The sequence below is a fragment of the Lissotriton helveticus genome, chromosome 11 (genome assembly GCF_964261635.1).
Source record: "Lissotriton helveticus chromosome 11, aLisHel1.1, whole genome shotgun sequence".
In the NCBI taxonomy this organism is placed as follows: Eukaryota; Metazoa; Chordata; class Amphibia; order Caudata; family Salamandridae; genus Lissotriton; species Lissotriton helveticus.
This window is the reverse complement of record NC_136072.1, coordinates 543,742,344-543,886,522: the sequence shown is the minus strand read 5'-3', so window position 1 is coordinate 543,886,522 and position 144,179 is coordinate 543,742,344.

Here is a 144,179-nt window from a genome sequence, read left to right as displayed (position 1 = left end):
GGGAGGAATCCATAACAACAATTCCACCTCCTTTATCGCATCCTTTTATTGTTAATTTCTCATTAGAGGATAACGATCGTAAAGCTAAATGTTCATCTTTGTTCAAATTATAAATTGGTTTTGGGATGAATTTTAGGGCTTGATCCAATTTTTTCAACACTACAAGTTCAAAGGCCGCGACCTCTGGTCCCAACTGCTCAAGGCCTGGGCTGAATGTAGATGGAAGAGTAAGGATTTTAATGTTATTGCTGACATCATCTTCAGGTTTCTCAGAGCTAAAAAACTTTTTGAGGCGAATTTTTCTAAAAAAGGAAATGATATCACAATGTAACTCAAAGAGATTTACTGAAGAATGGGGCACATATGATAAACCTTTTGATAATAAACTAATACTATGATTGTCTAATTCTGTATTAGATAAGTTAAAGATCGGAATTATTTCCCTGAGTTCCAATACTGACGGCTCCTGGTTTCCCTGATGAATTGTGGCTTCTCTTGGGGGTAATGATGATGAGGTTTGTATCCCCCTCTGGACTGACCTTGGAAACGTACTCGTAGACGTCCCCGGTTCGTCCCTCGATTCCCTAAAAAAGAAGGTTGACCTTGATGACGTTTTGCTTGAGCTGCATTATAGTTGGGTTCAGGTTCATAGTAACCATCGTTATCGTTAACATCAGAATCTGATGTCTCAGAGAAGGTGTTCACTCTTTGTGGTTGGGCCCTATTTTCATCTCTGTAATGATTTTGTTTATAAAAATCTACTCTCAAATAAGGATAGGTATTTTCTATTGTATTGAATCTTTTATCTTTGATCAATTTATCATTTTTTCTTTTTTCTAGGTAATTGGTAAAAGACTCTAATTCTTTGTTACATTCTTCGATCTTTTTCATTGCTTCTTCTATTTTACCATTCTTTTTAATCTTCTCTTCTAATTCTTCTACTTCTGTTCTAATCTCAACTGATAGTTCTTTTGCTGTCTCGACAATTAAAATCATTAGGTCCCTAGAGCATCTATTGGCAATCATGCTCCATTTTTCCAAGAAGTCTCTATGGTATACAAATAGACCTGGGATGTTCCGCACACGTAAGCCCATGGGAATTGTCCCTGTTTTTAGATAAGCTAGCGTGAACTCTCCGTGTGCTTCCATCCGTTTTAATTTCTTTTTTAGATCTAATAGTTTTCTGACGTCGTCATCGTTACGGCCAGAATCATTTGATGCACTACCAAAAGAGTTAGTATTCCCTACTAAAAGGACAAACTCATCGTCCGTGAATCCAAATGTTTTAAATTGGGACATGTCGTGAAGAGGGGAAGTCTAACAATAACCTCTTAATCTATTGAGAATGAGCAATGAAATAGTGATGAATGTACACAGTTTCAAAATTAAATATATATAAAAATAGAAGTATTCAAGCCCTGCACAGACAAGCTGTGGGTAAATTTATTTATAGGTAACAAGGACCCCCTGAATATATGAATATAATAATTCCTAGGTCAGGGAAAAACAACTTATGAAATATAACAACCTAGGCAATTCAATACTTGATGCTCATGGGACAGTGACAAAGGATAAAAAATTGCTAATCAATCAAAGAATTAGTGACTTAGATTTTATTAACATGAAAGATAAAAACAATTAAAAAAGTTGATTCTCAAATATCATTAATCAACTGCACAAATTAATCAAACCAACATTGCATGAAATCACAACACAATTAAAAAATCACAATTAAAATGAAAAACAATTGTACAAAGAAAAGGGTAGAAGTGGCATAAAGATATTCTCGACGCGCGTTTCGGTGACCAGCGCCTTCTTCTAGAGTAGCCACAGGTTATCTAATAACAAAAAAATATTATTAATAACGACATAAGTGACTTAATTTTACAATGTTTTTAGATAATCATGTCATATTTCAAACTTGCAGAGAATTCATCATACAGAGAGTCACTAGCTAAAATCAACTGGATTTCAGTAAACAACTCTTTTTATCACCAAGTAACCATGTAATATACGATTTAACATAGGATTCCTACAGACAGATTATTTTAACATTCGACATATTTCATTGCTCATTGTATTTTTTATTATTATTTATCTAGGTAACCCAGAAAAACCCATGGAATTGAAAATTGGGACATTGCGGGCTCACATATAAAGCTTACTACTCAGTAAACTCGCCTTTTTATCAATGTTTCATTTATAGATGTACATGCTGACCAATGATTACTTCTATCAGTAAATTCTATCTGGTATACTTACTGCTTTTGCAGTTTTTCAAAGGTAGAAGTTGTATATGTTGGATATGAAGAAAGGGCGATTTAACTAAAAAGGGGATGACACAATTTCGAGGTATAATGAATTCCATTCTCTATGAATGTATATCACATTATTTGACAGCAGATGAACTGAATGAAAAAGGATTATTGAGGAACTTACAAGTCTGAATATTACGTCTCAATATTGTAGATGTGCTTCAGTCTGGCGAAAGTAATAATGGTGGTATTTCTCATCGGTGAACCCTTTTCAATGAAGGATCCTTTCTTCAAAGTGGAATCTAGAAGTTCAGATCGATTCTATTAACTAATATCACCAACTAATGTATCGTTCTATGTTTGTTTTAATCAAACAAAACCTCTATATTATACAGGTAGTGCGGTCAGGGTACGTTTAAAGGTCATACTGGTAACCTGTGATCCTATATCATTTATTCCTTTTTGGTTAATGTTAAATCACCGCATTTGTGTAATTTAAAGAAATATCCCCAAATGAGACTACACATTCGGATATTAATAAAGCATCCTATGAAGAGCGAAAGATCTAAGATTCTATACTGCATTCCAGACCAAATATATGGGGATATATGTTGTTAGAGGATTACCTTTTTTGATTCAAAATAAATCAAAAACTCCTGGTCCCAACGGATGTACAAGCACATCACTCAGACAAGTGTGAATGCGACATGTCGGGCTAGAAGTTTTTCAATTTTTTAATGGATGGTGGGTGTGTCACCTCCGTGCAGAGACGCTGTTCCATGTGTCACGTATTCGAACTGCCAGTTGTGTGTGTCACAGTTATTACGGAATCCCACTCTTTGGCGTTTATTTATTTATTTATTTATTGCCATTTATAAAGCGCGACAAATACCCGCAGGCGTCTTGGCGCTAGTTAATTTGCATACATTCAGATCGATGTTAGTTGCTCCAACAGGTTACCTACATTTGTTAAGGTTATTGGGTGAACAACCAGGTCTTTAGTCTCTTACGAAACTGGAGGAGTGTAGAGCATGTTCTGATGTCTTGGGGCAGAGTGTTCCAGAGTTTTGGGGCAGCGACCATGAAGCAACGATCACCCCATGACACTGTTTTAGCGCGGGGAACCACTAAGTGGTTGCGATTGGAGGACCGAAGTTGACGGGAAGGTTGATATGGAAGCAGTTGCTCTGTTAAGAAATGCGGGCCTTGCCTGTTTAGCGCTTTGTAGACTATACACAATGACTTAAATTTGATCCTGTTCTAGATCGTCAGCCAGTAAAGTTGTGTGATGGTGTCCGAAATGGCCGCAAATTTTGGGATTCCAAAAAGCAGGCGTGCCGCCGCATTTTGTATCGACTGCAATTTTCTCGTAACCCTGATCTGCGTATTTAAAAATAGGCCGTTGCAGTAATCCAGTGATGTTAAGACCAGGGAACTAACCAAGGTTTTTATGGCGGCCGCTGGCAAGAACGGACTGATTTTTCTGATCATGCGTAATTTATGGTGGGCTGTAGAGGCCACTTTATTAGCATGATCCATGAAATTTAGGCCGTCGTTAAAGGTAACTCCCAGATTTCTAACCTTTGTTACTGGCTTTGGAAGAGCTCCAAATGTGGCAGGCCACCAAAGAGCTGACCAGTCCGGTGAGAGAGGTCCAAAAATCACTACCTCAGTTTTTTCTGAGTTGAGTTTCAGGCAATTTGTTGCCATCCACTCTCCTATCTCCGTCATTCCATTTTGGAAGCATTGGGCGACTTCCCCTCCGTCACCCTTGATGGCCAATACCAATTGCGTGTTGTCCGCGTATGAGGTTAGGCTCATCCCGTGTGCTTTGATGACATTAGCAAGGTCCGACACATAGATATTAAATAGTGTCGGACTCAGGGATGAGCCTTGAGGCACCCCACATGGCAGCGAGAGCTTGGCAGATTGGTAAGGTCCAACGGTGACGGCCTGGGTTCTGTCAGTGAGAAACGAGGCGAGCAGGTCTCTCGCCGTAAGGCAAATGCCCATCTTTTCGACACGATCGACCAGAATCTTATGGTCGACCGTGTCGAAAGCGGCTGAGAGGTCCAGCAGTACCAAAACTGCTGTCCCACCCTGGTCTCGAATTAGTCGCACATCATCGGAGGCTTTAATTAAAGCGGTTTCGGTACCGTGATATTTCCAAAATCCGAACTGAGTATCGTCAAGCAGTCGATGTGTCTCGATGTGCTCCGATAGTTGCATGTTCATGGCCTTTTCCACCACTTTAGCTATAAAAGGAAGGCTGGCAATTGGCTGGTAGTTTTTTAGCTCAGTCTTCTCCAGACCAGGTTTCTTTAAAAGAGGTTTGAGCAGTGTGGTTTTTAAGGACTTAGGATATATCCCAGAGCTCAAGATGGAATTACATACTTGTGTCAGGACCGGTATGATCGAGTCCATCACAGGAGGAAGGACCGAGAAAGGACAAGGGTCCAATGTTGATCCAGTTTTAATAGTGGAGACGATATTTAGGGTATGATCGTCAGTTAGTGGTTTAAAACTGGTGAAAGCTGTGCCTGGAAGTATGTTGGAGAAAGAGGGATTTGCTGTGGTGGATTTCACGTTTCCCAAATCATTTCCCAAATCATTACATATTGGCTGTCATTTGTGACCTACAAATGACAATAGGGCTTCGTGTGGGGTCAGATATGTTCCATCATGATGCGGGAATGCACCCTGTGACTCAAGTCTCACGACATGGGCAACATGTACGTAAGGGGGAGTCACTGCCCCTACATTTGTCCATGCTTTCATAATTGTTTGATCATGGACATGGCACGTCTGTGGGCAGGTGTTGATTGTCCCTCTGCAATGTGAAGGGGAGATGCGGTTTCACAGTGTGTTCCATGTATGTTTCCGCATTGGCGCTGTTTACATACAGAATGCATGTCAATGTACATTGTGACTGTTTGTGAGAAGATGCCTATCTGATGCGGGACAGTGGTCATTTGTCCTACGTCACGTCTGTGGGTTGTGCTCGTACGTTGTCATCTCTCTGTTTTTTTACTCTGCTTATACGGAGCATTTTGCCGCATGACACATGGGAATCGTAGGCCTGTCGCTGGTTATCGCTGATGTTTGTATTGCGATTGGCCTCATCGCTACTATTTCCGCATTAGTGTTTTGCGTTTTATTGGCGTTGCGTTGGTTTTAACGTGGACATTTGATGCGTTATCGTGAGCCTATCGCATGGTACCACCGTCTTGAGAATGCTAGGTTGACACTACGTTATTTTCCCACGATAGACTGCGATAAGAAGTGTTGTGTTAAGCTACTTTTGCGTAATTATCACACGTTCTTGAGAATATCCCCCTTTGTATTAATGGCAGCAAGGATTATGCCACTTCAATGCTTACTCAACACTAGAGAAAATATCTTTGAATGACTTAAAATAGAGGGGCATATTATCAAGGACCGGTGTTAAAATTATCGCCGTTTTATTTGGCAGGAAACTGCCGATAAAACGGCGATAATAGGCTTGATTATACGCCCTTGTTAATTCCCATAGAAGCCCATGTTAACATCAGAACATGGGCTTCTATGGGAATTAACAAGGGCGTATTATCAAGCCCATTATCGCCGTTTTATCGGCAGTTTCCTGGCGATAATTTTAACACCAGTCCTTCATAATATGCCCCAGAATTCTTTAAAAGCTGATTCAGAAGACCAGCCTGCTGAACTTAGAATGTCCTCCAGTCTATAGCCCAATATAAACGCTTTGGATGCCATAGCTCTTGTGACAGGATGCACCCCAAAGCATTTGCTATTGGTTCCCGTTTTTCCAGTGAACCCAACCAAGGAAGGAGAAAAAAACCTGAAGGGGGTTTTGTGATAAAAAATAAGCAACTGACTGACTTCCTATGTCCTTATAGGCCCGGAAGCATTGAACCACACGCAAGTTGGATTACCTAGAAAACGTTGATAAAGGACATTACTCTGGATAAAGCTTTTGTCTTCCTGTTGACAGTAAATGTGTCCTATTTGGCGTAAATATCTTCCCTGAAAGTTCCAGTGTTAGGATAGTTAATAGCCAGTTTGTCTGAAATAGCCTTTCTGGAAAGGTCCTCTTTTGAAGGCCACCTCAGAAAGATTTATGAATTCTATTGACATCCATAATTCTGTATACTGAAGCTCAGGGTGCCCTAATCAGACACTTTTAAGCAGCTTGACATCTAAGGGATGTTCCTCCAGTGTGAGTCATCCACCAGAAAAAGGCTAGCTGAGATGACTGACCTAAAATAATTTATCAATCTATAAGCCAGAACTTATCCCAACCCGAAAATGTATGATGCTCGTTAAAGGTACTGCCATAAATTCCAATTCCTTTTCCAAGCACAAAGGCCTCTGGCAGGCTGATGAGTATTTCTCAAGCATTTCAGGGGCAGTGGACCTATTAATGAAGTTTGCATAAACATATAGCATTTTAAACAGTTTAATCTGTGCAGTCCTTAATTGTCAAGCAAATAGAAAGTACAGTAAGTGATCTTAGCAAAAACATTTGTATACTCAGGTACATGTAGCCCAATCACAAGTTCATGTTGCGTTTCCTTACATAGATGTTTGTTTTTTCGGTGTAATGCTTAAGTTCTCTCATTTTCCACGTGGTTCACTCTTTTAAAGTGTGCATGCCCAGGGCTTTTTGTCAAGTATTGGACACGATGTAGGTCTGTGAGTGTCCTTTAAGACTGTCAAAGGAAATATAGGCTCCTCCCAGTAGCCACAATGCCACCTTGGAAAGAATAAGGTATTTACTTTAGAGGGTCAAAGCTGTGAGGAATACCCACAAGGGGGAAACCCCTCCATTAAAAATCTGTATAGCTTTTGACTGATTATGTAGATTGCATAGATGATATTCAGCACAGCACTAAATTCCTGCTGATATAGGGAGGGAGGAAGGAGCCAAGTGAGTTAATAGTCCAAAGTCAGATGTTCCACAAGGAAGCTGATCCAAACCTGCTTGGCGGAAAAAAATAACAACAAAATACCTCAAATAACACTAGGCAACAAAAAAGAGAGTTTTCACAAGGAATGATACAAATCTGCTGGGGGAAAAATGGCCAAAAAATGTGCTGCGAGGGGCCCTTGAGCACAAAGATAAGTCAGGGAGCAAAGTGGCTTGCAACAATTCCACTTTTTACAAGCGCTACCTTTTATATGCCAAAAACAGGAAAGGACCTCACAGTAAGAGATATAATAGAAAATGGTGGCTGGGTAGATTAGGCTCACACAGACCCAGACCCAGTATCAAGAGTAACAACAACAGATTAAACAATACAAAATTGTCAACAAACAGGGGTGCTCAGAGTTGAAGGAAAGCCACCAAATGTTCTAGAAGGACGAAAAAGTCCAAACAAAGAAATGGAGTGGCTACTGCAGTTAACTGGAGCTACTGAGTTGCGGGCAACTCTCCCACTCGGCTTTATATACTTTACTAATTTATTGACTGCTTGGCCACTTTGATTATGTAAATTTATACAGGACCAACTGAGTTTGAAATCAGATGTTAGTGATCTGAATATTTAAATTGTTGTCGGCCCTGAGGAAGTCAGTTGGAATATAATTATCGAGAGCACATGGTGGCTAGTTTGTGGTGAAAAGTACAAAGTAGGATATGATGATTTTAGTTCATGAATAAAGAACACGAGAAGACTTTTCACACAAGAGTGGGATTTTTGTGTCAGCAGTGCTCACGTTAGACACGTTCTCACGGTTAAAGACACTGCCAAATCTTAGTTTGGGAAGGTCATATGATTTTCAATAGACCACCATCTAGGATTTAAATCTTTGCATGGACAAGCTCCATGTTCTACTGGGAACTCAAGGGCATCCGTGATCCCATGTGTAAGTAGCCTAAGTTTGTCATTTTGTGTGCCCACGCAGTACTTTGGAAGACCTCACCCTGCACTCTCCACCATCTGCTACCTACGAGAAGCCTCTCTGCAGTCTAGCCAATACAGAGGCACCAGAGTGACTCTGACAAACAGATGGGCCCACTCTTAACATGGCGCAGCAAACAGCAACACGCAGAACAGCATCATATCCAACACTCCTCATCTGAAAGCTGCACAAACCCTAGTAAGATCATGTTCTTTAAGTTTAGACACGATCTGTAAAGTATGACCCCATTTAGAGGCTTCAAGTTTATTCCTATGCTTCTAAAAGAAATGATAGACCAACCCTGGAGCATGAACCGAAGAAGCATCTTCCCATGAATACTCATTTGGGGGTGTTATCCTTCCACTGGACCAGAAACTGAAGTTTACCTTGAAATGTTCAGGAATCAATGGGCAGATGAATCAAACTATTTTTTTGTCGCAAGCGCTACGAATCGCTAAAAAGCAGCGTTTGCGACAAAAAAATAGGAAAATGGAATGTATCAAGAAAAAAGCCTTTCCTTAATATTGCGTTAGCATTTAAGGAATCGCAAATTGCGATTCCTTAAATGCTATGTATGAAGCATTTAAGTTTTGCGAATTTAGGCTAAGAAATCGCAAATTACCACCAACTTGTAGTTGGTGGTAATTTGCGAATTCTTTTACAAATGCACTTTTTGCAATTTGTAAAGGTGCCATGTGACGCTCATATGCGCACACATGTCAATTGCAGGGGTGCAGCAAGGTGTCCTTAAGACACCCTTGCACCCTTGAAATTATTCTCAATTTGCGATTAGCAAATTGCGAATCGCAAATTGGGAATAATTTCACATTCATTCCTATGGGCCTCCTGGCCCATAGAAATGAATGGGAAATTATTTCTTAATTGCGATTAGCAATTTGCTAATCACAATTAAGGAATTTTAAGAAATAGCTAAAAAATAGCGAATTTCTACATACATACCATTTTGCAATTCTCAAATAGCGATTCTCAAAAAATCGCTATTTGAGAATCGCAAAAGGGTAGCATGATACATTTGGCTTCAAATCTCAAACTCCTAGTCAGGCTGCCCTTCTACCATGATTGTTGGAGGATTGGATGGCAATCAGTGATAAGGATCAAACACAGCTTCAGCTGAGAAGAATGCAAGGAAGGGTAAATATTCAAAGCACGAGTTCATTTCAACTATAGGACACGTAAGTGACACAAAAAATCATGGCCGAAAGTTTACTGGCGAAATATGAACTCAAATAAACAGAGAAGACAACCAAGCTTTTTTCCCAGGACAAAAAGTGGAGCTGATGGAGCGAGATAGAAAACAGAAATCTGTTTAAACTCGTGAAGTCACACTTCCATAACATAAATAATAATATTAACGTTTTGTGGTGTGTTTTGTTAACACAACCTAGATAAACTTTACACATGGGGTTGGTAACACGTGTGCTCATAAACGTGCATAAATGTTGCATCTTTTGTTCGTGCAAAAATAATAAATTAATTTGTCGTTTTCGTTTTGTCATTACTAAACTGCAGCAGATTTAAAAGGAGCATGTGCTTATTTTGCTTTCCTTGTCTATGTGATGTCATTTCTACTATTCTAGGTGCACATAAGGTTTTTATGGATTCATGAAGGCTGGTAGATATAAAATGCTGCTTATTTGTTGCTTGGTGCTAGGTAACATTGGACTAATTGGGTGGGTTAATCAATTAGTAAACGAAGGGTGGAAACAGAATAAATAATATTTCTTACATTAATACTTTTCTTGTGTTTGTTTTATACTAGAAAAATAAGTTGCCTGCTTTTGGGCCTAGTTTGCTCGAGTTTGCTAAACGATGAATTTAATTCTGCAAGGAGCACGAGATGTCTCTGTGAAAGAAAAGTTTTCCATCAAAATTGCATTCACTCAGCAAAGATGATGTGTTGTCATCATTCTGTCGGACGTGGCCAAGGTCAGAAACCGGTAGAAAAGAACAATTTTGTTAACTTGGCATCCGCGAAAGTGTAATGGAGTCAGTGAGAACTCTTGTTAAAATTGTTGCAATTCAAGGAAGCTTTGGAACACGTACAAGAAAGACAATGGTCCCAAAGAATATGACCGAATGGAAGTTTTGAAATGTAAGTGACATGTCACTTGTCACCCTCCGACCAATGAGACATCGTCGTTTGCAGAAAATTTTCCTTTACTTAGATTAGCTAGCATAGAAAGGTATAAAAAGTCCATGCCTTGGGGATGGGCTGGCTGCTGCTTTCTGACTTTCCGATGAGGGTGTCGTGCTGATGGACTTTGCGTGGAGCACGTAAGAATCCTCAAAGAACTTTACCTTTTCATTTATTTAGCTTAACTAGGGACGTAGTATTTTAGAAATGCTAAACTTATAATTTCTTGCTTAAAACTGTAAATTTTCTTATGACACTTTTCAAACATACTTACTATAATTCTAATAAAATTGCATTTATGAAACTATATTTTGAATTATCTACAATTAGTTAATAAAAATCTTACTTTTGAAACAAGCTGGTCTTGGTTATTCAGAAGTGTAGGTTACTATTAGCTAGATGCCATCGCCATGGTGGTCATTTAAATAATTAGGGTTTGTTCAAATGACGTCAACATTTACCGCGGTTGTATATAGTTTGTATATAAATTGTAAATAAGGTGTATTTAGGTTTAATTTGCTCACCTGATTCCGTAGGTCAAAATATGTCATGTTTGATTAATGGGTCCATGAGTTAGATAAATATTTAGGTTGTAGGTTATAGAGTTGGGTAGCATTGCTTATGGCATATTTTCTATAGGCCGCTGGATCAATTCTTCTGGTAGCAGAAATTGATGGTTGCTAAGGGTAACCAAGATGTTACTAGGGGTAACCAAGGTGTTATTGGTATGTTATGGTATAGAAATAGGATCGATGTTTAACATATGTTGAGTTAGTTCTTGTGCTATACGTGAATTGTACCGGTACAGATTGTGTGATGAGAAGGTAGTCACGCAAGACATCTGATCTGTTTGTGATATCGTCGTGTATCACAAGTGATATCGCCGTGTATCACGTGTTGTGGTCGTGCAACACAGTTTTAGGGCTAGGTGTCAATCTTGTATAGTGAGGATTTTCTAAGAAATTAGAGCAGCATGAGAATAGGGACAAAGCGCCTGTTGTAAAACTCACTGTGATAAGAGTATTAGTTATATTCGAGCTTGAGTGAAGGGTAGGGTAACGTCGGTGCATGATTACCTATAAACAGGTGAGAGTCCTGTAGGGGTACATGTTTTATATCTAGAAACAGGTGAGAGTCCTGTACGGATAACGTCGTTATTTTGCTAACGGTGCATGGTTTCTATAAACAGGTGAGAGTCCTGTACGGATTTCATGTGTGATTGAATTTAGGGATTTTTCCGTGTGAAAGTGCGTGATTGTTTTGTAAGGTATGTTCAAGTGGAACTTTCGAACAGTCACTTAGTTGTGCGTTCTGAGGAAAATGAGTTCATATTTTACTTGATAGAAGGGTAGAGTAAGAGTTGCTCTACTGGCAATTGAAAATTATTCTATGAGAATAGCGTCGACTATTCCGAGTTGTGAATACTTGAATGCATGCAAACTATCCTATTTAGAGAAACAGACAGATGAGTCCTTATTGTCATTGTTAAAAGTTAATTTACATCGAGAAAGCGTTCTCAAAATGGCGCTGTGAAAAGATTTTGTGAAGGAGGGGTAAGCGCTAGGAGTGAGAAGTGAGAAACCGCAGCTGCTGTGTACGTCACAGAGCCGCGCTGGGATTGGGTGACATACGTCACAAGCTGTGCTCTGATTGGTTCTTGAGTCTCTGACGAACTGTAAACTGATTGGTTCTTCAGAAAATCTTCATTTTTATTGGTTGAGTGAAAAAGTGACGTAGCTCAACCCTCATTGGCCTGTTGGTGTGTTTCGCGCACGGATTGGTTGTTGTAGCGGAACATCCCGGGAATATTTTACGAACAATTTTGTAAATTGGAATTAACTCGTAAAAGATGAGTTATCATTTTAAACACGTTGAGAAAAAGCCAACGTTGTTCCAGAAACTTAAAAATCTTATGTCACCTGACAAGAAAATTGAAACGCGAGGTGGTAAATTACTTCATAAGTACAAAACACCTGCAGCGTATATGGAAGGTGAATATGGTTATCATACTGTTTTGTGGTTTGATGCTTGGAAACAATATACAAAGGATGACGGTGTTTTGACTTGGCCTGATGATGGTTTGTTTAATGTGAAGGTTTTGAGAAATTTAAGAGAGAAAATGAATGCTCTTAAACCCAAGCCGAGGCCAACTCAATTTGAAGCTTTAGTTGAATGGGAGGATGAGATGTACCAATTACAAAGAGAAGCAAGCGGAATTAAAAGACCTTCTAAACCTCCAAGTTATAGAAGAGAGACGCATGAAGACAGGATGAGAATGTGGAGACAGGGAAGCATGAGTGAGGGACTTTATGTAATTAGAGAGATGGTTTTAGGTTCTCCTGAGGGAAAAAGAACTGAAAAGAGAAATAATGCCCCATTAGAGAGTGAATCCGAAGATGCAGTTTTAGAGGAAATTTACACTTCAGATAAAAGAAATCAGCCTTTGAGACCTCCTAGATCATGGTCTACTCCAGTGGTTTCTACAGAAACTACACCAAGTGCACCTCCAATTAATGAAGCTCCTAAACTTTATCCAAATAATTGTGAAATTGTTGAAACCCCAAGAAGACCGGAATCTGAGATAAATGCAAATGTCCGTAATGAGGGTAGACATTCTTCATTAATTCCAAGATCAAGAGAAGCTCCAAAAAATTATGTGAGAGAAGCCAGAAATGCGGAGGCTGGAGATTCTTCTGAGTATTTACGATCGAAAGAAGAATTAATTAGACAAATAACAAAAAGCATGGAAGCTGTGACAGTTCCAGTAACAATTGGTCCTGTTCAGCCTGTTTTTGAGCAAAGAGAAGCTAATAAGACAGGGTTGACTGTTCCTTTAAATGCAGAAATTCAGAGAGTTGCTGAAAAATTTTATTCAGACATATCTGAAATAAACTCTTCAAGATCGAGAATGCCTGATTTAACTTTTAATGAGGATTTATCTCCAAAAACTTGATGTTGCAAAATTAAAAGCAAATATTGAGGAATTAATAATTGGTACGATTGGTCCTGACAGTCTAAATTATTATCGAGATGATGAACTACTGTTCATTTGCAAGAGTATGCAGTGGAAAACGAAAAACAAATATGACCAATTGGAAGAATTGGCAGCTGAACTTGAAATTGATGTGAGCAGGCAGAAGAATTTTGCAAAACATTACAGATTAGACTTTTCAGAAGGTGACATTGAAAGTTTGAACTCAATGGGAAGAATAATGCACATAAAAGATTTGATTGTTTACATTAAAATATTGGGAGAATTGAGCAAGTGGAGAGTGAAATGGACGAAAAAGAAGGAAGATGAGAAATTGGAAAAATTGTCAAAACAATTTCCAATGAGAGAGATTGCAGGTGGAGGATATGTTCATGTCCCATGGTCGAGACAGGACATATTGCTGTTCACAAATGATTTTCCAAAACTGAGGGAAAAGCCAGTAGAGTGGTATAGGCAGGTGGACAGATTCATCAAAGTCTCAAAAGTTCTGTGGATTGATCTGGATGGATTTTTCGATATCGTTGTCCCGTCAGATCTTTGGACAGAATGTAAAATATCCATAAGTTGGCCAAAAGAAGAACCGGATCGAAATAAAGAAACAGGTGCTCCAAATTCTCTAGTAATGGATTTTTATGAAAAAGTGATTTACTGGTTGAAAAACAAAATTCCACCAAAAGAGGTTGATTGGGTTAAAATAGAAAGGACAAACCAGGAAACAAAAGAATCAGTTCATTCATTTTACGAAAGGTTACTATTGATTTTTAAACAATATAGTGGTTATGAGAAATTAGACGAGAAAGATATGAGTCATTTCGTCTATAGATTTGTTTATGGCCTGAAACCAGAAATTGCAGACATGATCAGAAACAGTATTGTCGGATCGCAAGCACTTTCTGTTGATGATATTTTGAGAAAGGCAAAGTACTGCAGTGATGAGCTAGAAGTCAGACAAAAGAAGCTCAAGGAGAAAGCCATGTGGGCTCAAGTAAAAGTGGCTGAGCAACAGATTGCCAGTCTTGGTAATTGTGGGGATGAGGTGCGGCCAGAGCACACGGAGACGGACGCAGACGAGGAAAACACCACTTCCTGGTTGCCGAAAACTCAGAACCAGGAAGTCAATGGCCGCGGTCTAGTCGTTTCACTGCGGAAGGGGGAGGAGTCCAGTCAGCCGACGGAACCCGGAAGGATAAGAAGGAGTGGGCTGGAACGGACGGTGTGCGAGGTCGGAGAGGAGGCAGCGGAGCACTCGGAGGCGGAGGAGAGAGGAAGAGCGGAGAGCGTGAGAACGGAGGCGGAGGAGAGAGGAAGAGCGGAGAGCGTGAGAACGGAGGCGGAGAGAGGAAGAGCGGAGAGCGTGAGAACGGAGGCGGAGAGAGGAAGAGAGGAGAGCGAGAGAACGGAGGTGGAGGCAAGAGGAAGAGAGGAGAGCGAGAGAGCGGCGGAGGCGAAGGAGACACGAGAGGCAGGGCGGACCCAGCGCGTGCTGCTGAGCAAAGTTACTGATACTGCTACCATACCCGGTGGGCTGAAGGGAGAAGACGCCACGGGTCCAGCTGCTGTGGTCCGGGACTCGGGCCACAGCCCAAGGCAAGTGTTGCTAAAAGGGGCATTCTGGTGGGGCGTTTGGGGAGGCGGGAGGTAACCGGTTTGGGGAGGCGGGAGGCCCCTTGGTGATCCTTGCACTTACACCCCCCTGTTTGGTAAACGGTGACGGTAGCACAACAGTCTGGCACTGAGAACGGATCAGTGAAACCCGTTTCTTTTTTCTTTCTCCCTGAGGCCACACAAACCGGGACGACGGACCAACCCTGACCTACCCAGCAACCAGCACCAACCTCCCCGTGTTTCAGGAAAGACTGTGTGGTCTAAACTCCCTTGTGACCCAAGAACAATAAAAACCCTTTTTGTGTTTCAACAGTACTCTGGTCTCATTCTCTGTCCACCGCTAGCCCCTACAAAGTGGTGTCAGAAGTGGGATAGACCGGTGTCGCCATGACACAGCCCGTGCCACTCCCAGCGGGCAACATTATCACCCAGCTAGCAGAAGGACAGAGACACTTGCAATTGGTGTTTGAGCAGCAGTTGGCGACTGCTAAGACAGAAAGGGATGTCCTGCAAGAGGCATTGAAGGATCAGGCCACCCTTCTTCTCGCCAACCAACAGGTGCAGGATACGGCTATCCTGCGCCTTACAGACGCTATTGCCACTGCCCGCATACATCCCAATGTACCCAGTTCGGTCCTACAGAAATTCCAGGACGGAGAGGATCCGGACTATTTTTTTACGAATTTTGAAAGGGTAGCAACAACCGCGTCTTGGCCAAAGGAAAGATGGAGCCAATATATAGCGCCCCTTCTTGCAGGAGAGCTGCAGGCAGCGTATCAAGCAGCAAATCCCGCAGGCAGAACCACGTATGAGGAAGTGAAGAAGGCTATCCTCGAGAGACTTGGGTGCGACCAAGAGTACTATAGGGCCAAATTCAGGAAAGAAAGGTGGAACCCAGGAGACAATCCACGTGCCCTGTATTACCGGATACAAGACTTAGGTACCAGGTGGCTGACTCCCCTGCACTCCACCGTAGACGATCTGATGGCGAAGGTCTTCCTAGAACAATTCCTGGAAGCACTGCCCCCTTCCACTCGATCCTGGATAAAACAACACCCCAACCTTTCCCCCACGGTAGCGGTAGACTTAGCCTGTGCTTTTCACCGGTCGCCTGAATTCCGCACCAGCTCTAGTAAAGCACCCTTACCCGGCCCTAGACCCCTGCTCCCCAGACCCCAAACCAGACCAGAACCCAGGGCCCCCTTTCTTCCCCGGGTCCCGTTTAGACCGACCAACCCCAGCTCTGGGTCCAGCACTCAGGGTCCCCAGTGTTACCATTGTTCTGAATGGGGACATATAGCCCGGAACTGCCCCCGCAGAACCCCACCAGCCGAGCCAATGGAGATAGGGTATACCGGTGGCCGTGTGTACGTCATAGGCAAGGGACCATGTCAGTACAAAAGAGAGATTCTCCTTAACGGAAAAAAACAAAACGCTCTGTTGGATACCGGATGTCGGGTATCCGTGGTCGACACCTCGCTGGTACCATCACAACAGCTAAAAAAGGATGAGACCGTCTACATCACATGTGTCCATGGGAATACCAAAGGCTATCCGGTGGCGGAGGTGTTGCTGGAGGTATCCAATGACCCCCAAATGCGCCGAGTGGGCGTTATACCCTCCCTGCCAGAGGCCGTTATAATAGGCACAGATCACCCTAAGTTTGATCAGTATATGGAGGAGGCCAAAAAGGAGTCCGTGACCTGGTGGAGGGAGGCCCCTTTTGGGAACAGTGACGTGGAAGGGGTTGTTGGGAGAGACCGTAAGAGCCGAAAAGAGAGGAGGAAGGAGAAAGCCGGGTATACCCGGACGAAAGGGCAGTTATCTGTTTTTTCTATGACCCCTGCAGATACGGTGGGACCTGCTCGTAGCTTCCGGTCAGCCCAGTTGGATGACAACACCTTGTTGCGCGCCTGGGAACAAGCACAAGAGCCGGACAACAACAAGGTAGGACCCTATTTCATTGTACAAAGGGGTTTGTTGTATAGGTCCACCAGAAAGGGAGACACGATAACTAATCAACTCCTGGTGCCGCTGGCCTTCCGGAGGCATGTGCTGGAGCTCGCCCATAATTATACAGGGGGAGGGCATTACGGCAAAGAGCAAACCCTCTCCTATCTCCTAACCAGGTTCTATTGGCCCGGTGTGTACAGTGACGTGGCCCGACACTGTGCTGCATGTCCCCGGTGCCAGTTCTGCAATCCCGCTGCAGTCAGAAAAGCGCCCTTACATCCTCTCCCCATTATAGACGTACCGTTCAAACGGGTGGGTATGGATATCGTGGGTCCTCTAACTCCCTCAGCAAGAGGACATACTTATCTGCTGGTGATCATTGACTATGCCAGTAGATACCCCGAAGCCTTCCCTTTGTCTTCGGTGTCCACCCCAGTGATTGCTAGGGCTATGATCACTCTCTTTTCCCGAGTGGGTTTCCCCGAGGTGATCCTCACGGACCAGGGGACCCCCTTCATGTCTCGCTTGATGTCCCACATCTGTGACATCCTGGGAGTCCGACAGATACGGACAGCAGCCTATCACCCCCAGACAGATGGCCTTGTGGAGCGATACAACAAGACCATTAAGAACATGCTCCGCAAGGTCATCTCGGACACAGGTAGGAATTGGGACCATCAGCTACCCCTTATACTGTTTGCCATTCGGACTCACGAACAAAAATCCACAGGGTTTTCCCCTTTTGAGGTCCTGTTTGGGAGGAGACCCCGCACCCTGCTGGACATGGCCGTAGAACAGTGGGAGGAGGAAGAAGAAGAGGGGAAACCCCTACCCCAGTATGCAGCTGACCTGAGGAATTCCATAACCCAGATATGGGGAATGGTCCACGACCATTTGGAAAACGCCCAAGCATCCCAGAAACGCCTGTACGACCGTAACAGCCTGTTACGGACGTTCCTACCCGGGGATAGAGTGTTGCTACTCCTTCCCTCATCTGACAACAAGTTACTGTCCAAATGGCAGGGACCCTTCACCATAGAGAAGCAGGTATCCCCTGTCACGTATAGCGTACTTCAACCCTTACATCCGGGTGGGAAGCAAATATACCACGTCAACCTGCTAAAAAGGTGGGTGGAACCCCCGGATGAAGTAGCAACGGGACAAGCAGCGTTGTTAGTAACCACGCAGAAACCCCTGGACATCCCAAGCATTCCCACCGCAGTTCCCTCCCCGGAGACCATCCCCACAGGAGAAGTAATAAACCCAACCCAACGAAACCAACTTGAGGACACACTCGCACAGTTCCCAGGGCTCTTTTCCTCCACACCAGGATTAACCTCCATGGTGCAACACGACATCGTCGTTCTTAACGACACCGTTGTCAAACAAAGGCCTTATAGGATCCCCGAAGCGAGAAGGGAAGCCGTAGAGAAGGAAGTCACCGCCATGTTAGAGGCAAGAATCATAGAACCCTCCGCTAGCAACTGGTGCTCTCCCATCGTTATAGTGCCGAAACCCGATGGAAGCCTACGGTTTTGCATCGACTTTCGGCAGGTGAACAGCGTCACTAAGTTCGATACCTACCCGATGCCAAGGGTCGACGAGTTGCTAGAGAAGCTAGGGGCAGCAGCATACATGACCACTCTTGATTTAACAAAGGGTTATTGGCAGATCCCTTTGTCCCCCCTTTCCAGAGAAAAAACAGCCTTTTCCACCCCCTCCGGTCTCTACCATTTCCGTGTGTTGCCCTTCGGCCTCCACGGGGCCCCCGCGACATTTCAAAGGCTTATGGACCACCTCCTCCAACCCCACCGAGATTACGCAGCTGCCTATCTGGACGATATAGTGATCTTTAGCGCGTCCTGGAAGGACCACTTATGCCATCTCTTTGAGGTGTTCACAGCCATACAGAACGCCGGACTAAAGATCAACCCGAAGAAATCCCTGTTGGCCACTGATTCCATCCATTACTTGGGGTATACCATTCAGGGCGGCCATCTCCTACCCCAGATGAATAAAGTAGAGGCCATTAACGCGATTCCTAGCCCCAAAACAAAAAAAGATGTCAGATCATTCCTTGGGTTTATAGGATATTACAGGCGGTTCATACCCCACTTCTCCACACTCGCGGAACCCCTTACTGACCTGTTAGCCAACAACCAGCCGGCTCACATCCGGTCGTGGGAGACGAAACACGAAACCAGCTTTCAAGCCCTTAAATCCATGATCTGCTCAAACCCAATCCTGCGGTGTCCAGACTTTCAGAAACACTTCGTGTTGCAAACGGATGCCTCTGGCGTTGGCCTGGGGGCGGTTCTTCAACAGCCCGATCAGACAGGTGAACTGGTACCCATCCTATTCATCAGCAGGAAGTTGTTTCCTAGGGAAGTGCACTACTCAACAATTGAAAAGGAGTGTCTGGCCATCAAGTGGGCGGTGGAGGCCCTACAGTACTACCTTCTGGGGCGATCCTTCACTTTACTTACTGATCATGCACCCCTCACTTGGCTTGCTAGGCACAAAGACACCAACCAACGTGTACTCAGGTGGTTCCTTTCATTGCAACCCTTCTCGTTTCAGACCCTGCATGTTCCTGGAGCCAAACAGGTCTGTGCTGACTTTCTGTCCCGGCATCCGTACCCCGATTGGCCACCCCGTCCGTTCCTGAGGGGGAGGATGTGTGGGGATGAGGTGCGGCCAGAGCACACGGAGACGGACGCAGACGAGGAAAACACCACTTCCTGGTTGCCGAAAACTCAGAACCAGGAAGTCAATGGCCGCGGTCTAGTCGTTTCACTGCGGAAGGGGGAGGAGTCCAGTCAGCCGACGGAACCCGGAAGGATAAGAAGGAGTGGGCTGGAACGGACGGTGTGCGAGGTCGGAGAGGAGGCAGCGGAGCACTCGGAGGCGGAGGAGAGAGGAAGAGCGGAGAGCGTGAGAACGGAGGCGGAGGAGAGAGGAAGAGCGGAGAGCGTGAGAACGGAGGCGGAGAGAGGAAGAGCGGAGAGCGTGAGAACGGAGGCGGAGAGAGGAAGAGAGGAGAGCGAGAGAACGGAGGTGGAGGCAAGAGGAAGAGAGGAGAGCGAGAGAGCGGCGGAGGCGAAGGAGACACGAGAGGCAGGGCGGACCCAGCGCGTGCTGCTGAGCAACGTTACTGATACTGCTACCATACCCGGTGGGCTGAAGGGAGAAGACGCCACGGGTCCAGCTGCTGTGGTCCGGGACTCGGGCCACAGCCCAAGGCAAGTGTTGCTAAAAGGGGCATTCTGGTGGGGCGTTTGGGGAGGCGGGAGGTAACCGGTTTGGGGAGGCGGGAGGCCCCTTGGTGATCCTTGCACTTACACCCCCCTGTTTGGTAAACGGTGACGGTAGCACAACAGTCTGGCACTGAGAACGGATCAGTGAAACCCGTTTCTTTTTTCTTTCTCCCTGAGGCCACACAAACCGGGACGACGGACCAACCCTGACCTACCCAGCAACCAGCACCAACCTCCCCGTGTTTCAGGAAAGACTGTGTGGTCTAAACTCCCTTGTGACCCAAGAACAATAAAAACCCTTTTTGTGTTTCAACAGTACTCTGGTCTCATTCTCTGTCCACCGCTAGCCCCTACAGTAATAAAAACACAAATTTTGTGCAAACTACAAATTCGAACCAAGGGCAAGGAAAGTTTAAAAGTAATAATTTTGTGAGAAAAATTTATCCAAAAATCGAAGAGATGAAGCAAAGATTACCTTGTTTTAATTGTGGCGAGATTGGACACTGGAAAGACGAGTGTAAGAAACCACCTAGAAATTTAAAAAGCCCATTGTTAAATCCACAGATGCAGAATGATGTTGACCTGCAGCAACAGCTACAGTTGCAACAGAGTTTAAACGAATTGAGTCTTCAACGACAGTTGCAGCAACAGGTAAACCAGCAACAGGTGAATCAAGTGAATAACCGTCAGAATCAATTGCCACAGGCACCGTTTCCAAATTGTGGGGGAACGCAGAAATATAATTCAGGTGTGGGATTTCAAGGAGATGATCAGGTAATAAAACCGCAAAGACAAAGGGTGCAAAATGCAGCACAACAATTTTTGTTAGCAGTAGGGCAGGAGAGTGATTCTGATGATTATTACTGACGGTGCCCGAGAGAGGAGGAAGAGTGTGTTGTTGGAGCCACTCTTGAGGTTGACCAGTCTGGTCCATTTGTAAATGGGAAAGTTAATGATGTAGACATCACTTTTCTAGTGGACACTGGTGCTACCCGTTCTACTGTTAGATCAGTGGAAATAGAAAACCTACCTCTCTCTGGGGATACCATCCAAGTTGTAGGAGTAAGCAATCAGCAAATCAGGACTGATTTGACTGATCCAGTACCAGTTGAAATTGGAAATTTCAAAGACAAACACAGATTTGTGGTTTGTAACAGTAGTCCGGTGAATCTATTGGGCAGAGATATATTGTGTAAAATGAATTGCAGAATATATTGTTCTCCTGAAGGAGTTGAATTACAAACAATGGAGGAAGATGGCTTGTACAGATTGACAATGATGTTAATGGAAACAGAGGAAACAAAATTGTTTCCTACATTTGAAAAAGAAAATCTGCCGGAAGAGCTCAAGGAAACAGTGAAGTCTGAAATTTGGGATTTGACTGGGAATGAGATGGGTCTGATGAAACATGTTGATCCAGTCAAAATTACACTGAAGCAGGGAATAGAATTTCCTAATATACCTCAATACAAAATGAAAGCAGAGACAATTGAGGGAGTCATACCTGTGATTGAAAAATTCATTAAACAAGGTGTTTTAAAAGAAATTGAGAGTAGCTCTTGTAACTCACCGATTATGGGAATTAAAAAGTCGAATGGAACGTACAGGATAGTTCAGGATTTAAGAAAGGTTAATCAGATTGTTGTTCCATGTTGTCCTGTGGTTCCAAACCCAGCAGTGATCTTATATCAGATTCCACATGATGCTGAATGGTACACTGTCATTGATCTTTGCAATGCATTCTTTACTGTTCCTTTGCATCCAGAGAGTCAGGAAATTTTCGCTTTCAGATTCCAGAGTAGGACCCTCGCATGGTGTAGAATCCCTCAAGGGTATACAGAGAGTCCTTCAATCTTTAATGAGTTGTTAAAAAGGTCTTTGGAAAATTTAGACTTACCTGGTAGGTCTACGTTGGTGCAGTATATCGACGATTTGTTGATAGCTGCTAAAACGAGAGAAAATTGTGTGACAGACACAATAACACTTTTGAATCATCTTGCAGACGAGGGACATAAAGTGTCTCCAGCAAAATTACAGTTTTGCAAACAAGAGGTGAAATATCTTGGTCACAGAATTGCAAAGGGAAAAAGACAGGTGACAGTTGAGAGAATAAAAATGATTCAAGCAATGCAACCACCCAGAACGCAGAGACAGGTTCGAATGTTTTTGGGAATGGTTGGCTACTGTCGACAATGGATAAGTGGATTTTCGGTAATTGCGAAACCACTACAGAGACTGACAAGGTCTGATGTGAAAGATCCAATTGTTCTCAACGAAGCTGAGATGGAATCTTTTGAGAACCTGAAAAAGAGCTTATGTCAAGCTCCTGCTTTGGGCATGCCGAATTATGAGAAAGATTTTGAACTATATTGCAGTGAGAGAGAAGGATGTGCATTGTCTGTGTTAATCCAGAGACATGGGAATCTAAAGAAACCCATTGCATATTTTTCTGCAGTTCTTGATCCCATTGCAAAAGCATTACCAGGATGTTTAAAAGCAGTTGCAGCTACAAGTGTCAATCTTGAGCAGAGCGAAGGAATCATAATGGGATTTCCTGTGAAAGTTTTTGTGCCTCATTCAGTTGAAATATTACTGACAAGAGGTAAAACTCAACATTTAACAAGCAGCAGATTGACAAAGTATGAGAAAATCATACTGGGAGCAGATAATGTTTCCATTTCAAGATGTTTGAATCTGAATCCTTCTACATTATTGCCTGATTCTGAAATTGTTGATGAAAATGAAGTGGAACATGAGTGTTTGGATGTCATGGAATTTTGCACCAAACCAAGGCAGGACATCAAAGATGTACCTTTGCCTGAATCAGATGTTGTCTACTTTGTGGATGGCTCCTGTCTGAGGACAGAGGGAGGTGTTTTGAAAGCATCATATTCAGTCTGTACAGTTGCAGATGTCAAAGAAGCATCATGTCTTGAAGGAATTCGTTCAGCACAGGTGGCTGAATTGATTGCTTTGATTCGTGCTTGTGAAGTATCAAAGGACATAAGAGTTACCATCATTACTGATAGTCAGTATGGGTACGGGGTTGTGCATGATTATGGACAGCTCTGGTCTCAGAGAGGCTATTTGACCTCAGCAGGGTCACCAATTAAAAATGCAGTTTTCATCAAAAGATTAATTGAAGCCATACAGTTGCCGAAAGAAATCGCAATTGTGAAGTGTGCTGCACATACAAAAGGAGTGGATTATATCTCAAAAGGCAATGCCTATGCAGATGAGACAGCAAAGTACTGCGCAAGAAAATGTTGTGCATACAATCGGGAAAAGAGTAAAGAAACTGATTCAAATTCATTAATGCTAACAACAGTGGTAGAAACATGGAATGAGATCAGAGACTTGCAAAATGAAGCAGATGATGAGGAAAAAGATCTATGGTTACGAGCAGATTGTAGACCACGTGATGAGGATGGAGTGTGGGTCTATAAAGATGGCAGAGTAGTCTTACCAAATTGTTTGATTGCTGATATGGCCAGATTGTATCATGGCCCAGCACACCTTGGAAGAGATTCTATGATCAGACTTTTCCGAGAGACTTGGTTCAATACTAAATTCAGAACGATTGCAGAGTCTTTTTGTCAAAGGTGTTTGTCATGCCAACAAATGAACCCAAACAGAAAATCAGTGGTGGGTACAGGAGTAATTGGTCGAGAGGGTGGTCCCTTTACCAGATTGCAAATGGATTTCATTGAAATGCCCCTACACAATTGTTTGAAATATGTTCTTGTGATTGTTTGTTTGTTTTCAAGATGGGTGGAAGCATTTCCTACACGACATTGTGATTCAATCACAGTGGCTAAATTGCTGCTGAGAGAAATCATCCCAAGGTACGGTTTTCCAGTCACTATTGAGAGTGATGGAGGAAGCCATTTTGATAACAAATTGATGAAGCTGATATGTGAGGCATTAAGCATTGAGCAGAAAATACATTGTGCATACAGACCAGAGGCATCTGGGGTGGTTGAGCAGATTAATGGGACAATTAAAAACAGGATTGGAAAAATGTGTCTGGAAATAGGTGTAAAGTGGACCGATGCTCTTCCACTTGTTTTAATGTCATTGAGAAGTACACCTGATAAAAAGACAGGTTTAAGTCCTCATGAAATACTGATGGGAAGAGTCATGAGGCAGGCTTTTGTACCTGTAGGCAAATTGTTGAGTATAAATGACAGTGCTATTTTGGATTACTGTAAAAGGTTATCTGATATAGTGACTTCTGTGTCTAATCAGGTGGGAACTGAAGCACAATCAAATGAGAAAGTTCTGACACATGATTTGAGACCTGGTGATTGGGTCAGAACAAAAGTACATCGGAGAAGAAATTGTTTGGCTCCTAGGTGGCAGAAGCCTAGACAAATAATTCTGGTTACTACAAACGCAGTGAAATGCAGAGGATTGAAGAGGTAGATACATCCTAGTCATACCATTCCAGTGCCTACTCCTGAGAGTTCTGATGTAGAAAGTGATACTACAGAAGATTCTGATTCAGAAGTAGAAGGTGAAACAAATCCAGAGACTGAAGATCGACAAGGAGGTCGACATCTGGAACCTGTGCCTGTGAATGAAGAATTGACAAAAAAAAGCTCTGAGATAATTGAAATAGATTCTGGGGAAGAAGAGAATCTATCAGAAGGAAAAACGACTGAGGACTCAGTCAAGAAGATTAATGGAGTGATTTCCATTGAAGACAGTGAGGCTGAGCCAAAAGACATTTCTGACCAGGAGAGTATCGAAAAGCAGAAGTTAAGCTCTGAAGTAAGGAACGGAAGTCCAGAATCTGGGAAGTTGGAGGTAATTGAAGAGGAGGAGGAAGACGAATTACCAAGTACCAGTGATGGAAGACAAAGTATAGTTCCTGAAGGAGTGAAACTGCCGAATAGAGAAGTTCCTGAGTCAATAATTGAAGTTTCAGACAGTGATTCTGGAGAAAGTGATGTGGATGGTGAAAATAGGAATTCGAAGAAAAGGTCTTGGAAGTCTGAGACGAAAACTTCAGAACCAAAGAGAAAGTTTGTGAGAAAAACAGATTTCTGGCCTGGTGGAAGATTGAGAGTTAGGTTGATCAAAAAACCGAAGGAGCAGGTGGAAGAAATCAGTAGTCAAAAGGATTCTGGAAAAGAAGTTGGAGTTGGAAGAAAAATTGAAGTTGTGACAAGAAAAGGAAAGAGGATTATAAGGCCAAATCAAACATATAAATCACCTGAGTGGACTTATCTAGTAATTCCACCTGTCATTGACATTTACGATAGTAGTCAAGAGGAAGAAGAAATTGAAGAAATTAGTGACAATGATTGAAGTACAGAAATTTTAATTGGGTTTTGGGTTTTTAATTTTGGCAAAAGGCCGAAGAAATCTTGTTAGATGACACAAGGTCGAAGAAAAGTTGTTTAGTTGAAGAAAATTCATTTGTGACATAAGGTCGAAGAAATACTGTCAGGGTTTTTAAAAAAAAAATATATATATATTTTAAAAGGGGGGTGTAAATAATTCTTTTAGTTAAATTTTTTAAATAGTTTTAAATTTTTCTTTTTAAGGCAAAACTAACCAAAAATGCCTTACGTTATGGAACAAAGTACTTCAAGATGTTCCATATTTAAGAGATGCTGTAAGATGACTCTGGTGTGTCTGCTCATTTTAATTCTGCTCTGGTTAGTTTTAGCTGTTATCATTCCATTTGAAATTAACAAGGATTTTCACAAAGCCAATATGACGAGCAAAACTTCAGTTAGTCAAAACAAACATAGTGCAACTGGCAAAGTTATTGATCATCAACCTAACATTCATCAGGACAAATCTATCAGTGATTTTTCAAGCAATACATTCACAAGGCTTTTGAGTGAATATGTCAAGGTAATGGATGCAAAAGACTGCTATGTCTGTGTTAAATTACCTGCTTCTGTTTCAGAGGGAGTGACATACAATATGCTTCCTCTTACATATGGTGTGACATGCAGTGTGTTAGCTAGCTTGTTCTATCAGACTGGACGCTTAGAATACTATTATTCAGATTTTGACGAGATTTTTGCTAATTTAAAAATTGAGGGTGCTTTGAATAAACATAAGAGAGCAAAACAGATGAGGGAATTTTTCCTTGTTACTAATGAACTTACTTATGAGTATGCTTACAAGAATAATTTAACTTGCAAATTAAGTGTTGAGGGAAAGAAGTTTTTGAACCTGGTTGAAGAGAGGAGAGCAATTTACAAAAGAAATGAGATAGTCAAACAGACTAAATCCAGGTTCTGGCAGAAAGAGGATGAAAAGCTTAATGGCAAAATGCTTGATAATGTTGCAATTCACATAGACAAAACAATTAGTGGTAAGATTTGCATTAGGAGAGACAATACACTTTTTGATAACTATTTTGTGGGTGCGAGTAATTGTGAAGATACATATCAGATCATGGGAGGTTGGGGATTCAAAGGTGGAAAAGATCCAATTTTCCCTGGGATTTATTTTGTGTGTGGTGACAAGGCTTATTACAACCTTCCTGACCATTGGTATGGAACTTGTTATGTTGGGATTGTGTTTCCTAAGATATTCCATGTTGACAGAGATTCGGAAGGTTTGTTCAAAATTCACAATTATGTAAATAGGGCTAAAAGAGAAACTTTTACAGAAGTTTTGGGAGATATTTTTCAAGCAGTGATACCTATTGTAGGTATAACCCTGAACTCAGGTAGAATCAGAAAATTGTCCACAATTGTTGACAGATTGTCAACAGACACAGCTGATGGTTTCCAATTAGTGAACGTTGAGGTCATTGCAATTAGATCCATGGTGATTCAAGATCGCCTTGCTTTAGACATACTCCTGGCAAAAGAGGGAGGAGTCTGTGGCATTTTACATGTGCAACATTGTTGCACATATATTCCTGATGAAAGTAAGAACCTTGAGATGTACATTAAGAACATCACAGAGATGCATTCAGAGATAATTCCATTAGAAGAAGAAGATTTTACAGAAAGACTTTCAAAAAGATTCCAATCAATCAAAAATTGGTTTCATGACATTGGAAGTTCAGTTCTTGGCAAGATTTTGGCACCTTTGATTGTGATAATATTCATTTTTATTTTGACAAAAATTGGTTGTTTGTTGCATAAGAGAAAGAGACAAATGAGAGAAAAGAGAAGAATTTATAAACTCAAAAAAGAAGAGGAGAGGGAGATTGAGTTGCAGGAATTACACAGAGCTCGTTATGATAATTGCAAGGATTTTGCAGAAACAGATTTTTAGAAATACTGACACAGATGAATTTGAATCATTTTCCAGAAAGTTTAAAATTCCAAATTTTGGGTGGTGGTGTGGTGATTTGTTAATCACCAGATGAGGGAGTTGATGGAGCGAGATAGAAAACAGAAATCTGTTTAAACTCGTGAAGTCACACTTCCATAACATAAATAATAATATTAACGTTTTGTGGTGTGTTTTGTTAACACAACCTAGATTAAACTTTACACATGGGGTTGGTAACACGTGTGCTCATAAACGTGCATAAATGTTGCATCTTTTGTTCGTGCAAAAATAATAAATTAATTTGTCGTTTTCGTTTTGTCATTACTAAACTGCAGCAGATTTAAAAGGAGCATGTGCTTATTTTGCTTTCCTTGTCTATGTGATGTCATTTCTACTATTCTAGGTGCACATAAGGTTTTTATGGATTCATGAAGGCTGGTAGATATAAAATGCTGCTTATTTGTTGCTTGGTGCTAGGTAACATTGGACTAATTGGGTGGGTTAATCAATTAGTAAACGAAGGGTGGAAACAGAATAAATAATATTTCTTACATTAATACTTTTCTTGTGTTTGTTTTATACTAGAAAAATAAGTTGCCTGCTTTTGGGCCTAGTTTGCTCGAGTTTGCTAAACGATGAATTTAATTCTGCAAGGAGCACAAGATGTCTCTGTGAAAGAAAAGTTTTCCATCAAAATTGCATTCACTCAGCAAAGATGATGTGTTGTCATCATTCTGTCGGACGTGGCCAAGGTCAGAAACCGGTAGAAAAGAACAATTTTGTTAACTTGGCATCCGCGGAAGTGTAATGGAGTCAGTGAGAACTCTTGTTAAAATTGTTGCAATTCAAGGAAGCTTTGGAACACGTACAAGAAAGACAATGGTCCCAAAGAATATGACCGAATGGAAGTTTTGAAATGTAAGTGACATGTCACTTGTCACCCTCCGACCAATGAGACATCGTCGTTTGCAGAAAATTTTCCTTTACTTAGATTAGCTAGCATAGAAAGGTATAAAAAGTCCATGCCTTGGGGATGGGCTGGCTGCTGCTTTCTGACTTTCCGATGAGGGTGTCGTGCTGATGGACTTTGCGTGGAGCACGTAAGAATCCTCAAAGAACTTTACCTTTTCATTTATTTAGCTTAACTAGGGACGTAGTATTTTAGAAATGCTAAACTTATAATTTCTTGCTTAAAACTGTAAATTTTCTTATGACACTTTTCAAACATACTTACTATAATTCTAATAAAATTGCATTTATGAAACTATATTTTGAATTATCTACAATTAGTTAATAAAAATCTTACTTTTGAAACAAGCTGGTCTTGGTTATTCAGAAGTGTAGGTTACTATTAGCTAGATGCCATCGCCATGGTGGTCATTTAAATAATTAGGGTTTGTTCAAATGACGTCAACATTTACCGCGGTTGTATATAGTTTGTATATAAATTGTAAATAAGGTGTATTTAGGTTTAATTTGATCACCTGATTCAGTAGGTCAAAATATGTCATGTTTGATTAATGGGTCCATGAGTTAGATAAATATTTAGGTAGTAGGTTATAGAGTTGGGTAGCATTGCTTATGGCATATTTTCTATAGGCCGCTGGATCAGAGCTTGATTTCTCAGCATGCTTCCTCATCATGATTTTGGAATGATGTAAACTTTCTGAAATTAGTTGCTTATGTTTCCTTAATAGACTCCATTATTATGGAGACACAGGTATTAAAGGATACATTCAAGGAGGGGATGGAATAACTCTTGGATGGAAACCTTGCAGGCAAAATAATGTGACTGTTCTTTAGTAGGGAGACGTCATATTGATTTTGAGTGTGGGTTGCAGCGGCCAGCCCCTTACTTTTTGCTAATCTGCACCTGCCGATTTGCACTGTATTTAAAAAAAAAACTAAGGGGCCGATTTATGAAGGCCTTGCGCCGCCGGTGCGTCATTTTTAACATGGGAAAAAGTGACGCACCGGCGGCGCAAGGCCTTCATAAATCTGCCCCTAAGTGTTCAGGAAATGTTATTAATTGTTTGTAGCATTTTTAGAAGTACCTCGTTAGCGCACTTGAACCCTGGCGGTGAACACCTGTTAGAGTGGGCCCGTCGTGTATGTGGATCAGCACTCTAGTTGTTGCGCAATCTTGCCCATAAAACTTCACGTTGGAGCGACCTTGCAGCGGAAGCGCGCAGAGGGTGCGCCACTGGCAAGTCTGTTTGTGACCATCCACACACCGACCGCGCACAGCGCCAGCCATCCTGCCTGTTTGACGGAGACTCTTGCCGGGAAACCTGGATATAGATACACAGGTGACCAACTGCGCGTCATATGTGAGCGAGAGAGTGGAGTCGGAGAATTTACATTGGAGAGGGCAGCGGGCCAGACTCAGATTTCTTAAAAAAGGACATGCTGAGATGTGGCCTACTTAATGTGAGGTTACTTCCAAAGCATTTTATTGAGATTCAAGTCCTGTTGGAAACACACAATCTGGATGCTCTGTTCCTGACAGAGACCTGGACGGATGCCGGGTCAGATTTGGAGCTGGGTTTGACATGCCTATCGGGGTTGAAGCATTCCTAAAACCTAAGTCCAGTGGCAGAGGTGGAGGGGTTGGAATCATTTTCAAAGAATCATGGGATGTCATACCAATGGACATAGATGAGGTGGCAGGCATTGAAATACTGGCTTTTCTGTAAAAGATTATATAGGTCACATACTGACCGGAATGGTCTGTTAGAGACCCCCGGGGCAATTAGCGTGCAACATCAACAGGACTTGGTTGATGTTTTCAGCAATATGGCACTCACCCATACCAGACTGCTAATTTTAGGAGATTTTATTTGTTGACCAACAGGAAAATGGCCGCAGGCTATAAGAACATCATTCAATCCTGTGAGAACCTGAACCTGTTGCAATGGGTCACAGAACTGACTCACAAGGAAGGGCATGTACTGGATCTGATCTTTACTGGTAAAGATTCGATTGGAGTGGACAATATCCTACCGGTGGGCTGGTCTGATCACCACCTGGTCAAGTTTAGAGTGATTAACCCTAGGATGAATGTATCCATCTCTAAGGGGGAAAGAAGTTTTCTAGGCAGGGATTGGAATGGATTACTGAAGAGGGCAAAAATGTCTCCTGTCTTTCACATAAAGGAGCCTTTTGACCATAGAAAGCAGGTGGATGAGAACTACATAGCCTTCTGCGGACTTATAAATGGAAAGTTAGATCAGATTGCCCCTCTTAAGAATATTAGGAAATTGGGAAGACCTTCTGTCCCATGATATAATGAAAAATTGAGGAACCAAAAGATGGGTTGTAAACAGGCAGAGAGACAATGGAGGAAGATGTATGCGGAAAATAAAAAAGCCGTATGGAAGGAGAAAATATCTAAGTATAAAAAAGAAATTGCTATTGCAAAAGCAGAATACTTTGCAGACGTTATTCTGAAGGCACCTAACAGCACCAAAAGTATTTTAGAATAGTGAAAGACATGGCTAGTCCTGAATGCACTAAAAATAGGATCCTGCCCATACAGGAGTTATGTGATGGTCTGGAACACTTCTTTGAGAAGAAGATAAGTAAGATTGTTGAAGGGTTGAAAGTAGGGGATCTAGCAGGCATAAAGGAGGTGGATGGGGAACCAGCATCAAACAATAAATGGACCAGGTTCAGCAGGACTACGCCATTGGATCAGGGGGCCCTTTTGGACCACTTTGAGTTACCCTCAGAGGAGGACTTCATTAAGGTGGCCTTAGGTCTCTCCTCAGGCTCACCTATGGACCCCCTTCCCCCTAAAATCTGGAAAGAGCTAGGTCCCGCACACTTTCCGGTTCTCCTCCAGTTGGAAGGCCAGTCCCGTAGTAGTGGTTCGGTACCACCCTGCTGGAAGCAGACGATAATAACACCTCTTTTGCGGAAACCAATGCTGGACCCTACATGCCCAAAACACTACAGGCCCATTTCTCTCTTACCATACCCAGTGAAGATTGTGGAGCGCCTGGTGAGTAGGACGCTCTCACAATTTCTGGAGGTGACAGCAAGCTGGAGGATGAGCAATTTAGTTTCGGCCCAGGACATGGGGCGGAGACTGCTTTGATAACCGTTTTGGATGATCTTCGAATGTGTGCGGACAGGGGACAATCAGCTATATTAATTTTGTTGGACCTGTCTGCCGCATTCGACATGGTTAACAATGCGATCCTTCTAGCGAGGTTGGAGGAAATGGGGGTGGTGGATGTGGCTCTGAGATGGGTTCAATCATATCTGGCCAATAGACGGCAGGCCGTGTTCTCTCCCCCCTATCAATCGGACTTTGTTGACCTCAAGCATGGGGCCTCAGGGGTCCGCAATCAGCCCTATATTATTTAATGCCTACATGAGTCCGTTGATAGCTATCATCAAGGCACATAATATTAGTCTGGTAAATAATGCTGATGATACCCAGCTTATTCTGTCCCTGGAAGGGGACCATGCTGGATCTTTGGAAAATTTCCACGATTGTATGTGGGAAATGGTAAGCTGGTTGACAGATAACTCCCTGCAATTTAATAATGATAAAACCGAGAATGTGCACTGTTGGGTAGGTAAAGTGCCGTCAACACTTCCAACTGATTTTTGGCCTGTCCCCACAGATGTTCCTCTGGCACCAGTTGAGACAGTACGTAACTTGGGTATCAGCTTCAACGACAAGCTGAACCTAGAATCCCAAGTCAACAAGCTGGTGGGGAGTAATTTCTCTCTTATCAGAGGACTTCAGAAGGTGCTGCCGATGTTACCAATTCAGGCCAGAGCTTTAGTGGTAAGGAGTGTCATTCTGAGCCATCTGGATTATTACAATGCTTTGCTACTGGAGTCCCCGAGGTATTTGATCGAGAGACTCCAGAAAATTCAGGCAGCAGCAGCAAAGCTTGCACTACTGAGACCACAATGGTCATCTACATCTCAGGCCCTGGGGGAGCTGCACTGGCTCCCAGTGGCTCAGAGGATACAGTTTAAGTCACTCTGTATCGCGTTTAAGGCATTACACAGACTTGGGCCTAAACCGCTGCAGAGTAGATTTGGATGGTTTGCTCCTACACGTAGCCTCCGTTCTTCGTCAGCCAACCTACTAAATATACCGAGGATAAAAAGAGCAAAAACAGGGGGAAAAGCCTTCGGCTTTGCAGCTGCTCGCCTATGGAATGGTCTTCCCACTGAACTGAGACATATACAGGACCTGCTGCTGTTCTGCAAACAAATAAAAACGTGGCTCTTTCCTAGAGTATAAATATCTATAATATAGTCCGACTTTTTGTGCAGCACATTCTGTTGGCAATGTACGTGTATCTCAGCACCAGGATGCCCATAGGGTTACTGTGCACTTTACAAGTGTCAATAACATAACATAACAGACGTGGCAAAACACCAATGGCAGAACGATCGACTCCCAGCTGGCCACTGCCACTTGGTATCATCTTCCTAAAAAACTGGTAGCATGCTGTATATGAGCAGAGAGAGGGTGTTTCCAGGAATAATTTGGCGTGGAGAGACAAGTTTTGGCTCCCACACAGCTTTAATATTAGCTTTTGCACTAAGCGCGGCTCCAGTGGAAAGACTGTATCAAGATGGCAGCCACCAGTGAATAGAGAGGAACTAGTAAACTGTACAGCAGAAGAGAACCTGGAAGTTTTACAGGAAGAGCGACTTTTCTCAATAACTGGACTGTCGCCTGTTCTTGTTAGTGTGATCGAGGAGAGGATGTGGCCAAACGGTCGACCTCGAAGCTGAGGAACCGGGTTCGAGTCTAGGCAGGGGGCTCAACATCCTGTGATTCTGGAAAAATTACTTAACTCCCTGTGCCTAACAAAATTAATGTGCCCGTCCTAAACACAACTGTTGCATATGTAAAGCACTCTGATAACCTTCGGGTCGAGTTCACGCTATATAAAACAAAAAAAATCAGCCTAGGACCGGGGAGGTGATCTGCTATCTAACTGTGCCTGGCCCCAGTGTGAAGTCCGAGCAAGATGGAGGTCACCAGCGCATAGACCGATTGAAAATGCTACCCATCAGCAACGAGGTTGGAAGCTCTGGAGAAGATGCAATCCGTGTGGCTTCCTGAGCCCCAAAACCCCGATTAGACTTAGAGAGACTATTGCAGACTTTGAAAGGTGGCACAACATGTTATATATAAGAAGAGGACTGACAATGGCTGGAAGGAGTTGCGAGCTGGTGCTTGGTGCCAGTGTCCTCACCATTCTCAAAAACTGGGGTGAGCAAATTTTACTGTGGGGGGGACTCAGAACTACTATGCCAGTTTTGTTATGAGGTATACATTTTGAGCATGAAAAGATACAGAGAGCTATCCAGAATTTGACACAGATGCGAGCCAGGCCAGACAGTAAGAATAAAATGCCCCAGAAGGTTTGGCACAATTAAACCTACCCCTATTATCAGTAGAGTAATTAGTGTGAGGTGTGGCAGTTTCGGATATAAAGTCTGGAATTTAAAAAGGACCCGTTTCTCAAACCAGTGAAGAGCCAGAGCACACTTCAATCTTTCCTTACATATGGAAAATAAATGCAGCTGCAAGAGGCGCAACAGGCTTGACTAGGCTACATTCAACAATATGACATATTGCCTTATTTAAGCAGTCTGAGAGGACTGCGGCACTTGACTGTTGGCATTGGTCCTTCGGAACTAGTCCTGCAAGTGGAAGATCTAGATACTAGTGGCACCATTTTTGCAGTAACGGGAAGGCATTTTAAGTGAAAGGCAGTGGAAACAGACGAACAATCCCTGGCACAGAAGGGGATGGCTGTGAGACCTACCTCTCCTCCCGCAGGTTAGAACAAGGATGAAGGGTGCGTGGGTTTGCGCTCAACGGACATGGCGGCGTTCCCATGAGGCTCCTGGTCCGGCGTGGCGGAAACACGCTTTAAGAACATCCAGCGTGAAGCTGCCCGGCCGAATCGCCCTGTGACAAGATGCTCACACGGACGTGAGCTTTTCCGCTTATTCCAGCAACCTTAATCTGCCGGTTTACAAGGTAAACTCTTGCACACAAGATCGCGCTGCTACGGACGCCATTTTGTTTCCTCGGATCCAGCCGCGAGCGTCCGCTCTCACCCAATATTTGACGATAATGATTCCATTTAAGTGCTTCAGTCTATTCTGCTTAACATTGTTTTAATGCCTTCCTCTGGGGGAGCTTCATTGCGGCGAAGCAATACTTCTTACCTCAACTTTATGCATATTTAGAGTAGATGCACCTGCGGCCGCCATTTTGAGGATCATATAAGCTTTTAACATGCTGAGCTTTTGATGCAGTAAATAAAGTATAATTGTTCTTACCTGTTTATTTCTTCACCCACCTTGTGAGTGGGAAATCTCTTCAGCAACCATTAGCTTACTGCTTGTGCATTATTATTTATAGGACTCGCATTAACTGGTAGAAAAGAAAATACACCAAGAACTAAGTGGCAAAGTAGTCCCTCTTGTGACAGAGGCTTCAGTAATCCTAGTTGTACAACATCTCCAATCATAGTTTGGACTGTACTGCGCCTTACTACTGATTGTGGCTGCATTGTCTTGTCTGGCGGCGTCTACTATAACACAGACTCTGTTACTTCATCCAATGGCTTCCCCATCATTAAGTCTTGTACCGGTCTTCACGGAGTTCTACTTCATTTACCCTACAAGCTGAAGGGCAGAACGAAAGGTTCTTTCTTCACCACATCGAAGCCAAAGCACATCTTCATTAAGAACTCAAAATTGTTTTCAGAGCTATCCAAACTGGAAAATTTTGGGTCTCTGGCTACAGAGAGTAGCAACACAATGATGGAACCCCAACGAACAACACCAGGAAAGTCAAACGTGAAACGTCTGAAACAAGATCCCCCTTCACCACCCAAACCGGTTTCCCTAGTCTCAATGGAGTTGTTGTTACAGGAAATAAGGGCACTTAGACCCTTTTTTGAGGAAACTAATTCCAAATTGCAAATTCTTTCTGATAATTGGTCACAGTTTGACACTAGACTCACAGCACTAGAGCAGAACGTTTCCTCCTTTAGTGATGCTACCAAAAATGTTTCTTTCTTGCAATCTCAAGTTTCAACACTTCAGAAGCAGGTCGAGGACCGTGAAAATCGTAATAGGAGAAACAACGTTCGCATTTATGGCCTGGCAGAGGGGGCCGAGGTTACGGACTCTATTGCTTTCTTCAAATCCTTCCTCCCCAAGATTCTTCATGTACCAGAAGGTACCAACTTGAATATACAACGGGCTCATAGATTAGGTTGTGCCTCTACTAATACTTCTTCCTCACAGCGACCAATAGGAGTCATTCTCTACTTTCTATAATACACAGACTTACTGAAAGTTCTGTCAGCCGCTAAAGCTATCCAACGGATCTCCTGGTCTGGTTCCACGCTTTTCTTCGCCCAGGATTATTCTAAGGTCACAGCAGCCCGACGTAAAGCTTTCTTTGACATGAGACCAGAACTACGCTCCATGGGCGCCAGATATGGACTTTTTCACCCATGTCTATTCAAAGTCACTTACAACAACAGAACAACATCCTACGAAGATCCAGTTCATCTGCAAAGCTTCATCAACTCACACAAGATAGACTTTATGGATTCTTCAAGACCTCCCTCCTCACATACTGCTTGATTCTCCTAAACTTTATATATAAAATGGTACCCTTTATTTGACTACAAGTGGTCCGCTGATACTTACCTTCAATACTTTCACAGTTCAGAGTTTTGTTCAGTTAATGTTACCTAGTTTAATATTTTTATGTTTGTCACTTATCCTATATTTTATCATTAAATACTCTATTGTTTATTTTTTTTGCTTCCACAGTTGTGCCTACCTTATCGCGTGTTTCTTCCCTGGTCTGGTCCTCATTGGGCATATCATTTGTTTCATGTGGTTCCACCAACCCCCGCATTCATGTTCCCTTTTTGTAGGTATGTTATTTGTTTTGTCTTTTGTTTTTCGGTTTGTCTTACAGTCTCCTATTTTTTCTTATTTAGGTGTCTCCTTCATTCTCAATTCTCTTTGCTTTCCTCTGTTTAGGAATATATTTGTCTTTGCAAATCTAAACTCTTCTATTTCTCTATTTTTTCACCATTTAACTATTGCATGTTTTCCCCTCCACAATAATATAGTTGATTTCTATCTTTGGCTTTGGCTTTCTGATTTTCTTATTTCTTCTTGTTATGTTTTTTGAACTAATCTTTTCTCCTTTGACATTCTTTGCTACTGTTCTAATGAATTGGACTGTTGCTTCAGGTTTGTAGGTCACTTTGACTTTGACAATTTATGTCACTGAAACTAATTTCATGGAACGTTAGAGGTTTAAACTCTCCTATCAAAAGACAAAGGATTTTATCTCATTTAGCTAAATTAGATGCTGATATAGTATTTTTGCAAGAAACACATCTTAAGGATGCTGAGTCGCTAAAATTAAAAAAAGGTTGGGTAGGGGAAGTTTTCTTCTCTCAAGGAGACGGTAAACGTAATGGAGTAATGATCCTCTGTCGCAAATCACTCCCAATTACATTACTATCGCAAGAATCAGATGTTGAAGGTAGATGGTTGAATGGTAAATTGTCACTAAAGGGTGTTCCAGTTTCTTTCCTCAATGGCTATGCCCCTACAGGGGGTGACACTTCTTTTGGCCTATATTGGCCAAACAAGTCACCAATTGCATTGCAGATAACCTTATATTAGCCAGTGACTATAATCAGACTTTTGACCCGTTCACTGACAGGAATTCCAGATTTCCTTTTGTCCCCAATACACCCCATAAAGCTTTTGTTCATGCTATTACTCAGCATAAACTCCTTGATGTTTGGCGTCTATGTAATCCGACCACTAGAGAATACACTTTTGATTCTCCTACCCATCAGACTCAGTCAAGAATTGATTATATTTTTGTTTCCCATAATATTTCGCAAACCTTCACAAATGCAGAAATTGGCCCCATTTTATTATCGGATCACGCCCTTGTCTCAATTTGCGTTGATATTCTGCCTAAAAGATGGTGTTTTAATAACGCTCTACTTTTAAATCCAGAGTTTACTGCTTCTTTTATTACTTTTTTTGAAGAGTATTTCAAGATAAATAAAACAGAATCTTTGTCATTTTCAACTATATGGGATGATTTCAAGACTTTAGCACGAGATTTCATTATTGCCTTTGCTGCCAAGAAACTAAGAATCGCACGTAAACTTTCCAATGACCTCCTACTTGACATAAAAAAACTGGAGCACTCTTATCATTCCTCACATTCGAAAGATTGTTTAACAGCTCTTATAAATGCCAAACTGAAATTTAATAAGAAGTCGACAGATGATGCCTCATTATATATGCTAAAATCTTGTGCAAAATTCTATGGAGGTAAAAATAAAGCAGGTAAAATATTGGCCAATTATTTAAAAATCCGACATAATAAATTGAACATTGATTCTATTTATGACGAACACTCTTTTTTAAAGTTTAAAGATGCTGAAATTTTAAATGAATTCTCTCTCTTTTACAAATCATTATATACATCCAAAACACAACCCACAGATCATTCCTTGTCACATTTCTTTTCTAACATCCAAAAACCTCAACATACTCCTCCGGATTTGTCCTCCCTGGAGATAGACATAACACAGCAGGAACTCTTGAAAGCTTTGCAACACCTTAAGAAAGATAAAGCACCAGGCCCGGATGGTTTTACTGTCGAATTTTACACCCATTTCTCTAAACTCTTATTGCCCAAATTACACTCTTTGATAAACTCTTTTCGCTTCTTAAACAGCTCCTCTGACTCCTTTTCAGAAGCACACATTTGCCTCATCCCTAAAGAAGGTAAAGATTCTAAATGCTATAAGAATTATAGGCCTATATCCCTGGTTAACATTGATTATAAAAATGTTTCTAAAGCGCTAGCTATATGACTAGACTCCTTTCTGCCAAACCTCCTGGGTAAAGAACAATCTGGCTTTGTTAAGGGGAGATTCATTACAGACAATACGAGGCTTCTTTTTGACGTCTTATCTAAATCTTCTCACTTAAAATTTCCCTTTGCGGCAATTGCTTTGGACGCAGAAAAAGCATTCAACAGGGTCGAATGGACTAATTTGTTTCATACCTTTAGATGGTATGGTTTTGGCCCTAATTTTATATCTTTAATTTCTTTTTTATATTCAAAACCTCGTGCTGCTGTTTGTGCCAATGGTTTGATTTCTCAATTTTTTTGATTTAGGCAGAGGAGTATGTCAAGGATGCCCCCTTTCTCCTTTTTTATTCAACTTAGCTTTGGAACCTTTTCTTTCCAAATTATGTCAAAATCCAAATGTATATGGTTTCCAAACTCTAAACTCCCATATTAAACGTGCCGTCTACGCTTACAATATCCTACTTTTTATGTCAAAACCAAACGACTCAATTCCTGCCTTCTTAGCAGAAGTAAGGTCTTATTCCCTTATATCTGGATATAAACTGAATAATGATAAATGTGAGATTTTGCCTCTGACCAAATACAGTTTTAAATCGGACTTTCGCGCTTCCAATTTCACATGGAGCCCCAAACATATTAAATATTTAGGATTACATATCACTTCATCAATTTTGGACACGGCCACGTTATGTATGAATAAATGCATTCAAAAGATTTCAGACCTAACCACTAAATGGCATCCCCTTTACTTATCCTGGTGGGGTCGCTTAGACACTATCAAAATGATGTTGTCACCCATAGTTTTGTATACCATCTCTAATATCCCAGTCCCTATTCCCGCCAAATTATTTAGGAGAGTTAACTCCTTTCTCTCCTCCTTCTTGTGGAACAAAAAGAAATCCTGAATGTCCATTTTAAAACTAATACGCCCTAAAACGGAAGGGGGAGTTAATTTTCCTGATTTTCAAACATATCAGAAACCATTCCTTTTACGTCAGGCTTCTCTTTGGCTGCTTGACTCCACATAAGAATATCCTCTATGGACCTCAATTGAACATCTCTTTTTGTCTCCCTTCTCTTTTTCAAAATATCTCTCCTTCTCACGTAAACCACAGTCCTTCTTTACTACCTATAATTGAACTCACTTCCAAACTGCTTGAATCAAACTCCCCTTCAATTCCAGTTACTAAAGACTCTTTTCTCAATTCAACAATTTGGCAGAACAAAAACTTGCTCATTCAAATTAAACCCTTTTATTGGAAGACTTGGAGGCAGAAGGAACTAATATGGATCCATCAATTGTTCTCACAATCAAACTTTTTATCCTTTTTCTCACTAAGCCATTTATTCAATTTGCCTGCTTCATTTAAACATAAGTACAACCTACTTGAAAAAGCTGTAATGGATACATGCACTCAATTGTCCACTGCACCTAGCACCCTCACTATTCCAAACACCTTATCACAACTCCACCCTTTGTAAAAACCTTGCCCAAAGCTTCCACTATATACAACTATTTACAAGGCACTGATAATGCTAGACAGAAGTCTAAAATAGAAGAGGCATGGGAATGCGATTTAATGATATGTTGGCCAGTGTCGCTATGGATGAAAATATGGCCCAAGATCCGTAAATCTTTTAGAGCAGCCAACACAACGCAAACATTCTTTTTGTATATAATAGACTCTTACTATCACCAAATGCCTTGAGCAAAAGGTTTACTACTGTATCAGATACCTGTTGGACATGTTCGTCCTCAAATGCTGATTTATTTCACATGCTATTTTCTTGCCCATATGTACATACTTTTTGGAAACAAGTGTGGTCCCAAATCAACCTCATTTTTAGTACTAAGTTTTCCTGTTCCTTTAGTCATATTTTTGGGGGAAGTCTCTCATCTATTTGGGACACTGTTACGCTCAATGTGAAAATTATTGATTTGTTACTAGTGGTTGCTCTTTGACAAATTACTATTAATTGGAAAGACTTCACAAAAATCTCCTATAAGGCCTGGTGGTATGCGATTTGTCATAATCACAGGTTGGACACTTCCTTTGTGTATCCTATACAGATGGCTATGGAACGTTTAGACTTAGGATCTCCTATTACAATGTTTATTGACGCAAGTGCAGCACATTGCTCTCAACTTCAGCCATTGTAGTGTTTACATTTATGCACGCGTTCATGCAGGCGCATGCTCTCGCGGATACACATTTACTGTGCGCACTCGCGCTGATGTTTATCCTTAAAATACATCTCGTGACATGTTATTGCTTGAATGTATTGACCTCACTATGTTGTACAGTTGTTATATGTATTCCTAGTTATAACTGTTACTATTAGACAGTTACCGCTTAACAATTGGAGCCTGCAGTTGTGTTCAGGGAGTGCTCCTTATATCACCAATAAACTTAACATTTAAATCAAGATCTTTGTGGAATATTACTCTACAATTTGGCGACGAGGACGGAGCATCTTGAACCTAATTAAGGAGCATTTCCTGGTGGATTTTACACAATTTAAAAAAAAAAATAAAAAAAAAATTTTTTTTCTTCGGAAAATACCACAACGGCTCATTTTACAATCGCTGTGCATTTGTTTGATATTTGCCATTGAGACGAAGACAAGCGGAGTCTACAGACTCGAAAGTTGGGATCTGTTACCTTGCGGAGTGCGTCTTTGCAGCTGCTCTTCTCAACGCCTGTGATTAATTCATACTGCGCAGCCGCGCTTGTACGATTTTAGGCGGAAACAGTTGTTCCACTTCCTCCAAGACGCTACCCTCCGCCTTACATGAAAATAAAGAAGGTGACTTCGAATTCCTTCATCTGTTTCCCACAAACGGCAAAATAAACGGCGATGCTTAACTTATTGAAGACGGTTTGGGCATTACAAAAGGTACTGTGAACTATATAAAAAAACGCTCGTTTTTTTTTAGGAATCATTTGACAGCCCATTCAAGAACCAAGCTCTGTGATTTTAACTTTAAGATTATATTTAAAAAAAATATATATATAATCATTACTTACAGGATACTAATACCTACCATCACTTTATCTATCTCATTACACCACTATGTGTGCCCAGGGTTATACTCTTTCACCACCACAAAGTTATTGGTCAGCTGGTAGCTCTCCTTGTATGCCCTGGATTGAGTGGAAAGCTTATTTCTTAAACTATATCGAAACATTGGATGCAAATGGAAAAATGAAAGCCCCAGAAAAGAAAGGTATTTTCCTACACTGCTTGGGACCAGAAGGATTAAAAGCCTTCAATCAACTACCTACATCACAAGCAAGTGGGGACATGAATGTATTTGATAAAGCTATATATGATTTTGATAAATATTGCTCTCCCAAAGTATGCATAGGAATTTCTAGATATAAATTCTTTCAAAGGAAACAGTTAAGTGATGAATCTGTTGATAATTTCATCTCTTCTCTAAAAACTCTAGCGTTAGATTGTAAATTTGGCAATTTACAAGAAGATTTCATTAGAGATCAGGTTGTTATGCATTCCAATAATGACACCATACAAGAAAGATTGTGGATAAATGGTGATGAAAACCTAGATTTTATAGTATCCATAGTTAGGAAAGCGGAACTTTCCTGTAGGATTGCACAACAAGTTAAAGGAAAAAGCACTTCAATTAGTAGAGAAGTGGTTTCAAAAATCAATCACAAATATGATAATAAAAATAAAGATTTCTCAAAGAAGAAACAAATACTTTCCTCAAAAGGAAATTCTGAAGATCTCAAAGGTAATCTAAAGTGTTTTAGGTGCAATAGTAAATCTCATTTGGCCAATAACAAAATTTGTCCAGGGTTGAAACAGAAGTGTACAAATTGTGGCTTAATGGGACACTTCACTTCTGCTTGCAGAAAAGGTAAAATAAATCAAAGGGTGAAGTGTATTGAATTAAGTGACAACAGTGATGATGATGATTTTACTGATGACTCTAACAAATGTTCTTATATTCTGAACATAAAAGATTCCACAGTTCTGAATGTAAATGACTCTATTAAGAAAAAACCTTCATGTGATATGGTTATTGGAGGTGTAAAAATCAACATGTATGCTGATTCTGGATCTCCTTATTCTATTGTGTGTGAATCAGTCTGGAATAAACTGTTTGTACCTAGACTAAGCAGTCACTTAGAGAAAAGTGACATCAATCCTGAAGGGTATTCTGGTGGAAGGATAGATATCTTAGGATTCAGAACCTTAGTGTTCAGATTTAAAAACAGGAAGTGTATCACCAAATTATATGTTTCAAAAAAAGGTCCTTCAGTGCTTAGTTGGTTTGACTGTGGTAAGCTTGACATCGTGCTAGATCCTAATAGTCCTAATCCAGTGATGTTAATTGATGAACAAAATGGAATATCTTCTCTAATGTTAAATAAATTTCCAAATGTTTTTTCCAAAGACATAGGGAGGTTAAACAATTTTAAACATGAAATTCGATTGAAAGAAAATGCATGCCCTAAAATACACAAAGCTAGAAACATTCCCTTTGCTGTTAGGGATGAAGTTAAAAAAGAGCTAGACGCTTTAGTAGAACAAGGAATTATAGATAGAATTGAATCATCTGAATGGGTTTCGCCCATAGTGGTCGCTAGACGGACCAATGGCAAGGTTAGACTATGCATTGACCTTCGTCATCTCAACAATAACATCATAATAGATCAATTCCCTCTTCCCCGCATCTCAGAAATGTTATCTGTTGTTGGTGGTTCAAAGTTCTTTTCCACTATTGATTTGTCTGCAGCGTATCATCAGATAGAGTTGATTGATAAAAGTAAAGACTTAACTGCATTTATTACGCCTTTTGGGTGCTTCAGATTCAATAGGATGCCATTCGGTTTAGCATCAGCGGCAGCAATCTTTCAAAGAGTTATACAAGACATTTTGAAGGATTGCAAAAATGTCATCTGTTTTCAGGATGACATTTTAGTATTCAATGATGATAAAGACAAACATATTGCTGCTCTAGAAGAAGTTTTGAATGCACTTAATTTACATGGTCTTACCATTAAACATGAAAAATGTAAATTTGGTGTTCATTCAGTAAATTACCTAGGACATGAGCTCTGTGAAGAAGGTATCAAGCCTGAACCATCGCTTTTAGAAGCCATTGAGTCAGCTCCTCATCCTCAGTCTAAAGATGACGTGAGGTCCTTTTTAGGTTTAGTCGAATTTTACGCCAGATATGTACCTGATTTTTCATGCAGGACGTATAACATCAGACAATTGATTAAAAACAGAGTTGTTTTTGAATGGACAGATGAGTGTGAGAAAGAATTTTGTGATGTGAAGAATGCTATCTGTTCTGCAAATGCACTCACTTGTTTTGATCCTTCCTTGCAAAACATCATAACTACTGATGCTAGCTCAAAAGGTTTGGGCGCTGTGTTTACTCAAAAGAATAATAAAGGAAAAGAAGTAATTGTTGCACACGCTTCCAGGGCACTTACAACTGCTGAAGAAAAGTATTCCACAATAGAAAGGGAAACTTTAGCATGCGTTTGGGCATTGGAACATTTCAGGGTGTTTGTGTGGGGTAAGGAATGTATTCTGAGGAGCGATCACAAACCTTTAGTACGGCTTCTCACTACAGAAGGTATGCTACGAGCTTCAGCACGCATTGCACGCATGTCCATGCGTTTACAAGACTTTATTTATATTATACAATATCTACCTGGTAGAGACAATGTTTCTGCTGATTTCTTATCTAGGATGCCCTTACCCATTCAGGAGGATTTACATAATGAATGGGATGATTTTCAAATTGCCATGATTCATGATGAGGGTCCCATTTCTATTGATCAAAATCTATGGAAAGAGAAATTTGAAAATGATGAAACTTTAAAAAGTGTTGCTGATTATGTCTCTAGTACTTGGCCTGGAAAAAAATGTTTAAGTTCAGAGTTAAAAAGCTTCTGGGAGGTAAGATCAGAACTTTCATGTTGTGAGAACATCGTTAGAAGAGGAGAACGTATTATCCCACCAGTTGGTGTGAGGAAAAATATAGTTTTACAAAGTCATGAAGGCCATAATGGTATGGTCAGAACCAAACAACAGGTCAAACAATTATTTTGGTGGCCAGGTATGGACACATTTATTGAACGTTTAGTTAGACACTGCATTGTATGTGCGAATTCTGACAAATCGCTGGTTACGCTTAAACCTAATATGGGTGCACATACCATTCCGAACAATCCTTGGGAAACTATTGCTATCGACATTATTGGTCCCATTGGTTGTGAATCTAAGTTTATCATTGCAGCTATTGATATTTTTTCCAAATGGCCAGTTATCAAAATTGTTCAGAAAATAGATACTGACTCAGTACTATGTTTTCTTGATAGAGTTTTCATTGAAGAAGGTTTACCAGTAAGGATCATATCTGACAATGGTGTACAATTCAATTCAAAAAAGGCAAATGACTATTTTACAAGACTTGGGATTACTCATTCCACTACTACTTTATATAACCCTGGTGGGAATGGAGTGATAGAGAGATTCAATAGGGTACTTAAGAGCGCTATACAACTTACTGATAATGATGACAAGAAATGGGAAATTGAAATATTTAAGAAGGTTTGGATGTATAGAACAAACATGAATTCCATGACTGGATATTCTCCTTTTGAAATCATGAGGGGAAGAGTTCCTAGAACTAAAGTGAATCCATCATGGCTGGTCAATTCTACTTCTTCAAATGTTGATTTGAACAAAGTTAAAGAAAATCTTATTCGCACTCATTGCATTAACAAAAAATATTTTGATGAGAAATTTGGTTCAAAAAAGGAACCAATAGTTAAAGTTGGTATGATGGTAAAAGTGAAGAAACCATGGAAAGTTAAGAAAGGAGAAAGTGCATTTATGGGTCCCTATGAAGTTTCAGAAGTATTAAAAAATTCTGTGAGATTATCAAATAACAAAGTGTGGAATCTCAGTAGAATTGCTATTCTAAAAGCTGATAAGAATGTATACTGTAAAGACTCTATGCTTGAACTTCCTGATTCATCATATTTGGATGAAGATTTAGATGTAAATGTAACTAGTGAAAATACAACTGCTGTTCCATGTTGTACAAATAGTTGTTACACTAATCCAAACACTGATATTATACCTTGTAGCTCAAACGATGACATTATCAATCAAAATGTTGGTATCCAACAAGAAGTCTCTTTACCCAAGAGAACTACAAAGAAACCCAAATGGTTGTCAGATTTTGTTGCATATATAATAAGCAAAGTTTAATTTTCAAATTTTTGTTTGTAAATTTTTATTTTCATTCTATAAGAAGGGAAGGTGTGTAGTGTTTACATTTATGCACGCGTTCATGCAGGCGCATGCTCTCGCGGATACACATTTACTGTGCGCACTCGCGCTGATGTTTATCCTTAAAATACATCTCGTGACATGTTATTGCTTGAATGTATTGACCTCACTATGTTGTACAGTTGTTATATGTATTCCTAGTTATAACTGTTACTATTAGACAGTTACCGCTTAACAATTGGAGCCTGCAGTTGTGTTCAGGGAGTGCTCCTTATATCACCAATAAACTTAACATTTAAATCAAGATCTTTGTGGAATATTACTCTACAATTTGGCGACGAGGACGGAGCATCTTGAACCTAATTAAGGAGCATTTCCTGGTGGATTTTACACAATTTAAAAAAAAAAAAAAAAAAAAATTGTTTTTCTTCGGAAAATACCACAACGGCTCATTTTACAATCGCTGTGCATTTGTTTGATATTTGCCATTGAGACGAAGACAAGCGGAGTCTACAGATTCGAAAGTTGGGATCTGTTACCTTGCGGAGTGCGTCTTTGCAGCTGCTCTTCTCAACGCCTGTGATTAATTCATACTGCGCAGCCGCGCTTGTACGATTTTAGGCGGAAACAGTTGTTCCACTTCCTCCAAGACGCTACCCTCCGCCTTACATGAAAATAAAGAAGGTGACTTCGAATTCCTTCATCTGTTTCCCACAAACGGCAAAATAAACGGCGATGCTTAACTTATTGAAGACGGTTTGGGCATTACAAAAGGTACTGTGAACTATATAAAAAAACGCTCGGTTTTTTTTAGGAATCATTTGACAGCCCATTCAAGAACCAAGCTCTGTGATTTTAACTTTAAGATTATATTTAAAAAATATATATATATAATCATTACTTACAGGATACTAATACCTACCATCACTTTATCTATCTCATTACACCACTATGTGTGCCCAGGGTTATACTCTTTCACCACCACAAAGTTATTGGTCAGCTGGTAGCTCTCCTTGTATGCCCTGGATTGAGTGGAAAGCTTATTTCTTAAACTATATCGAAACATTGGATGCAAATGGAAAAATGAAAGCCCCAGAAAAGAAAGGTATTTTCCTACACTGCTTGGGACCAGAAGGATTAAAAGCCTTCAATCAACTACCTACATCACAAGCAAGTGGGGACATGAATGTATTTGATAAAGCTATATATGATTTTGATAAATATTGCTCTCCCAAAGTATGCATAGGAATTTCTAGATATAAATTCTTTCAAAGGAAACAGTTAAGTGATGAATCTGTTGATAATTTCATCTCTTCTCTAAAAACTCTAGCGTTAGATTGTAAATTTGGCAATTTACAAGAAGATTTCATTAGAGATCAGGTTGTTATGCATTCCAATAATGACACCATACAAGAAAGATTGTGGATAAATGGTGATGAAAACCTAGATTTTATAGTATCCATAGTTAGGAAAGCGGAACTTTCCTGTAGGAGTGCACAACAAGTTAAAGGAAAAAGCACTTCAATTAGTAGAGAAGTGGTTTCAAAAATCAATCACAAATATGATAATAAAAATAAAGATTTCTCAAAGAAGAAACAAATACTTTCCTCAAAAGGAAATTCTGAAGATCTCAAAGGTAATCTAAAGTGTTTTAGGTGCAATAGTAAATCTCATTTGGCCAATAACAAAATTTGTCCAGGGTTGAAACAGAAGTGTACAAATTGTGGCTTAATGGGACACTTCACTTCTGCTTGCAGAAAAGGTAAAATAAATCAAAGGGTGAAGTGTATTGAATTAAGTGACAACAGTGATGATGATGATTTTACTGATGACTCTAACAAATGTTCTTATATTCTGAACATAAAAGATTCCACAGTTCTGAATGTAAATGACTCTATTAAGAAAAAACCTTCATGTGATATGGTTATTGGAGGTGTAAAAATCAACATGTATGCTGATTCTGGATCTCCTTATTCTATTGTGTGTGAATCAGTCTGGAATAAACTGTTTGTACCTAGACTAAGCAGTCACTTAGAGAAAAGTGACATCAATCCTGAAGGGTATTCTGGTGGAAGGATAGATATCTTAGGATTCAGAACCTTAGTGTTCAGATTTAAAAACAGGAAGTGTATCACCAAATTATATGTTTCAAAAAAAGGTCCTTCAGTGCTTAGTTGGTTTGACTGTGGTAAGCTTGACATCGTGCTAGATCCTAATAGTCCTAATCCAGTGATGTTAATTGATGAACAAAATGGAATATCTTCTCTAATGTTAAATAAATTTCCAAATGTTTTTTCCAAAGACATAGGGAGGTTAAACAATTTTAAACATGAAATTCGATTGAAAGAAAATGCATGCCCTAAAATACACAAAGCTAGAAACATTCCCTTTGCTGTTAGGGATGAAGTTAAAAAAGAGCTAGACGCTTTAGTAGAACAAGGAATTATAGATAGAATTGAATCATCTGAATGGGTTTCGCCCATAGTGGTCGCTAGACGGACCAATGGCAAGGTTAGACTATGCATTGACCTTCGTCATCTCAACAATAACATCATAATAGATCAATTCCCTCTTCCCCGCATCTCAGAAATGTTATCTGTTGTTGGTGGTTCAAAGTTCTTTTCCACTATTGATTTGTCTGCAGCGTATCATCAGATAGAGTTGATTGATAAAAGTAAAGACTTAACTGCATTTATTACGCCTTTTGGGTGCTTCAGATTCAATAGGATGCCATTCGGTTTAGCATCAGCGGCAGCAATCTTTCAAAGAGTTATACAAGACATTTTGAAGGATTGCAAAAATGTCATCTGTTTTCAGGATGACATTTTAGTATTCAATGATGATAAAGACAAACATATTGCTGCTCTAGAAGAAGTTTTGAATGCACTTAATTTACATGGTCTTACCATTAAACATGAAAAATGTAAATTTGGTGTTCATTCAGTAAATTACCTAGGACATGAGCTCTGTGAAGAAGGTATCAAGCCTGAACCATCGCTTTTAGAAGCCATTGAGTCAGCTCCTCATCCTCAGTCTAAAGATGACGTGAGGTCCTTTTTAGGTTTAGTCGAATTTTACGCCAGATATGTACCTGATTTTTCATGCAGGACGTATAACATCAGACAATTGATTAAAAACAGAGTTGTTTTTGAATGGACAGATGAGTGTGAGAAAGAATTTTGTGATGTGAAGAATGCTATCTGTTCTGCAAATGCACTCACTTGTTTTGATCCTTCCTTGCAAAACATCATAACTACTGATGCTAGCTCAAAAGGTTTGGGCGCTGTGTTTACTCAAAAGAATAATAAAGGAAAAGAAGTAATTGTTGCACACGCTTCCAGGGCACTTACAACTGCTGAAGAAAAGTATTCCACAATAGAAAGGGAAACTTTAGCATGCGTTTGGGCATTGGAACATTTCAGGGTGTTTGTGTGGGGTAAGGAATGTATTCTGAGGAGCGATCACAAACCTTTAGTACGGCTTCTCACTACAGAAGGTATGCTACGAGCTTCAGCACGCATTGCACGCATGTCCATGCGTTAACAAGACTTTATTTATATTATACAATATCTACCTGGTAGAGACAATGTTTCTGCTGATTTCTTATCTAGGATGCCCTTACCCATTCAGGAGGATTTACATAATGAATGGGATGATTTTCAAATTGCCATGATTCATGATGAGGGTCCCATTTCTATTGATCAAAATCTATGGAAAGAGAAATTTGAAAATGATGAAACTTTAAAAAGTGTTGCTGATTATGTCTCTAGTACTTGGCCTGGAAAAAAATGTTTAAGTTCAGAGTTAAAAAGCTTCTGGGAGGTAAGATCAGAACTTTCATGTTGTGAGAACATCGTTAGAAGAGGAGAACGTATTATCCCACCAGTTGGTGTGAGGAAAAATATAGTTTTACAAAGTCATGAAGGCCATAATGGTATGGTCAGAACCAAACAACAGGTCAAACAATTATTTTGGTGGCCAGGTATGGACACATTTATTGAACGTTTAGTTAGACACTGCATTGTATGTGCGAATTCTGACAAATCGCTGGTTACGCTTAAACCTAATATGGGTGCACATACCATTCCGAACAATCCTTGGGAAACTATTGCTATCGACATTATGGGTCCCATTGGTTGTGAATCTAAGTTTATCATTGCAGCTATTGATATTTTTTCCAAATGGCCAGTTATCAAAATTGTTCAGAAAATAGATACTGACTCAGTACTATGTTTTCTTGATAGAGTTTTCATTGAAGAAGGTTTACCAGTAAGGATCATATCTGACAATGGTGTACAATTCAATTCAAAAAAGGCAAATGACTATTTTACAAGACTTGGGATTACTCATTCCACTACTTCTTTATATAACCCTGGTGGGAATGGAGTGATAGAGAGATTCAATAGGGTACTTAAGAGCGCTATACAACTTACTGATAATGATGACAAGAAATGGGAAATTGAAATATTTAAGAAGGTTTGGATGTATAGAACAAACATGAATTCCATGACTGGATATTCTCCTTTTGAAATCATGAGGGGAAGAGTTCCTAGAACTAAAGTGAATCCATCATGGCTGGTCAATTCTACTTCTTCAAATGTTGATTTGAACAAAGTTAAAGAAAATCTTATTCGCACTCATTGCATTAACAAAAAATATTTTGATGAGAAATTTGGTTCAAAAAAGGAACCAATAGTTAAAGTTGGTATGATGGTAAAAGTGAAGAAACCATGGAAAGTTAAGAAAGGAGAAAGTGCATTTATGGGTCCCTATGAAGTTTCAGAAGTATTAAAAAATTCTGTGAGATTATCAAATAACAAAGTGTGGAATCTCAGTAGAATTGCTATTCTAAAAGCTGATAAGAATGTATACTGTAAAGACTCTATGCTTGAACTTCCTGATTCATCATATTTGGATGAAGATTTAGATGTAAATGTAACTAGTGAAAATACAACTGCTGTTCCATGTTGTACAAATAGTTGTTACACTAATCCAAACACTGATATTATACCTTGTAGCTCAAACGATGACATTATCAATCAAAATGTTGGTATCCAACAAGAAGTCTCTTTACCCAAGAGAACTACAAAGAAACCCAAATGGTTGTCAGATTTTGTTGCATATATAATAAGCAAAGTTTAATTTTCAAATTTTTGTTTGTAAATTTTTATTTTCATTCTATAAGAAGGGAAGGTGTGTAGTGTTTACATTTATGCACGCGTTCATGCAGGCGCATGCTCTCGCGGATACACATTTACTGTGCGCACTCGCGCTGATGTTTATCCTTAAAATACATCTCGTGACATGTTATTGCTTGAATGTATTGACCTCACTATGTTGTACAGTTGTTATATGTATTCCTAGTTATAACTGTTACTATTAGACAGTTACCGCTTAACAATTGGAGCCTGCAGTTGTGTTCAGGGAGTGCTCCTTATATCACCAATAAACTTAACATTTAAATCAAGATCTTTGTGGAATATTACTCTACAATTTGGCGACGAGGACGGAGCATCTTGAACCTAATTAAGGAGCATTTCCTGGTGGATTTTACACAATTTAAAAAAAAAAAAAAAAAAAAAGAAATTTTTTTTCTTCGGAAAATACCACAACGGCTCATTTTACAATCGCTGTGCATTTGTTTGATATTTGCCATTGAGACGAAGACAAGCGGAGTCTACAGATTCGAAAGTTGGGATCTGTTACCTTGCGGAGTGCGTCTTTGCAGCTGCTCTTCTCAACGCCTGTGATTAATTCATACTGCGCAGCCGCGCTTGTACGATTTTAGGCGGAAACAGTTGTTCCACTTCCTCCAAGACGCTACCCTCCGCCTTACATGAAAATAAAGAAGGTGACTTCGAATTCCTTCATCTGTTTCCCACAAACGGCAAAATAAACGGCGATGCTTAACTTATTGAAGACGGTTTGGGCATTACAAAAGGTACTGTGAACTATATAAAAAAACGCTCGGTTTTTTTTAGGAATCATTTGACAGCCCATTCAAGAACCAAGCTCTGTGATTTTAACTTTAAGATTATATTTAAAAAATATATATATATAATCATTACTTACAGGATACTAATACCTACCATCACTTTATCTATCTCATTACACCACTATGTGTGCCCAGGGTTATACTCTTTCACCACCACAAAGTTATTGGTCAGCTGGTAGCTCTCCTTGTATGCCCTGGATTGAGTGGAAAGCTTATTTCTTAAACTATATCGAAACATTGGATGCAAATGGAAAAATGAAAGCCCCAGAAAAGAAAGGTATTTTCCTACACTGCTTGGGACCAGAAGGATTAAAAGCCTTCAATCAACTACCTACATCACAAGCAAGTGGGGACATGAATGTATTTGATAAAGCTATATATGATTTTGATAAATATTGCTCTCCCAAAGTATGCATAGGAATTTCTAGATATAAATTCTTTCAAAGGAAACAGTTAAGTGATGAATCTGTTGATAATTTCATCTCTTCTCTAAAAACTCTAGCGTTAGATTGTAAATTTGGCAATTTACAAGAAGATTTCATTAGAGATCAGGTTGTTATGCATTCCAATAATGACACCATACAAGAAAGATTGTGGATAAATGGTGATGAAAACCTAGATTTTATAGTATCCATAGTTAGGAAAGCGGAACTTTCCTGTAGGAGTGCACAACAAGTTAAAGGAAAAAGCACTTCAATTAGTAGAGAAGTGGTTTCAAAAATCAATCACAAATATGATAATAAAAATAAAGATTTCTCAAAGAAGAAACAAATACTTTCCTCAAAAGGAAATTCTGAAGATCTCAAAGGTAATCTAAAGTGTTTTAGGTGCAATAGTAAATCTCATTTGGCCAATAACAACATTTGTCCAGGGTTGAAACAGAAGTGTACAAATTGTGGCTTAATGGGACACTTCACTTCTGCTTGCAGAAAAGGTAAAATAAATCAAAGGGTGAAGTGTATTGAATTAAGTGACAACAGTGATGATGATGATTTTACTGATGACTCTAACAAATGTTCTTATATTCTGAACATAAAAGATTCCACAGTTCTGAATGTAAATGACTCTATTAAGAAAAAACCTTCATGTGATATGGTTATTGGAGGTGTAAAAATCAACATGTATGCTGATTCTGGATCTCCTTATTCTATTGTGTGTGAATCAGTCTGGAATAAACTGTTTGTACCTAGACTAAGCAGTCACTTAGAGAAAAGTGACATCAATCCTGAAGGGTATTCTGGTGGAAGGATAGATATCTTAGGATTCAGAACCTTAGTGTTCAGATTTAAAAACAGGAAGTGTATCACCAAATTATATGTTTCAAAAAAAGGTCCTTCAGTGCTTAGTTGGTTTGACTGTGGTAAGCTTGACATCGTGCTAGATCCTAATAGTCCTAATCCAGTGATGTTAATTGATGAACAAAATGGAATATCTTCTCTAATGTTAAATAAATTTCCAAATGTTTTTTCCAAAGACATAGGGAGGTTAAACAATTTTAAACATGAAATTCGATTGAAAGAAAATGCATGCCCTAAAATACACAAAGCTAGAAACATTCCCTTTGCTGTTAGGGATGAAGTTAAAAAAGAGCTAGACGCTTTAGTAGAACAAGGAATTATAGATAGAATTGAATCATCTGAATGGGTTTCGCCCATAGTGGTCGCTAGACGGACCAATGGCAAGGTTAGACTATGCATTGACCTTCGTCATCTCAACAATAACATCATAATAGATCAATTCCCTCTTCCCCGCATCTCAGAAATGTTATCTGTTGTTGGTGGTTCAAAGTTCTTTTCCACTATTGATTTGTCTGCAGCGTATCATCAGATAGAGTTGATTGATAAAAGTAAAGACTTAACTGCATTTATTACGCCTTTTGGGTGCTTCAGATTCAATAGGATGCCATTCGGTTTAGCATCAGCGGCAGCAATCTTTCAAAGAGTTATACAAGACATTTTGAAGGATTGCAAAAATGTCATCTGTTTTCAGGATGACATTTTAGTATTCAATGATGATAAAGACAAACATATTGCTGCTCTAGAAGAAGTTTTGAATGCACTTAATTTACATGGTCTTACCATTAAACATGAAAAATGTAAATTTGGTGTTCATTCAGTAAATTACCTAGGACATGAGCTCTGTGAAGAAGGTATCAAGCCTGAACCATCGCTTTTAGAAGCCATTGAGTCAGCTCCTCATCCTCAGTCTAAAGATGACGTGAGGTCCTTTTTAGGTTTAGTCGAATTTTACGCCAGATATGTACCTGATTTTTCATGCAGGACGTATAACATCAGACAATTGATTAAAAACAGAGTTGTTTTTGAATGGACAGATGAGTGTGAGAAAGAATTTTGTGATGTGAAGAATGCTATCTGTTCTGCAAATGCACTCACTTGTTTTGATCCTTCCTTGCAAAACATCATAACTACTGATGCTAGCTCAAAAGGTTTGGGCGCTGTGTTTACTCAAAAGAATAATAAAGGAAAAGAAGTAATTGTTGCACACGCTTCCAGGGCACTTACAACTGCTGAAGAAAAGTATTCCACAATAGAAAGGGAAACTTTAGCATGCGTTTGGGCATTGGAACATTTCAGGGTGTTTGTGTGGGGTAAGGAATGTATTCTGAGGAGCGATCACAAACCTTTAGTACGGCTTCTCACTACAGAAGGTATGCTACGAGCTTCAGCACGCATTGCACGCATGTCCATGCGTTAACAAGACTTTATTTATATTATACAATATCTACCTGGTAGAGACAATGTTTCTGCTGATTTCTTATCTAGGATGCCCTTACCCATTCAGGAGGATTTACATAATGAATGGGATGATTTTCAAATTGCCATGATTCATGATGAGGGTCCCATTTCTATTGATCAAAATCTATGGAAAGAGAAATTTGAAAATGATGAAACTTTAAAAAGTGTTGCTGATTATGTCTCTAGTACTTGGCCTGGAAAAAAATGTTTAAGTTCAGAGTTAAAAAGCTTCTGGGAGGTAAGATCAGAACTTTCATGTTGTGAGAACATCGTTAGAAGAGGAGAACGTATTATCCCACCAGTTGGTGTGAGGAAAAATATAGTTTTACAAAGTCATGAAGGCCATAATGGTATGGTCAGAACCAAACAACAGGTCAAACAATTATTTTGGTGGCCAGGTATGGACACATTTATTGAACGTTTAGTTAGACACTGCATTGTATGTGCGAATTCTGACAAATCGCTGGTTACGCTTAAACCTAATATGGGTGCACATACCATTCCGAACAATCCTTGGGAAACTATTGCTATCGACATTATTGGTCCCATTGGTTGTGAATCTAAGTTTATCATTGCAGCTATTGATATTTTTTCCAAATGGCCAGTTATCAAAATTGTTCAGAAAATAGATACTGACTCAGTACTATGTTTTCTTGATAGAGTTTTCATTGAAGAAGGTTTACCAGTAAGGATCATATCTGACAATGGTGTACAATTCAATTCAAAAAAGGCAAATGACTATTTTACAAGACTTGGGATTACTCATTCCACTACTACTTTATATAACCCTGGTGGGAATGGAGTGATAGAGAGATTCAATAGGGTACTTAAGAGCGCTATACAACTTACTGATAATGATGACAAGAAATGGGAAATTGAAATATTTAAGAAGGTTTGGATGTATAGAACAAACATGAATTCCATGACTGGATATTCTCCTTTTGAAATCATGAGGGGAAGAGTTCCTAGAACTAAAGTGAATCCATCATGGCTGGTCAATTCTACTTCTTCAAATGTTGATTTGAACAAAGTTAAAGAAAATCTTATTCGCACTCATTGCATTAACAAAAAATATTTTGATGAGAAATTTGGTTCAAAAAAGGAACCAATAGTTAAAGTTGGTATGATGGTAAAAGTGAAGAAACCATGGAAAGTTAAGAAAGGAGAAAGTGCATTTATGGGTCCCTATGAAGTTTCAGAAGTATTAAAAAATTCTGTGAGATTATCAAATAACAAAGTGTGGAATCTCAGTAGAATTGCTATTCTAAAAGCTGATAAGAATGTATACTGTAAAGACTCTATGCTTGAACTTCCTGATTCATCATATTTGGATGAAGATTTAGATGTAAATGTAACTAGTGAAAATACAACTGCTGTTCCATGTTGTACAAATAGTTGTTACACTAATCCAAACACTGATATTATACCTTGTAGCTCAAACGATGACATTATCAATCAAAATGTTGGTATCCAACAAGAAGTCTCTTTACCCAAGAGAACTACAAAGAAACCCAAATGGTTGTCAGATTTTGTTGCATATATAATAAGCAAAGTTTAATTTTCAAATTTTTGTTTGTAAATTTTTATTTTCATTCTATAAGAAGGGAAGGTGTGTAGTGTTTACATTTATGCACGCGTTCATGCAGGCGCATGCTCTCGCGGATACACATTTACTGTGCGCACTCGCGCTGATGTTTATCCTTAAAATACATCTCGTGACATGTTATTGCTTGAATGTATTGACCTCACTATGTTGTACAGTTGTTATATGTATTCCTAGTTATAACTGTTACTATTAGACAGTTACCGCTTAACAATTGGAGCCTGCAGTTGTGTTCAGGGAGTGCTCCTTATATCACCAATAAACTTAACATTTAAATCAAGATCTTTGTGGAATATTACTCTACAATTTGGCGACGAGGACGGAGCATCTTGAACCTAATTAAGGAGCATTTCCTGGTGGATTTTACACAATTTAAAAAAAAAAAAAAAAAAAAAGAAATTTTTTTTCTTCGGAAAATACCACAACGGCTCATTTTACAATCGCTGTGCATTTGTTTGATATTTGCCATTGAGACGAAGACAAGCGGAGTCTACAGATTCGAAAGTTGGGATCTGTTACCTTGCGGAGTGCGTCTTTGCAGCTGCTCTTCTCAACGCCTGTGATTAATTCATACTGCGCAGCCGCGCTTGTACGATTTTAGGCGGAAACAGTTGTTCCACTTCCTCCAAGACGCTACCCTCCGCCTTACATGAAAATAAAGAAGGTGACTTCGAATTCCTTCATCTGTTTCCCACAAACGGCAAAATAAACGGCGATGCTTAACTTATTGAAGACGGTTTGGGCATTACAAAAGGTACTGTGAACTATATAAAAAAACGCTCGTTTTTTTTAGGAATCATTTGACAGCCCATTCAAGAACCAAGCTCTGTGATTTTAACTTTAAGATTATATTTAAAAAATATATATATATAATCATTACTTACAGGATACTAATACCTACCATCACTTTATCTATCTCATTACACCACTATGTGTGCCCAGGGTTATACTCTTTCACCACCACAAAGTTATTGGTCAGCTGGTAGCTCTCCTTGTATGCCCTGGATTGAGTGGAAAGCTTATTTCTTAAACTATATCGAAACATTGGATGCAAATGGAAAAATGAAAGCCCCAGAAAAGAAAGGTATTTTCCTACACTGCTTGGGACCAGAAGGATTAAAAGCCTTCAATCAACTACCTACATCACAAGCAAGTGGGGACATGAATGTATTTGATAAAGCTATATATGATTTTGATAAATATTGCTCTCCCAAAGTATGCATAGGAATTTCTAGATATAAATTCTTTCAAAGGAAACAGTTAAGTGATGAATCTGTTGATAATTTCATCTCTTCTCTAAAAACTCTAGCGTTAGATTGTAAATTTGGCAATTTACAAGAAGATTTCATTAGAGATCAGGTTGTTATGCATTCCAATAATGACACCATACAAGAAAGATTGTGGATAAATGGTGATGAAAACCTAGATTTTATAGTATCCATAGTTAGGAAAGCGGAACTTTCCTGTAGGAGTGCACAACAAGTTAAAGGAAAAAGCACTTCAATTAGTAGAGAAGTGGTTTCAAAAATCAATCACAAATATGATAATAAAAATAAAGATTTCTCAAAGAAGAAACAAATACTTTCCTCAAAAGGAAATTCTGAAGATCTCAAAGGTAATCTAAAGTGTTTTAGGTGCAATAGTAAATCTCATTTGGCCAATAACAAAATTTGTCCAGGGTTGAAACAGAAGTGTACAAATTGTGGCTTAATGGGACACTTCACTTCTGCTTGCAGAAAAGGTAAAATAAATCAAAGGGTGAAGTGTATTGAATTAAGTGACAACAGTGATGATGATGATTTTACTGATGACTCTAACAAATGTTCTTATATTCTGAACATAAAAGATTCCACAGTTCTGAATGTAAATGACTCTATTAAGAAAAAACCTTCATGTGATATGGTTATTGGAGGTGTAAAAATCAACATGTATGCTGATTCTGGATCTCCTTATTCTATTGTGTGTGAATCAGTCTGGAATAAACTGTTTGTACCTAGACTAAGCAGTCACTTAGAGAAAAGTGACATCAATCCTGAAGGGTATTCTGGTGGAAGGATAGATATCTTAGGATTCAGAACCTTAGTGTTCAGATTTAAAAACAGGAAGTGTATCACCAAATTATATGTTTCAAAAAAAGGTCCTTCAGTGCTTAGTTGGTTTGACTGTGGTAAGCTTGACATCGTGCTAGATCCTAATAGTCCTAATCCAGTGATGTTAATTGATGAACAAAATGGAATATCTTCTCTAATGTTAAATAAATTTCCAAATGTTTTTTCCAAAGACATAGGGAGGTTAAACAATTTTAAACATGAAATTCGATTGAAAGAAAATGCATGCCCTAAAATACACAAAGCTAGAAACATTCCCTTTGCTGTTAGGGATGAAGTTAAAAAAGAGCTAGACGCTTTAGTAGAACAAGGAATTATAGATAGAATTGAATCATCTGAATGGGTTTCGCCCATAGTGGTCGCTAGACGGACCAATGGCAAGGTTAGACTATGCATTGACCTTCGTCATCTCAACAATAACATCATAATAGATCAATTCCCTCTTCCCCGCATCTCAGAAATGTTATCTGTTGTTGGTGGTTCAAAGTTCTTTTCCACTATTGATTTGTCTGCAGCGTATCATCAGATAGAGTTGATTGATAAAAGTAAAGACTTAACTGCATTTATTACGCCTTTTGGGTGCTTCAGATTCAATAGGATGCCATTCGGTTTAGCATCAGCGGCAGCAATCTTTCAAAGAGTTATACAAGACATTTTGAAGGATTGCAAAAATGTCATCTGTTTTCAGGATGACATTTTAGTATTCAATGATGATAAAGACAAACATATTGCTGCTCTAGAAGAAGTTTTGAATGCACTTAATTTACATGGTCTTACCATTAAACATGAAAAATGTAAATTTGGTGTTCATTCAGTAAATTACCTAGGACATGAGCTCTGTGAAGAAGGTATCAAGCCTGAACCATCGCTTTTAGAAGCCATTGAGTCAGCTCCTCATCCTCAGTCTAAAGATGACGTGAGGTCCTTTTTAGGTTTAGTCGAATTTTACGCCAGATATGTACCTGATTTTTCATGCAGGACGTATAACATCAGACAATTGATTAAAAACAGAGTTGTTTTTGAATGGACAGATGAGTGTGAGAAAGAATTTTGTGATGTGAAGAATGCTATCTGTTCTGCAAATGCACTCACTTGTTTTGATCCTTCCTTGCAAAACATCATAACTACTGATGCTAGCTCAAAAGGTTTGGGCGCTGTGTTTACTCAAAAGAATAATAAAGGAAAAGAAGTAATTGTTGCACACGCTTCCAGGGCACTTACAACTGCTGAAGAAAAGTATTCCACAATAGAAAGGGAAACTTTAGCATGCGTTTGGGCATTGGAACATTTCAGGGTGTTTGTGTGGGGTAAGGAATGTATTCTGAGGAGCGATCACAAACCTTTAGTACGGCTTCTCACTACAGAAGGTATGCTACGAGCTTCAGCACGCATTGCACGCATGTCCATGCGTTAACAAGACTTTATTTATATTATACAATATCTACCTGGTAGAGACAATGTTTCTGCTGATTTCTTATCTAGGATGCCCTTACCCATTCAGGAGGATTTACATAATGAATGGGATGATTTTCAAATTGCCATGATTCATGATGAGGGTCCCATTTCTATTGATCAAAATCTATGGAAAGAGAAATTTGAAAATGATGAAACTTTAAAAAGTGTTGCTGATTATGTCTCTAGTACTTGGCCTGGAAAAAAATGTTTAAGTTCAGAGTTAAAAAGCTTCTGGGAGGTAAGATCAGAACTTTCATGTTGTGAGAACATCGTTAGAAGAGGAGAACGTATTATCCCACCAGTTGGTGTGAGGAAAAATATAGTTTTACAAAGTCATGAAGGCCATAATGGTATGGTCAGAACCAAACAACAGGTCAAACAATTATTTTGGTGGCCAGGTATGGACACATTTATTGAACGTTTAGTTAGACACTGCATTGTATGTGCGAATTCTGACAAATCGCTGGTTACGCTTAAACCTAATATGGGTGCACATACCATTCCGAACAATCCTTGGGAAACTATTGCTATCGACATTATGGGTCCCATTGGTTGTGAATCTAAGTTTATCATTGCAGCTATTGATATTTTTTCCAAATGGCCAGTTATCAAAATTGTTCAGAAAATAGATACTGACTCAGTACTATGTTTTCTTGATAGAGTTTTCATTGAAGAAGGTTTACCAGTAAGGATCATATCTGACAATGGTGTACAATTCAATTCAAAAAAGGCAAATGACTATTTTACAAGACTTGGGATTACTCATTCCACTACTTCTTTATATAACCCTGGTGGGAATGGAGTGATAGAGAGATTCAATAGGGTACTTAAGAGCGCTATACAACTTACTGATAATGATGACAAGAAATGGGAAATTGAAATATTTAAGAAGGTTTGGATGTATAGAACAAACATGAATTCCATGACTGGATATTCTCCTTTTGAAATCATGAGGGGAAGAGTTCCTAGAACTAAAGTGAATCCATCATGGCTGGTCAATTCTACTTCTTCAAATGTTGATTTGAACAAAGTTAAAGAAAATCTTATTCGCACTCATTGCATTAACAAAAAATATTTTGATGAGAAATTTGGTTCAAAAAAGGAACCAATAGTTAAAGTTGGTATGATGGTAAAAGTGAAGAAACCATGGAAAGTTAAGAAAGGAGAAAGTGCATTTATGGGTCCCTATGAAGTTTCAGAAGTATTAAAAAATTCTGTGAGATTATCAAATAACAAAGTGTGGAATCTCAGTAGAATTGCTATTCTAAAAGCTGATAAGAATGTATACTGTAAAGACTCTATGCTTGAACTTCCTGATTCATCATATTTGGATGAAGATTTAGATGTAAATGTAACTAGTGAAAATACAACTGCTGTTCCATGTTGTACAAATAGTTGTTACACTAATCCAAACACTGATATTATACCTTGTAGCTCAAACGATGACATTATCAATCAAAATGTTGGTATCCAACAAGAAGTCTCTTTACCCAAGAGAACTACAAAGAAACCCAAATGGTTGTCAGATTTTGTTGCATATATAATAAGCAAAGTTTAATTTTCAAATTTTTGTTTGTAAATTTTTATTTTCATTCTATAAGAAGGGAAGGTGTGTAGTGTTTACATTTATGCACGCGTTCATGCAGGCGCATGCTCTCGCGGATACACATTTACTGTGCGCACTCGCGCTGATGTTTATCCTTAAAATACATCTCGTGACATGTTATTGCTTGAATGTATTGACCTCACTATGTTGTACAGTTGTTATATGTATTCCTAGTTATAACTGTTACTATTAGACAGTTACCGCTTAACAATTGGAGCCTGCAGTTGTGTTCAGGGATTGCTCCTTATATCACCAATAAACTTAACATTTAAATCAAGATCTTTGTGGAATATTACTCTACAATTTGGCGACGAGGACGGAGCATCTTGAACCTAATTAAGGAGCATTTCCTGGTGGATTTTACACAATTTAAAAAAAAAAAAAAAAAAAAGAAATTTTTTTTCTTCGGAAAATACCACAACGGCTCATTTTACAATCGCTGTGCATTTGTTTGATATTTGCCATTGAGACGAAGACAAGCGGAGTCTACAGATTCGAAAGTTGGGATCTGTTACCTTGCGGAGTGCGTCTTTGCAGCTGCTCTTCTCAACGCCTGTGATTAATTCATACTGCGCAGCCGCGCTTGTACGATTTTAGGCGGAAACAGTTGTTCCACTTCCTCCAAGACGCTACCCTCCGCCTTACATGAAAATAAAGAAGGTGACTTCGAATTCCTTCATCTGTTTCCCACAAACGGCAAAATAAACGGCGATGCTTAACTTATTGAAGACGGTTTGGGCATTACAAAAGGTACTGTGAACTATATAAAAAAACGCTCGGTTTTTTTTAGGAATCATTTGACAGCCCATTCAAGAACCAAGCTCTGTGATTTTAACTTTAAGATTATATTTAAAAAATATATATATATAATCATTACTTACAGGATACTAATACCTACCATCACTTTATCTATCTCATTACACCACTATGTGTGCCCAGGGTTATACTCTTTCACCACCACAAAGTTATTGGTCAGCTGGTAGCTCTCCTTGTATGCCCTGGATTGAGTGGAAAGCTTATTTCTTAAACTATATCGAAACATTGGATGCAAATGGAAAAATGAAAGCCCCAGAAAAGAAAGGTATTTTCCTACACTGCTTGGGACCAGAAGGATTAAAAGCCTTCAATCAACTACCTACATCACAAGCAAGTGGGGACATGAATGTATTTGATAAAGCTATATATGATTTTGATAAATATTGCTCTCCCAAAGTATGCATAGGAATTTCTAGATATAAATTCTTTCAAAGGAAACAGTTAAGTGATGAATCTGTTGATAATTTCATCTCTTCTCTAAAAACTCTAGCGTTAGATTGTAAATTTGGCAATTTACAAGAAGATTTCATTAGAGATCAGGTTGTTATGCATTCCAATAATGACACCATACAAGAAAGATTGTGGATAAATGGTGATGAAAACCTAGATTTTATAGTATCCATAGTTAGGAAAGCGGAACTTTCCTGTAGGAGTGCACAACAAGTTAAAGGAAAAAGCACTTCAATTAGTAGAGAAGTGGTTTCAAAAATCAATCACAAATATGATAATAAAAATAAAGATTTCTCAAAGAAGAAACAAATACTTTCCTCAAAAGGAAATTCTGAAGATCTCAAAGGTAATCTAAAGTGTTTTAGGTGCAATAGTAAATCTCATTTGGCCAATAACAACATTTGTCCAGGGTTGAAACAGAAGTGTACAAATTGTGGCTTAATGGGACACTTCACTTCTGCTTGCAGAAAAGGTAAAATAAATCAAAGGGTGAAGTGTATTGAATTAAGTGACAACAGTGATGATGATGATTTTACTGATGACTCTAACAAATGTTCTTATATTCTGAACATAAAAGATTCCACAGTTCTGAATGTAAATGACTCTATTAAGAAAAAACCTTCATGTGATATGGTTATTGGAGGTGTAAAAATCAACATGTATGCTGATTCTGGATCTCCTTATTCTATTGTGTGTGAATCAGTCTGGAATAAACTGTTTGTACCTAGACTAAGCAGTCACTTAGAGAAAAGTGACATCAATCCTGAAGGGTATTCTGGTGGAAGGATAGATATCTTAGGATTCAGAACCTTAGTGTTCAGATTTAAAAACAGGAAGTGTATCACCAAATTATATGTTTCAAAAAAAGGTCCTTCAGTGCTTAGTTGGTTTGACTGTGGTAAGCTTGACATCGTGCTAGATCCTAATAGTCCTAATCCAGTGATGTTAATTGATGAACAAAATGGAATATCTTCTCTAATGTTAAATAAATTTCCAAATGTTTTTTCCAAAGACATAGGGAGGTTAAACAATTTTAAACATGAAATTCGATTGAAAGAAAATGCATGCCCTAAAATACACAAAGCTAGAAACATTCCCTTTGCTGTTAGGGATGAAGTTAAAAAAGAGCTAGACGCTTTAGTAGAACAAGGAATTATAGATAGAATTGAATCATCTGAATGGGTTTCGCCCATAGTGGTCGCTAGACGGACCAATGGCAAGGTTAGACTATGCATTGACCTTCGTCATCTCAACAATAACATCATAATAGATCAATTCCCTCTTCCCCGCATCTCAGAAATGTTATCTGTTGTTGGTGGTTCAAAGTTCTTTTCCACTATTGATTTGTCTGCAGCGTATCATCAGATAGAGTTGATTGATAAAAGTAAAGACTTAACTGCATTTATTACGCCTTTTGGGTGCTTCAGATTCAATAGGATGCCATTCGGTTTAGCATCAGCGGCAGCAATCTTTCAAAGAGTTATACAAGACATTTTGAAGGATTGCAAAAATGTCATCTGTTTTCAGGATGACATTTTAGTATTCAATGATGATAAAGACAAACATATTGCTGCTCTAGAAGAAGTTTTGAATGCACTTAATTTACATGGTCTTACCATTAAACATGAAAAATGTAAATTTGGTGTTCATTCAGTAAATTACCTAGGACATGAGCTCTGTGAAGAAGGTATCAAGCCTGAACCATCGCTTTTAGAAGCCATTGAGTCAGCTCCTCATCCTCAGTCTAAAGATGACGTGAGGTCCTTTTTAGGTTTAGTCGAATTTTACGCCAGATATGTACCTGATTTTTCATGCAGGACGTATAACATCAGACAATTGATTAAAAACAGAGTTGTTTTTGAATGGACAGATGAGTGTGAGAAAGAATTTTGTGATGTGAAGAATGCTATCTGTTCTGCAAATGCACTCACTTGTTTTGATCCTTCCTTGCAAAACATCATAACTACTGATGCTAGCTCAAAAGGTTTGGGCGCTGTGTTTACTCAAAAGAATAATAAAGGAAAAGAAGTAATTGTTGCACACGCTTCCAGGGCACTTACAACTGCTGAAGAAAAGTATTCCACAATAGAAAGGGAAACTTTAGCATGCGTTTGGGCATTGGAACATTTCAGGGTGTTTGTGTGGGGTAAGGAATGTATTCTGAGGAGCGATCACAAACCTTTAGTACGGCTTCTCACTACAGAAGGTATGCTACGAGCTTCAGCACGCATTGCACGCATGTCCATGCGTTAACAAGACTTTATTTATATTATACAATATCTACCTGGTAGAGACAATGTTTCTGCTGATTTCTTATCTAGGATGCCCTTACCCATTCAGGAGGATTTACATAATGAATGGGATGATTTTCAAATTGCCATGATTCATGATGAGGGTCCCATTTCTATTGATCAAAATCTATGGAAAGAGAAATTTGAAAATGATGAAACTTTAAAAAGTGTTGCTGATTATGTCTCTAGTACTTGGCCTGGAAAAAAATGTTTAAGTTCAGAGTTAAAAAGCTTCTGGGAGGTAAGATCAGAACTTTCATGTTGTGAGAACATCGTTAGAAGAGGAGAACGTATTATCCCACCAGTTGGTGTGAGGAAAAATATAGTTTTACAAAGTCATGAAGGCCATAATGGTATGGTCAGAACCAAACAACAGGTCAAACAATTATTTTGGTGGCCAGGTATGGACACATTTATTGAACGTTTAGTTAGACACTGCATTGTATGTGCGAATTCTGACAAATCGCTGGTTACGCTTAAACCTAATATGGGTGCACATACCATTCCGAACAATCCTTGGGAAACTATTGCTATCGACATTATGGGTCCCATTGGTTGTGAATCTAAGTTTATCATTGCAGCTATTGATATTTTTTCCAAATGGCCAGTTATCAAAATTGTTCAGAAAATAGATACTGACTCAGTACTATGTTTTCTTGATAGAGTTTTCATTGAAGAAGGTTTACCAGTAAGGATCATATCTGACAATGGTGTACAATTCAATTCAAAAAAGGCAAATGACTATTTTACAAGACTTGGGATTACTCATTCCACTACTTCTTTATATAACCCTGGTGGGAATGGAGTGATAGAGAGATTCAATAGGGTACTTAAGAGCGCTATACAACTTACTGATAATGATGACAAGAAATGGGAAATTGAAATATTTAAGAAGGTTTGGATGTATAGAACAAACATGAATTCCATGACTGGATATTCTCCTTTTGAAATCATGAGGGGAAGAGTTCCTAGAACTAAAGTGAATCCATCATGGCTGGTCAATTCTACTTCTTCAAATGTTGATTTGAACAAAGTTAAAGAAAATCTTATTCGCACTCATTGCATTAACAAAAAATATTTTGATGAGAAATTTGGTTCAAAAAAGGAACCAATAGTTAAAGTTGGTATGATGGTAAAAGTGAAGAAACCATGGAAAGTTAAGAAAGGAGAAAGTGCATTTATGGGTCCCTATGAAGTTTCAGAAGTATTAAAAAATTCTGTGAGATTATCAAATAACAAAGTGTGGAATCTCAGTAGAATTGCTATTCTAAAAGCTGATAAGAATGTATACTGTAAAGACTCTATGCTTGAACTTCCTGATTCATCATATTTGGATGAAGATTTAGATGTAAATGTAACTAGTGAAAATACAACTGCTGTTCCATGTTGTACAAATAGTTGTTACACTAATCCAAACACTGATATTATACCTTGTAGCTCAAACGATGACATTATCAATCAAAATGTTGGTATCCAACAAGAAGTCTCTTTACCCAAGAGAACTACAAAGAAACCCAAATGGTTGTCAGATTTTGTTGCATATATAATAAGCAAAGTTTAATTTTCAAATTTTTGTTTGTAAATTTTTATTTTCATTCTATAAGAAGGGAAGGTGTGTAGTGTTTACATTTATGCACGCGTTCATGCAGGCGCATGCTCTCGCGGATACACATTTACTGTGCGCACTCGCGCTGATGTTTATCCTTAAAATACATCTCGTGACATGTTATTGCTTGAATGTATTGACCTCACTATGTTGTACAGTTGTTATATGTATTCCTAGTTATAACTGTTACTATTAGACAGTTACCGCTTAACAATTGGAGCCTGCAGTTGTGTTCAGGGAGTGCTCCTTATATCACCAATAAACTTAACATTTAAATCAAGATCTTTGTGGAATATTACTCTACAATTTGGCGACGAGGACGGAGCATCTTGAACCTAATTAAGGAGCATTTCCTGGTGGATTTTACACAATTTAAAAAAAAAAAAAAAAAAAGAAATTTTTTTTCTTCGGAAAATACCACAACGGCTCATTTTACAATCGCTGTGCATTTGTTTGATATTTGCCATTGAGACGAAGACAAGCGGAGTCTACAGATTCGAAAGTTGGGATCTGTTACCTTGCGGAGTGCGTCTTTGCAGCTGCTCTTCTCAACGCCTGTGATTAATTCATACTGCGCAGCCGCGCTTGTACGATTTTAGGCGGAAACAGTTGTTCCACTTCCTCCAAGACGCTACCCTCCGCCTTACATGAAAATAAAGAAGGTGACTTCGAATTCCTTCATCTGTTTCCCACAAACGGCAAAATAAACGGCGATGCTTAACTTATTGAAGACGGTTTGGGCATTACAAAAGGTACTGTGAACTATATAAAAAAACGCTCGTTTTTTTTTAGGAATCATTTGACAGCCCATTCAAGAACCAAGCTCTGTGATTTTAACTTTAAGATTATATTTAAAAAAAATATATATATAATCATTACTTACAGGATACTAATACCTACCATCACTTTATCTATCTCATTACACCACTATGTGTGCCCAGGGTTATACTCTTTCACCACCACAAAGTTATTGGTCAGCTGGTAGCTCTCCTTGTATGCCCTGGATTGAGTGGAAAGCTTATTTCTTAAACTATATCGAAACATTGGATGCAAATGGAAAAATGAAAGCCCCAGAAAAGAAAGGTATTTTCCTACACTGCTTGGGACCAGAAGGATTAAAAGCCTTCAATCAACTACCTACATCACAAGCAAGTGGGGACATGAATGTATTTGATAAAGCTATATATGATTTTGATAAATATTGCTCTCCCAAAGTATGCATAGGAATTTCTAGATATAAATTCTTTCAAAGGAAACAGTTAAGTGATGAATCTGTTGATAATTTCATCTCTTCTCTAAAAACTCTAGCGTTAGATTGTAAATTTGGCAATTTACAAGAAGATTTCATTAGAGATCAGGTTGTTATGCATTCCAATAATGACACCATACAAGAAAGATTGTGGATAAATGGTGATGAAAACCTAGATTTTATAGTATCCATAGTTAGGAAAGCGGAACTTTCCTGTAGGAGTGCACAACAAGTTAAAGGAAAAAGCACTTCAATTAGTAGAGAAGTGGTTTCAAAAATCAATCACAAATATGATAATAAAAATAAAGATTTCTCAAAGAAGAAACAAATACTTTCCTCAAAAGGAAATTCTGAAGATCTCAAAGGTAATCTAAAGTGTTTTAGGTGCAATAGTAAATCTCATTTGGCCAATAACAAAATTTGTCCAGGGTTGAAACAGAAGTGTACAAATTGTGGCTTAATGGGACACTTCACTTCTGCTTGCAGAAAAGGTAAAATAAATCAAAGGGTGAAGTGTATTGAATTAAGTGACAACAGTGATGATGATGATTTTACTGATGACTCTAACAAATGTTCTTATATTCTGAACATAAAAGATTCCACAGTTCTGAATGTAAATGACTCTATTAAGAAAAAACCTTCATGTGATATGGTTATTGGAGGTGTAAAAATCAACATGTATGCTGATTCTGGATCTCCTTATTCTATTGTGTGTGAATCAGTCTGGAATAAACTGTTTGTACCTAGACTAAGCAGTCACTTAGAGAAAAGTGACATCAATCCTGAAGGGTATTCTGGTGGAAGGATAGATATCTTAGGATTCAGAACCTTAGTGTTCAGATTTAAAAACAGGAAGTGTATCACCAAATTATATGTTTCAAAAAAAGGTCCTTCAGTGCTTAGTTGGTTTGACTGTGGTAAGCTTGACATCGTGCTAGATCCTAATAGTCCTAATCCAGTGATGTTAATTGATGAACAAAATGGAATATCTTCTCTAATGTTAAATAAATTTCCAAATGTTTTTTCCAAAGACATAGGGAGGTTAAACAATTTTAAACATGAAATTCGATTGAAAGAAAATGCATGCCCTAAAATACACAAAGCTAGAAACATTCCCTTTGCTGTTAGGGATGAAGTTAAAAAAGAGCTAGACGCTTTAGTAGAACAAGGAATTATAGATAGAATTGAATCATCTGAATGGGTTTCGCCCATAGTGGTCGCTAGACGGACCAATGGCAAGGTTAGACTATGCATTGACCTTCGTCATCTCAACAATAACATCATAATAGATCAATTCCCTCTTCCCCGCATCTCAGAAATGTTATCTGTTGTTGGTGGTTCAAAGTTCTTTTCCACTATTGATTTGTCTGCAGCGTATCATCAGATAGAGTTGATTGATAAAAGTAAAGACTTAACTGCATTTATTACGCCTTTTGGGTGCTTCAGATTCAATAGGATGCCATTCGGTTTAGCATCAGCGGCAGCAATCTTTCAAAGAGTTATACAAGACATTTTGAAGGATTGCAAAAATGTCATCTGTTTTCAGGATGACATTTTAGTATTCAATGATGATAAAGACAAACATATTGCTGCTCTAGAAGAAGTTTTGAATGCACTTAATTTACATGGTCTTACCATTAAACATGAAAAATGTAAATTTGGTGTTCATTCAGTAAATTACCTAGGACATGAGCTCTGTGAAGAAGGTATCAAGCCTGAACCATCGCTTTTAGAAGCCATTGAGTCAGCTCCTCATCCTCAGTCTAAAGATGACGTGAGGTCCTTTTTAGGTTTAGTCGAATTTTACGCCAGATATGTACCTGATTTTTCATGCAGGACGTATAACATCAGACAATTGATTAAAAACAGAGTTGTTTTTGAATGGACAGATGAGTGTGAGAAAGAATTTTGTGATGTGAAGAATGCTATCTGTTCTGCAAATGCACTCACTTGTTTTGATCCTTCCTTGCAAAACATCATAACTACTGATGCTAGCTCAAAAGGTTTGGGCGCTGTGTTTACTCAAAAGAATAATAAAGGAAAAGAAGTAATTGTTGCACACGCTTCCAGGGCACTTACAACTGCTGAAGAAAAGTATTCCACAATAGAAAGGGAAACTTTAGCATGCGTTTGGGCATTGGAACATTTCAGGGTGTTTGTGTGGGGTAAGGAATGTATTCTGAGGAGCGATCACAAACCTTTAGTACGGCTTCTCACTACAGAAGGTATGCTACGAGCTTCAGCACGCATTGCACGCATGTCCATGCGTTTACAAGACTTTATTTATATTATACAATATCTACCTGGTAGAGACAATGTTTCTGCTGATTTCTTATCTAGGATGCCCTTACCCATTCAGGAGGATTTACATAATGAATGGGATGATTTTCAAATTGCCATGATTCATGATGAGGGTCCCATTTCTATTGATCAAAATCTATGGAAAGAGAAATTTGAAAATGATGAAACTTTAAAAAGTGTTGCTGATTATGTCTCTAGTACTTGGCCTGGAAAAAAATGTTTAAGTTCAGAGTTAAAAAGCTTCTGGGAGGTAAGATCAGAACTTTCATGTTGTGAGAACATCGTTAGAAGAGGAGAACGTATTATCCCACCAGTTGGTGTGAGGAAAAATATAGTTTTACAAAGTCATGAAGGCCATAATGGTATGGTCAGAACCAAACAACAGGTCAAACAATTATTTTGGTGGCCAGGTATGGACACATTTATTGAACGTTTAGTTAGACACTGCATTGTATGTGCGAATTCTGACAAATCGCTGGTTACGCTTAAACCTAATATGGGTGCACATACCATTCCGAACAATCCTTGGGAAACTATTGCTATCGACATTATGGGTCCCATTGGTTGTGAATCTAAGTTTATCATTGCAGCTATTGATATTTTTTCCAAATGGCCAGTTATCAAAATTGTTCAGAAAATAGATACTGACTCAGAACTATGTTTTCTTGATAGAGTTTTCATTGAAGAAGGTTTACCAGTAAGGATCATATCTGACAATGGTGTACAATTCAATTCAAAAAAGGCAAATGACTATTTTACAAGACTTGGGATTACTCATTCCACTACTTCTTTATATAACCCTGGTGGGAATGGAGTGATAGAGAGATTCAATAGGGTACTTAAGAGCGCTATACAACTTACTGATAATGATGACAAGAAATGGGAAATTGAAATATTTAAGAAGGTTTGGATGTATAGAACAAACATGAATTCCATGACTGGATATTCTCCTTTTGAAATCATGAGGGGAAGAGTTCCTAGAACTAAAGTGAATCCATCATGGCTGGTCAATTCTACTTCTTCAAATGTTGATTTGAACAAAGTTAAAGAAAATCTTATTCGCACTCATTGCATTAACAAAAAATATTTTGATGAGAAATTTGGTTCAAAAAAGGAACCAATAGTTAAAGTTGGTATGATGGTAAAAGTGAAGAAACCATGGAAAGTTAAGAAAGGAGAAAGTGCATTTATGGGTCCCTATGAAGTTTCAGAAGTATTAAAAAATTCTGTGAGATTATCAAATAACAAAGTGTGGAATCTCAGTAGAATTGCTATTCTAAAAGCTGATAAGAATGTATACTGTAAAGACTCTATGCTTGAACTTCCTGATTCATCATATTTGGATGAAGATTTAGATGTAAATGTAACTAGTGAAAATACAACTGCTGTTCCATGTTGTACAAATAGTTGTTACACTAATCCAAACACTGATATTATACCTTGTAGCTCAAACGATGACATTATCAATCAAAATGTTGGTATCCAACAAGAAGTCTCTTTACCCAAGAGAACTACAAAGAAACCCAAATGGTTGTCAGATTTTGTTGCATATATAATAAGCAAAGTTTAATTTTCAAATTTTTGTTTGTAAATTTTTATTTTCATTCTATAAGAAGGGAAGGTGTGTAGTGTTTACATTTATGCACGCGTTCATGCAGGCGCATGCTCTCGCGGATACACATTTACTGTGCGCACTCGCGCTGATGTTTATCCTTAAAATACATCTCGTGACATGTTATTGCTTGAATGTATTGACCTCACTATGTTGTACAGTTGTTATATGTATTCCTAGTTATAACTGTTACTATTAGACAGTTACCGCTTAACAATTGGAGCCTGCAGTTGTGTTCAGGGAGTGCTCCTTATATCACCAATAAACTTAACATTTAAATCAAGATCTTTGTGGAATATTACTCTACAGCCATCTCAGCAAGAACTTCTCAAGCCTCCCTGATTCCTCCAATTGTTCCTAGAGACTTCTATTCTTTAACGATATCCACATTTAATTTGTATAGTTGTGTTATATTTCTTTCTTACGAATAAGTACGATTCATGTAATTCTATGGTAATAGATTTGTAATGTGATGACATGAGCTTAAGGTTATGTACCATGTACTGACACCTTTATTCTTATCAATAAAACTTTCTTGAACTTAAAAGAACAAGGATGAAGACAAGATTGATAAGCTGGTCTACCTCCTGGCCGCCATAAAGGCCACCAGAGATGGCCTTGAACATAAGTGGTGGTGGACATTGAATTATTGTGAGGAATGCATTAGTAAGACTGAACTGAAGAGAAATGCAAGTTACATTTCTAGAGAACTGGTTGAAACAAATGGTAGCCTCTGAGGGATAGTTTTCCTTCTTTGAGCTGGAGAGAGATCAGAGGATCCTGCAAAGCCCCTCTGGTGCCCTAGCCAGGACATTGTTTGCTAAGACTTCTTCACTATCAAGAAGGGTTTATATATCGCAACAGGCGTGGGACAATGGCAAGATCACATTTGAGAATTGGAAAGGGATGATATTGCCAGACTTTATGGCTGCGATGCAGAAGCAATGAGCATCTGTTATTGAGGTGAAGTGAAAACTATGTGCAATGGGGGCGAAATATGCCAATCTGTTTCTGCCAAAATTGAGTTTTTTAACTGACAAAGGAACTACGTTTTTCACTGACCCATATGAGGTGTGGAAGTGGATAGAAACTCAATCATATGGGGACAAAGCAAGGACTGACAGAATAAGAACTCATGGAGCAACAATACTGGAGTGTGATGAGGACGTCCTTAAAGAGGTCAAGGCCAAAAAGAGAGACAAAGTGCCAAACTTCGGAACAAATCCCCAGGCTGTGGATTCTTAATTTATGTGGCTGATGGTTCAGGATCAGACACCAGTCATCAGATGGATTCAGCACAGGAATCACGCCGGGGTCAGCAGATGACATCATGTAGAAGACACGCACAGAACATGCATTCGGACTGATGCCTGAGGCACTCCCGCACCAAAACGTAGAAAAATAAGGAGGGAGTGTTGGCATGGTAGAGTATAACAAATACAAGACCGTTGGATGGTGTGATGACTGACCTTGAGGTGAGACTCTCCCCACATTGACTAGTTGCAGATATTCCTGGATGGGATCTAACAGTATATCTGGATGTTATTTGATACTAGGTTTTGTATAGGGGGGCGTTGCTCCACTAAACTAGGTGGGGGGCATTGGGAACGTTTATTATGGTGGAGACCTTTATGATGGCAGAACACTAGGGGTTGACTGGATAAGCAGAAGTGAACTGCACCCTCTTGAACAGGCTGTGAACAATTTTACCTTTTGTATAGGTGATGAAATTCCTGGAGTTAAAATTGGAACGTGGAATGTATGGGGCCTGGATAACATGTCCAAGAGGTATAATTTACAGTTAAATTTGAAGAGAAAGGGGCTACGATTGTGTTGCTGCAGGAAATCCATCTTACATTCTCAGTGGGAAAGGTACTGCAGAAGCATTGGCAAGGGCAGTTCTTTTATACTGATTATTCTGCTTTTATAAGGAGAGTCCTAATTTAGATTAGGCCAGTGATTCTCTTTGAATTGACTGCTTGAAATCAAAGACAAGGTGGGTCGCTATATGATTGTGGGAGGAAGAATGGATGGGAGAGCTATAATCATAGTTAATGTGTATGCTCCCATTACAGACTGACCTAAGTTCCTGGAAACGATTTCCAAGCAGATAGCTACCTTCATGCTCAGTTCTTGATCATAAGAGGTGATTTTAATTGTGTGGCTAACACAGTATGGTATTGATCTCACCCTGGACGCACTCATTATTAGACTAAGGGCCAGATTCTGATGCGGTTAGGAAGGCCTCCTAACGGCATTTGCTGCTTCCAAATCAGATCGGGAATGTGTCTTTCCGACTGACTCGGAAAGGATTAAGACCGACTGAGTATGACGTGAGTTAGGCGTTAGGAATATCCCAATCCCAACCCAACGGCATTTGGAATGACCAAGCCATACGGAGCAGAATTGTACGTCTCAACTGGCCGCGTTTCCCAACGACCGAGTACGATGCTAGAGTTGGACAGCCTTTCTCAATCGTGCCGTCCGACTCGAATCAGCTGTCGAATCAGACTTTGGGCCCCCATACTGGGCCCCCCTGCACCCAGAGCCTTCCCAATCGGGCCTGTGGGGGGTACCTATGGGTACCCCCTTAACAGCCATGCGCAGTGTGGCAGGCACCAGGGGGTCCCAGCAACCCCTTTCTTCAATGTGAGCTTATGCATTCGGTCGGAACAAAGGCTCCCTTTGAAGTCAATGGGAGTCCAACTAAATCGTATCTGGAAGCATCCGGATAAATTGTACTCGGTCGGTTGGACTCTCCCGATCCGATTCGGTCGGAAACCATTCCCAAACCCATTCGGTCGGGAAGCTTTCCAAACCGCATCAGAATCGGGCCCTAAGTAGGAAATTTGAAGAAAGGAAGTCCCACTGGGGATTGGTTGATTCTTGGAGTGTGACACATCCAATTGTTAGGGATTACTTTGACTATTCTGAATTACATAGTCTCCATGTTAGCAAACAGTGAGTACCTTGTCAGAACAATGTTAAATCACAAACCCTTTCTTCTGACTTGATCCTGGAATAATCTTAGAATGGCAATACCAAGCTGGAGGTTAAAGTTTGACTCGCTGGACGAATAGTCATTCAGTTAATTTGAGAGGCTATTCATTCCTACTTTGTACAAAATGCAGGAAGAGCCTCATTGTTCCTGATAGAGTGGGAGGCATTTAAGACGGTAATGCATGGGCAGTGGTTTGCCTGCTCCACTTGTTATAAATCCTCACTGGTACGCGATGTTGGAGAGCAAGAGCAAGTTCTAAGGATGGTTGAGAGGAGGTGTCCTGGACTCCCTGAACTACAAGCAGACTTAAGGACAAAAAAGGGAAAGTTAGCAGATCGAATAGAAATACTACACTGTTTTGATTATGAGCGGCAAATGATTTGAGTACATGATGTACAGGACAAAGTTGATGCATTCCTATCCTGGTTAGTGAACGCACGCAAACAGGGCTCCCAAATACTAGGGATCAGCCAAGCTCCAGCAAACACATTTAATTCATTAAGTAGTGAACTTCTTCAGGGCATTAATGGTTTGACACCAGATGGAGAGCTGCGGTTCTCGGTTCCCCAACTGCTAAAAATGATTAGGATGAAGAGCGTGAAGTATCAAAGCTTAATATTGTTATCCATGAGGAGCGTGTATATCAGACGTGTGTTAATGCGTCCTGTGATGGCCTCCTTGATAAAGGCCTGGATGGGTGAACCTTATGTGTTGCACGTAAAGAGCGTTCCTTCCTGGGTTGCCAGTGTACTGTTATACACCGAGAACCGCTGCTCTCCATCCGGTGTCAAACCATCAATTCCCTGAAGAAGTTCATTCCTTAATGAACGAAACGCCTTGGCTGAAGCTCATGTTGTCTGATAAAATAAAGGATTGCCTTACATAAAGGAATTGGTCAGTCTTACTTATTGGAAAAGACACTTTGGGAGTGCACCTCTCTACAATCGTACAGTTTCGAGTCTGCTTGGCAGTTGGCACCTAACAACGGCAGGTGCAGGAGTTGTATGTGCACGCCAGATCACATTACGTCCGGATAGTTACACGAGGAACATAGCAGTGAGGTGCGGCTATTACGGTCCGCCGTTGTTTGCTGCTTATTATTGATTGTAAGGAGGCTGACTGAAAACCTAGCATACCCTACGGATGCCTAACCTGATTTTGGCTATAGAAGTCATAAAAGCGCTGAACGCCTCTGCTTTTTGCCCTGGCGAATAACATTAGTCGGGAATATTTAGAGAGGAGATAGATCTCATCACATATCACTACATGCAAATGATATGCTGTTATTCCTCAAAGATGTCTGTACAGATACAGAGAGGGCATTGTGGGGTTTGAACCAATTTGGGGACTTGTGAGGATTACAAATAAATTCGCATTAATCCAGCGCATTGCAGGTACAGAAGCCATAGGAAGGGGAACCAGCAGTGCAGTTAATTAGAGACATCGACTGGAAAACTGAGTCCATACAGTACTTGTGGACCCCTGTGTAGTGAGCCACCCGGCCACTACAATACATTGTTGCACAAGCAACTCCCTGGGCCCGGCTCGGACCAGGGGGTATAAATAAACGGCTACATCAGTGCACGTGGCTGACGGCGCGGACAGAGCAACCGAGTGCATGTGTGTCTTATTACCGCCTCAGCATAGTTAGGCCCCCCACATTGTAAGCCCTTTTGGCTGCACCGCTGTGACCCCTGAGTAAACCCCATAATCCCCCGAACTCACTCCACCACATTGGCCCTGAGTAAACCCCATAATCCCCCGAACTCACTCCACCACATTGGCGACGAGGGGTGGTGTGCAGACCACATGCACGCACCCGCCTCTCGCAACGCAGGTCGGCGTTGGTGGCAGGCGTGAAGGCGCGAGGCGATGATTGCAATCTGCCGCAGCAGGCGCACGGCGAGTGAAGTCCGGAGACTGTGGGGGACTACGGAGCGCGGTAAGGTGACCACGCGTGGCAGAGCGCCAGGAGCCGTGGTGGTAGGTGCCGCATGTCAGGCCTACAGCTGTGCAGCCTATCAGAGGTGTGTGCGCGGCCTTCTTCTTGGCGTACATGCGCAGTGTGTAAGGAGCACAGTCGAAGCGCTCGGTGAGCGCGTTGAAGCACCTGCAGGCCCAGATCGGGGCCAGGAGGAGTCACGGTGCCCCAGCTGATGGGGCGAGCTATTGACTGGCCGTGAGAGTGAAGAACCCCAATGCCAGTACATTGAAGAGCCCCAGGAATACCTAGACTGCTCGCAGGAGCATTCAAGTGAACTGTTACTGAGGAAAGAAAGGGGCCTATAGAGGGGACAGCATCTGTTGGTGGTGCCAGTGGTGAACGGCACAGGGTCATGCAAGCCAGGATACAGGGCAGCTGAGCAACAGAAACCACCAGACTAAGCCGCAGGCGGCAGCGGCATCCCAGGACGCGGGAGCTGCAGGGAGTAGACCAGGACCCGGCATGGCAGTGAAAGGCCTCCCCGAGTTCAGCCAGCTGGCGGACCCGGCAACAGCGACGCCACGGTGGTGCAAATGGATAGGCCAGCTGGAGAACTACTTTGCGGCCACCAGGGAGACAGACAACGCAGTAAAGCGCTCCAATATGCTCTTGATGGGGGAGATGAACTCTACAACCTCTTCCAGGACCTCCTAGACACGGGGGACGGCAACGACTATGAGAAGGCCGTCAGAGCCCTCAATCGACATTTTGATCCACAGGTCAATACGGATTTTGGACATTTCAAACTTCGCCAGGCTAAACAGAAGGAGGACGAATCCATTGATATGTTTTTTGCACGTCTGAGGTAGCTGGCAAGCACCTGTGTGGGGATTGACCAGCAGTTCGAGATGAGTGCGCAACTCATAGTGGGGTGCAAATCTCTAGAACTGCGTAAGATGATATTAAGACAGCCTGGAATATCGATGGACGACATCTTGGTCCTCGGGAGGTCCCACGAGCTGGCGGATGCAAGAGTTGGCGAGATGGATTCGGCATTGGCCAAGAGATCCACAAACACTCAACCACTATATCCTAGTCCCATCAAGGAAGAAAGAGCGGACGCCACCAGGAAGACTTACAGTAGAGGAACGGGTCCCAATACCGGCACTGAGGAGTGACAGACCAAGCAAGGTTGCAGAGGGGATGCCCGGCGCAGGGACGACAATGTCTCAAGTGCAGCAAATATGGAAATTTTGCGAAAATGTGCCAGAGCACAGCAATATGTTGAGGGGATCGGCCCAAAGACCCAAGATTCCAACGTAGTGCTGAGGCTGTCCAGGAGGTGGAGGAACTGGACAGCAGGTGCCAGAAGTTAACAGTAGCCAACGATGATGACGACGACAACGTATTTGTAGTGTCGAACATTAGAGGAGTCAATGCCACAAGAAGACCGCCTCCACTATGTCAGATATGGATAGGAGACAACTGCATTCAAATGCTCATTGACACTGGGGCCTCAGTGAACATCCTGGATACGGCGCAATATAATGAGCTACGACCCAAACCTCGATTGGTGCCTACCACGGCAAAAATACTCACCTATGGAGGACACACACAAATTCCGCTCCAAGGAGTAATTGACGTTGAGGTCAGGCATCGGGACAGATCAACGCCTACGAGGTTCTACATCACCTGTGACAGGGCTGGATCATTGCTGAGGTGCCACACTGCGGAAGATCTTGGGCTTGTAATGTTTGCCATCTAAGCCTTGGTTCAACTCGTCTCTCAAAGATCTGCAGCATGATTGTAAAACTCTGGAACGGGCATGGAGGAGGAGTGGTTATTGTTCAGCTGCTAAGAGCAAGCTTAGGGATAAGCAAAAGATATACTATGCCCCAATTAAGCTGGCTAAAGCGCAATTCTATTCAGCCCGTATTGAAGGTCCAAGCAAATGTGATGCCATCTTCACCCTCCTGGTGTAATACTCTCTGTTTTTTTAGAGATAAAATATTGGCCTTCAATCTACCTTTACACCTTGTAGTATCCACTTGGAGACCGCCCGGAGTGTCCAGTGGCTGATGGGGGACACTTACTGTCCAAATTCAAGACTGTCGATCCTTTGGATTGTTTGAAACTGCTGAAAAGTTTAAAATCAGGCTCACCAGCAGACCCTTGCCCTGCGAGGACATTGGCATCATCAGCTGAGGTTGTTAACGAGGAAGTGAATGCCATTATCAATCTCTACCTCCAGACAGCGGTGGTCCCCGAGGCTTGGAAGAAGGCAACAATCCTACCTCTTTTGAAAAAGCAGTCACTTGACCCTCGCCACCCAGGGAACTATCGGCGCATTTCCCTTCTCCCTGCTCTGGCAAAGGTTTGTGAGAAGGTGGTTATACAGCTTACCGATTATGTGGAAAAGGAGGGACTGCTTCACCCAGCACAATCTGGGTTCCGGCAGTCACACAGCACGGAAACAGTACTGGTCGAAGTGGCAGAGGCCATACGAGACTGTTTGGACGCAGGCGGGAGGGCGGCTCTTATTCTGCTTGACCTCTCAACCACGTTTGATACGGTCCCACACTCTTTGCTCACGTCACGTCTGGCCAGGATTGGGTTATCGAGTGCTGTGTGGGGCTGGCTCCGCTCTTTTTGACGGGGTATGGATTACTCCTTGTTCCTCTGCTTCTCAGTCAGTTACAACGGGTGTCCCGCAGGGCTCTTCCCTTAGTCCCCTCTTTTTTAACATCTATATGACTCCCCTGTTATATTTAACAGAGGCGATGGGGGCTAGGGTGTTGGCCTATGCGGATGACACCCAGCTGCTTTTCACCTGGGCTAAGAGGGAAGATTCGGTGCTCCGGGCCCAACATTGCCTGTCAATCTAGTTTTAAGTGGATGGCAAAGGCACAGCTCAAATGCAATGAGGGGAAATCAGAGATTTACTTTTTGGTTTATTCCCTGCAAACTTCAAAGAACAGCTCTGGCCCCTTGAGTTCCCATGTCCTACCTCCACTGGGCAGCCAGCAAAAAATCTTGGGGTCTGGTTCGACGAAGACCTCTCTTTTGCGGACCACATCAAGAAGCTGGCCGGTGGCTGTTTCACTTTATTGAAATCCTTTAGATGTTTTTTTCCCCTTCTGCCTCCGGCGGCAAGGCAAACGATAACTTGCGCGCTGATCTTGTCCTGGCTGGATTACGCAAATGCCCTTTTCGCTGGTATTCCTAGCTACCAGCTGAAGAGGCTTCAGGGGGTACAGAAAACCGCAACCTGACTACTATCGGATCTGTCATCCAGGGACAGTGTTCATCTCCAGCTGCGACTGTACCATTGGCTGCCCTTGGTTGCTAGGGTGAAATTTAAGTCATTGGTCATGGCCCACCGTGCGTTCCCTGGACATGGCCCTCTCTATCTGCAGAAGCGCGTTTCTTTTTATGTTCCTAAGCTCTCTTTGTGCTCCTTGTCCCTAATCTTGGCCCAGGTCCCTCGTTTTACGCGTCAGAGGATAGGGGGTAGCTCCTTTTCAGTCATAGCTCGTACCCAACAGATCTGGCTGCCCCCATTTGCCTCCACCCCTAAGCAACTTTCCACAGGTGTTCCCCAGGGGTCCATTTTAAGCCCCTTGCTTTTTAATATCTATCTTACTCCGCTGATTTACCTCGCTGAACAACTAGGGGCAAAAATTATGGCGTACGCCGACGATACGCAGCTTTTGTTCACCTGGCCTAAAGATAATTTAGATACGTCGGATGCCCAACATTGTTTGTCCTCTGTTTTTCAATGGCTGGCACACGCACAATTAAAGTGCAACGAGAGTAAATCCGAGGTTCTGCTGTACGGCTCTTTTCCTGAGGATTTTAGTGAGCGTCTCTGGCCTGCTGACCTCCCCCCCCCAAAAGCCGCATCTGGCCCAGTGAAAAACTTGGGAGTCTGGTTTGGTAAGAACCTTAAGTTCGAGGACCATATAAAGAAACTCACGGGGGTTTGTTTTGCCACCCTAAAAACCCTACGTAGGTTTTTCCCTCTTCTTCCACAAGAAGCAAAAGAGACAGTCATCCGTGCCTTAATTCTCTCCAGGCTAGACTACTCGAACGGACTGTTCTGTGGATTTCCGGCATACCTGATTCACCGCCTTCAGGTCATTCAGAATGCCGCCGCCAGGCTCCTGTTTAATGCACCTAGGCGCTCCAGTGCCCGTCCCCTGCTTTGTGCTCTCCACTGGCTTCCGGTTGCCCACAGGATTTTGTTTAAAATTCTAGTGCTGGCCTACCGAGCCATCTATCAAACTGGCCCTGTCTATCTGAGAAAAAGGTTCTGTTTGTATGTTCCTAATCGCCCTCTACGATCGGCCAACATGTGCCAGATGTCTGTCCCCAAATTTAAATATTGCAGACTTGGCGGCCAATCAATCTCGGTAAAAGCAGCAAAATCCTGGAATGCCCTTCCCCTCCACTTAAAAACTGCACCGTCTCTTAATGTTTTTAAGAAAGGACTAAAAACTCACCTTTTTAATATTAAAGTTTAATTTTTTTTTTTTTTTTTTCTTTCGCTTCTTAATATCTGTCCTTTCCCAGTCTGCTCCGCCTTTACCGCGCCAGGATACTACTTTTTAGTAATAGAGCGCGTTATAAAAGCCTTTAATAATAATAATAATAATAATAATAATAATAGCTTCAGCTGCCTGGAATGCTCTTCCTTTGGTCCTGCTTACCATCCAGAACCTAGGTGTATTCAAGAGAAAACTGAAGACTCATCTGTTCATGTGAAGCCCTCTGCTATTCCCTATGATTCCGTGCCGGGATACTCACGAGTAGCCGAGCGCGTAATAAATTCATATAACTTAACATAACATAATAAGGCACATACATCAGGCGGAGGTGGTGCCAGTGGAGTTCCCTGAACTATTCCGAGGACTGGGATGTCTGATGGGAGGGGAGGTCCAGCTTCACATTGATGATACCATCAAGCCAGTTGCACTCCGGCACCGCAGAATGCCGTTTCATCTTCGTCCACTGGTGGAGGCCGAACGAGAGCGCCTAGAGAAGGATGGAGTCTTTGAAAAAGTGTCAAGACCAACGCCATGGGTATCGCCATTGGTTATAGCACCGAAGCCCAAATAGCCTGGGGCAATCAGACTATGTGTGGACATGAGACTACCCAACAAGGCAATCCGAAAATAGAGGCACATCACCCCCGCCATAGATGAGATCGTGGCGGATATCAACAGGCGCAATGGTTTTCCAAAGTGGACTTGAACACGGGCTACCACCAGCTGGTATTAGCGGAGAAGAGTCGCTATATTAACAACTTTCTCAACACATGTAGGGCTCCGCCGGTTCAAACGTCTGAGCTTTGTGGTCTCTTCAGGGGCAGAAGTGTTCCAAGATGCAGTGAGAGAAGCGTTGTCAGGACCAGTGGGCGTGATAAATTTCAGCGACGACATTCTCATTTTCTCCAAGTCGTTAGAGAAACACCATGTTTCTCTAAGAGTTACCCTCAAGAGACTAGTCGAGCAGGGCCTGACACTGCACAGAGCTAAATGTGACTTCGATGCCAACGAAGTTGAGTTCTTCGGATACAGATTCTCTGCGGAAGGCTTGAATGTGGATCCAGCAAAGGTGGAAGGCATCCGAGCAGCAGCCATTCCCCAAACACAGTCAGAGGTCTGAAGCTTCTTGGGAATGGCTAATTATTGTGACTATTTTATTCCGCACCTTGCAACACTGTCAGAACCGCTGAGTTGACGAAGAAAGATGTGCCGTGGCAGTGGACCAACAAAGAAGCCCAAGCATTCAACGGCATTAAAAGTGCACTCCTATAGTGGGCTACATTTGTAGTGTAGTTCCTATTATCCCAATAGGCTCTGCCCATTGGAATAATACCTTCAATAGTATAGGCCTAGACCAGACGTTAACTAGGTCTACTACTGTCGATATTAGACTTAAAGTTTTGGGTTTGCCATCTAGCTCAGAGTTCACTAGAAACTTTCTCGAATAGGCAAGGAGGAGTTGAACCTCCCTGGATAGACAAGAAGGGATTTAGTTTCTGACAACCATAGAACATGACAACTTTGCTCTCCCCTAATCAAGAGTGTATCTCTAGAGTCGTGTGAAAACAAAAGACGACTTATTTTACTCAGTCAGTACGTGCATTCTTAGTTTCACCAGATTGTAGAGAAAAGGAAGAGACGGGCGTGTTCAATAAAAGATGGTATTTATTGATCAGTCTCTTTTCTCATACAAGAGAAATGGATCGATATTATTGCAATACTTATGGTTAAGTAAAGTGCATACAATAAAAGCAGAAGTATAAAATAATACTGTAAAAACATTGATATGGTTTCTAAGCCATATGATGGTTTAAAATGGATAAAATAGATACATACACATATACATTTGACTAATCGTACTCAACTGGTGTTTCTAACTACGCCTACCCCGGTGTACCTGACCTAAGCCTAATACGTGGGCGGGAATAGAAAGTAGCAGTTTAAGTTAAGTTTGTTTTGCCAAGTGACTGACTCAAGAATTCTCTGCGAGGGGTTTTTCAGTTCTGTACCTGGAATTTCGGATGAATGAGGGATGGTATCTCTCGTCTCTGGTCTCGATATTCCAGGCTGCCTGCGAGGGCTACCCGGAAGCGCCGGAGCTGGATTTCTCGGCAGGAGAAAGCAGCGTCTCGTTCTCAGCGCGTCAGGAAGGCGGGGCTGCGCCAGCGGGGTCTTCTCTGCTCTGGGCTTCGGCAAGTCTGGCTGCTCCGATCTCGTCACCACCGCGTGTCTTTGCATAGGGCAATATCGGTAATATTTATACCTTTAAGGTGCCGAGATTGACGTAAGGATGGACATAGATACGTCAATAAGGATGTCATACGACCTGGTCGTTAGCACATTCTTTTGCTGAAGTTCTCGGTGAAATCAAAACAATGGCCGCAGGGTTTTTCCCAGGTTGTCATAGGTTTGATTTGTTTTGAGAACTCCGTATGCCTTATCAGGGGCTGGAGGAATATCGCTTGTCTAATTAGATTGCAAGCGTTATGACCTAATCAGATAACACGTTCCTATGCCGTAGTGTGGCTTAATCAGATAACGGTTTCTGCATCATGGGGGTATTCTGCACCATGGGATGGCTGCTAGTTAACTTGTTAACCAGAATAGGGTCAGGAATAGGGGGATCGATACAGAACCTATAGGAATACATCACACCCACTCCACGCTAACTATGGACATATTTACGAATCTAGGCATAGTAAAACATACTGTAGAGTATTGTGTATACCTTTCCACCCCAAAATACATGCATTTTGAAATTATCAAATATACGGAAAAAACAGTCACATGTATTATATGCACTCAAGCTGTAGAATAACGATAAAGTAATCACGCATATCTATACATTATCACTAATTTGTATATGAGAATTTACACATGAAATGGCTCTTAATACAGAAAAAAGGTTCGAGACCATTCCATCACAGAATAAAATAATTATGAACATACCAGCGGGCAGCTAATGTCTATAAAGTATCTAAAAATAGAAATTTTAGTTCTCTAAGAATAGTTCTTACTTTAAGCAGAAGATAAGTGTCCCGAAAAATTCGTAAAAATATTTTGGGGCTGCTGAAAAAAATTGCTGTCCGTGAACTGGAGGGAAAACTGTTCATGGTATTTTGCTATTCTAGCTGAAGGCCAAATTCAGGGAACGCCGTGTGCGAGCTTGCTCAAAAGTCTCTATTTCTGCTCTGGTGAGAACATCATATCATTTAGACTGTCGAAAAAGCTGTCAACAGCTTCCTGGGAGAGTTCCACTAATTCGGAAAAAGGTGTAACCATGCATTCGTGTGCATGATTGTCTCCATTGACGTTTTGATTAGTATTGCTGACAGAAGGTCGTACCTGATCGATGCTGCTTTCATCTTGAACTTCACTACCCCTTAATCGTAGTGGTGAAGTTTCCACGAATGCCGTCATCAGGATTGGTAGCCGTTGAGGGCAGCACAAAGCATGAGCCTTTATTGGACTCAACAATGTTTCTGCATCCATTGGCGCATCCGATTGTAGCGTCAGACAGGTGTCTAACACGCATTCTTCTCCGCATAGCAAGCACCTTAATACAGGTAAAACACGTCGATGCCACATTGGTCGAAATGATAGAAACCAAGTCATGTTCAGGTCTCTAAGCCGGGATAGTCCCAGGATTTTTGATATCCGGTCCGGGTATCCAATGGCTCGGATTGTTTCTTCCCTTGTCGCAGGTGTTTTGTCTGTGACACGGTTTGCCATAACGAAATATTAGGACCAAGAATAGGATTCCTGCAATTAGTCCCAAAATGAGGGGAAGTCCGCCAAAAATCGAATGGACGAAATCTGGAAAAATACCCAGTATGGCTTTGAATGGTGTTAATGCCATCGAAAATACTGTCTTAAATACTTTTGAGACTCCACTGGTATCAGAAATATTTAAGATTTCATTCAGGATTTCTGCGAAATGTATGGGGGAATTAGTTGATAACAATGAGTGAATCTCTGCAGTCGTCCTTGCGACTAGGAGATCATACGTTTCTTTTGATGACGTGAGCCTGGTCGGCGTCTGAAGAAGCACTGTTTTCATTCTGCTTAAAGTATCTATTCGAATAGAAGTAATTTTCAAGTTGGGCCATGCCCTTGCCTCCCTGTCTGGAAAGGAGCTGAGGAACAATAAGCGTCCACAGCACTTGACCTTCGCAGTCGTAGTTACGAGATAAGGAGTCCCGGGCATAAGACTACAACATCTGCGATCCACAATTAGAATGTAACTCCCATTATAGAGTCTTTGAAAGAATGGTTCTATCTCTGTTGCAGGTGCGCCTAGCTGGTGACATGAAAGGTTATTTGAGTTCCCTTCACAGGCTCCATGCAAACTAATTCCATTACACAGAAGTGTACCGCTCAGTGACATTGCACAATTATTGCCACTAAGAAACACTTTCTGTCCTTTATTACTGACACATGCATGTGAATAGGGCAAGTTCCATGTTGTTTTAATGTACCCTTTTCCCAATTTTTCGTACATGCCAGCCTGTATATATTTTTGGCAGTATTGAAACCTGAAGGTTGATATTGGAATATTAATTATCCCATGTATTATCCATTCACTGACAGGTCGTTCTGACATTGTCACTGGTAATCTCTCGAGTTTCTCAATGCTCAGGATTGTATAATCAGCACCCTTCTGTGCCATACTGATTTGTTTATCAGTAAGGTTAAAGATATTGAATAGTGACGTTGTGTTGATTAAACGCCAAGGCACATAGCCTGAACGCAGATTTTGTAACGTCCAGCCAAGCTGTACAATAGAACGCAATTGAGACTGACCGTGTTGTAACAACAGTAAGTCTTGTGATAATATGTCGATTGCTGAAGACACAATGCTGTCCAAAGAAAAAATTCTGGAGGACAGAGTCATTAACCCATTGTCCACTACAGAAAGTGATTTTTCCAAATTAATACGGTCAATTTCCCGTATACTTTCTGCTGTCTCAATTTGAGTTACCTTCCAGGCCTCGTTGTAAGCTGCATATACAGAGGCTGCTATGAAGCGTTTTTGACGCTGTTTGCGCGGTCCCATAATGAAATCACGCAAGTCAGCACCATCAGTAAGTAAAGTTAGGTGTTGCTTAATTTCTGCCAGTGTGGAAGTTTGTAGCCAATGAAGGCATAATTTGCCCACACTGTAGGTGGTTATTATCCCTGGGTGTTGTCTTTGGGAATATCTAGGGTCTGGCCTGGTCAATTTGAACACCTGTGTTTTGTTCAGGAATCTGTCTTGACAGTTATTAGTATCTGTGGACCAGATCAACCACTGTTTCCAATCTGGATGTGTTCTGTTTTGGTTTAATACATAATTTACGTCTATCTCTTCATCTGTAGAGCTATTGCTGTTCATTGTTGGTTTTGGAATAGACGGTTTATTTAAGTCTTTGATTTTGGCTAGGCCAAGACAGGTAGTTTGTTGAACAGTGTCATTTAAAAATATAATTTGTTCTGGGATCATGCAGGCTCTAAACAAAGATTCTATACCTTGTACTTGCCATTCTTTTGTACCCCAAACACTTTTTACTTCAACATTTTTGTCCCAATAATCAAAACCAAAAGTATTCATTTGTTCAAAAAATGAGTCTGAATATATCAATTTCGTGTTTGTTATCATGGTCTTTGTCCCTGTCTTATTTGACAATTTGAAATAAAATGTTTCCGCATTACTTGTGTTAAAACCTGAGAAGTATGAATATTTGTCATAAAAGGTTCTTGAGCTTTCTTTTGGAGGGGTTGCACAATGTTCCCATTGATTATAATTTAAAACATTTCTAGGTTGTGCAGATCTATGTAGAAAATGGTTACCATAGTGGTTATAACAGTACATACTATCATAATTTGTTGAACCCTGCAAATAATCATGTTTGGTAAATTTAGCAGACATCACTAAGTCAGACATCATATTATTTATACTTTCAAAGTCCCAATCATCAGCAAATGAGCTTGGTTTTACAAAGTCACTCAACGAGATCTTAATTTGGTGTGGATATTTCAGGATTTCAACCGGACCATAAATTTCGTAGTCAGTGTTGTCCCATGCTACCCCACCCGGTATAGGATTGGCTGTGAAGTTGACTGAAGAAAGTTCTCTTTTCTCGACGTGTGAAGATGTGTGTGGTTTGAGGATCAAGTTGATTTTCTGACTTGCTGTGTCCATTTTAGCATATTTTCCCTCAATGAAGCGTCCCAAAGTTAGTACCATGATGAGCCAAAGTATGAGGATAAATGCACCAAAACCCACCCAAAATTCAATCCATGGAGAAATCAGATATGTTTCTTTCAGCTGTTTCAAAAGTTCTTTAACTTTATCTTTAAAGGTTTTTGTTGATGGCTGTGTTTTTGATTCACTGAAGCCTTCAGAGGAATCATCGAAGTTTATGAAGTAGCCGGATGCAGTTCTGTCAATTGTTCCAATTGCTTCAGGATTACTGTTTCTTGCATATTCGTTTGTTACTTCATTGTAGGTTGGTGTGTCTCTGCTAAATGTTTTTATTTGGGTTTTCAGAGGTTTAAGTTCCATTGCATTGTTGCATAGTCCTTGTTGTTCTTCTGTAGGCGTTTCGAATGTGATTAGCCTCTTAGTTAGGACCTCTGTATTGGTAGCAAACCTTGGTGTTCTACTACTTATCGGGAGTCCACTTGGCCTACTATTTGTTATCGGCCACATGATTGTGGTTTTACCAGGTCGATGGATACAACTCGGTTCTCCTTTTTACCAGCAAGCGGCGGTAGTACAACTGATCTTGTCCCGTTGATGGACAAGACAGGAACTGCTTTTCTGTAAGAAGGCCCAAATTCCTTCTTTACCGCGATCTTTTCTCTGACTAGATCCCCGACTTTTGGAATCCAGACAGGTCTTGCTGGGACAGGTGGTGGTTCTTCAGTGGTTGTTGGCTGCTGTTTCAACTTTATGTTGCTCAGGTCTTTTCTTGTTTCGTTTAAGTCCTGCAAAATAGCCAAACGATCTTTGATATCAAAGCTTTTTTCCTTTACCACTGAAGTCTGACTGTCGAGATCTAAGACTAACATCCTAGTTCCAAACAATAATTCGTACGGACTGAATCCCTTCAGAGAATTTCTTGGCAGGTTATTTAGACTACGTTGGACACTTATTAGATGTTTGACCCACCCAGCTCCCGAACCTAATACCCTTTCCGTTATAGATTGCTTTCTGCCTTGGTTTTTTCTTTACACCATCCCGTATCCCTCAGGAAGGAAGTGAGAAGAATCCCGCTGTGCTATGCTCATTTGGCCATGTTTCCCCACAGGCTTGAGGGCTAATGTGAAAACATTAGTCAAACGTAGCATGTTCCTAGCGTATATGCCATTTAGACTCGCAAATCTTTATATAACAGTCCAGACGTCAGCCGAGTGCTGAGGATCTACATTATAAGTGGAAACTAGCCTGTATATGTTAATCGGACGCTTTGCTTTTTACTGTTGATCTTTTCTGGAGTGAAACGCCACGGTAGTATACCGTTTCTCTCGCCACTGCGATCCCTGTTGCAGTTCGGGCATTTTTTTACAAAAATGTGATGCTGCAGGCTCACGCCTGGCCACCAGTACCTTGATTGTAATTCTTCCAGAGAATCTTTTAGTTTGAGGTGTCCGAGACCCTCACCCATATGTGCGTCTGCAATTAATAAGGTTCTCCTGTCCATGTTTGGAATTACTCTATCCCCCACTCCAGGGATTCGAGCAAAAGGGACGGAGTTTGCATCGATTATGTATGTGTAATTGAGTGGATAGTTGATCGGTAGCGCTGAGCAGTCGCCTTTTGATGACGTTTTCACTGCCAGCACTGTTTCACTGTCAATGTATTTTAATGTACGCTTTTTTCTAGCTACGGAAGCCGATTTAGTTGCTACCGCTGTGGCTGTCTCAGCCAATGAATTCCCTGCAACGTGAACGCCATCACGCTGATGACTCAGTGAGTGTGTCACGTGAGTCTTTGGTAGTTCTTTTTGTAACAGAACTATTTGTTACCAAAGCAGTTTTTGCTTTATTGTTGCACCTGTGTCATCTTTGTAACCGTTTTGAATCCATGTCTGCAAATCGTTGTTATATGATTTGACACAGTAATATGAATCGGACACTATAAGTGTCGGGAATTCGCGATCCGCATTATCTAGCGCCATTTTCAATGCTATTATTTCAGTCTGTTGTTCTGAATTAGTTTCTACTGAGTGTGTTTTTGTTAATAGAGGTCTTAGTTTACCTCCGCGCCACACTTCTTTTGTAATCTCACATGTGGGGTTGTATGCTTGTTTTCCCCAAACGGAGGGTTGAGCATGTCCGTCTGTATAGATTACACAAGCGTATTGTCGTAAGGGCAGAATGTCGATTGGCAGAGGGAATGTTCTTTCATATTCTAGATTTTTCAATTCCTTTAGTTCTGGATCAAAGTAGTAGTATACTTTGTCCGTTGTAATTGAATTCACCCATTGTATCCATTCCGGATTCAATGCTGTTGTTGGTAAATTACACGGTGTTGTTAATGCCTCAAAGGCTGATTCTGCTGTTCTGACTGTGATACGTCTACCGTCAGCTTTATCTTTTTCTCTAGCTATTGAGGTTTGGACTGCATGAACAATGTTTTCTTTAATGCTGAATTTCTTTTCAGCTTCTGTGTACAAGTGTGATTTGAATGCAATCGGTACCTTTTCTCCCTCATTAGAGGTCAGGTATGTGAATCTGCATCTTCCTGGGATGACTCGAATCACAAGATTGCGTGTGTTATCACGTGTTTCTAATTTTGTTTTAATTAACATGTCTGTTTGTAAGGATCTCAGAATTTCTGTGTGTATTTGAGTCCAATTGGTTCTTTTAAAATCTGGTTTTATTAGATCATAAAGGGGTTTGACCCTTTCTGAGTAATTTGCAATGTATGTTCTTCCGAAATTTAGGAAGCCTAGAATTGACTGTAGGTTTTTTAGTGTTCTAGGTGCTTGGAGTACGGCACATTTCTCTAGGAAATTGTCAGCCAGGCTTTTGCCTTCACTTGATAATTCATATCCTAAGAACAGGACTGTTAGATGGGCAATTCTAGATTTTTTAAAGTTGAATTTGTAACCCTCTGCTGCGAACCCAAGTATTATGGTGTTCACTCTCTTCAAGTGAGTATCCAAGTCATCATCTGTTAGGTATATGTCGTCGACATACGATAATGCTTCGTCATCATATGTTTGTAGTAATTCTGTTACTCTCGCTGAGAATACCCCTGGGCTATTCTTGTACCCCTGGGCTAACCGACAGAATTGTTTTTGAGTGCCATTTATTGAGAACGCAGACAAATATCTGCTCTCTGGTGCTATGTTTTGACAAAAGAATCCATTAGAGATGTCTAATGTTGTTTTGTATTTTTTGCGCACTATGCTATTCATTAGTGCAGCACTATGCGAGTTTTGCACTGCAAAAGTTTTGCAACACGAGTTAAGGTGTCGGTAATCCAAAACTAGACGATATGAATTGTCTGGTTTGGAGACCGGAAACAAAGGGTTGTTCATTTGTGAGGTGCAAGTTTCAATCACCCCCTGGTATTCTAATTGATCTAGGATTTCTTTTACCTGTTTTTTAGCTTCTTGCTTAATTGGGTACTGTCTTTGTGCAGTAGGTTGTGATTTTAACTGGATTTTGTGAGGAGGAGAGTCCTCATCCCATCCTACATGATTTTTATATAAAGCAGGAGCTTGAGCTACTGCCCACTTTCTGGCAAGTGTGTATTTTTTATGAATTGGGATATGATTTGAGAAGGCAGGCATAATTATTTCTTCGCCATGAGGGCAGTCCCTGACAAACTCTGGTGGCCAGTCTTTTTCAGCTAGAAGGATGTCATAGCCCTCGGAGAGATTATCCCAAAATAGTCCCCTTATTTTTCTAGTCTTATCCCCCTCTATACGTAATGTTATTTCATATATTTTGTGAGGTATGCTAACTCTGGTGTCTGCAGTTTCCACTTGAAGATATTCATTCGTGTTCACTGTCTCCAGAAGATTCAGAAGGACTTTGCGAGCTATGCTCACTTGTGCTGCGCTGTCTAGCATTGTCTGAGCCCATTCTCCGTTTTTCAGTTGTGTCCTCAGTATTCTCGGCATTGTTAACTACTTTAATACTGGCTACCTTCTTTTTTGGAAATTGTAATTTCTTTTTTAGATGAGCAGGTTCCTTGTCTTTGGACTTGGCGTGCTCTTCTCTTTGTTCTGATCGTCCTCTTCTTTCCGATTTCTGCGAGGAAGTCTGAAAAGATTGAGAGGGACGTGTATCAATGTCTTGATATCTATCAGGCTTCTTTATATTATCCCTATTTCTAAGGTTATATCTTTTCCCAGAGGGGTCACTTTGGGGTGACCTGTGTCTTTGGTTCGGAGATTTTTCTCTCCGCCGAGGAGACCTTCCTCTGGACTGGAATGTCTTTTCTTTAGGATTGGATTGTTTGTTTCCATCCCAGCTCTTTTTTTGTGATGTTGAATTATTATTAAAAAATATTTTTTCAGGACTTTCAATCAGTTGTGGTTTTGCTGGTATTCCACCTAAACTATCTCTACCTAGTTCCTCATAGGACTTTTCTATAATTCTGGCAATTTCAGCTGGTTGGTCTGCTATATCTGTCTCTTTTAACCTCTGGCGGATCACCACGTTTGCTGCTTCTCCCTTTATGTTGGCTAATAATATAGCCGAGACCTGCTTGAAGTCTTTTAGTAATTTCATACCAAGAGTTAAAGCGCGGTTCTGGACCGTATTCGTCTTGAATTTGTTTTAGCACATCTGGTATTACCGAAATGGATGGAACACCGTGCGTTTTTGTGTAGATGGAAGCAAAGACTGTACCCCAAGTGTCACAGTCCTCCACGTGTGGTGCGATTCCCATTGGAAGACAGATAGTCAGAATCCTGTGTTTTTCTAACGGGGTGGTGTCTGGAAACACCGCCTCTATTTGGGTGATTTTTTGTGCTAACCAGAATGGTATTTGTTCCCGTTTAGCTGGTACTTTACCTAGGCAGGATTGTATGTTCTGTGGTGTAATTTTATTTGTGTTCCCCTGATGAGGGGTCAGTTGTGGAATTTTAATTGCTGGTTGGATTGTTGAAGTCCGCATCACATATTGGACTAATTGTCTATGTAATTTTATTAATTGTTTTAGCTGTGTTAAAAGCTCTGCTGCAGACATCCCATCGATGTCTGGATGTGGTGTTTATCCGGCTCGGACCGGCCACGTTGCTCCTGGTCTACCTAAGGGACCGAGCCTGGTGATGTGATTATTATGTTTTAGGGCGCCATTAAACAAGAGCAGGTGCTCTTGAAATTTAAGTGGTACTTCCACCTCCTCGAAAGGAGTGTACTCATTAGGAGGTTCCTCTGTTTTGTAATAGTGGAAGACCTTTGTTACAGCGTTCGCTGCTGGAAAGTGTATCCATGAATAGAACACCTCTGTCTGCCGATATTCGTGTGCCTCTATTACGAATATGACTGTGCCACCTCTAGGTGTCAGTCCATTTTCTATAAGTTTTAAAGTTATAGATTTTCTTGTGTTGACCGGGATGATTATTATACCCGGGTCTGCTTCTTGCATAGCAGTATCAGCTGCTGCGAGTTCAGTTGCTATTCTAACTGCCTCTCTTTCTCCTTCACTGTCTGACATTGTACTGTCCAGAAGGTTATTTTGTTTATTTGCAGATCAGGTTCTTATGGAAACAAAGATTAGATGCACAATATTTTGGAACAGTGTATCCTTCAACGTTGACTAAACCAAGAACCATACATAGGAGTTTCCTCCTGCGAGGTCTGGCGGATATTACCTTTCACCCACTCCAGACGTCTTTGGAGTATTATGGGAAAAAAGGGGTCTGAGTGAAAAAGCACGACTGAGTTACTCTAAATGTCTTACGTTAGTTTTATCGCCTATCCAAACGCGTTGGGCGCCATGTAGTGTAGTTCCTATTATCCCAATAGGCTCTGCGCATTGGAATAATACCTTCAATAGTGTAGGCCTAGACCAGACGTTAACTAGGTCTACTACTGTCGATATTAGACTTAAAGTTTTGGGTTTGCCAGCTAGCTCAGAGTTCACTAGAAACTTTCTTGAATAGGCAAGGAGGAGTTGAACCTCCCTGGATAGACAAGAAGGGATTTAGTTTCTGACAACCATAGAACATGACAACTTTGCTCTCCCGTAATCAAGAGTGTATCTCTAGAGTCGTGTGAAAACAAAAGACGACTTATTTTACTCAGTCAGTACGTGCATTCTTAGTTTCACCAGATTGTAGAGAAAAGGAAGAGACGGGCGTGTTCAATAAAAGATGGTATTTATTAATCAGTCTCTTTTCTCATACAAGAGAAATGGGTCGATATTATTGCAATACTTATGGTTAAGTAAAGTGCATACAATAAAAGCAGAAGTATAAAATAATACTGTAAAAACATTGATATGGTTTCTAAGCCATATGATGGTTTAAAATGGATAAAATAGATACATACACATATACATTTGACTAATCGTACTCAACTGGTGTTTCTAACTACGCCTACCCCGGTGTACCTGACCTAAGCCTAATACGTGGGCGGGAATAGAAAGTAGCAGTTTAAGTTAAGTTTGTTTTGCCAAGTGACTGACTCAAGAATTCTCTGCGAGGGGTTATTCAGTTCTGTACCTGGAATTTAGGATGAATGAGGGATGGTATCTCTCGTCTCTGGTCTCGATATTCCAGGCTGCCTGCGAGGGCTACCCGGAAGCGCAGGAGCTGGATTTCTCGGCAGGAGAAAGCAGCGTCTCGTTCTCAGCGCGTCAGGAAGGCGGGGCTGCGCCAGCGGGGTCTGCTCTGCTCTGGGCTTCGGCAAGTCTGGCTGCTCCGATCTCGTCACCACCGCGTGTCTTTGCATAGGGCAATATCGGTAATATTTATACCTTTAAGGTGCCGAGATTGACGTAAGGATGGACATAGATACGTCAATAAGGATGTCATACGACCTGGTCGTTAGCACATTCTTTTGCTGAAGTTCTCGGTGAAATCAAAACAATGGCCGCAGGGTTTTTCCCAGGTTGTCATAGGTTTGATTTGTTTTGAGAACTCCGTATGCCTTATCAGGGGCTGGAGGAATATCGCTTGTCTAATTAGATTGCAAGCGTTATGACCTAATCAGATAACACGTTCCTGTGCCATAGTGTGGCTTAATCAGATAACGGTTTCTGCATCATGGGGGTTTTCTGCATCATGGGATGGCTGCTAGTTAACTTGTTAACCAGAATAGGGTCAGGAATAGGGGGATCGATACAGAACCTATAGGAATACATCACACATTGGCATACTTCCAACCGGGAACACCAACAGAGCTAGTAGTGGATGCCAGCCCAGTGGGATTTGGGGCAGTTTTGCTCCAAAATAACATACAAGATGAGTGGGTGCCCATCGCCTATGCCAGTAGAGTACTCACGGCTGTGGAGACAAGATATGCTCAAATCGAGTGGGAGGCACTGGCAATTCGCTGGGCATGCCAGCACCTTGATATTTACCTGTGTGGACACACATTCACTGTGGTTCCAAATCATAAACCGCTGGTACCTCTCTTCACAGGCACTGATTTGGACACACATTCACTGTGGTTCCAAATCATAAACCGCTGGTACCTCTGTTCACAGGCACTGCCCGCAATGGCCCTCCCCGGATAGAACGCTGGGCTGTTCAGATCCAACATTACCGATTCGTGGTAGTGTATTGCCCAGGAGCAAATAATCTGGCGGATTACTTGTCTAGGCAACCGGTAGCTCTTCACTCCGGGAACAAGTGAGAGGTGGACGAAGGAACGGAATCATTTGTGCGACAAATTGTGGATGCGGCGTGCCCCTAGGCGTTGTCCCTAGAGGAAATCCAAGAGGTTACCAGACAAGATGGGTGCCTACAAGACGTGAGGCGGACCCTCCATAACCATCAGTGGAAGTGGTTTCAGCAGGAATCTGGCCTGTTAACGGAGGAAGAAAGAGAGAACCGTGAGAGCCTGTGGAGGTGCCGAGAAGAATTAAGTGAAGCTGATAATGAGGTAATCCTCAGAGGCACCCGGTTGGTGATACCGGAGAAACTCTGGAAAAGGACAGTTGACCTGGCCCACCAGGGCCATCAAGGAGTCGAGAAGACAAAGGCCCGACTTCGGTCCAAAGTGTGGTTTCCGGGGGTATACCGCGTGGTAGAAGAAAAGGTGCGAGCATGCCACGCATGTTTGATCACAAGAGCCGATCCACCCGGGGCTCCCATCATCACGGAGGGGCCCAGCCTAATGCCGTGGACTCAGGTGAGCCTGGACTTTGGAAGTTTCCCTGATGGTAGGCACACTGTAGTAATGGTAGACAGTCATTCCAAATTTCCAGTGGTGGAGGTGGTATTCATCAGGTGCTGGAAAAGGTGTTCGCACTCCTGGGAATCCCAGAAGAAATACGCACGGATAATGGGCCGCCTTTTCAGGGAGAAGACTTCAAACAATATTTAAATCAGAACGGAATTAGGCATCGCCGAGTAACACCCCAATGGCCGCAGGCCAACGGGGATGTAGAAAGGTTTATAAGGACACTAAATAAAGCATTGAGGATTGGGGTGGACCAGGCTGAAATCCTGGAGAGTTGCCTGCATCGATATCTAAGAGATTATCGGCACCACCCCACTGACTTACTCATGAAGCGAGCAGTGCGGGACAGAATTCCCACGAGTGACCAATGGGCCCGCTGTACTGGACATGGAGCGCACCCAAGATCGGCGGCAAAGCAACAATGACCGGGCCAGTCAGACAAGAGGAGCCCGCCCGTCAGCAGTACGAGAGGGTGACCATGTGGCGGTGAAGGACCGGCATCCTGGGTCAAAGTTTTGCACGCCACACGAGACTGAGCTGTGGAAAGTGATATAGGTCAAAGGGTCCATGGTCACTGCTCGGAGGGGTGCCCAGCAGATGGCACGCAATGCATCATGGTTCAAGAAAGCTAGGGACCCTGAGGAGTGGGTAACTGAGTCCAAGCCTGTTGGGTGGAATGAAGTTGACAGCTCATCTCAGGAATAGAGTACAGGGGTCAAAGGCATGCCAGAAGAGGAGAGTCCAGTTGAACCAGCGGGGGACACCCCGGCACAAGCAGAGCCAAGTGAGGAGGCATCTGGCAGCTACTGAGGTAGTCAGCATTATGGACTTAGGGGTAACTCTAAACCCAGTACTCGGCTGAGAGATTTCCTGTGTTGAAGAGCCAGGCGAGGGTGCACGTTTGCTGTATAAACACGTCAAGAAACGAACTGTTATGCAAATCTGATGTTATGTTAATGTGGGTGGTGTTCTCACATTTTTCGTGGGATAGATGGGATGTAGTGAGCCACCCGGCCACTGCACAACATTGTTGCACAAGCAACTCCCTGGGCCGGGCTCGGACCAGGGGGTATAAATAAATGGCGACGTCACCGCACGTGGCTGATGGCGCTGACGAGCAACCGAGTGCCTGTGTGTCTTATTAGCGCCTCAGCATAGTTAGGCCTCCCACATTGTAAGCCCTTTTAGCTGCACACCTGTGACCCCTGAGTAAACCCTGTAAACCTCGGTACTCACCCCACCACGCCCTGTACACAGAACAGAAACTATGATTTACTAGATGGGAATACAGTAGCTGCCATTATGGCAATGAGCTGGGACACCCTTCTGATAAAAGCTATCAATATCGGTGGCTGGTAGAATAGCTATTGTAAAACTGGTGTCTCTCCACTGGCTCCAGTAGGATTTTACTACTCTGCCAATGGTTATTCCCAGAGGGTGGTTTGCGGAAATAAATGCTTTGCTAACAGAACAGAAATGGGGGTCTGGTAGACACAGAGCAGTGTTAGCCAAATTGCAGCAAGTTTAAAAGCACAAACGTGTGCTTTCAGATGATTATGAAAGCACACCTCCTGTTTGTAGACTTGCTGCTATTCTTTTCTAACTAGAGCGCGGGTCTGAATGTGGGCCTTTGAGAAAGTATTTATGTTAATCACAGTGTCCTTCATGGGCTGCATTTAACATATATACCTTCAAAAGGCCCACAATCAGCTCCGCAGCTGCACTCTATTTAGAAAAGAAATGCCGCACCTGCAGGGGCCACTTGCTGGTGGTGGCATGCTCCTTAACCCTACAGGCTGTCCTAAGAAAAACACTTACCTGCAACTCCCTCATGTTCTCTTCTTGCACTTGGGTCGTCTCAATCCTCGCCTTCCACGACCAAGAAATTGCAGTTTTTCTCACTGCTCGTGTTTTAAAAGCAGCGCAAACCCTCTCCCGGGATGTGCTGTGTGTGCCCACTTCACACATGGTACTGCATGCTCGGGAGACAGAGGTGCGCACCCACCTTACAGTGAACAGTGGTCTCCACACAATATATACCCCAAAGAGCAGCTGTAGGGCAATAACACTATTATAACGCACACTGATAAATTACATAAATCTCTCACTGGATTCACTCCCGAATAAGTGGTGGCGGAAGATCTGAACAAACCAATTGGAGAAGGCTGGGTACGCATGTTGGATAATGCCCTTAAGGTCTTGAGGAATGTACACTATAAGCTGATTAATTATTACCATTATTCATAGGGCATGTCTTACCCCGAGCACAATGAATAAATGCTTCTCTGGTGCACTAGCTAAGTGTCATAGGTGTGGAGATGTGTGAGCGGACCATTACCACATGGTGCAGGACTTTCCCAGTCTTGTTAACTATTGGGTGGAGGTCATTGGACTCATTAATGTAGCAACAGATGGATAAATAACAGCCTTTTTTTGCATGACCATGGCCTATTTCTGTGCACAAGAAGGCTGTAAGGTTGTTTTGTCTCACCATAAAGATGTGATGTTCTAATTAGAACAGCTTAATTGAGGATGCCGTCACTATGGGGCAACAAGCAGCATAATAACCAGCCTCCCGGGGTACTGTCAATTGTTTATAATGCCAACCCGCGAGTGTTATATTCTGTTCGTCCATATAAAAATTAACACAATACGTGTTGGTGAACAACCTTTACAACGAAACTTTTACAACAAACTACCATTACAACAAAACTTTTATAACGCAAACCATTACAACACATAGCGCTGGGGGGCGCTCTAGGATAGGGAATAGGTTTAATGTACTATCCAACACCTTCCCTACTATCCACGGGGACTGGAGTTGGAATAGTAAATTAAACTATTCACTATCCAGCGCCCGAAAGCATTATGCGTTGTAATGGTATGCGTTGTAAAACTTACGATGTAAAGGTAGGCGTTGTAAAAGTATGCGTTGTAACGTCATACATCCATACGTGTTATCACAGCCAGGGTAACCCTCGCCCTGTGGTTTTCGGTGGTACAGACATGGTCCGAAGTAACCAAATACGAACATACCCTTTATCTCTACAAACTGTGGTGGCCGAGTGTATGTGTAGTGAATAAGTGACAATGGGTATGCAGTCCAAAGGCTAGTGAGCGGATAGGATAGCAGGCAGTCCCCCACCCAAAGAATCTCCTATGAGTTTCCATGAACACGCTATTCGTGGCAGCCCTCCTATTGCATGTTGAGTGTGGGTACACTATGTGTATCTTCCAGGAACCATGATACCACCCCATACTATTACTACCACCGTCTCCAGAGCAATGACACACGTAATTTTACTTTGTGTTGACCAAATCACACTGCGTTGTTTAGGGGCAATCAGCTGATCCTCCTCATTAATTTGTCTACCAAAAAGATGCATAATGAAACAAGAGAAGAAATGCAAAATTTATACGAAATGTAAATGTTCCCAGTGTCCGTCAGAGCCTCACTGGTACAGGCTCCTATCGCCCATCAATTGGCGCTCTTGCGCACCGGCGGTGGAGCTTCTTCTGTCCTAAGCTCTTTCCTAATCTATCTCATGTCTATAAAGGTGGTATACATTTCAAAGTATACTTTCCTAACTAATGTTCAAACAACAAGAGCAAAACAGATGCAACTCTTTCATGTATTCCATTCCCTCGTTGGTACTGCTACTCAATACTTTCCTAACTTGTGCAATCCATCCCTAGTCTTTCTTTTCCTTGACCTTGGTGGTCCTCAGCCGAGGACATAAATTGTACCTCGCAGCTCCTGGCACTGTGTGACCACTGAACAGAGGTTCCGGGATAGCTCGAATTTCCGGTAGGATAGCCTCAGTCAAAACGTCACTGTCCTCATTGTCTGTTTGCGTCCAAACGAACTTTGCATCACTGAAAAGCACGAATCTGGGCACCAGCTCACATTCAACGTCTCATATTCCCTCCTTGACCCACTGGTCGTAGGGCAACAGCAAAGGTTTTCTTTTTCTGTGGGTCGCGTGGACCCAATTATTTTGACCAGCTACCTTTACAGCCGTCTCTGTAGCCAGAAGGACTTGTTCAGGACCCTTCCATCTGGGCTCAAGATTTTTTTTCCTCTGGAAATTTTGGATAAGAATGAAGTCCCCTGGCTGGATACTGTGGCCGGGACCCTCTGGCTTAGGAAGTAAGGAGTCTTGCACCTGTTGGTGAATAGAACGCAAACTTTCTTGGCCTAGGGACCCCCACAGACATTTGTTGGGCGGCCAAAGACAATTTAATAATTTCTTAAGTTCTAGAAAGTGCTGTAGCCCTGGTGGACAAAATGGCCAAAGGAAGAGCATCTGACCATTGCAACCCTGGCATCTCCTGATTTTTTTGCCAATTTCAATTTCAGTGCACCATTATACTTCTCAATCAATCCCGCTGACTGCGGGTGGTTGGCGCCATGGAATTTCTGCTTAATATGCAGGCCTTCACATATTAGCTTAATCACTTTCCCATTAAAATGTGAGCCATTTTCACTCCAAATAGCTCTGGGCATTCTGAAACGCAGAAAAAAACTCTTTAATAAGCACCTTTGCTGTTGTGATAGCCGTATTGTCTTTCGTGGGGTAAACCTCCACCTATTTACTGAATGCACATACGACCACTAAAACATAATTGAGATTGTTACAACATTCTAGCTCAGTGTAATTCATCTGAAGGAATTCAAAGGGGAATGTAGGTGGTGTAAAGTTACCGGATGGTGTGGGGGTACCTTTCCCAGGATTGTGCATCAAACAAATCATACAATTTTTCACTAAGTGTGCAGCTGTCTTACAAATATTGTCATTACACCAAACTGGGGCCAATAATTTACAAATACCTTTTGCACTGATATCAGCTGGGCCATGAGCCATAGTGACCACAGTGAGTACGTATGCGTCAGGTAACATCCATTTCTGTTTTCCGGACATATCAATCCAACATCCTTCTTCATCTAAACGTACTGTACTCTCTTGCCACACAGCTAATTCTTCTATTGTGGCTTCGCTTTGTATCTGTTTCACACTCTCATCTGTATTTTCAAACATAGTGTTCTAGGGAACCCATCGAGCTGGGCCTGCAACAAACATTCTCCTCATCTTACTCCGGGCCAACTCCTTGGCTGTCTGATCAGCAAACGCATTCCCTCTACCTATATCATCTGTCACTTTCTTGTGGGCGCTATACTTTACAATAGCCATTTTCTTAGGAAGTGTTAGTGCAGATAGTAATCGTGATATCAAATGTCCATGTTGTATCTTAATACCATGCCAAGAAAGAAACCCTCTCTCTGCCCACAGGTGCCCGAAGTTGAGCGCAACCCCAAATGCATACTGACTGTCTGTGTAAATATTGACAACTAACCCATCGCTCAGTTCACAAGCTCGTATAAGGGCAACAAGTTCTGCTGCCTGGGCAGATTGATATTTCTGCCACTGTGCCTAATGTAGTGATAGCCTAAGCTGCAGTAGTGGTGCCATCTGGTAATTTAAAACAAGAGCCATCGACATGTATTTCTCCTTGGGGATCAGATAAGGGTACATCAATCAGGTCTACCCGTCCTTTTGTCTCTTCCTCTGTCTGGAAAATACAATCATGTTTGTCAACTGCATCATTCTCGGAAGGGAGGGGTAATAAATTGGCTGGATTGAGAGTGGCACATCTATTAATCATAATATGTTTGGCAAACAATGTAAATTCATAACCAGTAAGACGTGAATTGGTGAGGTGCTGTGTTCTTGTTTTATTCGAATGTGTGTCCACAACATGGGCTACCATGACTGTGAGGTCATTATCGAGTACGAGTCCAGCCAATTGTCAGATGGAAGTGGCCACGGCCGCGACTGCTTGCAGACAACTTGGGAGGGCCATTGCGACAGGTTCAAGCAAAGCAGAAAAATAAGCGCAAGGTCTCTGTCTATCGCCAAATCTTTGGGTCAAGACAGAGCAAGCACAACAGCCATCTCATGGATGCATAACACAAAAGTCTTGTTATAGTCAAGCATGGCTAGTACTGGAGCAGAGCGAAGTGCAGTTTTTAATTCTTCAAAAGATTGATGACAATCTAGCGTCCAAGATAAAGGCTCGTGGACTTCTTTTGTTGTTTTTGCAAGCAGGGGTTTGATCAGTAAGGAATAGTTAGGGATCCACTGTCAACAGTAGGAAGTGATGCCTATAAAAGCACGCACGTTCTTTTGAGTTTGCAGACAGGGCATGTTATTAATGGTACTGATGAATTCTGATGTTAACCTTCTACGCTCCTTCACCAGAAGGTGACCTAAATTGGTGACCTGTCGACAATACTGAAACTTTGAAAGAGAAACGTGACCATGGTGTGCCAGGTGCAACAATAATTTCATCGTACTATCTTTGCAACCTTTTTTAGTATCAGAAGCAATTAACAAGTCGTTGACATACCATTACCAAAGCATTGCCTGGAGAAAGTGAGAGTGAATCTAACTGACCTTTCAATGCTTGACTATAAATGCTAGGACTTTCAGTATAGCCTTGAGGAGCTCGACAAAATCGGAAACTTTTGCCAGTCAGTGAAAATCCACTGGGCTGTTTGGGTGTAGGGGAATGCTAAAGAATGTATTTTTCAAATCAATGACAGAGAAAAACTTAGCGGTAGATGGAATCATTGTTAAAAGTGTGGTGATATCAGGTACCACTGGGAATTGCAGAACCACTATTTTATTGACCTTTCACAAATCAATCACAAAACGATATACATCACCAGCACTGTTGGGAGAGTCTAGGCACCCTTTTTGGAACCAAAAGAATTTGACTATTGCATATGTTACCAGTGGTCTCTTCGACAACTCCTTTATGTATGAGGACCTGAACAATATTAAGGAGAGCATGTTCTCCTGCCTTTGGTATTTTATACTGGGGAATGCATGGGAATGTGGCACTGTCCTTCACTTGTATAGAAACTGGGGTTATGTGCAATAAGCCTACATCAGTGTCCCCAGTGGCCCATAATGTGGGTTGTACTGGATTGAATTCAGATGGAAGGGGAACATCTTTAGATAGGCATTGTCTAGTACCCACATCAAGACCCATGGTAATATAAACACCATCTGGCGAACAATATATGGTAGCATGCAACTTCTTTAGTAAGACCAAGGCCATTAAATTTTCACCACAATTAGGAATGGGAAAACCACAGTAAAAGGACCAACAGTAAGAGCAAGAGGGCGCGAGATGGGGCTTACAACCGGTACTCCTGAAAAACCCAGCAAGACATTATTATGGCCAGACAGGGCCGCCCCAGGGGCCAGATTTCAGCAAATAAAGCTCTTTGTGGCACCTGTATCAACCAAGAATTCCTTAGGAGATCCTTGCAGATCCACTTTGACATAAGGGCCACGCTGATCTACAGGTATGTGGACTGGTCCCCTACCCTGTCCCTGGCTGTCCTAGCTGAAAGACATCCCTGTCACATCATCAACATCATAATCGTCATTGCAGTACTGTCCTTCCCTGGTAATTGTCAGGACGGCCTACAGAGGCAGTAGTAGGTTGTTGTCTATTGGTCCCGTGGCCCCTGTTTCCAGGACCCCTTCCTCTAGTGGACGAAACATTGTGCAAAAGTACAGGGCACTGGCTGCGCCAGTGCCCTTCTTCCTTGCAGTAAGCACACTGATTCTGTCTAAAGGTGTCATGGGTGGCTGTCTAGTGCGTACAAGTTCTCGTTGGGGTCCCCATCCTCTAGTGTTACCCCAATATGCCTGTTGCAGTAATACCTTTGTCTTCAGATCCTTGTTTCTTTTATCAGTTTAGTCTTTCTCTTCATTATCCCTATGCTCGTAATATTGGGCCATATTTAGAATCACAGAAGTGGAAGACATAGACCAGGTGCTTTCAGGTGCTTGAAGTTTAGACATTATTTTGGGAAGGGGATTAGTGACAAACCTATCAACAAATAGACAGACTCCTCCCTCTGTAGATATATCCTGCCCACTATAATCCAAAAACATCTCTTCAAACCTTGTGAAGAAATCAAAAACACTGCTGACTTCTGCCGGCAGGCAATCAATCTGTCCCCACTAACTTTCTTGGGAGGAATGAGTGTTTGCATGTATGTTATTATGCGACCGGGTAAGGCAAGTAACTCAGCACCTGTTTTGTCTCCTGGCTTTCTATCTCTGTCCCAACCCTTAATCGCGTCCCATGTTCCACCTCAACTCAGCAATATGATCTTGGGTATGGACCTGCAGCCAAATATCAACTTGGACTAATAAGCCAAAAAACTTCTCAATATCCGCAAGAGTCATCACACTAGAAGGCAGCTTCTGTCAATTTTTTATAGTTAGTAGTAGGATTTTTTCTAGGCTCGGGCAATGTAGCTTTCAGGGCCAAAACTTCACTTCTTTTCCATGGAGTATAAACCCATTGTTCCTGAAAGCAGGCAGCTACAGCCGGTCTGGTAATCACCCCATGTTGATCCACCACTGCAGGGATTTCCGTGTGGTAAATGGGGTGAACTTCTTGCATTGGGAACATAGTTATTTGAGTGGCACTTTTATCACGTAGTCTGCCTCTATAAGTAATTATAGTTGAAAGTTCCTGAACACTTGGGCCGGCTCCATGTTATTTACATAAGCGCCTTCACTAATATCAAATAGTATTTGGGGTACTTTCATTTTGATGTGTGTGTGCCAGAGGTCAATTAGTGTGGCGGACATATGTTTAAGAACATGTTGCTATATGAAAGGGTTGAAGTCTTGCATTAAGAACCATATATACTCAAGACTGTAAATTGGGTTGCAAGCCCACAGTATTGCCTGTTCCGCTATTACTTTTTTCTCTTCCTCCCCTACACCAGATCATATTAAAGGACATAACCGTTCCCTCAATCCCCTCAAATCTCTATAATCCACACCGCTCGCTGGTGTGTCAGTAACTAGCGTTGATGATGGATGAGTGACTGTAACAGGAGTAACAGGAGTTGCCACAGTCATATGTTCTGATGGAAGAGAAAGAGTAGGGGGTACATTGACTGGGGCAGTAGGTGTAACAGCTTCAGAGACTGATGCACCTGCTGTGGGCTGTTGTTGCTGATGGTTAACAACTGGGTATATCTGCTCTGGGGCATATGGTAGCAGGAGTCAGGTATCTAATAAGTTCTCCATAAAAGGATCACCATCTTCCTGAACCAAAAAGGACGTATCAATTTGGAACCGAAATCTTCTGTCTTCACATTCTATTCCTTTTTCCTGCTTGTCCTTATTGTAAGCTACAGCCTTTTGTGTAAGGGTCTGCATATTACTTTTTCTGGCATCTTTTTCCATTTTTAATCGCCTCTGTTTGACCTTCTTCTGCCAAGTACGAAGGGAGTCAAACATAGACTGCCTACTGTGTCTTTTAAACAACTGTTCCTGCAGAAATCCTATCTTTGTTCGTCAATGGAGCCTGTTAAAGGCCACTGAAACTCTGCATTGTCCCACATATATTTGTGCCATAACGTACTAAACATAATAGGGCCAAGGCCATGTTTTATATACATATCAAAATTAGGACTACCTTCAGGAGGTGCAGGCTGGGATTCTTCCAACCATGCATCTTTAGAACAACAACAATAGCACAAACTCTGAATCTTACTGAAACCAGGCATTGCAAAGAAAAGAGACAAAGACCTCATTTTACCTGGCAAAGTATTTGAGAACACTTTTCGCCAAAACAGTCCCTGGACTGAAACAAAACCTATTTACGGTCCCTGGACTGAAACAAAACCTATTTACGGTGGTACCACATAAACTGAAACAGACTCGCCTGTTGTCAGGCACAACAATAGACCGATTCTCCACTGTCGACCCTTTGGACCAAACAGTCAGATCATGGGTTCGCCATTCAGGACTCCAGTCGGGATGACCACTAGGCGAGGCACCCTCCAGTGGGACAGAGGCAGCAGCTGCGAGAAATGTATACCTGAGCCGTCAGTCCGACCTGATGATGTCCTCCCCGTCCCCTCAATCTGTGGAAAATGGATGGGTCATGTCCTGATGGAGTCTCTGTTTGGGCGCCAACTGAAGGAAGTGACCCACTTAGGGCCACCCGGGTCACCTCAGACCACCTCTCAGCGTTCTGTGCTAAATGAAGAGTCAGGGAAATAGTGGAGAATATACACCAATAATCATTTGTTATATACACTCAGAGCGGGGCTCCGTCTGCACAGTCTCAAGAGAGTACTACAGAGGGAATTGAGGAACAGCAAGCATAAGGATGCATTATATGCATTGCATGGTTAACTAATAACAGGCCTACAGTGGAATTTTCCCAACAGATGTGGGTGGACAGTGTAAAGACAAAAAAAAAGCTTTCTACCCTCGTATCTTGCACAGCTCGCAACACTTTCAAGGCCATTCCACCCTGGGCTGCTATCAAACTGTCAGGCAGGTGGGAGAGGTTCTTTATCGAGGGAAAGCTATGCACTGGCACAAACAGTTGCTCCTTGCAGAAACTTAGCAAGGGGCATTTCTTGCAATCAAACAGGATTAGTTTCTATCAGTACATATAATGGCGTCTGAAAAAGAAAATGGCGTAGCAAATGCTAACTTATGCATGGCATTAGAGAGCATCAACGAGCATAATCTAACATGGTGTAGTGGGTTGGAAGAAAGGGGCAGGAGACTAGGTCTAGGTAAAGATGATTTTATTGGATACAGAACATGTCTCCGTCAGGTGGCCAGTCTCTTGTAGAGTAATGGGGATAATGGCTGCTTATCCTTAGTCTCCCGGTCCCTCTACGGGGTCCACCCTCTTCTCATCCACTCCAGCGCGAACCCGTCCAGTTGTGGATTTCGGTGGGTCAGTGTTCGTAATAAAGGAAAGAAAAACAAAAGGTGGTGCGATGTAAGTGTGGGGAAGTAACATATGGATGGGGAGGGGAGTGAAGGATCACACAGTGTGAGTAGCACGTCTATTTAAGTGAGTGAAGTGCTCGGGAAGGGAACACCGGGAAGAGAGGACCCCCTAGGCTTACGAATCGGTCTTTCCCTTCTTCCCACCTAGCCCGCAAACCAATCGCATACCTGCGAGAGCCACGCTCCTCCTGGAGCGTGGCTGGGCGAATCACGGGGTCGTTGGCCTCCTGGCGTCTCTCGACCACTCCGCCTCCACTCCTCCGCTTAATACCGTCCACTCTGCTCCACACTCGACTCCCTCCGACTCTTCCTCCTTGACTCCTCCGGTGATGCCACACATCGACCTCCGTATTCCTCGCATTCTTGTGGGCCAGAACTCCTTGACGTCATCACTGGGGGCGGGGATTTCAGATATGTCCTCCCAGTTAAAGGAGCAGCACCTGTTTTCCCTGTCTCTTTCATATGCGCTTATGTCCGGGAAGTTCCATTCATCCTGCTGCTGGGAAAGAAGAGGGGAAACGGTGGTTGTCACATTCCACCAGTCCATTGTCCGTTTCCCATCCCCCTTGGCTGGGTTCGCCTCGTTACCAATCTCCCCCCCCCCCCCCCGGATTTTTACTGAAAGAAAATCTGCACAACCCTCAAGATAATATCTCAGCATGTCGACAGCCCATTTTATTGCTAGGCACTCCTTCTCGATAGTAGGGTATTTAAGTTTTCGTGGCAAGAGTTTACGGCTGATGTATAGATTGGGATGGTCTACCATCTCAGGTGACAGCTGGGACAGGACTGCTCCTATGCCATAATCAGAGGCGTCGGTGTGGAGGACAAAGGGTCGGAAAAGTCGGGGGAGGACAACACAGGACTGGTGGTTATAGCCCATTACAAGGAACCAAAGGCTTTCCACATCTGCGGCGTGGGGTGTAAGAGGCTCTGGGTTTTTACGTCTTGTCAGGAGAATGTCTGTTAGAGGGGCGGCTACCTCTGAGAACTGGGGGATGAAGCGACGGTAATAACCTATCAACCCTAGAAACGCTCTTATTTCTCTCCTTGTGCTGGGAAAGGGGGTCTCGGCTATCACCCTGACTTTTTCGATCTGTGGCTCAATCATCCTGTGCCCTAGCACGTAACCCTAATACTTGACTTTCTGGTAGCATACCCTGTAATTTTTTGAGTTTATGTGTAAACCGGCTTGCTGTAGGGCATGGAGGATGATTTGTAGATGTTCTAGATGGGCCTCCAGGTGGGACTGTAGATCTCTATGATGTCCAGGTATGCGGAGGTAAACGACTGATAGTCCCGGAGCACCGTATTCATGAGGCATTGAAATGTTGCTGGTGCTCCGTGTAGTCTGAAGGGGAGCACCGTGAACTCATACAGTCCTTCTGAGGTGGCAAAAGCCATTTTCTTCCGGTTCTGTTCTCTTAGGGCACCTGCCAGTAACGCGATATGGGGTATGCGTCAAAGGAGGAAAGAGCGTTAAGGGCTCTGAAATACATACAAAATCTTGTGCTGCCATCCGGTTTGGGTACCATAATGATTGGTGAAGCCCATTCACTCTTTGATGGTCTTATGACTCCTAGTTGCAGCATGTCGTGGACTTCTTTCTGGACCTCAGCCCTCTTGGCTGCCGGAATCGTGTAAGGACGCTGTTTAATGGTTTTCCGGGGTGTTGTCTGGATGCCGTGTTCCGCTAGGGTCGTCCTTCCGAGTTTGTCCGAAAAAAGGGAGGAAAAGGGAGATAGGGCCTTTCGGAGGGCAGCCTTTTCTTGTTCTCTTAGGTCCTCATTGACCACCAGTTGATCCAAAGAATTAGTGGAGGGGGCGTGCGTTAGTAACGTGAGGTGGGCTGTGTTTGGCGGGGGACCCAGCCATTTCTTTAAACTTTTTATGTGATATGTTTGGCTCCTCCTTGACGTTATCTTCACTCTAGAACTGGTCTTTCCCCGATAGTTCCCACGATCTTGTAGGGGGCTCATCCATTAGGCCTGGAATTTCCTGGTGGAGGAGGGAAGTAACACCAAGACCCAATCGTTGATCTCTAACTTCCTCCATATTTTTCCTGTGCCATAACACGTTTTCTGTTTTTCATGTTTCTTCTCAAGATTAGAATAAGCCAAATCCCTCAGCTTTCCTATCTTGGATTTCAAGGCTTGGGTATACTCAAGCATCCCCCGGGTTTCTTCCCAGGCTGCTTTGCATCTGGCCTCGGGTGACGTATAACGCAAGGGGCAACAATTGGTCCCATTCTTTGCCATTCAGTGCAAGCATTTTCTTCAATGTGGTCTTCAGTGTTCCATTGTACCTCTCGAAGAGGCCATCCGTTTGGGGGTGGTACACAGATGTCCTGATGTGCTGCAGATCCCAAATCCCGCAAACCTCCTTCATCAGCCGGGTCACAAAAGGGGTACCCTGATTGGTTAGGATCTCCTTGGGGAACCCTACTCGGGAGAACAGCTCTAGGAATTTCTTAGATATATGACACGTGGTTGTGGCTCTTAGGGGGAAGGCTTCTGGGTATCGGGTAGCATAATCGAATATTACCAGAGCATACTGGTTTCCTATTCGGGTTTTTGGCAGGGGTCCTATTAAATGAATCCCTTCTCTTTCAAAAGGGGTGCCTATTATAGGTAGGGGTTCCGGAAGTACAGCCGGGGGGCGAATAGTGTTATTCTTCAGGCATCTCTCGCAGGTCTGACAATGGGTTTTTATGTCTTTATACACCCCAGGCTAAAAGAAGTGTCTTAAAACATTTTGGGTTGTCTTTTCACTCACTATGTGTCCCGCAGTCAAATGTGAGTGAGAAAAAAACATAATCTGCTCTCTAAAAGAAAGTGGGACTAGTAACTGATGGGGGTCGCTCTTGGAACTCTGGCGATATAACAGGTCCTCTTTAATAAGGAACCGGGGAAAAGAAGGGGAGTTACAGTCCTGTGGTCTGTGTGCCTGCTCCCACGCATTAAACAAGGTAGTGTTGTTTGCCTCGGCAAATTTGAAACTTTTGTCTAACGCCCAGGCTCCTGGAGTTATCAGTGCTGGAACAGGGGTGTCTGCTATCCTTCCAGACCACCTCTTTATAGTCTGCTTCTGTACAGTCTGTAAGAACAGTTCTAGAAATTCGGGGTTATCCGTCCCTATGATGAGCTCCTCTGGCAAGCTCTCCAACACCCCCACCCGAATGACATAGGTCCTGCCGTTAGACGGGGTAGGGGATACTACTACTACCGGGTAAGGCTTAACGTCCCCATGGACACATCTAATGTGTACTGTGGTTTCCAAGTACTGTCGGAGATATATCTTATCCATTATCTCTTCTTTTGTGCTCACAGACGGGATTAGCCATTTATCTGCAGTCATTTTTAACCGAAAAAACAATGTCTTGGAGTTTTCCCCTGGGGCACCCCTTTCCTTCCGAAGCCCACCCGACACGCTTCTGCATCAAGCCCAAGGTGATCCAAGATTATGGTTTTAATATTAGCATACGGTGTATTCCCTGTGGCGTTGGCCACCTGATGCGCGACTTGAGCTTCACTGGTTAAGAGTGGTGCTAAGAAAAACTGCCACTTCTCTATGGGCCAACCACAAGCCTGTGCGGCTCGTTGAAAGTTAAGTAAGAAGGCGTCAGGGTCTTCCCCCGACACATACTTCTGTTGCGAGATCCCTGAGGGTCTTGGGGCTATATTCTGGGGTTCTCAAGGGGCAGGTGTGGGTTGATCTGTCATCATCTTTTGGAAACCCTCTATCTGTGTGGCTATGGTGTCCTTGAAGACGTCTTGGTCTGCCTGGGCCGACGTCATTTGACGCTCCACGGCCCATCCCAGCTTCTCCTGGCACTTCACTAGGTGTTGTATTAGCGCGTCCATCGTGGGGGTACAGATGGACGTATCTATGCCTGCATTCTCCACCACTTGTAGCGGTTGGAAGAAAGGGGCAGGACATTAGGTCTAGGTAAAGGCGGTTTTATTGGATACAGAACACGTCTCCGTCGAGTAGCCAGTCTGGGGCTAGTGGCTCCTGGTCCCTCGACGGGGGTCCACCCTTTTCTCATCCACTCCAATGCAAGCCTGTCCAGTCTTGGATTTCGGTGGGTTAGTGTTCGTAATAAAGGAAAAAAAAAACAAAAGGTGGTGCGATGTAAGTGTGGGGAAGTAACACACGTGGATGGGGAGGGGAGTGAAGGATCACACAGTGTGAGTAGCACATCTATCTAAGTGAGTGAAGTGCTCAGGAAGGGAACACCAGGAAGAGAGGGCCCCCTAGGCTTACGAATCGGGTCTCTCCCTTCTTATCACCCAGCCCGCAAACCGATCGCGTACCTGCGAGAGCCACGCTCCTCCTGGAACGTGGCTGGGCGAATCACGGGTCGTTGGCCTCCTGGCTTCCTGGCGTCTCTCGAACACTCTGCCTCAACTCCTCCGCTCAATACCGTCCGCTCTGCTCCACACTCAACTCCCTCTGACTCTTCCTCCTCAACTCCTCCGGTGATGCCACACACTGACTTCCGTATCCCTCGCATTCTTGTGGGCCAGATCTTCTCGGCGTCATCAATGCGGGCGGGGATTTCAGAGATGTCCTCCCAGTTAAAGGAGCAGCACCTGTTTTCTCCGTCTCTTTCATATGTGCGTATGTGCTGGCAGTTCCATTCATCTTGCTGGTGGGAAAGAAGAGGGGAAATGGTGGTTGTCACAATCCACCAGTCCATTGTCCGTTTCACAACCCCTTTGGCCGGGCTCACCTTGTTACACATGGGCATGTTTAAGACTGCAAAATAATGCCTGTGCACGCAGGACACAAACACACACCATCAAAGTGCTCTCAGTGTTAAAAATAATCAATTGATACAAACATGGATATCTCAATGTTGCTTTTATAAGTATGTAGATGCTTACCCTAACAATAGTTGGTCAGGGCCCCATGGGGTGTGGGGACTTGGTGTGCCCTTGGAGAAATAATGTTGCAGAGAGTTTTGCATTGTTTGTATGTCTTTGGTGTCTCGAGCTCGACATGAAGTTGTGTTCGGACTGTTGGGCGATAGCTCCGAAGACCTTGAGGGAGCGGGCAATGAAGTTACTCGTGGCCCGGCAGTCGACACCATTCAGCGAGATTAGAGGAGGTCACGGTCCTGATTAAAGAAGTGGAGGTCACGGGAACGCTCCTCTTCCTCCCATTTGAGGTCCTCGGGACACTCTGGGAAGAGGCATAAGAAGAAGAAGAGGTCCAAGCAGACTTCGTCTTCACATCAACTGGTGTCCGTCGTTGAGAGAGGTAAGGAGCACCGACGCTCTAGGCACTGGTCCGCAGAGCCGGAGCCAGAGTTGACTTCGCTCCTCCCCCCCTTTCTGGGAGCTGGAGCAACTCCCGCTCATATAAAAGAGTTTTACGAGGCCATGTGCTTCATATTTGAGAGGAACGACCTCGCTGGTGAGCCTTCGGGCCCCGCGGGGTTGGAGGGGGCCCCATCAGGTTTGACGCCGTTGGCTCTAGCCACAACTCAGGGATCCGATCCCGGATCCGGTTCAACGCTGGCCGTGCCACTGCAACTTTCCATGGTGTCAGACACGAGCTCGATGCCTGTGACATCCCTGATGCCCATTAGTGGGGCAAGCCCCATCCTCATCCCTGATGACACGGAGCTGGAACAACGTCAATCGATGCCGATTCCGAAGTAGACAGAACTTTGAGGTTCTATGTTGTCGCTTAAGCACTTGAGGATGTGCTAGGCTCAGGAGAGGATTGGGAAGGGTCTGGGGAACCTCTTGAAACCCAGGAAGTCTCTGAGGAGAATTTGGACTGGTATGGGGAACTTTGGAAGGCCAGTGGACTGGATACTTCTCCAGATACTTGCATGCTCTCTCTGCCAACAGTGGCTACGGAGGATGGAGCATCCTATGCCGTGGTGATTAAGAGGGCAGCCGAGGCCTTTGGACTGGAGCTGCCCTCGGTGCAGGTAAGGATTAATCTCCTGACTGAGGTGCTTCAACCTGGGTCTTCCACTTCCAAACCCTTGTTGCCCTTTAATGAGGCACTTACGGACGTCCTTCTAGGAACATGGTCAAACTTAGCACAGGGGCTCCTGTGAGTAGGATGACTGCACGCCACCATCGCCCAGCACCGGCGACTCGAAGTTCCTCAGCCAACACCCCACCCTAGAGAGTTTGGTGGTGCAGGCCTCTACATCCCAAGTCGCATTCCATTCCGCCCCTCTGGATAGGGAATCCAAGAGGCTGGATTCATTTGGAAAGAAGTTGTTTTCTTCCTCCAGTCTGGCATTGCGGTCGGTGAATACTGCATGCTTATTGGGCCATTTCTCCCATTCCCTTTGGGAGACAGTTGTGCAAGTGCTGCCACAGTCCCAGAGGAGGCCCGAGCTGTGCTTTCCTAAGCTGTCAAGGATGGGAGAGATGCAGCAAAGTTCACCATACGGTGTAGCCCAGATGCGACTGAGTCGGTGTGTCGATTGATTTTAATGAAGGTGGCCTTGAGGCGCAATGCCTGGCTTTGAACAACTGGCTTCTCAGGCGATGTCCAAGCCAATTTTATGGACATGCCCTTTGATGGAACCTGCCTTTTTAGGGCAAAGCAGACTCGGCCCTGGTCAGGTTCAAGGACTCTCAAGCTACGGCCAGATCCTTGGGCCTCTCCTCCACTCCTTGTGGTCAGTCTTTCTTTTGCCCATTTTGTGGCAACGGAAGGGGTTTCCAGCCGCGTCAGCCCTATCCCGGCAACCATCCCGCACAGACTGCCTAAGCAGTGTTAGGGCGTGGATGGGATGCATTCCGAGCTCAGAATGGAAGCCAGTAGTCGTCAACCACACTGCTTCTAGCAGCCGCAGCCTCTAAGCATTCCTAGGCTGATTCTGCAGGACCACACTACTCCAGTTGGTAGGAGAATTTATCATCATCTAACCCACTGCAGATCCATAATATCGGACAAGTGGGTCTTGCAGATAGTCCAGGAGGGCTAGTCTCTGCCTTTTCTTTCTTTTCCTCCTCATATTCTGCCAAATTGGGAACGGCTGAAGGTGGATCATTTAAAGTTGCTCCAAGAGGAAGTTATGGCTCTCTTGGCCAAGGGAGCTATAGAAATGGTCCCGATTTCAGAAGTAGGTAGTGGCAGTTACTCCCGCTACTTTCTGATTCTGAAGTAGAACAAGGGGCTACCGCCCATTTTAGATCTTTGGACCGTCAATCTCTTCCTCAAAAAGGAGACATTCAAACTGTTCACTCTAGTGTCTGCCTTTTCTTTCTTTTCCTCCTCCTATTCTGCCAAATTTGGAATGGCTGACGGAGGATCATTTAAAGTTGCTCCAAGAGGAAGTTACGGTTCTCTTGGCCAAGGGAGCTACAGAAAGGGTCCCGATTTCAGAAGTAGGCAGTGGCTGTTATTACAGCTACTTACTGATTCGGAAGAAGAACAAGGGGCTACAGAACATTTCAGATCTTCGGACCGTCAATCTCTTCCTCAAAAAGGAGATATTCAAAATGTTCTCTCTGGCTCAGGTCTTGTCTGCCCCAGACCAGGAAGACTGGATGGTAATGTCGGACCTGGAGGACGGGTATTTTCACATTCCCATCCTGCTGGGCCACAGGCGTTACCTGCGGTTCAGGGTTGGCCACGAGTACTTTCAGTTTACCATGCTCCCCTTTGGCCTTACAGTGCCCCACGGGTGTTCACCAAGGTGATGGCCGTGGCCACAGCTCATCTGCTCAGCTTAGGGGTGTTAGTCTTCCCCTACCTCGATGTCTGGTTGTTGAAGGAGTACTCACCCCAGCCAGTCATATCCCAACTTCAGACTAAGGCAAACCATCTGCATTTGCTGGGGTTCCCTATAAAAGTGCCGAAGTCACACCTGACTCCTTCTCAAATGCTCCCTTTCATCTGAGCTGTTCTGTTTCGGTCTTAACCTCCCAAGCAGCGAGTCCAGGATATTCAGACTATGATTCCGATATTTCAGCCTCTATCCTGGATTTCGGTGAGACTGACTCTGAGGCTGTTGGGCCTCATGGCCTCCTGCATCCTGTTGGTAAAACACAACAGATGGTGACGGCAGGCTCTGCAGTGGGAGTTGCAGTAACAATGGGCACAGCCTCCGGGAAATCTCACTAACGTGGTTCAGATCTCGAACAAACTGCAAAAGATCTGCAGTGGTGGTTAACGAACCGTGATTGGGTCAACGGCAGACGTCTCTCCCTTCCCCAACCAGATCTCACAGTCCTGACAGATGTATCACTTTTGGGAGGGGGTGGCCATCTGGTAGAGGTGGAGATAAGAGGACCCTGGTCTCCGGTGGAGATGGGACTCCAAATGATTTTGTTGGCATTGAAAGCATTTCTTCCCTATGTCAAGGGGAAGTTAGTGCAGGTATTCACAGACAACACCACCGCCATGTGGTACTGCAACAAGCAGAGCGGAGTGGGGTCATGGACCCTTTGTCGAGAGGCTCTTCGTCTCTGGACATGGCTGGCACAGTAGGGCATAACCCTGTTGGTTCAACATCTTGTAGGTTCTCTGAACGCCAGGGTGGACAAACTCAGCTGTCGATGCCTAGCGGATCATGAGTGGCATCTCCAGTCGGAGTTGGTGCAAGGTCTCTTTCCGCAGTGGGGAGAACCTTGGTTAGATTTGTTCGCCTCCGAAGAGAACACGCAGTGTCAGCGGTACGTCACGCTGGAGTTTCCAACGCGGCTATCGTTAGGTGATGCTTTTTGTCACAAGTGGAGCACAGGCTTATTGTACGCCTTTCTGCCCATACCACTCCTGCCCAGGGTTCTGCAGAAGATCAGGATCGACCGGGCCCAAGTCATTCTTGTGGCTCTGGACTGGGCAAGGAGAGTCTGGTATCCAGAGCTTCTGAGAAAGAGTATCGATCCTCCGGTCAGGCTGCCCCTTCGGGAGGATCTTCTGTCGTAGCAGCAGGGGAGGGTTCTACACCCGAACCTGACAACTCTGCGCCTCCATGCATGGAGATTGAGCGCCGACAGTTAATAGGTTTTGACCTTCCTCCCGAAGTCTGTAATGTTATTCTGCCAGCCAGGTGACCCTCCACTAAAATGGTATATGCCTGCCGTTGGCAGAAATTTGTATTATACTGTACTGAAAGATCCATTGGCCCTATTTCTGCTTCTCTTTCTACTGTACTTTTATTCATTCAAACCATTGTCCAACAGGGCTCTGCATTGGGAACTCTCTTTCTGCCCAGTCTGCTTTTTTGCGGCTGCCAATACAATCTTCTCTCTTCAAGTCTGCAATTGTAAATAGATTTCTAAAAGGGGTGGCTGTTATTCTCACCCAGGACCATTTGTTATGCCACAGTGGGGCCTTACTTTGGTCCTTACCGATCAAATGTGTGCTCCCTTTGACCCTTTGCACAATTGTCCCCTCCGGCAGTTGACCATCAAAACAGCCTTCTTAGTGGCGAATACATTTGCCCGGAGGGTGAGTGAGTTGCAGGCTTTATCTTGCTTGTCTCCTTATCTTATGTCCTGTACGAACAAGGTGGTGCTTCACCATCAGAGCACCCTTTTTGCCAAAGGTTGTGACCCAATTCCATCTGGGTCAGTCCATCACTTTGCCCCATTCTTTGCTCCTCTGCATCCCTCTACGGAAGAGGAGTGTCTCCACCGACTGGACCCAAGAAGAGCATTGTTGTTCTACCTTGACCACACACAAGAGTTCCATGTGGATGATCAACTCTTTGTGGTGTACGTGGGAGCGAGGAAGGGAAGGGCAGTGTAGAAAAGGACCATCTCTCGCTGGGTCATTCTCTGCATCAAGATCTGTTATGCCTTGGCAAAGAAGCAGCCCCCTGAGGGATTAAGGGTCCATTCCACCAGGAGAAAAGCTGCAACTACAGACTTGGCTTGGAGTGTCCCAGTCCAAGACATCTGTCAGGCAGCATCGTGGGCTTACCTTTGGCACATTCGCAAAACATTACTGTCTTGATGGCCAGGTGCGCAGGGACAGCATTTTGCCTCGCCTGGAGAAAAACCTTAAGCAGGTCAGGTAGCGGTGGTACAAAGGGGCCTGGTGTCTGGTCTGAATTACGGTGCTGTGCTATCCCCCGGATCAGCCATTACAATTGGGCTGCAATATAATATGTCTTGAGGTCAGGAACAGCCAATCCCCCTGCCGTTCTTGCGTGCTGCATCATTGCTAGTGAAACTTGTTTGCGCCCAGTTCCCCAAATAAAAGTAGTGATTAGGGAGTCCAGCTCCTTAAATAAGGCCCTTGGGATCCATAAACGGAGTGTGGCAAAAAATATAGGAGGCAAGGTAAGGCCACAATCTTCAGAAGCGCTATCGGACCCGCCACTAAGAGCGGTAATTCCCTCCAGGAATCATCAGAAGTCCTCGAAGATCTAACAGCTTGACCTATGTTCCCATCTAGCAAGTCAATACGGTCATGGGATTCTCGCTGCAGGTGGGCCAATCCCTCCGAGGGGTCAGCTAACTCAACATGATCATGACCAAGGTTGCTTACACTGAGACGCGTCGATGATATATCTTCCGCTTGCCGAATAAACTGCTTTTCACCAGAAATATTCTGGAGTGCTGTGGCTTTCTTCAATTTGAATTAGTTTAATTGGTGCATACTTTCAGCGTGCGGCGTAGCACTTAATATGGGCACGACTGGTGGTAAAGAAGCCCAAAGGCAACACACCAAAACCAATGGAGATGCATACATATTTATTAACACCAAAAAGCAAAGGTCATAGTAACGTTAGTTAGGTGAGAATTTCAGTGGCAACATATCTTTTTAAACATACAAAACTACTGAAATTCACCAGCTATGTTGGCTTTACGTCTGGTTACTAAATATTACTTAGTGTTAAAAATACTGATCCTGAGCTGCCTGTAATCTATTTCTTATCTCACGTCTTACCTCTTCAATATGTTGCTAAACTCCAATACTAGCCATAGGAGACAAGGTAGGAATTACCAGGGGAGTCATGCTAACAAAAAATGTCTATGGTTGCATTGTTTGCTATTGGTTTATGCAAACTTTGCATTAGGCAAAAAAGAGATCCAATTTTCACAAGCTGCAGCACATAAACACTGAAAGAACTGCTCCAAACTACCGTCCTCCCGGACCCTGGGACCTTTTAGTCATAAACTTATGGAGCTCATTGCGATTCAGGCATTGTCCTCCAATACCTTTATCTTTCTTGGTGACTTCCACGTCCATATGGATGATCCCTTTAATTCAGAAGCAAAACAGCTCTGCACTGACCTCACCTCCCTAGGTCTCAAACAATCTGCTATGGGTTCCAAGCATATTGCTGGCCATATGCTGGACTTGATTTTCACCAATTCCCCTTTTTTGTCCTGTGAACCTCCTTGTCCTCTTGTCTGGACTGATCACGCATTAATAAACTTTCACATTTCATTGTCACACACAGTTGCACTTCGCAATAATCCTTCAAAGCCAAACTATAGCAGACAATAGCACAAAGTCTCTCCAGGTAATTTTACGCAAAAATACACTGCCCCTAACATAGAGACTGCAATGGATATGCAGGAAGCACTCAAATTATTTCACACATCTCTGAATACTGCCATTGATATTCTGGCACCTGTGAAAATTCATTCTTCACCAAGACTAATGCCACATACCTTTTGGTACATGCCTGATCTACGCAACTAGAAAACCCAATGTAAACAATTGGAAAGACAATGACGAACTACTCCTATTCCAAGCTATCAGGAAGCCTATAAAAAATCCTTAGCGCACTATCACAGTAACATTAGGAAAGCGCGGAAAAGTTTTATCTCCCAGCAACTTGATAAAGCAGGCAATTCCTCCAAGGAACTTTTAAAAACCCATTGGGCCAGATGTATCAAAGGGTTTTACCCATTCTGTGTCTATGGGAAAATGTGTTCATACATATGGCCCTTAATTCCTTCATCAATTCCCAGGCCTGCACTACTAACATTCCCTCTTCGCAAATATTTGCGCCCAGATTGCTGACCATTTAGAGAATAAAGTAATCTATAATGATCTTGCAAATCTGACACACCGCATTAACTTGGAGCCTACACACGTTGGTAGAAAGCATACTTTTACTTGCACCTATGAGAAAATTGCCCCCTTCAATGTAGAGTCAGCTCAACTCGCTCTGAAAGCTGTTAAATCAGGCTCTCCTCTGGATCTTATTCCAGCAAAGTGAGCAGCCACTCTATCCCATCCACTGGGCCCTCCTATTAGCTCCTTCTTAAAGCTCTCACTGAGCACGGGCACAATTCCAGCTGAGTGGAAAGCTGCTCAGGTCAATTCGATCCTAAAAAAAAACCAACCTTCCTGCTACAGATGTTTCCAACTATCGCCCTATATCACTTCTTCCCTGGGCTAGTGAAATAATAGAAAGTAATAACAATAAACACCTGATGAAATACTTTGAGTTTAATAGGATCCTAGATCCATACTAATGAGGCTTCAGACCAATGCACAGCCCCAGAACTGCACTCTTAGCTGATACAGACCATATTAGATGCTGCCAAGACAAAAATCTCCCATCCATGCTTGTGCTGTTAGATTTGTCTGCGGCCTTCGATACAATATCTCATCCAAGACTGACACAGAGATTGGATGAGATAGGCATTCATGGCCTGGTGCTACAGTGGTTTAGAAACTATCTGTCAGAACAAATTCAGACCATTCATCTGGGACCTTTTCGGTCACGCATATTGATAATTAAAAATGGAGTGCCCCAGTGCACTTGCCTGAGCCCCACACTGTTTAACATATATGTTTCTCACCTTGCAAACATCATATGAGCCCATGGTTTCATACCTATTTCATATGTGGACGATACTCAACTTTTGCTTGCCTTTGATAAAGACCCGCCTGAGACTAGAGGCCATTTTATTAAAGGCATGAAAGCTATTACAGCTTGGATGGCCACCAACTTTCTACAGTTAAATAGTGAAAAAACTGAAATCATGCTCTTCGGTGCTGCTCAACTGTTGTGGTTCCCTGAGTGGTGGCCACCCGAATTAGGATCACCACCTATTCCTAAATCCTCTGTGAAAAATCTGGATATAAAACTTGACCAGAATTTAACCATGAAAGACCAGGTGACATCTACCACTGCTCCTGCTTGCATGTTATGAATCTACTATGAATAGTTTTTCCAATGCTTCCAGTGGCAAGACCCTAGTCCAGGCACTGGTGATTAGACACCTAGACTATGGAAATGCTCGCCTGGTCGTGGTCAATGAATCTCTCCTGGATAAACTCCAGGTGGTTCAGAATACAGCTGCACGTTTAATTCACAATCTACCAGCAAGATCTGCCTCAGCCCCTTTACTACATGCACTACACTGGCTGCCAGGGTGGAAGCGTATCACCTTGAAAATATGTTGCCTAGTGTACAAAGCGCTTAATGGCAAGAGACCTAGCTATTTGAAGAAAAAACATATCCTCTATTGACCAACAAGGTCTTTAAGATCTATGAACAAGTCTCTTCTCACCATACCACGCATAAAGAGAACCCGCTCAGGAGGCTGTGCATTTACATTCCTAGCCCCCCATCTTTGGAATAAACGTCCCCTTCATCTAGAGAATGCACGGCCCACTACAATTTTAGGAAATTATTTAAAACGGAATTATTTGAAACCTCTAGGCTTCTTGCATCAGTTTTTGGTCCCGCTGCCCCGAGATATCCCTTTGGGGATTATTCATGCGCATTATAAAATAAATAAATAAAGTAGAATTGGTATGTTCCAACAAGCCATTTATACTTGAATGAACCCTAAACTACTTGGCTCTGGAAATCCCTCATGCTGAACAAATGGCCTTCTAAAAGTGAGAAACATACCAAGGACCTATGTTGGAGATTATGAGGCTAGACAATACAAACGAAAAAGTGATACTGCATTGGGCCATTGCTAATGGACTTTCTTAAACGCTAAAAAATTAGCCATCTTAGAAAAGGAATCTATGGTGACCATGATGGTAGTCAATCTTTAAAGGCAGCAACTCAGCAATAACGTTTTTAGAAACTATGTTCCTTATATTGAGCATAAATAGAGCACGACAAAGCTTATCGGTCCATGTGAAATGAGGCACCAAAACTAACAAAGAAATAGCTTTAAGGTATTCCTCTTGCTTCGATGACTAACACTCACAGAGTCACGGCACAGCCCAAGAACTGATAATTGTAACTTCAAGGTAGAAAAAAAGGCATAAAGCATAACTCCTTCTTCTTGAGACCTTATTATTTTCAAATTTTCTACGAGGACTAATGATCCATCAACTGAGTTGATTTCAAGACCTCTTCCAGAAATAAGGTTCCAAAAAACGATATTCGTTCTGGAGCAACAATTTGCACAAGTATAGAAGGCAATATTGTAGCATAATGGTAGGACAACCTTACTGGTAAGACATTCTCCCAAACAGATATACAGCTTACAGTAAAATCAAATTGCGCAAAAAGGATACCCAACTATTTTAAAGTCTGTTCATACAATGGAATTTTTGAAACACCTAAAGGTTTCTATGATCAGTCTTTATTTCAGAAGGATACTGAACTCACAAGAGTAAATACTTCCAATCAAAACATGCTTGCTTCATTGATAACAGTTCTTGCTTACTGAGAACAATTATGTTCAGATGAAGTCAGTGTTCGGGAATAGTAGAACATCTGATATTCCAGTATGCCGTCTTCTTGCCACTGAAGCACTGCAGCTCCAACAGCATTTTCTTTTGCATCAGTAATCGCAATTAATTTCTTGTTAAGACTGAGGTGTCTGAGAACTTGTGTAGTAGTGAAGGCTTTCTTCAGTGTTTGAAAGGTAGTTTCAGTTATCCTGCCAAAGAAGAATACATGCTTTAGATGTTCCTTCTTAAGGATTTGAGATATGTTCCAGAAGTATCAGAGAAAATCATAATAAATTGCTTTCAAAAATTTGAAATCCTAATATATATTGTGTCTCTTTTCTAGATGGAGCAGAAGGCAAGCAAGTATGGAAGAAATTTTGAAATTTTCTTACGGTACATGGTTAATTCATTTGGATTAAAAAAAAAAAGAAAATATTTGACCTCCGATTATTCAAACAGGGACCTTTTGGACTTGCTTGTTAAGTGATTCACCCTTATCTACTGAAACACCTAAAGAACATGCTAATTATGTTCTTCCAAAGGAGTGGCAAATATTGGCATGTCCTCTAAACAGGCAATTATACTTCTGCTCGTTATATATACAAAGGTGTTATCCAAAATACTTTGGAAAACTGAAAAACATTACTCAGACTTAGGGCATGACCCTGTAATTCAAAAGGTGTACAGAAAGCAGTTTTCCACTTGTCAGTGTCTGATCTGAAGTAGATGATAAGCTCCCCACAGATCTAACCTCATGACATTCTGAACTCCCACTAACAGACTCCAATATATCTTGACCAAGGGAAGAGAATAACAGTGATCGTATTTAATCTGCTGAATTGTGGCTATATGGTTTAATTTTAATTGCTTAGGAATTAACAATAAAGAAAGTCCAGCTGATGGTGATAAAGGTGCAAACAAATTGTTCTCTAAGTTTTATTTAAAATATTCCTCTCTGTTTCATAAATAAACGAAATCCTGTCAGATGGAATCTTTGCGTGGGTCTCCAAACCTGTAATACAATCAAAGCACAATGAGGACATAGCATGTTAACCTCTGATTTTTTTAAACCTACCTGCAAACTCAAGATTATCTTAAGGGACCAAAGAGAAAAAAGTTATGGTTTTGAAAGATAGTTCTCCAATGTACCTAACTGCATACACTCAGAACTGTCTGAATTTGTATTCACTTAAGAGTACCAAGGTCATGATCTTATTTTTCTCGGACCCACACTCAGCTAAACTGTGATGTAACTGAACTACTAAATCTAAGAGCACTGCACACTTCATAGACAGATTAACAACCTATGCTAGTACACCCTTCCATTTATTTAGGAACCCTTGGTTAAAAAAAGAGTTGGGCTAACCAGCCTCAACAACCAAGCAATTAAAAGTGGTTATATACTTTATTAAATATTGATATCCCTTTTTCAAATTCAGCAACTTACTATATAAGCTAAAAGAAAGTGATTTTCTATGAAACGGCTTTCTCATTTGCTCACTGAAGGCAAATGAGAACATTGCCTTCTGCTAATTAAATGCTCCAGATGGCAACATTCCAAGTCAAACACAATAGGACAAATTATTCTTTTGTTTGGTCATTAGGGAATGCCTTGGCTTGACATAAAAAAAAAAACATCTGACACTGATTAAGAGACAATGCATACTTCTTGGGATCACCATAAAATATTTCTAGAGGTGCTAAATGTAATAGTGGTCGTACTTAAGGGTATGGTTATACATATGATTTAGGATCCGGTACTTGGAGCGGCAAGTACTTCAATTAATTCAGAATGTAAAGGTGTTCTCTGATCTCATCTCAATTAAACTGTAATTCAGTTACTGTGTCTAGAGTTTATGACAGGTAAATTACAGAATCCATCACTCAGTTGAAATGATAACATAGGCTAGATAATCTGTCAAGTTTTCAGTAAACTGGCAATCCAAATCCAACAGTAGCGATGTTATATAGTTGCCTGGACCCATCAATAAACATACAACGGGTTCTGCTGGTCAGCAGTAAACTTGGAGAAAGGGGAATGGGAAGAGAGAGAAAAAGAGACACGGGATATCTTCACTTTGTCTATTTTACAGCTGGCCTTAACCTGCACTGCTGAAGAGCTGATCATGCTGGACAAAACTACCCCAAACTGTTGTGAAGCAACCCGAATTGATCACAGCACCTTAAATAACTTATTGTCAAGACATGGAGCCACGTGTGCTAGACAGTAAGAGAGGCCATGATGGATTGATATGGTTCCATTGCAGAACACCAGGTGGCAGCAGCCGTGGAATGGGACTGCAGACCCTGAAGTCGCACAACATCATGGCACCGGCCACCTCCCAGCAAACACTAGCATATGACGGTGTGTTAACTTTCCATCTGCTGCCTGGCAGCAAAGCAAGGCACTAGACATATATATTTGCTGGTACCTTTGAGAGTTGTGCTAAAGTTTACCATTTCAAGAGTGTGACAAGATTTAGATGCACAAGCAGTGAAAAACCTTGGGCTACATCAGTGACCATAGACCCTTTCAAGGTGGCCACAATGGGCCAACTAAAGGTCTGGCCAACTGGACTGTCATAAGGAGGTGTGTGACCATTGTCCTGTTTCCAGTTCTCTTGGCAAAGTCAACCCTTAAAGACCACAGATTGAGGAGTATAGATGGTTCTGGTGCCTGTTCACCAGAAACCCCGCAGAAGGCGCTCTAGATATTTATCATGTGAACCACTAGTCGTGGTTGAACTTTTCCTGTCAGGCGTGCCACCCTGGTGTTTGCTGTTCACTGACTCAAGCTAGCTGCACTGACGAGGCCATTAATTTAGTCAACATACAGACCTCCAATGATGACCATCTATAATCCAATTTGGATGAATTCCGGGCTAAATTAAGGGGTGTCGGAAATTGTAACCTGATGGGCCTAAATCCAATTTGGCTTTCCATTTATGGACTCATTCCTCCCCTATCACCACTGCTTGCCGCTGAAAACACTGCAATTATCTGTGCGCTTGCTTTTTCCCTTGGGTCTGATGATGACCTTCGAAAAAAGCTAAAAGACGGATTCCTAAAGAACTTGTTTGCAGAGAATCTTCTGAATGAACATTTTTTTGCCCTGAAAACTCAGCAGTCCTTTTTTAACAATCTGATGACGTTTCTTCCTGTTTAAACACGTTTGGGCTGTTTTGCTCACCTTTGCACAGTGTTCAGTGCTCCATGCCAAAGGAGTGATCACTTACTCTACTATTGTACTTATGCATATTGATATTTTTGAAAAAAAGCATTTAGTTTACATTTGATACCGATATTCTTTTATTACTCACTTATTGATTGTATTCTTATTGACTGCTCCAGACCATTTTTTAATGTCTATAAAAGATACCTCGCTGGAACATTGTTGCATTTACAATCCACACTATTATAGCACTTACCACATGTGGTCAGTAGATCCACCAGAAGGACGATAAATTGTATGCTTGTTTACAGATTACAGGGTACATCCCCGTTGATAAGATTGCATTACTTGATAAAACATAGTACTTGGGGAAATGAAATGACTCATTAAATGTTATCTTCGAACCATGTGGTAGGTTGGTCCTAATTATATCACAAATAGAACAAAATATGGCTGCATTCTGGTCCCACTACTATTCCTCCTTTATAAGGCAGATGAATCTAAACACTCAACCATAATTTGGGAGACAAAAGGACACACTTATGCAAATGATCATCACCGTTTGGATACAACGCCTATCAGGTCATAAGGCATTTGAGTAGCAAACAGGACTTTAATTAAGATTTGTTTTAACGATAAAGCGAATCAAAATATAGGGCATGACTTTTATTTATTTAAAAAAAACTCATCTGGCATGTACGCAGGACAAAGTTTCGATACGCCCTGGTCTAAATGTATAATTTTGGGGTAACGTCTGGCACCAAGCTTAATTGCAATCTGCACTCCTGAAGGCACTGTGCTTTGGGGGTAACCTATGGCCTGGAGGTTTGATCGCACATATACTGAGAGAATACATAGGGAACATTCATAATTCTAACCCTTTGTGTTTTATTAATTTGGAACTATGTTTGATAGCAATCCCAGCATTGGTTGTGCACTCTGCTTTGCACTATCTGATGCAACATACAAAAGCTAATATTAAAACCTTGATTTGGGTTGACTTAAAAAAATTAAAAATAAATCAACTTCCAGCGTTTGGAAATCATTTTAGAATGTCATACCTTGGAAATTGGAAGATCTCAGTGCATTAACTTAACATCACTGAAAATGTATTTAAAAAAGAAGATAAAGGAATCCCTTCTTCTGGATTTTCATTAATTCACACTCTGTCAAGAGGGCGCATATTTGATTAACATATATTCACAGATAAATAATCAGAACTGGTCAAGTCTTTCCTTCAATCATAAATTGGGTATTTTTGAATTTTCGTCTGTTGTACAGTCATGTTTTACAATCTGTGGGTACACAGTGCAGCATCCCAAACCATAAAACAATTGTCGGTTATGCGATGGCTATCAGGAAACTGTGAAAAATATTTTGTGTTCACGCCTAAAATTACTGGAGCCAGGGAAAAATAATTGAGACTAATCTTTTGGGGCCAGTATTGCGTACTATTCAGGAACTGGGTACTTTCTGTTACTATGGAAGAGACAATATGTACTTAGAAAAATGATTTACATTTTTACCCTACACAAGAAAGAACGGGATAAAGTCGAAATAATTCAAGCAAGGAAAAGTTACAATCAAGCCCTAAAAGTAAGAAAGAAGGAACTAAAAAAAGGCACATGGGCTGACTTACACAAGGCAAGTCTAGATAGGGACAGCACTGCGTTTTGGTGTGCGGTCAACTCTCCTTTTATGAGATCAGAGACAACCCCGAGATTGGAAATTGCCATTAGCGAGGATCAATGGGTATAGCACTTTTCCAGAATGAATGCAAAAAAGAAGGAAGTCAACCGTCAATATGATTGTCCCTTATCACTTAGCCCTACCAAAGTCTCATTCCCGATTAATATTAATTTTACTCTGGATGATGTACAATTTGCCCTGAAAGCCAGTAAGAGTAATAAGGCTCCGGGACCAGATGGGGCGCCCATAGATATATTTAAATATAATCAAGAGTTATGGGGCCCCATTATAAAACAGGTACTTGTAGCGGCATGCAAAGTCGGTTTAATTGGCTCATGGTCAGAATCACTAATGGCCCCAATCTTTAAAAAAGGCGATAGATCAAATCCAACATGCTATTGACCGATCTCTTTACTTGACTCTGTGGGGAAGGTGTTGGGACGCCTCATTTTAAATCGTATACAGGAATGGGCCGAGGACAATAAAATACTGACCGACCTGCAATTTGGCTTTAGGGAAGGCCTGGGAACTATAGAACAAGGCCTACATTTAACTATTATGATAGAATAATACACAAGGGCAAAGAATGGGAGACTGTACCTGGCCTTTGTTGATCTCTCCACAGCCTTTGACTGTGTATGTCACGAGAAACTGTGGAGAACGCTCGAAGCAATGGGAGTCGAAGCGGCTCTAGTACAAGTGGTAAGAGGATTATATTCGAATGCCAGAGCCAGGGTAAGGTTTGGACCTAACGGAGAAATCACCACTTCATTTGGCGTAGAAAGGGGGGCCAGGCAGGGCTGTGTCCTGGCACCCTTTTTATTCACCCTGTACACAAATGGTTTAGAGTGGGTGATGCTTGAGGAGTGCAAGGACCTGCCCTTGGTTCAAAATAGACCGATACCGACCCTACTCTACGCCGATGACGCCTTGATAATGGCCCGAACATCAATAGAGCTACAGCGGGCTCTGCATAAGTATAACGAATACATCGAAAGTCTTGACCTAAAGATAAATGCTACAAAAACCTTTATAATGGCCTGTGGGAAAGCTACCAGGAAAGAGAAATCTATTTTTATCGGTAGCGGTAAACTTGAATACACAAAATCATATCCATATCTGGGTATTCTCATGGATAATAAGGGTTCCTGGCAGGAGGCCATAAGGGTAAAGAAACTCTTATTTATGAAAGCCACGACTGCTCTTGTAAATTTTGCCCAGAAGCTAGGAAAAAACCCACCCTTGGAGCTGATAAAGATATCCGATGCCAAATGCGTTAGTGCAGTTTTATATGGGGCGGGGATTTGGGGATATTGTAATGTATCAGTAATACAAAAAGTAGAAAACGCTTTCATCCGCTATGTATTGGCAGTCCCATTCTCTACTTCAACGTTTGTCTGACATTCAGAGCTGGGACTGCAGTATATAACGGATAAAATAAGAGTCCAGCCACCCTTATTGTGGCATCGTATTTGGACGTCAACAAAGACAACTTTTAATCAAAGCGTTATAAGCGATTCCCTTAAACTAGAGAAAGCCCTAGATATTAGATGGCTGAAATATATTAAAGATTTTATGATGGACTTGGGACAGCCTGAGTATTTCAGTAATCCATCAAAGCTGAATAGCATTTCCAGCAAAAAATTTTAAAAAACAGTGTATGCTTCACCTGGACGAGTTGAGATATGTAAGTGAAGCTCACAAGCCCACAGTTCGCCAAAACCAGTCGATTCTTTCCAACTTAGGAATGCAACCATATCTAACTTATCAGTTAACTGAATATGAAAGATTCGTATTGGTCAGATTCAGACTTGATTGCTTTTATCATTTAGTGTCGTTCGCTCAAACAAACGATTAGTCAAGAAACTTAGGACCATGCCCGTGTGATGGGGTTGCAGCCCAATCAACAATACACATCGTGTTATTTTGCAAATATTATGGGGTATATAGAAAAAGATTGATCGTCCCAATTTTGAAAATGTGGGGTCTGAGGCAATGTCGCCTGGCTTACTTTGCACTCCAATTATTGGAGAAGGATTGGTATGCAAAAAATATAGCATTATTTTTAAAAACTGTTATCAAATCACGGAAAAATGTAATACTATTTTAAAAAAAGACTTGTCTATTTTGTCTAGAGCATTTCTGTAAATAATGAATTTGTTCAGATGAAATGACTAGACCGTTGCTTTGGAAACACGTGACAATTTTGTATAATACAATGGATGGTTTTTTTTTAAACTAAAGATTTTAAATGTTTACATTCTGTATTTGTATGCTACGCTTTTATGGTTTTTAAGTCTTGAAAAGAAACCGAATAAAGTGGATTTGATTTACATTTCTGAATATTGTTCATTTGCTTTTTAAGACTTCAAAAGGTTTTACCAAGTGTATTTTAGAGGCTGTTTTACATAACAATATTCATTTTATGGAATTATACCAATTTACTTACATCATGATAAGTCTAAAGGATATTTTTATTTTTGTAATAGAGTCAACATAATTGACCCCATTATGGCATTCCTTTTTTAGGTCGAGCACTCAAGCCCTCATGTGTAGACTTTATTGTAAACTCTCTTGTGGGCTTAAAGCCATCCCACTGCTTTTCATTTGTTTGTTTCAGTGGCATTTAAAAATCCTTGCTTGCTACTGGTCAGTCGTGCTTCTTTGTCCCTTTTCTTTTTCGTTCCTCCCACAGAGCATTGACCAAGTACTGTATCTTTACACTTTGCTTGTTTATCTAATCTTTGAGTGATTTTTTAAAAATTTCTTTACTGCTCGTTGTGTTTTTTTTAATTTCTTTACTGCTCGTCGTGTTCACTGTGGGTGCGTGTTCAGCTTCAGGCCCATATGCTTGCATTTTATTGCAGCATTCGTCCCTCACACCTCGTCCAATGTCGTTGACATTCTTTTGCATTCATTCCACCATTGTCCTCTTCTCCCTCCGGCTCCGTGAACATCTGCTCCACCATTAAACCCTAACAAAAGGCAGCTCCCAGGCTCTGCTTGTTTTCATTTCTTTCAGGCCAGCCCAGCTCAGCCCAGCGCATGTTTTTGGAAGCAAGGGCTCTTTGTTTGCACTTTTGTGGAAACAGGGCTGTAAAGCTTAGCACTCTCTGTGTTTTCACTTTTGTGTAAACAGGGATGTAAATCATATCTCATATCTCACTGAAACTACCTGAGGAGCCTGGCTGCCTCCATCTGTTGCCGGCTGAGTATGCTTCCAGAGGTCAAATGGTCTGGAGAGCACCTCTCCTTTCCTCTGTCTACCTTCTCTGTTGAGGAAACCTGCATTCTAACTATATTGTGACTTCCCTCCTTTCAAAATAAGTTTTAATGTGATTCTGCAGGACTCTGTTTAACGCACCTTAACCGCCCTCCGCCGCCCCCAGTCTGGGATTAATGCTGCCACTTTCTGTTCCAGGCCGGCCCTCGGAAAATAGTCTAAGCAGCTGCTTCAGAGGCAGAGAACTGGTCCATTAACTCTTTCATCATTCAAACCCTCGACCTGGATTACTCACAGATTGCTACAGCAAGAACCCTTAGCAACTGGTGTATTTACGTGTATTGGGATCTGAGAGCTGCTGTGTCTCCACAGCAAGCACTGTAACCCACTGAGATGCCTTACCAGTGGATACTACTGTCCACCAGCTATAGATGTGATAATCTCTGTGGGCTCACACTAGTAATGAGGGATCTTCTGGCCAGCTCCACCTTTCTTCCCTTTGAAGTGTATACAATGAGTTCTGGAGAGTTGTAAACTGCAAGTATGTCTGTGTGTGCTTGGGTGTGTGTTTGTGTGTGCTTGAGTGGGTCTCTGTATTTGTGTGTGATTGGGTATGTGTCTCTGTGTGCGTGTGCTTGTGTGTGTGTGTGCTGATTAGCAACATTTTTAGGCGCTAAACAAAAATGACGATTAGTTAATAAACCAGGCTGCAGGATTTGGGATGACTGTGGAGTAGCCTTTTGTACTGTGCACACACTGCACCATCCACCAGGACAGGGAGCCAGCTCCTGTACGTGTTTGGCAAATGAGCGACAGATAAAGAAACACAGGGCACAGCAGAGGGCCTTTGTTACCAAATACACTACTGATAGATGGGTTTGGAATTACCAAATAAATCATAAAGCAATCTAAGGCATGCAGATTACTATGCTCTTTTTAATGCATTCTAACTATAGTGTGACTTGCCTCCTTCAGAAATAAGCTTTTGTGTGCTTCTACGAAACTCAGTTTAACACACCTTAACTTCTGTCTGTAATTAATGCTGCCTCTTTCAGTTCGGAAAGTCTGGCTGCTCTGTGCTGCTGCCTGCCTTTGGCTTCTTTGAGACTTCGGATTGGGGCCCCAGGCATGCACTCGGAAAAGAGTCAATGTGGCTGCTTCAGAGGCGACTGGTCCATAAACTCTTTCATCATTCCAACCCCGGATCTGGATTACTCTCTGATCTCTACAGAAAGTACCCTTAGCAACTGGTGTATTGACACATATTGGGATCTGAGAGCTGCTATGTCTCTGCAGCAAGCACTTTAACCCACTGAGTTGTCTTACCAGTAGATTATATACTGTTGCAGGGATTCTGCACCGACAACTATGGGCAGGAAACCAGGACCTCTGTGTGTAGTGGTGTACCAGAAAACCCACCTCGGTGCCCAGAACCCCAATCCGACTAGCTATAGTGTCTCATTCGTTCTCCTTACTACAGCGAAGCTACCAATATTTAGACATCCTACAACATGTCACTCCGACCCTCTCAGGAATCGCGGGAAGAAGAACACTCTTTCGTTCAAACACTCATACTTGTCCACAGCGTGAGTAAACAGAGACACAGTATAGTTTAAAATGTTTATTTTAACTAACGTGCTCAATAATGCAGTACACAAGCGAATACTAGCAACAAAATGCATAAGAACAATATAATCAATATGGTTACAATTCCATATAGCACAAAAGGGGAAACCATATTATAATTACAGTGGAAACTGGACTACAGCGCCTTACCACCCTCCCCGTGCTATAAGCTAGTTTATTATAATTATAGAAGACCTCTGGTCTTTGTCAGGGGGACCCCATACCTCCAGGTTTAGATGCAAGGAATTACATCTCAGGACAAGCACAGCTCTTCTTCGTTGGAATGAATCTCTCCAAGTGCCTTTTCATGCATGCAATGCCATATTAAAAGCACTTGAGTTTCAGTACTGCAGCTGTGGTCTATTATGTGTCTATGGGCGTGGAACTGACCATAGTGAATCAACGACATACATTGTTTTTCGACCTTGAACACACTGTGCAGATGAGGAGCACGGTGTACAGCTAAATGTGTGAAAGGCAGGCAGTTCTCATGAGAAAATGCACCAGCAGTCTATCCACAAGAATAAAGCCATATAGTAACTCGTGCAGAAGCGGCAAAATGGCTGCCAAGCATATACTAACTAATGCTAACTTAGCAATGTGTGCAGTTAATCCCATGACCTCACTACTCCCTCCCCTGGTCAGGCCAACGGACAGAGGTTTATGGAGAACACAGAGCTCAAGAAGTTTGAGGCAGAATAAAGAGCATCGATCTTTAAGTGACTTTAGATTCCAGCAAAGAAAGTGAATTAAAAGATCAGCATACCAAATTGGGAGAAAAAGGAAAAAAAATTCTGTGTCATGAAAAGATTGAAATATACAAAACAAGAACAAAATAAACAAAAAATTCAGCAGATGATTGGTGCCATCCAAGTTAATCCATCAAGGTATATGAGCAGTAAATTGCAACAGCTTCCAAGAGGAAGTCATTGCAATCGCCAGAAAAAAGAGATGCCATCTAGTCAAGTAAACAGGAAGAACAAACGTGTTCCTCAATAAGTGGTGCCTCCAGCACCATCACAGGACAACTTGCGTGATACTCTATGCAACTTCGTTGTAGGTAATCCTGTGCCGCCGCACAGACATCCCATTGTGCCAAAACTTCAAGCGCAGCCGCGCAGGCCATTATCCCAACACCGGAACACTCTTGCTCATGGGACACTAAGGGACTCATCAGAAGATCAAAATGTGGTGCAGGAGACACTGTACTGGAGAGGCAAAGGCCCAATGCCCATTCAAATGAACATTCCAAGCAGGTTGCATGCAAGTGTAGAATGCAAACCGAAAGGACAATCTCTAAGCCACGCTGAGTGTGGCCAGGGGCAGAGTACCATAGCATTCAAGCAAACAGTTACGAAGCATCTGCAGCCAGTCATGGCTGTGTAGGGCCACAGGAAAAGCAACCATTGCGCAGCAGCAAATTAACAGCAGTACTCCAGCAGCTAAGGCAAGTAATAGTGGCAACCCACCGAAGACGCTGGAAAAATAGAATGAACAAATGCCGGTATCACACCAAATATAGTTTGGAAGAAGTCACAAGGCCAGAGGCCACAACTTTAAAAAAATGTGCCAAGCCTGTAGTATGAGAGGCATTGAAAATGGTATGAATTAAAGCAACGACATGCAGTAGGAGGTCAGTATTAAGAAGGGCGTGCACCTTTGTTTGGGTGTTGGCCACATGAAGGACGAATGTTTCACGTGCAGATGTGAGAGAAACTTCTTTTTGGGATAACAATGCTCTAATTCCGCTCAACTTATTGAAGTCTGACCTCAAGGTTTGAATGGAAGGCCAGACCGAGTTATCGAGTATCCCGTGTGGGGGCGGAAACAGTACATTTTTACAGCAAACCACACTGTGCGAGACTGTCACAATGTAAGGGGAGCTGGTAAGCATCCCACTGCATTCTTCATTATTTCAAAGCAGATAACTACCATTTACAAGCAGAGTGAAAGTAGGTGTAATAACTGTCACTGGATTACCTTTCAGAATGCGTGCGAGATTCGGGGCCGTAAGGTTACAGGCTCCGTGCAACTGTATATTTTTGCAAACCAGAGAATGACCTATGGTTGAATCGCAAGATTCTCCAGTTAGGTAAACTTCTTTGTCATCCTGCAAGCATCTGTAAGCGCATGGTAATGACCACACCTTATGAAGGAAAGCACTGCCTAAGGGTTCATAGCGGCCCAGGGGGTAATGCTTCATACAGGAGCTAAATTTAAACAAAGAAAATGGTAAGGTTATTACCCCATGGATGAGCCAGACAGCAGCTTCAGTTTCGGCAACAGAAAAAGGCAAAGGTTCTAATTTTTCAATATGTAAAAGCATGTATGTAGCATCTTTCATGGACATAAATCTCTGATTGTCTGTTAAATTAACAGGCAAAACAAAGATGACGCGTTCAAATAATCCCAAGGAACTTTCCCCATCTTAGGAGTTTGTAATGTCCATGCGATCAATCAATCAAACATTTGTAGAGCGCGCTACTCACCCGTGAGGGTCTCAAGCCGCTGGGGCGGCAGCTACTGATCAAACAGCCAGGTCTTGAGGAGTCTCCTGAAGGTCAGCAGGTCCTGGATCTGTCGCAGGTGGATGAAGAGGGCGTTCCATGTCTTGGCGGCGAGGTGGGAGAAGGATCCGCCGCCGGCGGTTGTTCGGTGGATTCATGAAACGTGACGAGGGCGAGGTCGGCGGAGCGGAGCTGGCAGTTTGGTGTGTAGAAAGTGAGTCGCTTGTTGAGGTATCCTGGCCCGGCGTCGTAGAGTGATTTGTGAGCGTGGGTGAGGAGCTTGAAGGTGATCCTTTTGTTGACAGGAAGCCAGTGCAGGTCCTTCAGGTGAGCGGTGATGTGGATGTCGAGGATGAGGCGTGCAGAAGCGTTTTGTATGCGTTGGAGTCTCTTCTGGAGTTTGGCCGTGGTTCCTGCGTAGAGGGCGTTGCCGTAGTCCAGCCTGCTGGTGACGAGGGCCAGGGTGACCATCTTTCTGGTTTCGGAGGGGATCCATCTGTAGATCTTGCAAAGCATGCGGAGGGTGTTGAAGCAGGAGGAGGAGGCGGTGTTGACTTGTTGGGTCATTGACAGAGAAGAGTCCAGGATGAACCCCAGGTTATGTGCGTGGAAAACTGCATTAGTGAATGCAATTGATTCTGTCCATGATACAAAACTGACACATCATCTTGTACAATATCAATAACAGATTAAACAATACTGTCCAACGTGTAAATGCGGGAAGAAAGTGTGTTAATATTATTATCAGCGACAGCAAGGACTTTTTCTAAATTAGCTTGGTCTATTGTCCTTAAATGGGAAGCAGCTTCAATCCTAGACAGCTTCCATATTTCATTATAGGCTGCGTAAATAAATCGTTTTGATCTGGCACCAGCAGGCCCTTTTATGAAAACTGTCAAATCAATGTCACCTGATAATGACGACAAATGTTGTTTTACTGACGACAGTGTTGAGCGTTTTAACCAGTTTTGACATAATTTTCCAACAGAGTAAGCGGTAACCGAATGGGAGTTCGAAAAACGTGGATCAGGCCTATCCTGTGTATAACCAGAAGCCTTGTCATGGAAACGGAGTTGGCAAGCATCTGCACTGGTCTGCCAAACCACACAACCTAGGGGGTCTACAGCTGAAATATTAAAAGTAACATTTTGAAACAAGGATTGCAAGTTATCAATGGAATATTTGGTATGATTGTTCCAGTTCAGATATCTAACCAGAGCAGGAAAGGCAGGGGCATCCATTTGCTTTGAAGTAGCCAATCCAAAACACGTAGTCTTATAGACCGAATCATTCAAAAACAAAATTTGAGTCAGGATGAGGCACGCACGATGGAAAGCTTCTGTGCCCCGCACCTGCCAGGATCTAGTACCCCATACAGATTTAAGATCTACTGTGGCCTTCCACAGATCATAGCCACCCACTGACAATTCATTAATAAAAGATTGGGAATACACTAATTTGGTGTGGGTGAGCATCACTTTAGGGTTGGACAAAACATTTAATTTAAAATAAAATGACCCCAGTTTGGATTTATCAAAATCTGTAAAATATGTACATTTTCTCAATTTTGTTTTTAACTACCTTCCAATGGAGCCGGGCAATGTTCTCACTGTATGTAATTAAAAACATTTCTAAATGTAATAGTTTTATGCAGGTAATGATGGCCATAATACTGGTAGCAAAACAAATCAGCATAATTTGCAGTATTCAAATACAAATCTTCAGCATCAAATGCAGCATAATACTTCAAATCTGAAAACAAAGATTGCATGGCTTGTACATCCCATTCATCAGACCGTATATTGTGTTTAACTACATCACCCATGGAAACACGAAGTACATTTGGTACGTTAATTATCTCTGTAGGGCCATGAATTTGGAACTCCACTGAATTCCAAACTATTCCATTCGCAACTGGCCAGGCGGATATGTTTACAAAAGTCAGGTCCCTTTTCATGATGTGAGAAGACGAATGCGGGCCAAAGCTCCATCAACCAGTTTCACAGCAGAGCGTTCAGGTATGTAGTGACATTTATGAGAAGGAAAAAGAAAGTCACAAATCCAATTGACATAAATAGAAAAATGGCAAAGAGGACCATCCAGATGTATGTCTAAGGCGGAACCAAATAAGTCTTTTTAAACCAGGCCACAAAAATAGACAATTTGGTAGGGGTCAATGATAATGCAGAGTCAAAGGAAAAAATGTGACTGGATAAGAGTATCCGGTTGTAAACCGGGCAATGACTCGGGAGTGGGATAAGCATACTCTGTTTCTTCATTAAGACTGGAAGTAGGGAGGTTTAGCAAAGGGTTAATGACAGAGTCCATCTCTATGGCAGTGTCAGGCTGCGTGGCGTCAGAAGTGCCCAACACCGGATTCCTGGAAATCGACGGACAAGAAGATGCTGGTGTTATACTATTCAGGATCGGCCAGATGTTGTAACTTGACATTGTCCATGGAGACGTTTCTGTTGTCCTTCCGACCAGGAAGTGGTGGTAAAATGACCGTACGAGTTCCCTTCACGCCAAGCACTGGGACAGGTGTACGATAAGAGGGGCCAAACTCTTTTTTGTTCTCCACCTTCTCTCGGACCAGGTCTCCGACTTTGGGTAGCCAACCGACTACCGGGATCTGCAGTGCTGCATCCATGGCTGAGGGTAAGTGTTCCTTTGAAAGACTGTCTCTGGTCTCTTGTAGTTTCTGTAATATGGCAGAATGATTAACTACGTCAAAGGATGCGGCAGCCACTGCCATGTCTAGACCATCAAGGTCAGTTACAAACATTTGTATGCCAAAGAGCATTTCGTACAGGGTCTGCCAACCCAGAGATCTTCTACGGAGATTATTTAGTGCACGTTGTATGCTATACAAATGGGGGAACCAGTTCCTGCCATTACCTAAGACCCTAGTTGTCAAGGATTGCTTTAAGTCACGGTTCATTTGCTCCACAACTGAATTACCCTCAGGCCAGTATGGAGACGAAAATTTGACCTGCACTCTCAAAGACCTCATGGCCTCCTTGTACGCCTTAGAGGCGAACGCTGGGCCCTGGTCTGAATGGAAAGTGCCACATGCAAAAATTCCCACAAAGACACGCAAATCCCTGATGACAGTTCGAGCGTCAGCACTGCATTGTGGCCCAACCCAAAGAAAACGGGTGCACGAATCAACTGCAACTAAGATGAATTTATAGGCAGTATCTGAAGAAAATGGACCGCAGTGACCAGATAAACACATCAAAAAGGTCTATTAGATATAAAAGCGGTGTTTGTGGTGGACGTGTTACCGTAGATGGTTTAATCTGTTGGGAAATGTCACATGTAAGCACATAATTACGATTTTGTTTATATAAACCACACCACCAGTAACACTGCTGTAAGATAGAAACAGTTGCAGACACTCCAGCATGGGCTGAAGCCACACCTTCATGTGCGGCTGTTATCAGTGAAAGTCTGCGCTCCGCATTGCGAATCAACCTGTCACCAACGTCATGAATCCTCACATAAGGAACTTTATCTGGACTTAAGTGATAAGAGTATCTCGAAGGGAAACTCTGCGGGTAATTGCCACCCTTCTTTGTAGAAGCAATAGCTGCCAAGATGTCCTTATCAATCTTATTCATGGATCTTGTAACCGCTGCAACTGAAAACGTGACTACTGCCAATTTAGCTGCTTCATCGGCCAAACTATTGCCAACTGCGTGTACTCCTACACGCCAAGAGTATGAATTGCATGTGTGAGAGGCAGACGCTCTTTAAGATCTGGGACTCAAACCCAAAGCATCTTATGCTTAATTGCGCTGCCTTTAGAATCACAATAGGCATTTTGAGACCAAAAGAGTAAGTTGTCATTGAAAGACAGAACACAGTAGTAAGAATCACTTACAATGAGAGTAGTCACATTCGGATCTGCAAACTCAAGTGCGAGCACCAGGTCGCGCAGCTCAGCTAATTTGGGGGTACAGTCTCCTAGTGCCTGAGTGTGTGCAACATTTGACTTGAACTCTATTCCCGCACAGCTAATGAGAAGAGTTTGGAAATGGTGAGGGCATGGGAGGGACTAGTGCGCACGCTGAGTAACTGCCAGGCTGGCGAAAGTGACTAGGGAGTGAGTACTTTGCCTAGAACTCCATGTGATGCACTGACGGATGAATGTTGCTCCTTCAGGTCTCGTCCGAGTAGGAATAACTAGGAACCAAGCCCACGCCAGCAGTAGTTGGGGGGGAGGGTGGGAGAGGGGTAGCTAGGGGTCCTGCTGATGGTACAAGGGATGACAGATTAATAGGTGCCTAATGTGAGGACATTTGAGTTGTATATCTGCTCGAGGTGTTTCCCTATTCAGGCATCGGCACACTGAGTTTGGCCCTCTTGGAGACACCTACACGAGGATGTTGGTTGGTTGGGGAGGGCCACTGAAATACACTGACAATGTTTATCCGCTATTACCATTTGCGTTGTGGGACAGGTTATACGTTGGGGCTATGGATTGGGTAGATATAGAAATGCAGATCCTAGACCGTCTTGCCGAGCAAATAACATTGTTTCCTTTGATTCCTTTTTGTTGGTGCTTCCTGGCTATCGCCGCCCAGCCTCAGGGATGTGGGCTAAATGGCTGTGTGATGCTTAAGCTACGACTAGTGTAAGATGTCTGTAGGAGGTGGGAAAGTCGGACCACATGTATTTTCTGAATCTGCAATAAAAACACAATTTACAAAAAAAAACATTTGACTTGAACTCTCCGTTCACTATGGTACCTGCCACAATTGCGCATGCTGCTGAATAAGAATGCTTTGACCCTGTCGCCAGTTGCGCTGAACCGTTAGTGTAAATGATACAATTGTACTCCTCCAACGGATGCTTAGACAGAGGAGCAGGATGAACAAATTAAAAACTCCTGTGTTTGCAGGGAAGAGACGAAGATGAAGGTGACATCCGAAGATGTCAACGAAGTAGCCCATTGTATCCAACGTGGATGCAAAGCTTTTGAGTTTGGCACACTTGCCTTTGTCACTGCTTCTAGAGCAGGATATGGTTTCACAACCAAAATGCACTTCCACTGTGCCAGTGCACGTTCCTTTTAGGATCGCCATCTGGACAGCTGTCAAGATCTTCTCAACAGTGGAAAACCGCAGTTCAGCGGAAGTGTACAAATGTGACTTGTAAGCAATAGGCACTGTGTCGCCTTCATTCAACATCAAGTATGCAAAACCCACAGCGCCTGGCATGATACGTATCACCAGGTTAGTGTGGTTATCACGTCTCAACAAGTATTTAGATTCAAGAAGATCAGACTGTAAAGATTTCAGGATAGCTGAATGTTCCGGAAGCCAGCAGGCTTAAGAAAAAGTAGGTTGTATCAAAGCATACAATGGTTTGATACGCTGGGCATACTCTGGAACATAGTTTCAACCGAAGTTTAAAAATCCCAGCAAAGACTGTCGTTTTTTCAGGGTTGTAGGAGGTCGCAAACATGCGCATTTCTCCAAGAAGTGCGGCGCCAAGCCTCTACCTTCATTATTGAGCTCATAGCCTAAGAACAACACTGTGTACTCTGCAATGTGGGATTTCGCAAAGTTAAACTTATAGCTGTAGTCCGCAAACAAAGCTATGTTGCAGTCCACTCAACAAAGATGTGGCCATAATCCGTCTTCTGTAAGATAAATATCATCAACGTGCGAGTACCCTTCAGGGTCTATGCCTTCTAACAAAGTGACGACACAGGCCGCGCATACACCTGGGCTGGTCTTCTAGCCCATGGCCAAACGCCGGAATTGTTCCTGTTTTCCGCCGGCGGTAAGAGCTTTCCATTGACGGCTTTCAGGTGACAGGTTGTGACTGAAAAAGCTGTTGGAAATATCAAGGGTAGTTTCATATTTTTTACAAACAATACTGTCCACTAGAGCAGAACTATGGGTATTCTGAACCGCGACAATGAGAATTCAAATATCGCTAATCCAAAACTAAGCGGTACGACCCATCAGGTTTGGTTATGGTAAACATAGGGTTATTCATCGGTGACACACATGTCTCAATACCTCCTTAATGCTCTAATTGATCTAGAATCTCAGAAACTGGAGCTTTTGCTTCCCGCCGGAGGGGATACTGGGGTTGGGGCTGTGGCATAGACCCTAATGGTATTTCATGTGGGGGGGAATCTTTATCCCAGCCCACCTGAGTACGGTACAGTGCTGGTGCAAGCACCAAAGCCCACTATTCTGCAAAAGCCTTTGCATGCTCCTTGGAGACGTTATGTGAAAAACTCAGGAGTATTACTTCCTTCCCCCTCTGAGCGGCAAGAACAAAAGGCGGGGGCCAATCAGCCTCTGCCAACAAAATGTCATAAGAAGAAGTCAGATTTTCCCAAAAAATCCCTTTGATTATACGCTGTATGTCACCTTCAAACGATTCAGAAAAGGGGGTGGTGATGAACAGAGTGTCTGAATTAAGCAGACCACTCTTACCCAGTCCAAAGATCAGGGCTTGATCCATCACCGTTATTTATCTCACTGCCCCATCCCAGCTCAGAACCTGGCTATATGCAAATTAGTCTGTCCCTGGCCCAGTGCATCATTGGAACAGGGCAGACCAAACTACCAAGCCAATTCTTCACCAGAAAGGAGACAAGCTACCGGGGACCGGTTTCTGGCATTTCAGCATCTTCGGCCCGGCTTGCTTGAATCCTGATGGAGCAGTGAGAAAGGGACTCATGTCTGAGTATACCCTGCCACACCTATAGTGGCCAAAAACGATTCAGAAAAGGGGGTGGTGATGAACAGAGTGTCTGAATTAAGCAGACCACTCTTACCCAGTCCAAAGATCAGGGCTTGATCCATCACCGTTATTTATCTCACTGCCCCATCCCAGCTCAGAACCTGGCTATATGCAAATTAGTCTGTCCCTGGCCCAGTGCATCATGGGAACAGGGTAGACCAAACTACCAAGCCAATTCTTCACCAGAAAGGAGACAATCTACCGGGGACCGGTTTCTGGCATTTCAGCCTCTTCGGCCCGGCTTGCTTGAATCCTGATGGAGCAGTGAGAAAGGGACTCATGTCTGAGTATACCCTGCCACACCTATAGTGGCCAAAAACGATTCAGAAAAGGGGATGGTGATGAACAGAGTGTCTGAATTAAGCAGACCACTCTTACCCAGTCCAAAGATCAGGGCTTGATCCATCACCGTTATTTATCTCACTGCCCCATCCCAGCTCAGAACCTGGCTATTTGCAAATTAGTCTGTCCCTGGCCCAGTGCATCATGGGAACAGGGCAGACCAAACTACCAAGCCAATTCTTCACCAGAAAGGAGACAAGCTACCGGGGACCGGTTTCTGGCATTTCAGCCTCTTCGGCCCGGCTTGCTTGAATCCTGATGGAGCAGTGAGAAAGGGACTCATGTCTGAGTATACCCTGCCACTCCTATAGTGGCCAAAAACGATTCAGAAAAGGGGGTGGTGATGAACAGAGTGTCTGAATTAAGCAGACCACTCTTACTCAGTCCAAAGATCAGGGCTTGATCCATCACCGTTATTTATCTCACTGCCCCATCCCAGCTCAGAACCTGGCTATATGCAAATTAGTCTGTCCCTGGCCCAGTGCATCATGGGAACAGGGCAGACCAAACTACCAAGCCAATTTTTCACCAGAAAGGAGACAAGCTACCGGGGACCGGTTTCTGGCATTTCAGCCTCTTCGGCCCGGCTTGCTTGAATCCTGATGGAGCAGTGAGAAAGGGACTCATGTCTGAGTATACCCTGCCACACCTATAGTGGCCAAAAACGATTCAGAAAAGGGGGTGGTGATGAACAGAGTGTCTGAATTAAGCAGACCACTCTTACCCAGTCCAAAGATCAGGGCTTGATCCATCACCGTTATTTATCTCACTGCCCCATCCCAGCTCAGAACCTGGCTATATGCAAATTAGTCTGTCCCTGGCCCAGTGCATCATGGGAACAGGGCAGACCAAACTACCAAGCCAATTCTTCACCAGAAAGGAGACAAGCTACCGGGGACCGGTTTCTGGCATTTCAGCCTCTTCGGCCCGGCTTGCTTGAATCCTGATGGAGCAGTGAGAAAGGGACTCATGTCTGAGTATACCCTGCCACACCTATAGTGGCCAAAAACGATTCAGAAAAGGGGGTGGTGATGAACAGAGTGTCTGAATTAAGCAGACCACTCTTACCCAGTCCAAAGATCAGGGCTTGATCCATCACCGTTATTTATCTCACTGCCCCATCCCAGCTCAGAACCTGGCTATATGCAAATTAGTCTGTCCCTGGCCCAGTGCATCATGGGAACAGGGCAGACCAAACTACCAAGCCAATTCTTCACCAGAAAGGAGACAAGCTACCGGGGACCGGTTTCTGGCATTTCAGCCTCTTCGGCCCGGCTTGCTTGAATCCTGATGGAGCAGTGAGAAAGGGACTCATGTCTGAGTATACCCTGCCACACCTATAGTGGCCAAAAACGATTCAGAAAAGGGGGTGTCACCTTCAATCATAAGGACTATGTCATATAATTTGTCAGGGGGGCCACTTGGGTGTCAGCCGTTTCAACGGTGATGAACGTTTCAGTTGCTTTCGCCTCCAGAAATGGATGCAGTGCTTGCCGCACTATGGTAACCTCTGTTGCGCTGTCTAGCAGCGTTACTGCCCATGTTAGGTTCCGGAGCCGTGTCCTCACCGTCTATGGCATATCTTGCTGTTAAAGCAGCAACTTTCTTTTTCTGAAACTGTGGGCGCTGATGAGGAAAATCGTCCTGTTTCCCTTTTCCGTCATCTGACGAGGTTGCTCACCTCCTTGCGGGGCACCTCAACCTCTTCCGTGCTCCTGGTGTTCCCTGCCAACAGCCTGTGAGTCTGATGTGTCCTGTGAAGAACGAGGAGAACGCTGATTAGGAACCTGAAATCTGTCAGGAGACCTAATTCTAGCGCGGATGCGCAAATCATAAGTGCGCTCAGAAAACTCGGGTACCGGTGACGCTGCATGAAACCCTTGTTTCTGTTGTTGCTTCCCCTACTTTTTATTTTTCCAATTCTTCTTAGGAAATATTTGACGGTCGTCTTTTGCAGACTGCGCCATCTGTGTTTGCTGTGGTGCTGGTATTCTAGCAAAAGGTTTAACACCCAAACTATTGCGGCCAATGGTCTTATAGGCATCTGCAATGATTTTTTGTAATTTGTGGGATTTCTCATCTTCTGGGACAAATCGCTAGGCATTAGACACTTGAAAGTTAACTGCATCTCCCTTGACATTAGCAAGGATCAGATCACCAACTACTTTGAACACTCCAACCAACCTCATCCCCAACTCCACAGCTGCCTCTGGTCCATGCTCATCTTGAACATACTTAATCACGGAGGGGAGCACTGTCACAGAAGGTGTGCCAAAACATTTCGCATACACCGCCGTGAACACTTTACCCCAATTTTCACAATCGGTTACTTCGGGTATTAAGTCTTTCTGCAAACTAATAGTTAAAATCCTGTATTTTTCCACAGGGGAGGTATTCGGAAATACCGCTTCCAGCTGGTCAACTTTCTCTGCAGGCCAGTAAGGTCATTCATCCTTATTCTGTGGACGCTTGCCCATAACCAAATTAACCATAATAAGACTAATAGTCAGTCCGCAAGGTCTAGCTGGTTGCGCAGCAATCCCAGGTGCTCCCACCTGGAGATTGTCTGAGACGTACTGTACTAGAGCCCTGTGCACCTCGATTAAGGAGACGTGCAAGACATGCAGTTCTGCTACTGTTAATGCCAAATAGCGTGGATGTGGTGTGTACCCGGCCAAAACTGGCCAAGTGGCCCCTGGAATTGATGAAGGGCCTAAACGGACCGGAGTCACTGTGTGGGGTAGGAAGCCATTAAACCTAATACGGTGTTGCCATGCCAAAATCGGAACTTCAAGAGTTCTATAAGGCCGATATACATTAGGTGTTGCAGTGGGAATGTATATATGGAGCAAGTTATCATCTCCATTCGCTGCTGTAAAGGTAACGCAAGAATAAAACACCACAAAGTGGAAAGCTGGATCAGCGCCAACCACAAAAATAAGTTTGATACCCGCATCAAGCACTCCATATGCGTGCAAATGACGACGGAGCGGTGCGCTGCTATGTGTCGCAATATTAACATCAGCCATAAGGACTAAGAAAGAAGAACAACTTAATTCGTGGCAGCGCAATATAGGGTAGTAATTCAAAAGGAAACCTTGTAATTATATCAAGCTTGAAAAAAACCTATAAAAACATCAATATAGGTAGATTATTCCATCACAACTGTTTACCGGAAAACAGAAGCGAGGGAATTGTGGACAAGCACCAGTAGTACTCGAGTGCCTCGTCAATAAGAACCAGACCAAACGTTAGGTGCGCCTTGTTGCAGGGATTTGCCACCCCAGTTCAGACCCAGCTATATGCAAATCAGTCTTGACCCTGTGCCTCATGGGAACAGTCCAGCCCGAACTGCCAAGCCAGGTCTTCATTGGACCGGAAACAAGCATCCTGGGACCAGTTTCGGGGTGACACCCCCCCATCAGCCAGGTTAGCTTGAGTCCAATCATAGCTAGGTCAATGAAACAACATGTGGATGTGTTTGACCTAGGTCTTGACATTAAACTTAATAAGCAGGATGCTGCGTTTTGAAGAGTGTGATTGCTGGTCCAGGCAGTTAACTGCCTCCTCACCTCATTCCAAATGGAGGCCACAACTAGGCATGAGCATGTCAAATGCTAAAACGTGGCACCTGACCAGTTACACCTAGGACAATTATGAGCGATGCATGGCAATATATTGTGAAGTCTGAATGGGGTGTAAGTAATTAAACTGAATACATTTTAGTCAGGTATTCATAGCTTTTTTTTTATATACACATGTTTGCGGGCAGTTGCCCATTCCTATCTTTAAGTTCTGCACCTAGTTCCTTCTACAGCCTTCTTTGAAGTTGAGGAGGTTCTTGTGTTGATAGAAGGGATTTATAAAAGATACTGATCATGAGACAGCTGCCACTCCAGGTCAGCAGAATTTGTAATGCTGTGTCAGTCTCAGGGGATTGAGCCCACATTAACTCGGCTGCTTGGCAAAGCGTTGTGTGTGTTAGGAACTGGCAAGGCGGTAGGTTGTGCGCCTGCTTCAATTTCGGAAACACCACATGTGAGGCACAATCGTACAGCTGTCCTGTCTGCATAATCATGGCATTTCTCCAAACTTTAACGTTAGCCATGGCTTTGATCC